General features: G+C 40.9%; 1 protein-coding gene across 5 annotated transcripts; it reads left to right on the top strand.

Annotated features, from left to right (window-relative positions):
- Positions 1–1,046: 1,046 nt before the first annotated feature.
- RAB3GAP1 (RAB3 GTPase activating protein catalytic subunit 1) lies at positions 1,047–116,405 on the top strand. Of its 5 annotated transcripts, XM_080670636.1 has the most exons (25): positions 1,047–1,103; positions 1,205–1,260; positions 6,826–6,901; positions 52,238–52,370; positions 53,205–53,283; positions 58,023–58,142; positions 58,829–58,994; positions 63,217–63,316; positions 67,160–67,241; positions 72,867–72,935; positions 74,043–74,116; positions 76,817–76,909; positions 77,371–77,540; positions 79,811–79,897; positions 80,764–80,936; positions 82,761–82,815; positions 83,059–83,430; positions 100,119–100,256; positions 103,952–104,179; positions 107,568–107,664; positions 107,759–107,862; positions 107,995–108,110; positions 110,872–110,974; positions 114,093–114,113; positions 114,952–116,405. In XM_080670636.1, the coding sequence occupies exons 1-25, from the start codon at positions 1,086–1,088 to the stop codon at positions 115,186–115,188; spliced, it is 2,967 nt and encodes a 988-aa protein (XP_080526762.1). In that variant the 5' UTR covers positions 1,047–1,085; the 3' UTR covers positions 115,189–116,405. The 5 variants fall into 5 exon arrangements, with proteins under 5 accessions (XP_080526762.1, XP_080526765.1, XP_080526764.1 ...); XM_080670639.1 differs by lacking the exon at positions 72,867–72,935; XM_080670638.1 differs by lacking the exon at positions 114,093–114,113.
- The last annotated feature ends 5,491 nt before the right edge of the window (positions 116,406–121,896 follow it).

Below are 121,896 nucleotides of genomic sequence, written 5' to 3'. Positions count from 1 at the left end.
CCTACAATACATCTTCATATCCCCAGGGCCTAGCATAGTGATTGGCTTGTACTGTATGTAGTAGGTGTTGAATAAATCCCTGAAAATGAATGAAGGTGCAAGTTGAGACCTCTTGGGAATGGTTGCTGCACACAACCTCCCACCAGTGTGGTGGACAGAAACTAGAAGGAACATCAAGAGACAGGGTTCAAGGTTTGGCAGTGGCAATAACTACCTGTTGTCAAAATTCTTCTGACGTTAGTTTTCTTGTATGCCCTAAGATTGAATTTTGTATTGCTGAGATGAATTTCTTAGTTCTCTACCCCCAAATTCCTTCTTATGGGTTGCAAACTCACTAAATGAGATTTAATTTTTTAAAAACTTTTAATTATGAAAAAATTCAGACCTAACAAGAGTATAAACATCCATGTACCCATCACCAACTTAAGCAATTACCTACTCATAGCTAATCTTGTTTTATTCCTAGCCCTACCTACTACCCCCTCCCATTATTTTCAAGCAAATCCTGGATATGGTATCATTGTATCTTTAAATACTTCAGTATGTATGAGATGTAATTATTAACCGCTAGACAGAACACCTTCTGTTCCTCAATGGCTTAAAAAGTGAAGTTTTCACTGAACAGCACATTGCTCTTACCATAAACAAGATAACTAGCACGATGATTTTTATTTCCTGACTTAACTAAAATGTGTAAGTTCTCTGAGGGGTGTAGGTGGGAGAGAGTGGGTATTAGAGCGCCTCTCAGTGCCCTGCAATCAACAAAGGGAGAATGAATGAAAACTCAAAGTGCTTTAGGTTTTTAATACAATCTTATCCTGGGAATCTAGGGCCTTGTGTTGCCTCTTTTCTTCTGGTCCCTTCCTGAATTCATTATAGGAAAATTTCAAGTTCAAAGCGATTTTTAATGTAATTATTTCAGCCTGAGAAGACTATTATCAGCAGGACTTACAGGGGGCGGTGCCTCCGGGGACGGGGCTGCACCAAGGCCCCGCCCCGCGGGCTCTAGGCCTTTCTTTTCCTCCTCCCCTTGCCTTCCCGTTCTCTTCCCAGCAGCCCCAGCGCCTGCCACGGCGGTCCTCAAGATGGCGGCCGACAGTGAGGTGAGGTGGTCGCTCCCTGCCCATTCCTGCCTGCAAGTTCACTCCTCTGCCTCAGCGCCTGGAGGCTCAATCTCTTTTTTTCTTTCCTCCCCTCCCCGCAGCCCGAGTCCGAGGTATTTGAGCTCACGGACTTCACCACTGCCTCCGAATGGGAAAGGTGAGTGAGTCGTATCATTGGTTAGCAACACCTTGGGCCTCGGCTGGCGTCCCCCCGCCGCTTCCTCAGCCCTGACCGCACGTGACGTCACTGCTTTGTGAAAAGTGAGACCCGGGGGTCCCCGGTCTCCGCCTCCTCCATCTCGGGTCAGCCAAACGCCTCTTCCGCGTCTGGCGTCTGACAAGCCTGGGCCCGCCCCCGGCGGCTGAACCCTGAGACTCGGCTCTCAGACCAAGTTTTGTTTATTCTCACGCCACTTTCCTCGGACCTCGGTTGTTGCCCACACGCACAATTTCCATGGCTACCACTTCCGCACTATTTTCATTTATGTTTAACTCGTTGACATAAGCAATAAACTTCGCAGCTGCTTTTTTTCCTTCCGTGTAACATGAGTGAACCCTTTTGGGAGGAGGACGCCGGCCACCCTCCCAGCACTTCACCCCGTCCTTTAGAGTAACCTTTCCAGGGGTCTGCGTCTGACCTCGGGACGCTTTGACTCCGTGGGTAATGTGCCCAGGCTCCCTGTGCCTGTCGAACTCCATTGAACAGCTGGAACTGTTGTATCACGGAAGTTAGTTAAAAGCCAAGTTTGTGGAGAAGTGAGCGCTTAGATTAAGAGGCTTGGTGTTCGGTGTCAGAGAAACCCTTCAGTTTCCCGGGTTTTGAGTTTTAGCGAGCTTGCTGCAACATTTTATAGGCTTTCTGGTTGGGAGAGGTAACTTGTGGATGTCATGTCATTAGGTGACATGGGAAAACATAAAAGGGCTCAGCTGTAATAGCAGTTTGACCTGTGGTATCTTCCAAAAGAGCAAAGTCAGTAAGACATAACCACGCTGGCAAGGCTTTATTGAGCAGGTACCGTGTGTCCAGAATTATGCTAATGGAAAAGAAGAAAAACAAAACCCTAGATCCATATTTTACCAAACAAGCGAGCAAATAGTTAAATTGTAAGCCACTGACACTAACTAAAAACAGCAGTTTAAGTGTAAGTTAGGATGATATTGTTATGGATTAGCATTGTTGGAGATATTTTCATAGGAAAGAAAGAAAATGAGCTGGGCCTGGGGAGTAGGAAGTGATTGGTTAGACATGAGAAGGTACTGACACGAGTAGAGATGGTGAAAATGAACCTTTGGAACGTCATGAAGAAATGCTTTACTGGGGTGAAGGTTACCTTAGAACTAAGATTCATAAAGAAGACAGGACCAGGTTATGGACATCCTCCAAAGCTCAGTAGAGACCAGTGAATTTAGTGTGGCTCAGAATGCTTGTCTCTGATTATGTCTGTCTGAGGTGGATCCCGATATCTGCATTTCTAACAAGTTCCTTCCTAGGGGATGTTGCTGTTGCTGGTGGGTCTGCAGAGCACACTGAGCATGAGCCCTTAAAGAACAAGAGTGAGAGACGCTTGATTTTATAGCGGCAAAGGTGATGTGAGAGTTGTTTCAGAAGATGAAGTAAAATTAAGGCCAGTGACTTACCTTTATCCATAGTTAGGTTGGTAATTTGGAGATTGGAGAGAAAGGATAGAGGAAAGGATAGTAAGACATTTCGAAAGAAGATTTAGATAGAACATGAGGAAATTTGAGAGTAGAAAGAAGCAAACTCAACTGCAGCTTCTTGCCTGAAAGAATGGAGATAAAGTGGCAGAGCACAAAGAGTGCAGATTTAGACCTGTTGAATGTGAAATAATAACTTCTTGTCTTGAAGGCAGTTAGAAAAATGTAACCTGAATCTTGGAAGATGACAGTGGGTGTGAGTAAGGAAACAGCAGAGTATTGAGTGGAAAAGGATCACTTTCTCCCACCTAAATATTTAAAATATCCTGAAGTAGAATATTAAAATCCTTTAGTTCCTTATCTATCTATATAAAATCCTAATATGCAAATAGACCAAATGGCAGAGCAACCAAACAACCAGTGCTATGACGTGTGCTGACCATGAGGGGGCGTGTGCGGAACTTGGTGTCGGCAGCAGGCGGCAAAGCGTGGAACATGGCAGGTGTCGGCCTTTGTGGGATGGTGGAGCAGGTGAGCAAGGGCGCCAGACCAAGGCAGGGCACTGGTCGCTGTCATTAGGGCGAGCCTCTGGTGGTTACTGAAAATTCTTTGCTCCTGCGCGCCATGGTCCCGCCTGGCACTCGCACCTGCTGCCGGTGCTGGAGCCGCAGCTCGCACCCGCTGCCGGCGCCCAGTCCCGGTCCCGATCGGTCAGTGCTGTCAGTGGGTGTGAGCTGTGGCTGCTGGCCCCGAATGCCCCTGAGGGCTTCTCCACCTCCCCCTGCTCCTGAGGAGTGATCAAAGCAGCAGCTGCCTGCTTGCACCCACTGCTCACACCTGCTGCTGGCGCCGGCTCCAATCACTCCACGCCATCAGTGAAATAGTGTTTTATGATTCATGGGAAGATGTTAAGACTTTGGAGTCTCTTTAACTTTTTAGAGTATAATGTTTGAATGAAAAGTTATTGTCGGTATGGTATGACCCATACAATTTATTGAGAGGGCTGACTAGAAAACCATTCTCTTTTTATTTTTTATCATTTTTCTGTTGAAGAAATATTTATTGAGTGTCCATGTTTCAGGTACAATCGAGGACATTAGGGATGTGGTGGTCAATAAGAACAGATGATTCCTGCTCTTACTGAATGTATAGTTTAGTGAAAGAGAAAGATATGAATCCTATATAATAAAAGAGTAATATGCAAATTGACCATCACTCCAACATGCAAGATGGCCACCCCCATGTGGTCAAAGATCCTGCCCCCATGTGGACATAAGATGGCTGCCACAAGATGGCCTGCAGGGATGGGCAGTTGTGGGCTATCAGGCCAGCAGGAGAAGGCAGTTAGGGGTGACCGGGTCGGCAGAGGAGGGCAATTGGGGGTGACCAGGCCAGCAGAGTAGGGCAGTTGGGGGAGACCAGGCCAGCAGGGGAGGGCAGTTGGGAGGGACCGGGCCTGCAAGGGAGAACAGTTGGGGGGGAACCCAGGCCTGCAGGGGAGGGCAGTTGGGGGGACCAGGCCTGCAGGGGAGGGCAATTTGGGGGGACCAGGCCAGCACGGGAGGGCAGTTGGGGGGAGGACCAGGCCTGTAAGGGAGGGCAGTTGGGGGGGACCAGGTCTGCAGGGGAGGGCAGTTGGGGGAGACCAGGCCTGCAGGGGAGGGCAGTTAGGGGGTACTGGGCTGGCAGAGGAGGGTAGTTGGGGGAGACCAGGCCAGCAGGGGAGGGTGGTTGGGGGGGACCAGGCCTTCAGGGTAGAGCAGTTGGGGGGAACCAGGCCTGCATGGGAGGGCAGTTGGGGGAGACCAGGCCTGCAGGGGAGGGCAGTTGGGGGGGACCAGGTCTTCAGGGTAGGACAGTTTGGGGGGACATAGGCCCGCAGGGTAGGGCAGTTGGGGGGAACCAGGCCTGCAGGGGAGGGCAGTTTGGGGAGACCAGGCCTGCAGGGGAGGACAGTTGGGGGTGACCAGGCTGGCATGGGAGGGCAGTTAGGGGTGACCAGGCCTGCAGGGGAGGGCAGTTAGGGGCAATCAGGCCGGCAGGGGAGCAGTTAGGTGTCGATCAGGCTGTCAGGGGAGTGGTTAGGGGGTGATCAGGCTGTCAGGCAGAAGCGGTTAGGGGCAATCAGGCAGCTAGGCAGGTGAACGGTTGGGAGCCAGCAGTCCTGGATTGTGAGAGGGATGTCCCACTGCTCGATTTGGGATCGGGCCTAAACGGGCAGTCGGATATCCCTCAATAGGTCCCAGAGTGCAGAGAGTGCAGGCTGGGCTGAGGGACACCCCCACCTGTGCACGAATTTCATGCACTGGGCCTCTAGTAAAATGAATAATAGAAATGAGTCTAATTACAATTGAAATAAGAGCTGAGAAGGAGAATAAACCTGGTCTTGTAAGAGCATATAGCCATTAGACCTAATATAGAATGAGGAGCCAGTGGAAATGACCCTTTACCTGAGATCTGGAGAGCTTTCAGGGTAAAGTTATTAAATTATTGTAGTCAAATATCAATATTAGGATAGAGTCTGATAGTAGAATTAAAAAGAAAAAGCACCTGTAATTTTACCACCATTAGATAGCTACTATTACTATTTTGAGAAAATTCCTTCTAATCTATGTGTTTTATAAACTTGTATCAAACTATTTAATATTTATTTATATAGTTTCCATTAACATATGAACATTTATTTCCTCAAATGGACTTTAAAACATAATTACTAATGGGTACATATTATTCCATTGAATGGATATACCATTAATTTACAACTGTTAGCTGCAGTTGGACATTAAGATAGGTTTCAGTTAACACGCAAATTTTCACTCACATATGGATACTTTTTTATTACATTTTCTTTTTTAAAACACATTAACTAATTTCTGTCATACTCATATTCAAAGCTGATAATTGCCTTTTGACTGAATCCCCCTTCCCCAAAGTGAATTAGTATATATTAATGTCTTTAAATTTTTTTCCTTATGGAATTATTTTTATTACTGTTAACTAGTTTATATTTTTTTACGAATTAGACAGACAAGTATGCTTTATAGACTGGAAATACCTGGATCTAAGGAGACTTAATCAAGTATTTGGAAAAGACAATATGTGTGCCCAGTCAGTATTATTGCCTTGAATTTTAAAGAGGAATTAATTAGAAGGTTCAGTTGAATCGTAAAAAGTGATTTATCATTACTCTTACAACAGAAATGTAAAAATTATTATGTAAATCACTGAAGAAAAAAACCTGATGCCTTGTATTTTGCTAGAATTAACTCTAATACTCTAGCAATACTATGTAGGTGTTTTAGTAGAGCAATGTCGTTGTTATATTGCATCATACTTACATAAGAAGTCAGCTTCTTAGAGTAATAACAAGTCTTCACAAAGTGTCTTTTACTATGTATTTAACATTACTGCTGAGATTTGATAGTTTTCATTTGCTAATGTTGAGAATATTGCTAGTGAAATTTGTTCTTTTTTTAAATAGGTCTATTTGATCATTAGATTTAAAGATGTGGATAATTATAAAATTTGTCAGTTATTCCTTAAAGCTGATAAATGTACTTGAATTTTCTTGCCAGCTGTTCCTTAAAATTTGTTTTATTTTAATGAACAATGTTCCCAAATAATGTTTTCTTTTGGGGGAAGGGGGAAGGAATATCAGAGAATTCCTAAATCTTTAAAGGAAAAGTTACTAAATTAGTTATTTTGAAAATAGGGAAAATATTATGATTTCATAATTATCTTTAATATATCATGTTAGTCTGTCAGTTTTTACTTCTGTCTCAAATTTATTCGTTTTATATAGACATTTATTCTTAATTTATATTTTATAGCAGGCAGAATGCCTTTGTTGGATAAGCAGTATACTCAAAATCTAAGAATTCTTGAATTAAAGGAAATTATTTTCACTTTTATTCCACACTGATAAATTAGACTAACAATATTAAACTTATGAGACTTCTCTGATAAAAATGTTAAAATATAAAAAATGCTTTTCTGAGAATTGTATAACAATAGTAAAAAATAATGCAGTTACATATTTAGAAAGGTTTTTTTTGCTCCTTCCCAGGTTTATTTCCAGAGTTGAAGAAATCTTGAATGACTGGAAACTGATTGGAAACTCTCTGGGAAAGCCACTTGAAAAGGTCAGATCTATTTGCTGGTGTCTCTAAATGAGTATTTATTTTGAAACTTCTATTTTTAAGCCCTTTGCTGCATTTGGTACATTTGAATTAAATGTTTTTTTAAGCTTTGTATAATCTATAAGCATAAAATGGTATCTGGAAGAATTTGGATTTGAATATGTGGCAAATAATACATGTAAGGCTTTTGTGAACTGTTTTTTAAATAAAATTTTATATGTACAATGTCATTCTTCGTGAGTGATTTTGTTTCTCCTAATATTTACTTCTTTCTCGCCTTCTCCCTTAGAATGTTAGAAAATCTTTTTTTTCTTTTCTTTTTTTTTTTTTTTTTTTTTAAGTTTTAGTTGGTTAGAGAAATACTGCAGTTACCAACCTCTTGGGTAGAATATTTTGCTTAATTAATGAGGAAAAATTCTTGGTCTTAACAACCAACTGACTGTAATTTTACTCAATTTTTGTATTTTACAAATACCACTAGTAACACTTGTTTCCCCATGTCCTTTTGTTGTTTGTTGTTTTTTTTAACTTCATAGATGTTTTGAGGATAAGACTGAAAAAAATATTCAAAATTGAGGTGGAATTCTAATTCTAATCTTAAGATACTGGCAGTTTTACTCAAACTATGCCCAAATGTTTACTGAAAACTGTACTCTGAGAATAAATCTAGATTTTTCTGTATTTTGATAAAGGGAACTAACAGTTTAATTTAAGCTTATATAGATGCTTTGTTTGTTAGATTAATTATTTTGAAGTAAAATTGATCATTTTTATTATAAATCTATCATTAAGCGATTTATCCCTCTATAAGGAACTCTCAGTTCTCAATATTTGCTAGGTTATTTTTCACCTTAATGGTGATGTTAACAGAATTTGAGACAATGAAAGCATTAGGATATTTTTCTTTAGCTATATGAATAAGAGCAGGAAAAGTAACATTACATATAGAAATCACATCATTTAAAGATATGCTGAAATGTATAGAGTAAATTGACTTACTAGATTTAAATACTTTTGTGGTTACATTTTGAAATAAAGAAAATGTGAAGTTCTCAATCACAGATCATTCTATTCCATGTGAAACAAATACAACAATTGATACAGATGTCAATAAGATTAAAGGCAAAAACAAGCTAGGTATAACTGGAATGAAAAATTATTTGTACCACCAAAAAGAGAGCTAAACTGGGTATTTGTGAGCTCCGATATTCCTCAATTATATGATTTACACATATGTGCTGTGTGTCACATCTGAAGAAATGGTGAGCAAGATTCATGTTGACACTAAACATAAATTCACATGAGAGAGAGAAGTAATAAGTAAACAAGACTCAAATTTTAGATACAAAATTCAGTTTGGGTATATAAGTTGGGTAATGTATTCAAAGTAGGTAGCATACTGACATACATATAGTAGGGACTAAAGGATTGTAACTCTCCAACTCTTTCCTTCCTATAGATTATAGTAAATAAAATGAGATATGGCAAACATGAAGAGATTTCAAGGTCAGCTGTATAATAGGATTAAAGAAAGTATAAAGGAAAGGTATTCAGCATAGAAAAGAAAGTTTAGGGAATGCCTTTATGAGATTTTACTTTATGTAAAAGACAGTGATGACCAATTCTCTTCCTTCATTGAGGCAGAATTAAGAAAAGTTATTTTTCAAAACCATTTTGAAAAATTTCAAACACATAATACGATAATTTAATGAACCCTCACGTGCCCATCACCCAGTTTCAATAAAGAATAATCTGCCATTTCTTGTTTCAGTAGTACCTTTATCACCTCCCTATCCCCCACTAAGTTTTTTTTTTAATGATATTTTGGGGGTAAAATTTACATATATTGTAATGTACAAAACTGTTTAATTTTTACAGATGTTTACATAACTATAACATTCCTCACTCAAGATATTGGATAGTTCTGTCACCCCAGAAAGGTCCTAGTGACCCTTTTGAGTTAATTCCCATGTTCCTCACCCATGACCCCCAGGCATCTACTGTTGTTGTTTTTTAACTATAGACTACTTTTGCCTGCTCTAGAAATCATATATGTGCTGTCATAAAGTATATACTCTTTGTGTCTTTGTTTTAAAACAATAGTTTTAACATTATTCTAGATTATTGCATATACCACTAATTGTTTCACTTGTTGGCAGATATATGGGCTATCCTATATAATAAAGAGCTAATATGCTAATTAGACCAAACAGCAGAACGACCGCCCGGACAACCTTCCGGACGAAGCCGGGCTGTGAGGGCTGAGGGCCGGCCAAGGCTGGGCTTGGCCGGCCGAGCCTGTGAGGCTGCGAGGGCCGAGCCCCTTGCACAACTTTTGTGCATCGGGCCTCTAGTCTATATATGTAAAAGCTTAAGCAACCGAACGACTGGTTGCTATGACACTCAGTGACCACCAGGGAGCAGATGCTCAATGCAGGAGCTGCCTCCTGGTGGTCAGTGCACTCCCACAGCCAACCTCCTGTGGCTGGCCAATCTCCCATGGTTCCTTCCCCCAGCTGGCTCCAATTGGCCCTGATTGGGACTAGGCGAGACTGGCCCCGATCACCGGCCAGGGTGAGGGACCCCACCCATGCACAAATTCGTGCACCGGGCCTCTAGTTATGAATAAAGCAGAACATTCTTGTATGAGGTCTTTTGGTAGACATATGTTCTTATTTCTCTTGAGTAAATATTTAGGAGTGGATTTATAGGGTCATAGGATAGTGTATGCTTTATGCTTAACTATAGGAAACTGCTGAAACTTTTTGTACCATTTCAAACCCTCCCCCCCCCCCCCGACCACCAGCAAATATATGAGAGTTCAGGTGGCTCCACATTCTCACACAATTGGTTTTCAGTCTCATAAATTTTAGTCATCCTAAATGGATATGTAGTTTGTGGAACTAATTTGTATTCCTCATTCTGGTTTTAATTTGTATTTCTGTGGTGAATATTGGTAGCAACCACTTTTTTTTATATGCTTATTAGCCATTCTATGTATGTCTTTGTGAAATGTTTGTTCAAGTTTTTTTGTACATGTTTTAAGTTGGGTTGAGTTTTTATTGAGTTGTGAAAATTCTTTTAGTTCTTCTATATATTCTGCTTTTAATTCTTGACTCAGTAGTTTTGCTAGGTTGTGAAGATATTTGTATGTTTTCTTCTAGAAGCTATCATTTTAGCTTTTAGTTAGGTCTGTTATCTATTTTTAACAAATATTTGTATATGATGTGAAGTGGGGAATTAATTTTTTACATATGGATATCCTATGTATTGTAGAATCTTCTGGGAAAAAACACTTCTTTGTCCATTGAATTGCTTTGTTGCTTTTGCCAGACAGTTAACTGAGGGGGTTACCTTCTAGAATCTGTATTCTGTTTCATTAGTTTATTTGACTATCTTGATGTTACTAAGTTATCTTGACTACTGTAACTTAGGGTTTCCCAACCTCGGCATCACTGAAATTTTGGGCCATATTGTTGTGGGGATGTACTGTGGACTATATCACAGTTAGTAGTATTCCTTGCCTCTACCTTTAAATGCCAGTAGCACCCTCCCAGTGGTGAAAACAAAAATGTATCTTGTCATTGCCAAATGTCCCCCAAAGGACAAATTGCCCCTAGATGAGAACATTAACTAGCTTTATAGTAAGTCTTGAAGTTTGTTCGTGTAAATTCTGTAGCTTTTGTTGTTTTCCCAAGATTATTTTTTCAATTCTAGGTACTTTTGTTTCTATTACGAATTTTAGAATAAGCTTGTCAATTTTTATCAAAAGGACTAGAGGCCCGCTGCACGAAATTCGTGCATGGGGGGGGGGGTCCCTCAGCCCAGCCTGCACACTCTCCAATCTGGGACCCCTCGAGGGATGTCCGACTGCCCGTTTAGGCCTGATCCCGGTGGATCGGGCCTAAACGGGCAGTCAGACATCCCTATCACAATCCAGGACTGCTGGCTCCCAACTGCTCGCCTGCCTGCCTGCCTTCCTGATTGCCCCTAACCGCTTCTGCCTGCCAGCCTGATCACCCCCTAACCACTCCCCTGCCAGCCTGATTGTTGCCTAACTGCTCCCCTGCCAGCCTGTTTGCCCCTAACTGCCCTCCCCTGCAGGCCTGGTCACCCCTAACTGCCCTCCCCTGCAGTCCTGGTCACCCCTAACTGCCCTCCCCTTCAGGCCTGGTCACCCCTAACTGCCCTCCCCTGCAGGCCTGGTCCCCCCCAACTGCCCTCCCCTGCAGGCCTGGTCACCCCTAACTGCCCTCCCCTGCAGGCCTGGGTCCCTCCCAACTGCCTTTCCCTGCAGGCTTGGTTGCCCCCAACTGCTCTCCCTTGCAGGCCTGGTCCCTCCCAACTACCCTCCCCTGCTGGCCTGATCACTCACAACTGCCCTCCCTTGCAGGCCTGGTCCCTCCCAACTGCCCTCCCTTGCTGGCCATCTTGTGGTGGCCATCTTGTGTCCACATGGGAGCAGGATCTTTGACCACATGGGGGCAGCCATCTTGTGTGTTGGAGTGATGGTCAATCTGCATATTACTCTTTTATTAGATAGGATAGAGGCCTGGTGCATGGGTGGGGGCCAGCTGGTTTGCCCTGAAGGGTGTCCCGGATCAGGGTGGGGGTTCCCTTGGGGCATGGGGCGGCCTGGGCGAGAGGCCTGTGGTGGTTTGCAGGCCGGCCACGCCCCCTGGCGACCCAAGCGGAGGCCCTGGTATCTGGGGTTTATTTATCTTCTACAATTGAAACTTTGTAGCCTGGAGCGGAGCCAAGCCTTCTGCTTGCTCCATGGCGGCAGCCATTTTTTGGGGGATTTATGTATCTTCTATAATTGAAACTTTGTAGCCTTAAGTGGAGGCCTGGGCCGGCCAGGGTGTGTGGAAAGCTTGGCTTCCTCCATCACCGGGGGCAACCCTAGCCTCCTGCTCTTTCCAGCACCGTGGCTGCCGCCATTTCTGTTTGGATTTATGTATCTTCTATCATTGAAACTTTGTAGCCTTGAGTGGAGGCCTAGGCCAGCAAGGGCAGGCGGAAAGCTTGGCTTCCTCCATCGCTGGGGAAACCCAAGCCTCCCTCTTGCTCTCTGTGGCTGTAGCCATCTTGGTTGGGTTTATTTGCATATTCGCTCCTGATTGGCTGGTGGGCATGGCTTGTGGGTGTAGCGGAGGTACGGTCAATTTGCATATTACTCTTTTATTAGATAGGATGATTATGCTGGGGCTATGATTGGGATTGTGTTAAATTTGTAGATTTCTTTGACATTTTGACAATCTTGAAGTTTCCAGTCATGAAAATGCACATTTCTCTATTTAAGTCATCTTTAAATTTTCTCAGCAATGTTTTATAGTTTTTAGTGGAAGTCTTGCATATCTTTTGTTTAATTTATTGCTAAGTATTTTATGTTATATGATGTGTTTGTACATGGAATTGTTTTTTAATTTCATTTTCTAGTTTGTTGCTAGTGCATAGACATAAAATAAAATTTTATATGTTGACTTTGTAGCTGGATAAATGTAAAGATTCATACTCATTTTGTTAAATCTTTTGCATTTTCTACTTTCATAATCATATTGCCCATAAGTAGGAACAGTTTTACTTTTTTTTTTCAGTATTTTTACCTTTTATTTCTTTTTTTTTTTTTGTTAATCCTCACCTGAGGATATTTTTCCATTGATTTTTAGGGAGAGTGGGAGAGAGAAGGAAAGACAGAGAGAAATATTGATGTGAGAGAAGCATCAATTGGTTGCCTCCTGCACGAGCGGGGAGGAACGTGCAACCCAAGTATGTGTCCTTGACCAGAATCTAATCCTCGACCCTTTAGTCTGCAGGTCAACACTCTATCCACTGAGCCAAACTGGCTAGGGCCCTTTTATTTCTTATTGTTATTGCACTAACCAGTAAAATATTGAATAACTGTTGAGAGTAGACATCCTGCCTTCTTTGCAGTAGTGGAGATGAAATTTTCAGTACTTCAGCAATGAGAACTGTAGGTTTTTCATAGGTGTCCTTTATAAGAATGAGGAAATTCTTTTCTTAGTTTGCTGAAAGATATTTTTAATCATAAATGAGAGTTTAATTTATTCAAATCTTACTCTGTATTTATTGAGATAATCATTTGGGGTTTTCCTTTTTATTCTCTGAATGTGGTAATCTATATTGATTTAAAATTTTTCTTACTGTAAAATATATATACATAAGAATTACCAATTTAACAACTTTTAAATGTAAAATTGAGTGGCATTAAGTACTTTCACATTGTTGAAGTTTTTACCAACCCAAACTGAAACTCTGTACTCATTAAATAATAACTTTCTTCTCCCCCCCCCCCCCCCCCCGCCAAGCCCCTGGTAACCATTATTCTATTCTCTTTTCTATGAATTTGACTACTTTAGTTATCTCATATAAGTGGGATCGTACAGTATTTGTTCATTTGTGCCTGGCTTGTTTTATTTAGCTTGTCTTCAAGGTTCATCCATGTTGTAGAATGTGTCAGAATTTCCTTCCTTTTCAAGACTGAATAATATTCCATTGCATTACATTTTGTTCATTCATTTATTCATCTGTTGATGGACACTTTGGGGCTATTGTGAATAATGCTGCTGTGAATGTGGTTGTACAAATACCTCTTTGAGTCCCCTGCTTTAAATCCTTTTGGGTATATACCCAGAAGTGGAATTCCTGGATCATATAATTTTATTTTTTTGAAGAATTGCCATACTTTTGACTGGCTACAAATTCAGTTTATCTGAAAATTCTTTAACCATGTTTTGGAAGGACAGTTTTGCTGAGGAATTCTGGCTTGACATTTTTTCCCAGTACTTTAAAGATGTAATTGTATTTTCTTTTAGTGTAGTTACTGATGAGAAATTACTTTGTGTTCATATTTTCATTCTATTTTGGCGGTTTTCTCTCTGACTGCTTTCAATATTTTTTTTCCTTTATCTTTCTATTTAAGCTAATTATGATGTCCATAATTGTGTTTTTTTGTTAATATTCAATGTGCACGTTTTTTGTTTTTCATCAAATTAGGGAAGTTTGGCTATTATTGCTTCAAATCTTTTTTTGGCCCAGTCTCTACACTTACTGTGACTTAAATTATTCTTATCTTTGACTTCTTACTACTGATTCATAGGCCTCTAAAGTTCTGCTGTCCTCAGAGTTTTGTTTTTCCTCAGGTAAAATTTCTTGATTTATCTTTGAGTTCAGTTACTCTTTCTTCTGCTATCTCCAATTTGCTTTTAAAGCCCACATGACTTATTTTCCAGTTCAGATACTGTACTTTTTTAGGTGTAGAATTTTTATTTGTTTCCATTATAATTTCCAGTTCTCTGAGGATTCTCATCTCTAAATTTGTTTTGAAATATTTTCCTTTAGTCCTTGAATGTATTTATTACAGCTAGTGTAAAGCTAGTTGCAACACCAAGGCCACTGTATTCTTTTAAGTATAGGTTACATTTTCCTGTTTTTGTTGTTGTGGGGGGGTATATGTCCAGTAATTTATTAATTTTATAGTAGTATTTTGAGTGAAATGTAGTGACTAAATTCTGTAGTTGTCCGAGAGTATTTAGATTAAAACTTCATTCTCTTCTCAGTGGTGATAGCAGCTGAAATCTTATTTTCAATCTCCTGCTTTTCACTGTACACTGGAGTCTCCACTGCATATGCATGGTATTGCTAAGATTTGAGACAGGGTTTATATGCAAATATTGAGGCTTAGTTTCTATTGGCTTTCAGAACTTACGCCTTAATTTTAAAACTTCCTTGCCATCTTTGAACTTTGTTTTCTGTTGCCTGAATCCAAGAAAGTCCCATTATTCTGCAGCCCTGAGTTGTGCCCAGATTGGAGTGTCTTTTTAGATCAGTTCTCATGGTGTGGTCTGACCCCTGTTGCTCCCTGAGAGCCTTTTAAGGGTTGACAAGGCCCTGCCTTTTCTAACTACCTAGTGTATTTGAGGCCAATTTTCTTCATGTACCTCAGTCAAAACAATGGATTGCAAAGATTAAATGAAGGTGCAGAAATGGGAATCCAGTTGCCTTTTTAAAACTAATATGGAGATTTACAAAATGTAAAACAATGCCACCCTTCTCAATATTTTGGGTTTTTTTTTTTTGGAAAATAATTGTTAGAACTTTATTTAACATGTAATAAATTCACTATCATTTTTGATGAGTTAAAAATATGTGATTGTTTTTCCTTTTTAATTTCCAGTATGGGGTCCTTGGTAATTTAAGAGTGTAAAGGAGTCCTCAGGCAAAGAAGTTTAAGAATTGCTGTATTAGACAGAAAGATACTAACATGCAAATCTCATCAGATATAATCCCTTTTTTCATGGATAAACTCTTCAGTTTCTGCCTCCATTTGTTCACTGTTCAGAGCCTTGAAAAACTGTGTTGTTTTGTCCAGATTTTATAAATTTTATCTGAAGGATAGTTAATTTGACCAAGCTACTTTTATTATATGAGACCCTGAAGTGCTGAAAAATGACTTTGAGGAGAAGTGGCAATTATTGAGCATCAGTTCAGGCACCATGCAATATAATTGGGACTGTGTCTGTTAACTTAATCCTTACACATATTTCAGTGATGAAGTATTACCTCATTTTATGGATGAGAATGAGACTTTGGGTACTGGTAGTAATTTGCCCAAGGTCATTCTGCCAGTAATTTGTTGTAAGCACAGTTATATCTAGGACACGCTTGCCTTTAAACCCATATTGTTTTTATTTTAATCTGCCCTTTTTGGTTTCAGATTTAAGTTAATGTAAAAATTACATAGTGGAAATATTAGGATAGATTTCTAAGGCCCATTTTAGAATTTTAATAAAATAGACAAAAGATCCTGGTGGTATGAGTATGATACTGCTTAAAGACAGGAAAATTAAAGAAATGACTGTTTAAATTCTTTTTAGCCATGTAATTTTATGATTCTGTGTAGTCAGCAAAAATTGTAAGTACTTTTTATGAGATGTTAAGTTTAGGTATGGTATGATCTGGTAATAGACCAGTTAATCAGTGACTCTTATCTCACTGAAAAATTTATGGAAGAAGAATCATTAACTTTAGAATAATAATAGAAGAATAAACACTATAAAAGTATTGAAGTGAGTTCATAATTTTTACATTCAGTAGATTGGAATGACATTTACAGTTGACCCTTGAACATGTGGGTGAGAGGCGCTGATCCCCACCACAGTTGAAAATTTGCATATAACTTTTGACTTCCCCAAAACTTCTAATAGTCTACTATTGACTGAAACAGTTGATTAACACATATTTTTATATGTATTATATGTTGTGTACTTATTATAATTAAGCTAGAGAAAAGAAAATGTTATTAAGAAAATCATAAGGAAGAGAAAATAAATTTTTAGTATTTATTGGAAAAATATCTGCATATAAGTGGACCAGTGCCGTTCAAATGCATATTATTCAAGAGTCAACTACACTTTAGTGCTTAAAGTCTACATGGCAGACATAAAATAAATTTGAATTACAGGTTTTCTCTTGTGTGAAAACTTCCCAAACTAAGTTATAACTATAGGTCAAACTTGGGACTGATACAAACATTATAAACAATTTATATTCCTTTATTTGTATTCTGTCAGACAATTTAAGTATTTTATGATTCATTGGAGTGGGAGGGGTGAAGTTTTTTTTAAAGCTAAAGTTTTTGAAAACTAGACAGTGGAGAATCAGTGATGAGAATACAGGGTTTTTGAAATGAAAGCAACATTGAGCTGCCTATGATGTTTTTAGGAATAGGATTATTTAAGATTAGTGGCCCTGTGCACGAAATTCGTGCACATTAAAAGGGGGACCCAGAGTCAAGTCCCCACCCACCCACATGTGCCTCAAAATCGCGTGAGACCCATACCTGACCGCCCCCCTCCCCCCCACATTGGGCTAGATCAAGACCTGGCCAGTCTCACCCTTGTCAAGCCCCGCCAAGCAGGGGGCGTAGCCTCAGGTCCCCTGGCCTGGTGCCAGGATGGGGGACATGGCCTGAGGTCCCCCAGGTGGGGCGGGGAACGTGCCTTGAGGTCCCCCGTCAAGCTCCACTGGCAGGGGGGTGCAGCCTCAGGTCCCCCATCAAGCCCCTCTGGGCGGGGGGTGAAGCCTGAGTTCCCCGACCCAGCACTGGGGGTGCACCTTGAGGTCCCCTGTCAAGCCCCGCCATGCAGGGGGGTGCAGCCTCAGGTCCTCTGGCCCGGTGCTGGGGCGGGGGTGTGTGTGGCCTGAGGTCCCTTGACCTGGCACCGGGAGGGGGGCGCAACCTCAGGTCCCCCATCAAGTCCCACTGGCAGGGGGCGCAGCCTGAGGTCCCCTGTCAAGCCCTGCTGGGTGGGGGGGCGCGACCTGAGTTCCCCCGACCCAGCACTGGGGGTGCACCTTGAGGTCCCCCATCAAGCCCCGCTGGGTGGGGGGTGCGGCCTGAGGTCTCCTGGCCTGACACTGGGGCAGGGAGAGCAGCCTGAGGTCCCCTAGCCCAGCACTAGGATGGGAAGCGCACCTTGAGGTCCCCCGTCAAACCCTGCCTGGCGGGGGGTGTGGCCTGAGGTCCCCCAGCCTGACACCAGGGCAGGGGGCACGGCCTGAGGTCCCCTGTCAAGCCCCACGGGGGTGGAGGAGGGCGTAGCCTCAGGTCCCTGCTGATTGCTCATTAAGGCTCCTTAAGGGAACTTGGCCTCAGCTGTGGGTGCAGCCATCTTTGTGATGGAGTGATGGTCAATTAGCATATTCCCTCTTTATTAGATAGGATAAGGTTTATAGTCCCCCCCCCCCCTTTTATTTTTCCTTTAAATAGTAACCATAGTGTCTACTAGTATAACTTTTCTGGATATTATTCAGAAGGGAAAAAAATCAGTATGTTATCATAGTTTCCATTCTTTCAAATTGGAAGTTTTTGAAGTTCTTTGTTGTTACTGTGTTAAGTTTTTATTGTAATAGGAAATTGCAGGGGACATCTTTAAGAGATAGCATAGCATAGTGATGAGAAGTCATACTGCTTGTGTTGGAATTCTAGTTCTATTATTCTCTCTGTGGGATTGGGCTGTTTTCAGTTAATGTTAGCTGCTGCTGTTCTGGCTTCTCTCTCTTAAAACTATTCACCAGAGGCTTAAAAATAGTATTTGCTTCAGTATACTGGGATATAAACAAATAGAATTATTATTATTATTATTATTTTTTTGCTATAAAAATTCATTTGTTTCCCTAGAGCTCCTAGAAGTTAAAAACTTAGCATGTGCTAGTAGCTGGAGAAAAATAAAGTTTTATGTAATGTATTCTGGTGAAAAAGCTCAGGATTAATCTGAAATAGATAAGAGTTCTCTTCAGATGTTTTTAGTTCTATTATTTCCTAGTTCTTTAAAAAATATATGTTTTATTGATTTCAGAGAGGATGGGAGAGAGAGATAGAAACATCAATGATGAGAGAGAATCATTGATCGACTGCCTCCTGCACACCTCGAGGACACGGGATAGAGCTCACAACCGGGACATGTTCCCTGACCTCCTGATTTATAGGTAGACACTCAACCACCGATCCACGCTGGCTGGGCTATTTCCTAGTTCTTATACTTAAAATATATATATATATTTAAAGATGTAGCACAAGAGTTTTTCAGTGTTATCAATAAAAGTGTTAGTGTAGCCAAAACCGGTTTGGCTCAGTGGATAGAGCGTCAGCCTACGGACTGAAAGGTCCCAGGTTCGATTCCGGTCAAGGGCACGTAACTTGGTTGCGGGCACATCCCCAATAGGAGGTGTGCAAGAGGCAGCTGATCGATGTTTCTCTCTCATCGATGTTTCTAACTCTCTATCCCTCTTCCTTCCTCTCTGTAAAAAATCAATAAAATATATTTAAAAAAAAAGTGTTAGTGTACATCATGAATTTCTTTTATTTTTGGATGTTTCTATTGATTTTGGAGAGAGAGGAAAGAGAGAGAAATAGAAACATCAGTGTGAGAGAGAAACATATGTTGCCTTCCATACACACCCTGACCAGGGATTGAATCTGGAACCTGGGTTATGTGCCCTGACCAGGAATCAAACTGGTGACCTTTTGGTGCACAGGACAACTCTCAACTAGCTGAGCCACACTGGCCAGGGCTACATTATAAATTTCACTTTGAACTTTAATTTGTACAGGACATATGCCACTAATACAAAAAGAACTACACAAAAATAATTCTAAATAAGTACATAAAAAGAACCTAATAAAAATCATTGCCTAATTTATTTAAGGCTCTTTATAGTAATAAAATCGCTTTACAACATAAATCTAAAGAACAAACATAATCTGCTATGTGAACTATTCATAAGTTAATACGCAATTTCATTAAATGATGTCCTTACATTTTACTAGTTGGTTTGGTATAGATCACATTTTATTATAACAAATTTGACAAAAAATATTTTTAGCAAAATATTAATTATAATCATTTATGGGCGAATTTGCAATTATATCTATATTGCTATAATGCTTAACTTTTCTTTCCAGCATATAGGCAATGAGGTGTGACTCAAAACCATTAGTCATAATAGATAATTTCCTAATTTATTTATTATATACATACACATTGCCTTCTATGTGCTCAATAAATGTTTGCTGATTGACCCTTAGAATACCTGATTAACCCCCTGAACTTGTTGTTCCCTCTGCATAAGATAATCAGTGTATACATTTATTTATTTCATTTTATTTTATTTTTTAAATCTTTATTGTTCAGATTATTACAGTTGTTCCTCTTCCCCCCCCCCCCATAGCTCCCCTCCACCCGGTTCCCACACCACCCCATGCCCTTACTCGCGCCCCCCCCACCACTGTCCTCATCCACAGGTATATGATTTTTGTTCAGTCTTTTCCTGCACCCCCTACACCCTTTTCCCCTCGAGGATTGTCATTCCACTCCCTTTCTATGCCCCTGATTCTATTATATTCACCAGTTTATTCTGTTCATCAGATTTTTTATTCACTTGATTTTTAGATTCACTTATTGATAGATATATTTGTTTATAATTTTTATCTTTACCATTTCTTCTTCTTCCTCTTCTTAAAGAATACCTTTCAGCATTTCATATAATACTGGTTTGGTGGTGATGAACTCCTTTAGCTTTTTCTTATCTGTGAAGCTCTTTATCTGACCTTCAATTCTGAATGATAGCTTTGCTGGATAGAGTAATCTTGGTTGTAGGTTCTTGCTATTCATCACTTTGAATATTTCTTGCCACTCCCATCTGGCCTGCATAGTTTCTGTTAAGAAATTAGCTGACAGTTGTATGGGTGCTCCCTTGTAGGTAAGCAACTGTTTTTCTCTTGTGCTTTTAATATTCTCTCTTTGTCTTTTGCTCTTGGCATTTTAATTATGATGTGTCTTGATGTGGTCCTCTTTGGATTCCTTTTGTTTGGGGTTCTCTGTGCTTCCTGGACTTGTAAGTCTATTTCTTTCAACAGGTGGGGGAAGTTTTCTGCCATTATTTCTTCAAATAGGTTTTCAATATCTTGCTCTCTCTCTTCTTCTGGCACCTCCATAATTCAGATGTTGGTACACTTGAAGTTGTTCCAGAGGCTCCTTACACTATCTTCATATTTTTGGATTCTTTTTTCTTTTCCGGTTGGGTGTTTTTTGCTTCTTTGTATTTCAAATCTTTGACTTGATTCTTGCGATCCTCTAGTCCAGTGGTTGGCAAACTGCGGCTCACGAGCCACATGCTGCTCTTTGGCCCCTTGAGTGTGGCTCTTCCACAAAATACCACGGCCTGGGCGAGTCTATTTTGAAGAAGTGGCATTAGAAGAAGTTTTAAGTTTAAGTGTAACCTGAGGTGGACACTCTTGGTGCACCCCTTTGTGGGCTGTGTGCACAGTCTTGTTGTAGTTAAGCCTTGATTGTTGTTTGTATCACTGGGAGGAATTGACCTCCAGGCCAATTGGCTGTGAGGAGAATTTCTGTGCTGGAGACACCCTTATGAGGCAAGACTTGCTTCAGTGAGGCTTTGGTGCTCACAGAGTCTGCCCCCTGAGTGTGTTGCTTATGGATCTGAGGAGTTGTAATCTGGATGGTCCCACTCTGACGACTGGGTACACTGGCTCTTGGATCACCAAGGAGGTGCTAATTTAACCTCTGCCTGAGGCCACCCAGCAGGAGCTACGGAGAGATCTGCAGATTCCTCTTCTTTGTTTGGGTTTTGGAGGTGCTCAGATGAGGCCCAGCTGTGAAGCAGTGCAAGCTGCTGTGGGGCCTTGGGCCTTGGGCCTTCTTTTGGATGTTCTGGGTCTCTCTGACTCAGCTGCAGTTTGTTATGTAATTTTAGATTGCAAAGGATCAGGCCATTCATATGCAAAAGCCTCTACGCACAGCTTGGGTGGGGCGGGGTCTCAGGGCAGAGCAAACAGCAATGGCTTCCCGTCAGCCCTGCCCTAAGAGGCCCCTGGGTCTCAGTGTCCTTTGGTAATGGCTGCAAGCACCTCTGAGATAAAGCCGCCCTCAAGTTCCATCCGATGCCAGACAATCCAGTTTCTCCCCGTATGAGTCTGGGTCCCTAGAGTCTCGCCCGGAACTGGAGTTCAGAGCAGTCGGGAGCTTGTGTCTCCCTCCTGATTGAGAAAGACAACTGCGTACTCAGTTGCCAGTCCTTTCCGCGCACACGCCTCCATACCTCTGCACTTTACTTCCGCAGCTCCTCTGAGTCTCAGTGTGCTTTGCTCTTTCCTTCTAGTTGTAGAATTTCCACTCAGCCAGCCTTTCTGTGGTTCTGAATGATGTCCATTTTGTCTTTCAGTTGTAGTTTTGAAGTGGTTGTGCGAGGCAGCAAGTTCAGGTGTTTACCTATGCTGCCATCTTCATTTCTCAATCAGTGTACACATTTAGTTGCTTGGAGTTTCGTTAAAATATGATGGACTTGTAAGTCTATTTCTTTCACCAGGTAGGGGAAGGTTGCTGTCATTTCTTTAAATAGGTTTTCAATAGCTTGCTCTCTCTTCTACTGGCATAATGTGAATGTTTGTACGTTTGAAGTTGTCTCAGAGGCTCCTTACACTACCTTCATATTTTTGGATTCTTTTTTTTCTTTTTGCTCTTCTAATTAAGTATTTTTTGCTTCCTCATATTCCAAATCATTGATATGATCCTTAGAATCCTCTACTCTACTGTTGATTCCCTGTAAATTATTCTTTTTTAAAAAAAATATATTTTATTGATATTTTACAGAGAGGAAGGGAGAGGGATAGAGAGCTAGAAACATCGATGAGAGAGAAACATCGATCAGCTGCCTCCTGCACACCTCCCACTGGGGATGTGCCCGCAACCAAGGTACATACCCTTGACCGGAATCGAACCCGGGACCCTTCAGTCCGCAGGCTGACGCTCTATCCACTGAGCCAAACCGGTTTTGGCAAATTATTCTTTATTTCAGTTGGTGTATGCTTCATTTCTGACTGGCCTTTTTTCATGTCTTTGACATTCTCACTAAGATCCTTGAAAGTCTCACTTAGCCCCTTGACATTCTCATTAATTCCCTTGAAGCTCTCATTAAGTCCCTTGAGGCTCTCATTAAGATCCTTAAGTAACCTTGCAACTATTGTTTTGAACTCTGTATCCAAAAGTTTGCTTGCTTCCATTTCTTTCATTTGTGACATGTTTCTTTGTCTCTGCATTTTGGCTGATTCCCCGTGTTTGTTTCTATATATTAAGTAGAGCTGTTATGTCTCCTGGAATTGGTAGAGTGGCCTTGTGTAGTAGGTGTCCTGTAGGGCCCAGTGGCTCAGTCTCCCAGTCACCTGAGCTGGGCACTCCACATGCACCCCTGTGTAGGCTGTGTACAGTCTTGTAGTTGAGCCTTGATTGCTGTTGGCATCACTGGGAGGAGTTGACCTGCAGGCCAATTGGCTGTGAGCAACAGGTGTGTCTACAATGGAAGAGCTGCTGTGCAGGAGAGACCCCTATGGAACAGGACTTGATTGGGCTTTGTTGCTTACTGAGTCTGCCCCTTGAGTGTGTCCCTTGTGGATATGTAGAGTTGTAATCTGCTATGGTCTGAAGCTGTCCACCAGGTACAATGGCTCTGGGAACACCCAACAGGAGCTACAGAGAGGTCTGCAGCTGGCTGCTTCTGGTATTGGGCTAGGAAGTGCTTAGGTTGTGAAGCAAGGCAGGCTGGTGCTAGAGCTGGGTCTTGGGCCTTTTATTGATAGGTTTCAGGGGCTGATTCCAGGGGCTGCTTGTTTGAGAGACTTTTAGCAAAGTCTGAAGCCTCAGACAGCACAGGCCATTCATATGGAAAAGCTGCTGCAAACGCTTGGGGGAGAGTTGCAAAGTGGATGGAGTGGGGTCTCAGGGAATCACCAAGACTGAGCGAACAGTGTGGGCCAAGCTGATGAAAACTCAGATATGGCTGACAGTCAGCTCCGGGATGGGGGAGGTCCCAGCACAGGAACAATGACCCTTATGAGCACCCCTGTCTGGGAGAAAGCTGCCACAGAGTTTCTGCCCCGATGCTAGACAGTCCAGTTCCTCCCCGTATGTCCCTAGATTCCTCCAAAGCCGCCACCGGTGCTGGAGCTCAGAGGAAGCAAGACCATGTAAATTCATTTTTGGGCCCTCTAAGAGGGACTCCTGGGACTCCAGCAGCCTCTGTGTCACCCAGCCACAGTCCCTGCTGCTGGTATTTATAGCCCAAAGTTTTGGGGACTTCTCTTCCCAGCTCTGGAACCCTGAGCTGGGGGTCTGGTGTGCGGCTGGGACTCCCTGTTTTTCAGGGGAGGCCTTGGAGTACCCCTCCCGATTAAAAAAACGATATCCATGGGTGCTGGACCAATCTGTTCCGCACCTCCACCCCTCCTACCTGTCTCAGTGTGTTTTCTTTTTTTACTTCTTTAGTTGTAGGACTTCCATCCAACCAGATTTCAGGTGATTCTGAATAATGGTTCTTCTGTTGTAATTTTGATGTAAGTTGTGGGAGGCCATCTTGGTTCTTTTTTAGAGGATTTTTCCCATTGATTTTTTTTGGGGGGTGGAGAGTCAGAGAGTGAAACACATTGATTGGTTGCCTCCCGAACACACCCCGACCAGGGCGAGGATTGAGCCTACAACCCAGGTACGTGCTCTGACCAGGAATTGAACCTGTGACCCTTTGGTGCCCGGGCTGACACTAAACACTGAACCACACCAGCCAGGGGTCAAATGTATACATTCATCACTTCTCTTCCACCCATCTACTTTACAGAGCTAACAACTTATAACAGTTGGTTCCATTCTGTGTGTGCACGTTACACCATTTTCAAAAGATGATTTGTCAGTTGCCTTTCTTTTTTAAACTTTGTATTTTACTAGAGGCCCGATGCACGAAATTCGTGCACTTGGAGGCAGGGAGCCCTAGGGGGATGTCCGACTGTCCTAAACTGGCAGTCGGACATCCTTAGCGCTGCTGCAGAGGCAGGAGAGGCTCCTGCCACTGTCACTGCACTCACCAACCATGAGCCTGGCTTCTGGCTGAGCGGTGCTCCTCCTGTGGGAGCGCACTGACCACCAGGGGCAGCTCCTGCATTGAGCGCCTGCTCCCTAGTGGTCAGTGCAGGTCATAGCGTCTGGTCGACAGGTCAACTGTCTGCCCCCTGGTGGTCAGTGCATGTATGACATGAGCAGTTGAGTGGCATTAGCATATAATTAGCATATTACACTTTGATTGGTTGCACAGATGACCAGACACTTAGCATATTAGGCTTTTATTATATAGGATTTTTTTTTTCCTCCAAGATGGGACATAGACATCTAATTATCTAATGCTTGCATGGTAGTCCATTGAATTTATGACTATCATAATGTGTTCATGCATATTCCAAGGAAGGATATTTAGTTTACAGTTTCTGCACTTACAGTATTGAGCAGTAAGCAGTATTGTACATACATTTGCATACTTGTATGAATATTTCTGTGACAAATTTCTAAAAGTAGAATTACCAGGCCAAAGCAGATGTGATTTTTATTTTTTTGATAGGGCCTTATTTTCCACCAAGTTGATTGAATGTACTTATCCTCTCCTCACACATGGCATATGAAAGCACCCATTTCTTCACTCCTCCAACACTATTTTCATCAATATGAGAGACTAAAACTATATAATTTTTATTTATATTTTCATGAACACTGGTGAGATTGAGTCTTTCTTCATATTTATTAGACCCTAGAATTTCCCTTTGATAGCTTGTTATATACACTGACCAGTATATATAACGACCAAAACAACCAAACGACCAGTTGCCATGAGGTGGCATTGACCACTTCTTGGTCCTCTCCTCCCCACCCCCGCCCCCACAGGCTCCGATGGATCAACGATGGTGAATGGAGGAATCGGGGTGTGGGGTGGGAGGACTGAGCTGGCTGTCAGGCTGTTGGGATCACCAGTTCATCCCCGGCTGCTCGGGGCTCAGGCCTGCGGGAAAGTGGGCGCTGGCAACTTCACCTCCATGCACGTGCACTGGACCAGACGCTGATGGAATGTGCTGCCCGCTCAGGGCTGCTCACGCTGGTGTGGGTAGGTCGCGAGCGCGCCCCGCAGCCTCCGTCAGCGCCTCAAGCCCCAGCAGCAGTGGCAGTGGCAGCGGCAGCAGTGCCCATGTGAGCAGCTCCGAGCAGGCAGTGCGTTCCATCAGCGTCTGGTCCAGTGCACGCACATGGAGGTGAAGTCTCCAGTGCCCACTTTCCCACAGGCCTGAGCCCTGGAGCAGCCAGGGATGAGCTGGTGATCCCAACAGCCTGACAGCCCGGCGGTGGAGGCAACGTTTGGCCTGGGTACTGGCGAATGGGCAGAAGATGGCCCTCATCACAGGAGGCTAGGCCTAGGGACCCTACCCGTACGATTTAATAGTGCGCTGGGCCTCTAGTTGAATTATAAAAGGGCTTTTATGTTTTTATGAAAATTAATGCTCTGTGTTGCAAATAATTTACCGAGGGTGTCAGTTTCTTAAAATTTGAATGTATCTTTTGCCCTACAAAGTTTAAATATTTTTCATTTTACTGAAATGCATAATAAAAATTGTAGATAAAAATATGTCAATTTACTGAGCAAGGAATAGAAAACCTGTTTGAAGAAATAATGACAGAAAACTTCCCTGATATAGGGAAGAAAAAGCCCACACAAATCCAAGAAGCTCACAGAGTCCCAAGCAAAATGAACCCCAAAAGACCGACGCCAAGGCACAATATAATTAAATTGGCAAACACCAACGACAAAGTAAGAATCTTAAAAGCGGCCAGAGAGAGACAGAAAGTTACCTACAAAGGAACCCCCATCAGACTAGCAACTGATTTCTCAGAAACTCATCAGGCCAGAAGAAAATGAAATGAAATATACAAAGTCATGCAAAGGAAGGGTCTGAATCCAAGAATACTGTACCCAGCAAGGCAACCAATCAAAATGGAAGGTGAAATCAGGAGCTTCACAGACAAAAAAGGACTAAAGGAGTTTATTACCACCAAACCAGCAATGCAAGAAATGCTAAAGGGTCTGCTGTAAAAAAAAAAAAAAAAGAAAGAAACAGGAAGCGAAGAAGGAACACAGGGGTAAAGAATAAAAATGGCGACAGATAAGTACCTATCAATAATAACTTCAAATGTAAATGGATTAAATGCCCCAATCAAAAGACATAGGGTAACGGATTGGATAAGAAAACACAACCCATATATCTGCTATTTACAAGAAACCCACCTCAGAAAAAAAGACGCACACAGACTGAGGGTGAAGGGACGGAAAAAGGTTTTTCAGGAGAATGGAAATGAAAAAAAAGCTGGGGTAGCAATACTTATATCTGACAAATTAGATCTCAAAGTGAAGGACATAATAAGAGATAAGGAAGGCCACTTCATAATACTAAAGGGAGCAATCCAACAAGAAGAAATAACTATGGTAAACATATACGCACCCAATACAGGAGCACCCAAATACATAAAAAAAACTCCTGGAGGATATCAAAGGAGAGATTGACAGCAATACAATCATAGTAGCAGACTTTAATACCCCACTATCACCATTGGATAAATCCTCTAAACAAAAAATTGGCAAAGAAACATCAAGCCTAAATGACTCACTAGACCAGATGGAATTAATTGACATCTGCAGAACATTTCACCCCAAAGCCATAGAATGTACATTCTTCTCAGGTGCACATGGGTCATTTTCAAAGATAGACCATATGTTGGGTCACAGGCAAAGTCTCTTCAAATTCAAGAAGATAGAAATCATATCAAGCACCTTTTCACATCACAGTGGCATAAAACTGGAAATCAACTACAATAAAAACAATCCAAAAAAATCAAGCACATGGAGACTAAACAGCATGCTATTAAACAATGACTGGGTTACAAGAGAGTTCAAGGTAGAAATAAAAAACATCATGGCAACAAATGACAATGAAAACACAACAAACCAAAATCTATGGGACACAGTGAAAGCAGTCTTGAGAGGGAAGTTCATAGCTCTACACGCCTACTGCAAAAAACAAGAAACAATGGTAATAAATTACCTAACCCTACAACTCAAAGAGTTAGAAAGAGAGCAACAAGAAAAGCCCAGTGTAAGCAGAAGGAAGGAAATAATAAAGATCAGAGTGGAGATAAATGACATTGAGACCAAAAAAACAATACAAAAGATCAACAAAACCAAGAGCTAGTTCTTTGAAAGGATAAACAAGATAGATGAACCTCTAGCCAGGCTCACCAAGAAGCAAAGAGAGAGGACCCAAATAAACAAAATCAGAAATGAAAGAGGTGAAATAACAACAGACCCCACTGAAATACAAAGGATTGTTAAAAAATACTATAAACAACTCTATTCCAACAAACTGGACAACCTGGAGGAAATGGATATATTCCTAGAAAAATATAACCTTCCAAAACTCAATCAGGAAGAATCTAAACATCTCATCAGGCCAATAACTATGGAAGAAATTGAAGCAGTCATCAAAAAGCTTCCAGCAAACAAAAGCCCGGGGCTAGACGGCTTCACAGGGGAGTTTTACCAAACATTCAAGGAAGAACTAAAACCTATCCTCCTCAGACTATTCCAAAAAATTCAAGAGGAAGGAACACTTCCAAGCTCCTTCTTTGAAGCCAGCATCACCCTAATACCAAAACCAGATAAAGACAACACAATGAAAGAGAATTACAGGCCACTATCCCTCATGAACATAGATGCCAAAATCCTCAACAAAATTCTAGCAAATCGGATCCAGCACTACATCAGAAAGATCATACACCATGACCAAGTAGGATTTATCCCAGGAATGCAAGGATAGTACAATATCCACAAATCAATAAATGTGATACATCACATAAACAAATTGAGAGGTATAAATCACATTGTCATATCAATTGATGCAGAAAAAGCATTTGACAAAATCCAACACCCTTTCTTGATAAAAACCTCTCAACAAAGTGGGAATAGAAGGATCATACCTCAACATAATAAAAGCCATATATGACATACCCACAGCTAACATCATACTCAATGGGCAAAAACTAAAACCATTTCCCCTAAGAACAGGAACAAGACAGGCGTGCCCACTCTCACCACTCCTGTTTGACATAGTACTGGAAGTATTAGCCATTGCAATTGGACAAGAAGAAGAAATAAAAGGCATCCAACTTGAAAAAGAAGAAGTAAAGCTGTCCTTATTTGCAGATGACATGATATTGTACATAAAAAACCCAAAAGACTCCATCAGAAAACTAATAGACTTAATAAATGAATTCGGCAATGTAGCAGGATACAAAATTAACGCCAAGAAATCTATGGCATTTCTATACACCAATAGTGAACTTACAGAAAGAGAGACTAAAAAAGCAATCCCATTTACCATCGCACCAAAAAAATTAAGATACTTGGGAATAAACTTAACTAAGGAGGTAAAAGACCTATACGCAGAAAACTACAGGACACTGAAAAAAGAGATAGAGGAAGACATAAACAGATGGAAGAACATACCATGATCATGGATTGGGAGAATCAACATCATTAAAATGTCCATACTATCCAAAGCAATCTATAGATTCAACGCACTCCCCATTAAAATACAAGCGGCATATTTCACAGACCTAGAGAGAACTCTCCAAAAATTCAGCTGGAATAAAAAAAGACCCCGAATAGCTTCAGGAATCCTGAGAAAGAAGAACAAAGTAGGTGGGATCTCAATACCAGATTTCAAGCTGTATTACAAAGCCACTGTTCTCAAAGCTGCCTGGTACTGGCACAACAACAGACATATAGATCATTGGAATAGAATAGAGAACCCAGAAATCGACCCAAATCACTATGCTCAATCAATATTTGACAAAGGAGGCATGAGCATACAATGGAGTCAAGACAGTCTCTTCAATAAATGGTGTTGGGAAAATTGGACAGATACATGCAAAAAAAATGAAATTAGACCACCAACTTACACCATACACAAAAATAAACTCAAAATGGATCAAGGACTTGCCGAAACCGGTTTGGCTCAGTGGATAGAGCGTCGGCCTGTGGACTGAAGGGTCCTGGGTTCGATTCCGGTCAGGGGCATGTACCTGGGTTGCGGGCACGTCCTCAGTGGGGGGTGTGCAGGAGGCGGCTGATTGATGTTTCTCTCTCATCGATGTTTCTAGCTCTCTATCCCTCTCCCTTCCTCTCTGTGAAATATCAATAAAATATATTTTAAAAAAAATGGATCAAGGACTTAAACATAAGACAAGAAACCATAAAAATACTAGAGGAATCCAGAGGCAGAGAAATCTCTGACATATGCTGAAGCAATTTCTTCACTGATACTGCTCCTAGAGCAATGGAAACTAAAGAGAAAATAAACAAATGGGACTACATCAAAATTAAAAGCTTTTGCACAGCAAAGAAGACCATCAATAAAACAATAAGAAAGCCCACTGCATGGGAGAATGTATTTGCCAATGATATCAACGATAAGGGTTTAATCTCCAACATTTACAGGGAACTCATGCAGATTAACAAAAAGAAGATAAACAACCCAATCAAAAAATGGGCAACTGATCTAAATAGACACTTTTCGAAAGAAGACAGAAGGAAGGCCAAGAGACATATGAAAACCTGCTCAAAGTCACTAATCATCAGAGAGATGCAAATCAAAACAACAATGCGGTACCATCTCACACCTGTCAGAATGGCTATTATCAACAAATCAACAAACGACAAGTGCTTGCGAGGATGCGGAGAAAAAGGAACCCTTGTGCACTGCTGGTGGGAATGCAGACTGGTGCAGCCACTCTGGAGAACAGCATGGAGTTTCCTCAAAAAACTAAAAATGGAACTCCCATTTGACCCAGTGATCCCACTTCTAGGAATACATCCCAAGAAAGTAGAAACACCAATCAGAAAGATATATGCACCCCTATGTTCATAGCAGCACAATTCACCATAGCTAAGATTTGGAAACAGCCTAAATGCCCATCAACAGATGAGTGGATTAAAAACTGTGGTACATCTACACAATGGAATACTACGCTGTGGTAAAAAAGGAGTTCTTACCATTTGCAACAACATAGATGGAGATGGAGAGCATTATGCTAAGTGAAATAAGCCAGGCAGAGAAAGATAAATACCACATGATCTCACTCATTTGTGGAATATAATGAACAACATAAATTGATGAACAAAAATAGATCCAGAGACAGAGAAACATCAATCAGAACGTCAAACCTCAGGGAAGGTAGGGGAGGGTGGGGGTAAGGGGGAGAGATCAACCAAAGGACTTAATATGGATGCATATAAGCCTAATCAATGGACACAGACAACAGGGGGGTTGGGTCATCAATGGTAGGTGGGGGGTAATGAGGGAATAAGGACACATATGTAATACCTTAATCAATAAAGAAAAATTGTCAATTTGCCCTAGCTGGTTTGGTTCAGTGGATAGAGCATTGGTCTGCGTACCAAAAGGTCCTGGGTTCAATTCCAGTCAAGGGCATGTACTGCGGTTGCAGGCTCCTTCTTGGCCCAGGCCCTGGTCAGGGTGCATGCAGGAGGCAACCAATGGATGTGTTTCTCTCAGATCCATATTCTCTATTTCCCTCTCCCTTCCACTCTCTAAAAGTCAGTGAAAAAATACCCTCTAGTGAGGATTTTAAAAAAATTGTCATTTTAACCATTGGTAAGTGTACAGTTCAGTGGCATTAAGTACATTTATGTTGTGCAGTGATTGCCACAATCTGTATCCAGAACTTTATCATCCCAAACTGATATTCTTTGCCTATTGAACAATAACAACTTCATATGGTAAGATCAACCATATAATATTTATCCTTTTGTGTTTGGTTTGTTTCACTTAGCATAATGTCTTCAAGGTTGATGCATATTGTAGCATGAGTCAGAATTTCATTCATTTTAAGGCTGAAAATATTACATTGTATATATGTATATATACACAGTAAATCGTATTTTGTTAATCCATTCGTCGATGGACACTTGAGTTGCTTCTACTTTTTGGCTGTTGCAAATAATGCTGCTTTGAAGATGGTTGTATAAATACCTGTTTGAGTCCCTGCTTCCAGTTCTTTTGGGTACATACCCAGACGTGTAATTCCTGGATCATATATTACTTTTTAAGTTTTTGAGGAATCACCATATTGTTTTCCACAGCAGCTGCACCATTTTACATTTTTACCAGCAATGGACAAGAGTTCCAATTTCTCCCCACCCATACCAACACTTGTGTTCTGTTTTTTTGTTTGTTTGTTTGAATCCTCACCCGAGGATATTTTTCCATTGATCTTTTAGAGAGATTGGAACAGAGAGGGAAAGACAGAGAATCATCGATGCGAAACACATCAATTGGTTGCCTCCTGCATGTGCCCTGACCAGGGCCCTGGCCCGGCGAGGAGACTGCAACCAAGATATGTGCTCCCAAGAAGAATAATCTAACCTGGGACCCTTTGATCCGCAAGCTGACACTCTATCCACTGAGCCAAACTGGCTAGGTCTGTTTTCTGTTTTTGTTTTGTTTTGTTTTTTTATAGAAGACATCCTAATGGGTATGGAATGGTATCTAACTGTGTTTTTGATTTGCATTTCCTTAATCATTAGTGATGGTTGATTATCTTTTCTTGTGCTCATTGGCCATTGGTGTATATGCTTTGGAGATCATTTTGCTCGTTTTTTGTAAGTCAGGTTTGTTAAGTTTAAGAGTTCTTTATGTATTCTGGATATTAATCCCTTATCTGCTATATATGATTTGTAAATATTTTCTCCTGTGGGTTGCCTTTTCACTCTGTAGACAGTGTTCTTTAATGAACAAAAGTTGTTTTTATTTTAATGCAGGCCAATTTGTCTATTTTTTGTTGTTGATGACTATGCTTTTGTTGTCATGTCTAAGAAATAATTGGCAAGTCAAATGTCATGGAGCTTTACCCTATGTTTTTTTCTAAGTGATTTCTATGTTTAGAGTTTTCATACATTTTGAGGTAATTTTTGTATAAGGAGTAAGGTAAAAAGGGTTTCTATTTTAAGTAATCTCTGTCTTTAGGACTTCTAGATTTCATGTACAAAGGGCTTCATGACCCTAAGATTATACAGTATATTTATGCTTCTCTATTTTTTACTATTTACTAGTTCTTCTATTTTTCTTTCAACATTTAGAAATCAAGGATTGTCTTAAGTTACATTGATTTAGTTTTAAATTGTGAATGTCTTTATCTCCAAATTTAATCACATTAACCAAATGACAGGAAAATATGCAACCTAATGAAAAAGGTACATCTCATGGCAACTTCTTTCCAAGTTCCTGGCTTTTTGCTTCTAGCAACTACTCAAGGTTTCACACTGCCCATTTTCTCTTTTTCCTTTCAGATATTTTAAAGGTCTGCAGATGTTTTCAGAATTAGTCTTATATTCCCACAATTGTTACTTTAGGTTGGGCCTTGTTCTCATTGCCCATCAGTTTCTAGTTATTGCTGCAAATCTAAACTAGAACCTACTGTCTTCTGTTCTTCATATTTGTGGCCATTGTTTTTATTAGACCTAGCCATCTTTTGACACTGAGTACATCTTGGATGACATTAAGTGACTTAGATTCTAAGTATTTGTGTAAGGGGCCAGCTTCTATAGTAATTTAGAACTTTTACATTATTTCTGAATTTTTGAAAATAATAAATAGCGAACACTTGAGTGCTTAACTTACTATGCACTAGATAGTTACTAAGCACTTTTTTAAAAAATATATTACAGAGAAGAAGGGAGAGGGATAGAGAGTTAGAAACATCGATGAGAGAGAGAAACATTGATCAGCTGCCTCCTGCACACTCCCCACTGGGTATGTGCCCGCAACCAAGGTACATGCCCTTGACTGGAATCGAACCTGGGACCCTTGAGTCCGCAGGCTGACGCTCTATCCACTGAGCCAAACCAGTTAGGGCAGCACTTTTTATATAATCTCATTTAATTCTCAAAAACAATTCTAGAAGATAGATACCATTATTATTCCCACCTATAATAATAAAAGCATAATATGCTTATTAGACTGGACGTCCTTCCAGGCGACCTTCTGGACGAAGCCGGGGGTACGAGGGAAGCCTGGATCCCGGGTCCCAGAGGGAAGCCGGTGCCGGCAGCCGGGGGAAGGAAGGCCTACTCTTTCACGAATTTCGTTCATTGGGCCTCTAGTTTTATAGATGAAAATTGAGGCACAGAGAGGAAAGTAACTTGGCCAAGATTACTTAGCTAGTAAGTAGTAGAGCTACTCTGTGAACCTAAGAGATCTGCCCTGAGATATAGTCTTTCCAGTATAAACACTGAGCTGTAATACTTAAAAAAACATTTTTTAAATCACCAGTACTCCCCTCCTATACTCTTTTCCACTTTCACCCACCCCCTCACCCCTGCAGTCATCACACTGTGGTCCAATTGTTTGTGTCCATGAGTTCTCTCTTTTTTTTTTCTCAATCCCCCACCCCCTCCAACACACCCCTCACCAGAGCTGTCTGTGTGCCATATCTTTCTTTTTTATTTTTTTTCTTAATCCTCACTCGAGGATTTTTTTTTTCCCATTGATTTTTAGAGAGAATGGAAGGGAAGGGAAGACACACAGAGAGAAACATTGATGTGAGAGAGACACACCGACTGGTTGCCTCCCCCATGCACCCCAACTGGGGCTGGGGATCGAGCCTGCAACCGAGGTATATGCCCTTGACTGGTCGCCCCACCCAGCCTGCTGCTCACTCATTTGTTCACCCCTCACTAACCCCCCTTCACTCTGTGGGCTGACACTCTGATCACTGAGCCAAACCAGCCAGGGCACGTGCTCTTGACTACCCCTTTTACTCACCTCTTCCTGCTTTCATCTTCCCTACCTTAACTCTTTCTCATTATTTCTTTCCTTCCAGTGTATTCAGAGGAATTTTTCTAAACTGATATTGTCACTATGCACAGAAGCCTTCAATGGCTCTCCACTGCCTACAGGGTAAAGTCTAAACTCATACGCATCTGTGCAAGGTCTCTCTACTTTCTCTACCTTTCTCTCTTCCCCTATAGCAGCAATTTTCAACCTTTTTCACCTCATGACACACATAAACTAATTACTAAAATTCTGCAGCGCACCAAAAAAATAGGCTCTTTTGCTGATCTGTCAAAAAATAGATATAATTTTGATTTATTTACACTGGACAGCTATTGCGGTGTTGGCTTTTGTCATTTTTCATTTGACATTCTAAAAGAAAAGAGGTCAGTGCCCCTGACTAAGTAGTCAGGCATTGTATATTTTAAAAATTCTTGTGGCACACCAGTTGAAAATCACTGCTCTATAGGAAACTTCAGCTAAATTGGGCTGTTTGTTCCCTAAATTTGACCTATACTTTCTTGCCTCAGACCCTTGTCTGTTTCTTACTAGTCTTATTTTACCTAAAGGCTAACTGGAATTCAATTTTCTAAATGAATCTATTTCTGACTTACTCAACCATCTCCTTAAGTTCTGACCCACTTATTGTTCTCTCTGTCTATCTTGTTCTCATATGTACTATTGAATATCTATAATAATAAAAGCATAATATGCTAATTAGACCGGACGACCTTCCGGATGAAGCCAGGGCTGCAAGGGAAGCCCAGGTCCCGGGTGCCAGAGGGTAGCTGGTGCCGGCAGCCAGGGGAAGGAAGGCCTACTCTTGTATGAATTTCGTGCATCGGGCCTCTAGTATACATATATAATATGTTTATACACATACATATACAGTTATGTATGTGTGTATATATGTATCTGTCTTAACCTTTAGTGGAAAGAACAAAGCCATGGCGGGTCAAATTCTAGCTTTACCTTGGACAGGTTTTTAAATCTCTGAACCTTTTCTCATCTATAAATGGAATTGAAACTTATATCACAATGTTACGAGATTTTATGTATACACATGTATACATACATAATTACATGTGAAGTATTTGGATTAAACACTTAGTGGATGTTCTTATTTTGAAAGGCAGGGAATTAATCTGTGCAGTCCACTTTTAAAAACAATATTTGTAATGAACTTTAAGTATAGTGGATTAATTAAAATCCTTGGTGGATAAACATATATGTGGTGCATATATAAACAAGTAAGAAGGTCATCTATACAGATGAGGAGGTCAGATCAAGCAATGAAACACTTGGGGCTTAAATTGCAAGCCAGGCTCACTCTAAGGAGTGTAAATTCTGGCTGCCAAAGTAGACCCAAGCTCCTATTGGAGTTGAGTGCTGGTGCTGTTGGGTTGTTGCCTTTAAAGGAGACTTATATGTGTCAAAATGTGTCTCCTGCCTACTTGAATCTACTTGACTAGTTCTCTTTCCTGAGGTTTAGCTTATATTTGTTATGGTCCACTTGTAGTTAGCTGTGTTCCCTTTTACCAGGATCTCTTGCTGTTATAGTTTCTAGGTAGCTGAATGTTTTCTGGATGAATTGTGGTTCTTTATTGATTCAATAGGTACGAATCTCAAGTTCGCTTGTTTCCAAGTTTCCCTTGTTAGGGTATTTACTTGTAATAGCCCTCTGGAACTAAAGTCACAGTTGCATGTGGAAGAGCTTCTAGACTGAGTTTTAATATAATTCCCCTTTTTACTTTTGTACTTTTAGTAGATGATCCTGATTCAGGCTGAGTAGCTTAGGAGACCTGAGAAGAATGGAAGATATATAGATGGCTGGAAATTTTTTTTTTTATGATTAGATGTAGTTTTTAAATTATTATTAAAGTTGTCATGATCAAATATCCGTGTCTATGTCTACATAATAAATATAATGAACTGGAAACTTTGCCATTACACAAACATTAGGGTCACAAAGTATATCACATATTATATACATTTCACAGCAAACAATTCTTCAAATGTAGCAAATCTCTTTTGTAACAAAATAGTTGGAGAGAGCAATGTCAGCCATCTACATTAAGTTCTTTCATATTTTTGCTGTGCTTTGGCATTATCATTTGCAGTCTTCAGGAGACTAGATGTCTCTTGGATTTGAGTTCTACTGGATTTTTATTTGCATGCTACTTCAACAGCATACATGCATATTTGTTTGGTTTTTGTAAAACTACTTAAAAACTATACAGTTTGAGTCACTTGTGACTAGAGAAGCACTGGATTTGTTTCATCTAGAAATAGATGAAATTCCCAGTGAATATCTTGTTATCTTGTACTAGAGGCCTGGTGCACAAAAATTTGTGCACTCGGAGAGGGGGGGGATCCTGCAGCCTGGCCTGCACCCTCTCGCAGTCCGGGACCCCTCGGAAGATGTCCGACTAACAGCGTAGGCCTGCTCCCTGGGGGATCGGGCCAAAGATGGCAGTCAGACATCCCTCTGGCAGCCCAGGAGCCCTTGGGGGATGTCCAACTAACAGTTTAGGCCTGTTCTGCCATTAGGGTCAATTTGCATATTTGCATATCCTTTTATTATATAGGAATTTTAAAGATTCCTGTGCATTCAGATTTGAAACTGCCTGGGATATCTTTTCAGACCGAATAGTTAGGTGCAAAATATCATGATTAAAGTTGAGTCTTCTCAGACTGAATTTTTTATTGAGATATAATTGATATACAATTCACCAATTTAAGGTGTACATTTCAATAGTTTTTAGTACAGTATATTAACAGGGTTGTACAACCTTCTCTACCATCAATTTTAGAACATTTTTATTACCCCCAAAGAAACCTCATACCTGTAAGCAGTCACATCTTGTTAACCTCCCATCCCTAGGCAATAACTAATCTTTCCATCTCTGTATATTTGCCTATTCTGGACATTTTGTATAAATTCAATCATAAATATGTAGTCTTTTGTAATTGGCTTTTTTCACTTAAAGTTTTCAAGATTGGTTCAGACTGTAGCATTTATTAATACTTCATTTATTTTCATTGCTATATAATTGTCCTTTATGGATATATTTCCATTTTTTTTTTTGGCTTAAGCAATAGAAATTTATTGTCTTATAGTTCTAGAGGCTGGAAGTTCAAGATCAAGGTATTGGAAGGGTTGGTTCCTTCTGAGGCTTGGAAGGAAAATATATTCCAGGCCTCTTCTATTTTCGGATGGTCTTAAATGTTACTTGGCAGATAAATGGCATTCTTCTTGTATCTTCACATCATCTTCCTTCTGTATGGATCTGTCTCTGGGTCTAAATTTTGGATATACTGTATTTTCTTTAGGCATTCATCAGTTGATGGATATTTCCATTGTTTCTACTTCTTGGCTATTGTGAATAATGCTGCTATGAATATTCACATATAGTTTTTGTGTGGATGTATGTTTTCATTTCTTTTGGATGTATTTTTAGGAGTGTAATTGCTTGGTCATAAGGTAATTTTATTTTTAACCTTCTGAGGAACTGCTGGACTATTTTCCAAAGTGGCTGCACCATGTTACATTTTTATCAGCAATATATACATGTCCTGATCTCTCCACATCCTAACCTACTTGTTATTATGTTTTTGATTATAGCCATCTTGGTGGATATGAAGTGATATCTCATTGTGGTTTCTTTTTATTTGCATTTTTCTAATGGCTACTGATGTTGGACATCTTTTTATGTTCTTATTGGCCATTTGTGTATCCTACTTAGATCTAGTCAGATCATTTGCCTATTTTAAAATTGGATATTATCTTTTATCTAGAGGCCCAGTGCACGAAATTCGTGCACAGGGCGGGGGGGATGTGTCCCTCAGCCCAGCCTGGACCCTCTCCAATCTGGGACCCCTGAAGGGATTTCCTGGTAGGATCAGGCCTAAACGGGCAGTTGGACATCCCTCTCACAATCCAGGACTGCTGGCTCCCAACTGCTCACCTGCCTGCCTTCCTGATTGCCCCTAACCGCTTCTGCCTGCCAGCCTGATAACCCCCTAACCACTCCCCTGCCAGCCTGATTGATGTCTAACTGCTCCCCTGCCAGCCCGATTGCTCCTAACTGCCCTCCCCTGCTGGCCTGGTCCCCCTAATTGCCCTCCCCTGCCAGCCTGGTCACCCCTAACTGCCCTCCCCTGCCAGCCTGGTCCCCCCCAACTGCCCTTCCCTGCAGTCCTGATTCCCCCCAACTGCCCTCCCCTGCAGGCCTGGGTCACCCGTAACTGCCCTCCCCTGCAGGCCTGGTCCCTCCCCAACTGCCCTCCCCTGCAGCCCTGGTCCCCCCGCAACTGCCCTCCCCTGCAGGCCTGGTCCCCCTAATTGCCCTCCCCTGCCAGCCTTGTCACCCCTAACTGCCCTCCCCTGCCAGCCTGGTCACCCCTAACTGCCCTCCCCTGCCAGCCTGGTCACCCCTAACTGCCCTCCCCTGCCAGCCTGGTCCCCCCCAACTGCTCTTCCCGGCAGGCCTGGGTCCCCCCCAACTGTCCTTCCCTGCAGGCCTGGTCACCCCCAACTGCCCTCCCTTGCAGGCTTGATCGCCCCCAACTGCCCTCCCTTGCAGGCCTGGTTCCTCCCAACTGCCCTCCCCTGCTGGCCTGATAGCCCACAACTGCCCTCCCTTGCAGGCCTGGTCCCTCCCAACTGCCCTCCGCTGCTGGCCATCTTGTGGTGGTCATCTTGTGTCCACATGGGGGCAGCCATCTTTGACCACATGGGGGCAGCTATTTTGTGTGTTGGAGTGACGGTCAATTTGCATATTACTCTATTAGATAGGATTTTTTATTTGTAAGAGTTGCTTATATATTCTGGATACAAGTCTCTTACAAGATTTATAAATTGCAAATATATTTCCCATTCTCCTTGTTGTAGCATGTGTTGTTGTGGGTTGTCTTTTTTACTTTCATGATGGTATCTATAGTTTTTGCTCTTACATTTAGATTCATGATCCATTTTGAGTTAATTTTCATGTGTAGTGTAACAAAAGGGTTCAATTTCATTCTTTTGCATATGGATATCCATTTGTCTCAGCAGAGATGGCTTTTTATTAAAAAATATTTTTTATTGATTTTAGAGAGAGAGGAAAGGAGAGGGAGAGAGAGAGAGAAACATTGATGAGAGAGAAACATCGATCGGCTGCCTCCTGCAGGCCCTGTACTGGGAATTGAGCCTGCAACCTCTGCATTGACTGGGAATCGGACCGGTGACCTCTTGGTCATGACGCTCAACCAACTGAGCCACACCGGCCGGGCCATAGATGGCTTTTTAATATTTGTACTTCAGTACTGCAAGTGGTCAGAAGGATTTTTTTCTACCAGTGGATGAAAACTTTAATTTTTAGCTCTATTCCAAGTGGTTATTTGCTACATATTAGAATCAGAAAGGAGCTTTTGGAAAATTCTAGTGTTTAGGTAAACATTAGAGATTCTGCCTTAATTGATCTGTTGTGGAGCCTAGTTATCAGTACATTTTTTAAGCCTCTTAGGTGATTATAAAGTCTAATTAGGCTGAGAATCACATCTCTGTTCCTCAAAAAAAAAAAAAAGGAAATATGCCGCCTTTTTTTTATCCTTTACTATATTTTTCTTCTTTTCAAAATGTGTTGCTTTTGTCAGTAGAAGCAAAAAATGTTTAGAAGAAAAAAATTTTAAGTAATTTGTAAATAATTGAAATAGTTAAATTTCTATTTTTAAAATGGAAGATTGTATTTTTACGTGGTAGGTTGTTTAAGATGTGAAATTAGATTATGGAAACCAGTAAATCCTAGAGATGACTTGTATTTAGGTATTATAGAAAATCTTTTAATCCATGTAAGCAGTGAATTTACCCATCTGTGTTTAATCTGTTCAGTGAGGAAATAAGTTTCACCAAGAACTCAGCATGAGGATTCTGATGTACATATGTCAGTTCAAATCAGAATACCTTTTGGATTGGTTTGTGTGCTGTTTCAGGTTGTTAGACTAGATCAAAGTGTATATGTTATCCAAATATATGTAACTGGAGGTCCAGTGCATGAAAATTCATGCACTGGAGGGGGGGGGGGTCCCTCAGCCCAGCCTGCCCCCTCTCACAGTCCAGGAGCCCTCAGGGTGGGAGGCGACCCATCACACCTCTGCTGCTGCCACTGCCAGCAGCGCAAGCCTCAGCTGGCCCTGGTTACCTGAGCCTCGGGTGGCCCTGGATGGCTGGGGGGCTGAGGGGCCTGGGGGACTCTGGAGGCAGGTGTGCGGGGCTGAGGGGACTGGGCACCCCCATCTTGTGGCTGTGGATGCTGTCATCTTTGAGGGCAGGGCAGTCAATTAGCATATTCCCTCCTTATTGGCTGTGGGCACTGCCATCTTTGAGGGCGGGACAGCCAGTTAGCGTATTCCCTCCTTATTGGCTGTGGGCGCCGCCATCTTTGCGACAGTGTGAGGGTCAATTAGCATATTCCCTCTTTATTAGATAGGATGCTATTTGGATAATATACTGGTATTTCCTAGCATCTTTGGGACACATGGGGGTTATTATAAGTATTGAAAAAAGATAATCCCTAAGATATCTAGTAAGCATGTAGGCACTGTTAAGTTCTGGGCTGCAAATAAGAATAGAACAGTGTTTGCTCTTCATAATCTAATGGAAAAACACATATAAACAAATGACTAGAATAGGTGTCATTCTAGTGATTTGAACAAGATACTGAGAATCACTACTTGCTTGGAGATAAAGCAGATCTTTTACAGAAATTAACATTTAGGTTGAATTTTTTTTTTTATATTTTTTTATTGATTTTTTACAGAGAGGAAGGGAGAGGGATAGAGAGTTAGAAACATCGATGAGAGAGAAACATCGATCAGCTGCCTCCTGCACACCTCCTACTGGGGATGTGCCCGCAACCAAGGTACGTGCCCTTGACCGGAATCGAACCTGGGACCCTTCAGTCCGCAGGCCGACGCTCTATCCACTGAGCCAAACCGGTTTCGGCTGAATTTTTTTTTAATAAATAAAAAATATGCTAAGATCGCCCTGGCCGGTGGTGCTCAATGGTTAGAGCATCAGCCCGTGTGCTGAAGCGTTGTGGTTTCAATTTCTGGTCAAGGGCATGTACCTGGGTTGCAGGTTCAATATCTGGCTCTGTCCAGGCTTGAGTGGAGGCAACCCATCCATGTGTGTCTCTCATATCGATGTTTCTTTCTTTCCCCCTCCCTCCCTTCCTTCCACTCTCTAAAAAGCAATGGAAAAAATCTTTGGGTGAGGGTTAAAAAAAAATTTTTTTTAATATGCTAAGAGAAATAAAGTAGTGAAGAACAGGATAGTCTGCGCACAGGTATGAAGGCGATGACTCTCACAGGTACCTTCCATCTACCCTGTGTTACAATTATGCCTAATGACTTGAGAGATACAAGTCATTAGGCATAATTGTAACACAGGGTAGATGGAAGGTACCTGTGAGAGATAAAACTGGAAAGGGGTGGGGCCACATCTGTAGGCTTTGTTTTTCTACCAGTGCAGGTGCATGCCACTGTTTGAGGCACTTGTCATGAGCCTTTTGTGTATTTTGACTTCTAATTATATTACATTTTACATCCATTTTTAATGCCAATTTTTGTGGGTGTTTTTGTACAATATGCATAATATATTGATATAGTAATGCTTAATTTATAAATAAACATCTATAATAATAAAAGCATAATGTGCTAATTAGACCGGACAGCCAAACGACCTTCCAGATGTCCTTCCAGATGACCATCTGGATGAAGCTGGGGCTGCGAGGGCTGAGGCAGCTGGGGCTGTGATGGGCCGGGGCTGCGAGGGCAGAGCCCCTTACACAAATATCGTGCATCATGCCTCTAGTTATATATATACATGGAGATGAATATTTAAAAGTTTTTTACTGATAGAATGTATGATTAAAAATCTCTAGCAGTCACTCACTATATAGGTTATAGAAAGCCATTACAGTATTTTAAATTGAGAAGAAACAATATCAGAATTGTATTTAGGAAGATAACCATCTACATCTTACCTAATAATAGACGAACATGTAAATTGACCGTACCTCCACTACACCACCAGCCAATCAGGAGTGATATGCAAATTAACCCAACAAAGATGGCGGTTAATTTGCATACACAGGCGCCAAGTGACGGGGGGATGGTCTCTCAGGGCCTCTGGGCAGCGTGGGAAGGTGGGGCTGGAGCGGAAAGAGGCGGCTCCCAGAGCGGAAAGAGGCAGCTCTGGGGCCTGAGTGGAAAGGGGCTGGGCCAGAGTGGAAAGGCAGTGCCGGCAGCCAGGGAAAGGAAAGCCCATTCGAGCACGAATCTTCGTGCATCGGGCTTCTAGTATGTATATAAAACCATAATATGCTAATAGACCGAGTGGCCGAACAAGCGAACAACCAGTCACTATGACGTGCGCTGACCACCAGAGGGCACGCGCGGAACATGGCGGGCATTGACAGCAGGTGGCAGAGCGTGGAACGTGGCAGGTGTCGGCCACAGCGGGATGGTGGAGTAGGTGAGAGGGGGCACCAGACCAAGGCGAGGCGCCGGTTGTTGTCACTGGGGCAAGCCTCTGGTGGTTACTGAAAATTCTTTGCTCCCACGCGCCGCGGTCCCACCCGGTGCTTGCACCTGCTGCCAGCGCTAGCCCCACTCTCACCCACTGCTGGCACTGGAGCTGCCGCTTGCACCCCCTGACGGTGACAGACACCGGTCCTGATCGTTCCGTGCCAGCAGCGGGTGCGAGCAGTGGCTGCTGGCCCCAATCACCCCTGAGGGCTTCCCTATCTCCCCCTGTTCCTGAGGGGTGATCGAGGCAGCAGCCACTGCTCGCACCTGCTGACAGCGCCAGCCCCACTCACACCCGCTGCTGACGCCAGCCCCAATCACTCCGTGCTGTCAGCGGGTGTGAGTGGGGCTGGCGCCGTCAGCGCGTGGGAGCCACAGCGGCTGGAGCAGGGGCTGCGGTGGGAGGGGCCGGGTGGGGGCACAGAGGATGGGCTGAGACCCGCCCCTGTGTTCATTGCAGCCTTGTGGCCCACAGTTCCTTTCAGGGTGCGTGAATTCGTGCACTGGGCCCCTAGTGTAGAATAAGGATTGTAGGGTAGAGATAAGGAGACCAGTGGAAAGCTATTAAAATAGTCTGGGCCAGAATTGTGAAGGGCTCAACTGTAAGAGAGTGATCGTCATCCTGTTGAGGTCTTGGGCCTTCCAGAGTCCTTGCTCAATATATTGTTAGTTACCAGATTTATTAAGTTGAAAGATAAGTGCGAAGGATTAAGTCCAAAATATGATGATGTTTAGTACATGTTGTTCTTGCATAATTGCCATTATCTTTTTTTTTCTTGAAAAAGATCACCTTTCTCTTCCTTACATTTTCCCCAGAAGTTAGAATCTCTCCCTCCATTTCCTTGTCTCTTTAAAAATCCTACTGATTTTTTTCTTTATTGGCTTATAATTGCACACAGTAAAATGTACAGAATTTAAGTATACAGTTTGTTTTGACAAATGTATGTACCCTGTTACCACCATCTAAATAATAATATAGGACATTTTCACCATCACAGGAAGATTGCGTGTTTCTTTCTCTAGTCAATCCCATAGGTAAACAAACAAACAAAAAACTTGTAATTCCACAGTTATTTCTTTCGCTTATAGAATGTTTTTCCTGTTCTTGAACTTCATATAAGTGGAGTCATACACAATGCATACACTCTTTGTATCTGATTATTTTTGCTCATCAGTGTTTTAAAAATTCATCCATGTAGCTAATATCATTTTTTGTATTATATGACACTGCCACAATGTGTGTATCCTTTCTCCTGCTGAAATTTAAATTGTCTTCCATTTTTTGCTTTTACTAATAAAAGTGCTATGAACAATTTTGTGAACATATGCTTTGATTTTTTAAAATTTACTATGTTCTTAGGAGTAGAATTGCTAGGTCTTATGTTTAATTTTTAGAAACTGCTAAACTATTTTCTAAAGTGGTTGTACCATTTTATATTCAAATGTATGAGATGTTAATTTGCTCCACATTCTCTCTGACACTTAGCATTGTCAGTGTTTTAATCATCCTACTAGAGGCCCGGTGCACGAAATTCATGCACCAGGGGGTGGGGCTCCCTTCAGCCCAGCCTGCACTCTCTTGCAGTCCGGGACCTCTTGGACATCCCTCTCTCAATCCGGGACTGCTGGCTCCTAACCACTTGCTTGCCTGCCTGATTTCCCCTAACTGTTCACCTGCCTGCCTAATCACCCCTAACCACCTCTGCCTCAGCCCCCGCTGCCACGGTTTCATCCAGAAGGACGTCCGGAAGGTCATTTGGCTGTCCAGTCTAATTAGCATATTACGCTTTTATTATTATAGATTGGATGTGAAGTATTTTATAGTGGTTTAAGTTTGCATTTCACAAATGCCTACCGATACCTAGTATCAAATAACTCATCTTAGTAAACTGTATCTACCATTCATAGCTTCTTTTGCTAAGTGTCTAAAACTTTCCTCAATTAAAAAAATTGGATTGTTTTTTAAATTATCCTCATATATCCAGTTGTTTTTCAGGTATATATATTTTGAATGTTTTCTCCAGTAGCTTTTGATAAGCATAATTATCTATATCTATAAAAGGCTAAGTGACTGCCCGACCGTCTGACCGGTAGCTATATCGTGCAATGATCACCAGGGTGCAGATGCTCCAACCAGTAGCTATGATGCGCACTGACCACCAGGGGGCAGACGCTCAACACAGGAGCTGCCGAGCTGTGATGATTTGGCAGCGGCGGTTCTCGAAATCCGGGACCCCTCAGGGGATGTTGGAGAGCCAGTTTCAGCCCAATCTCCACAGGCCAGGCCGAGGGACCCCACCTGCCAGAGGGTCCCCGCTCACTCTGCAGACGCCCTTCAAGCCACAGGGCCACCCCAGGTGTGGCTGGCTGGGGAGGGACTGCGGGAGGTTGGCTCCAGGGCATGTCTGGCACGGCCCGTCTCGCCCAGTCCCACCCTGCCGGCCACCTTCTAATTAATTTCCGTTCAATGTGCATGAATCCAGGCACCGGGCCTCTAGTATTTTAATAAAGTTCCTTTTCTCAATTTAAAATTTTTACTATTAGTACCTTTTGTTTCCTATCAAAAGATTCTTTGCCTGTCTCAGTGTGGTGAAGATATTCTCTTGTGTGTTCTTCCATGTGATTATCTTATTATTCCAGAACCATTTATTGAAAAGACCACCCTTTCTCTGCTGAATTGCAGTGGCTCCTCTGTTGTAAAATGAAGTATATGTGTGAATGTATTTCTGGACAATTGTATTTTATTGATCCATTTGTCTTTATGCAAATGCTATAGTGTCTTAATTATTGTAGCAAAGTAAATCTTAAAATCAGGTAGTATATTTTTCAGCAAAATTAAAATCAGGTAGTATATTTTTCATCATTTAACTATTCTTGGTCCTATGAGTTTTCATATTAGTTATAGAATCAGCTTGTTAGTTTCTACAAAATGCCTGCTGGGATTTTGACTAGGATTGTGTTTAATTTATAGATTAATTTGGGGAGATTTAATTGACAGCTTCATAGTGTTGTGTCTTCCAATCTATGTACACGATACATCTCTCAGACCTATATCTTTCAGCAACATTTTGAAGTATTTTTAGGTAGAGTTCTTGCTCATCTTTCCTTAAGTTTATTCAGAGATATTTGATTTATTTTTGATGTTATAAGTGGTATTTTAAAAAATTTTCATTTCCAAGTGCTTGCCACTGGTATATAAAAGTACACATAGTATTTGTGTATTGACCTTGAATTCCACAACTTCATAAACTCAACAGTTAGTTTTAGTAGTTTGTAGATTTTGTTGAATATTTTTTGTATATAATCAAGTCATCTGTGGTTGCTGACGGTTTTATTTCTTTCCGATTTATATGCTTGTTTCTTTTTATTATCTGATTGGAGCCCTCAGAGGTTATTTTTGATGAATTACTAGATTAGTTTTGAATTGGAGTTGTCATTTCTGGTTTTAATCAGAAATGTACATCATACTGGAATTTGGTGTCAAAAGATCCTATATAATAAAGAGGGAATATGCTAATTGACCATCACTCCGTCACAAAGATGGCTGCACCCACAGCTGAGGCCAAGTTCCCATAAGGAGCCTTAACGAGCAATCAGAAGGGACCTGAGGCTACACACTCCCCTGCCCCTGTGGGGCTTGACAGGGGACCTCAGGCCAGGTCCCCCACCCAGCAGGGCTAGACAGGGGATCTCAGGCCGTGCCCCTCACCTGTCAGGGCTTGACAGGTGTATGTACCTCAGGCCGAGACCCACACCCAGCAGGGCTTGACAGGGGACCTCAAGGTGCGCTTCCCGTCCTGGTGCTGGGACCTCAGGCTGCTCCTCCCGCCCCAGCGCCAGGCCTGGGGACTTCAGGCCGCGCCCCCCACCCCACAGGGCTTGACAGGGGACCTCAGGCCACATCCCCCACCCTGCGGGGCTTGATGGGGGACCTCAAGGTGCGGTTCCCATCCTGGTGCTGGGCTAGGGGACCTCAGGCTGTGCCCCCCACCAGGTGGGGCTTGACAGGGGACTTCAGGCTGCGCCCCCCACCCTGGCACCAGGCCGGGGGACCTCAGGCTGTGCCCTCCTGCCTGGTGAGGCTTGACAGGGGACCTCAGGCCGTGCTCCCCACCCAGTGGGGCTTTATGGGGAACCTCAAGGTGCACCCCCAGTGCTGGGTTGGGGGAACTCAGGCCGCACCCTGCGCCCAGCGGGGCTTGACAGGGGATCTGAGGCTGCACCCCCCTGCCAGTGGGGCTTGACAGGGGACCTGAGGCTGCACCCCCCCTGCCGGTGGGGCTTGATGGGGGACCTGAGACTGTGTCCCCCCCTGCCTGGTGAGGCTTGACAGGGGACCTCAGGCCATGTCCCCTACCTGGCAGGGCTTGACGGGGGACCTCAAGGCACGTCCCCCCGTCCTGGCACCGGGCCAGGGGACCTGAGGCTACGCCCCTGCCCGGCGGGGCTTGACAAGGGTGGGACTGGCTGGGTCTGGATCTTGCCCAGTGCAGAGGGGTGGCCGTTTCTGGTTCTCACGCGATTTTGAGGCACATGTGGGTGGGCGGGGACTTGACTCTGGGTCCCGTGGTGCACCCCAGACTGTGACAGGAGGAAGGTTTTCATATACATTTTACTAATTTTCTTTCATCTCTGACACTTCTATTATAGAGAAAGGGCAAATAGCAATATTAAATTATTTCCTCTAATTAATCCCCTTTTAATGTGCACAAATTTCGTGCACCGGGCCACTAGTTATATCACAATTGAATTGAAGGAGGGAGGTTAGAATGTTGCTTTTAGTTGAGCTAAATTATCTTAAAAAGTCTGTTTTGGAGATAAAATCTGGATTTCTTGTTGATTACAACCAAATTTTCCTTGAGATAGCTGTTGGTAAGGTTGACTGCAGTACCCAGAATCCAGGGTTAGGACTAGCATATACACATAAAAAGAATATTTCAGCTTTCCTTCAGGCTTGAAAAAGGCATTCACCTCTCATTTTCTGGACTTATCCTTTTTCTTTGTTTTAGCCTTAACTTTGTTATAGTAGGCATTTCTTCTAGCAAACCAAGCTCTTCTGTATATGATTATATTGCTCATTTCAATTTGAAGCTTTTGGTATGGGCTATATATGTCTTAATTTCACACAGGTTAACCTAAATTTAAGGAAACCCAACATGTACATGTCATACATGATGATTATTCTAATGAAAAGATTGATATTTGATGTATTTAATAAGATAACTTTAGGACATTTAAAATATGATTTAACTCAATTCAGAACTGTAAATGCCTTGCCAGGAACACACAGAACATTTGGGTGTTTTACATTAGGTATAGTTATGAAAACACTTTGTAAAAGCTCAGTAACTCAGCATTACTGCTTATATATTTTCTATCTAGTTTGGGACTATCTGTGCTGGGATGCTATTTCCTGCTTCCTAATGATGCTATGCTGCAATGACTATCTGCCTCTACAGTGGAAAGAATAGCTAAGGGAGATTGGAGGCCCCATGAGAAAAATTCCTTTTTATGGTTATGTTGCATAAGTAAGGTTGCTTTTTAAGACTTTTAATTAAAATGTTTTCCAAAAAAAATTGCTGTTTACAAAATAAATGAACAAATAAAATAGAAACAGATTCATAGACACAGAGATCAGACTGATGGTTGCCAGAGGGGAAGGAGTTCAGGGGACTAGGTGAAAAAGATGAAGGGATTAAGAAAAACACATTGGTAGTTACAAAATAGTCATGAGGTGCAGCATAAGGAATATAGTCAATAATATTGTAGTAACTATGTATAGTGCCAGGTGGGTACTTTAAATATTGGGGGGACCATATTGTAAAGTATATGATTGCCTAACCACTATGCTATACATCCAAAACAAATACAAAATAATATTGGGTGGAAGAACCAAGATGACAGCTTAAGAAAGCAACTGTACTTGCCTCTCACAACCACATCAAAATTACAACTAAAATACAGAACACCATCATTCAGAAACACCTGAAATCTGGCTGAATGGAAGTCCTACAACTAGAGAAGTAAAGAAGAAAGCACACTGATACTGGTAGGAGGGATGGAGGCACGGAATGGGCTGGCACCCACATGTGCTGCTTTTGGCTCAGGAGGGAGATTGTCTCTGCGGAGGCCACCTGTGAGGGGCAAAGGGTCCCAGCCTCACACCAGCCTCCCAGCCCAGGGTTCCAGAGCTGGGAAGAGAAGTTGCCATTAACTACGGACTATAAAAACTAGTGGGGATTGGGGCTGAGTGACACGGAGGCTGCTAGAGACCCAGGTGTTCCTTTTAAAGGGCTGGTGCACCAACTGAACTTAAAAGATCCCACTTCCTCTGAGCTCCAGTGCCAGGGTGAGGCTCTGGGGACCCAGACACATACGAGGAGGAATTGGATTGTCTGGCATCAGGGCAGGAAATCGGGCAGCTTTCTCCCAGATGGAAGTGCTCACAGGGGTCATTGTTTATGTGCTGGTACCTCCTCTGTGGCAGGACTGACTGGCCGCCATATCTGTTTGCTCTGCCCTGGTGATTCCCTGAGATCCCACCTCATCCAATTTGCAGCCCCACCCACTCATTTGCAGTGGTTTTTGCATATGAATGTCTGTCCTTGCTGAGGCTTCAGACTTTCCTAAGATCTCTCAAACAAGCTGCAGTTGGGTCAGTGTGCCCCAAACCTAACAATAAAAGGCCCAAGGCCCTGCACTAGCATGAGCCTGCCTTGCTTCATAGCTGGGCCTTACCTGGGCATCTCCAAGCCCAATCCAAATAACTCCTGCAAGGTGGCCCCATGCAGTGGCTGACTTTGTGCCTCCCTAGAGGCCCTAGAGCCAGTGCACCTGGTGGACAGCTTCAGACCATAGCAGATTACAACTCTACACATCCATAAGTGACACACTCAAGGGGAAGACTCAGTGAGCACTAAAGCCCCACTGAAGCAAGTCCATAGGGGTGTCTCCAGCACAGCATCTCTCCCACTGTAGCTGCAGTTGGTGCTCACAGACAAATGGCCTGGAGGTCAACTCCTCCCAGTGACACAAACAGCAATCAAGGGTCAACAGCAAGACTGTTTACACAGCCCACACAGGGACATACCTAGAGTGCCCAGCTCAGGTGACTGGGGAGGCTGAGCCACTGGGCCCTACAGGACACCTACTACACAAGGCCACTCTACCAATTCTGGGAGACATAGTAGCTCTACGTAATTAATACACAGAAACAAATACAAGGAAGAAGCCAAAATGGGGAGACAACATATCAGAAATGAAAGAAATGGAAGCAAGCAAACTTTTGGATACAGAGTTCAAATCCATGGTTATAAGGTTACTCAAGGATCTTCTTGAGACTTTCAAGGATCTTAGTGAGAAAGTTAAAGACATGAAAAAGGACCAGTCAGAAATTAAGCATACACTAACTGAAATAAATAATAATTTACAGGGAATCAACAGTAGAGTAGAGGATTCTGAGAATCAAGTCAACGATTTGGAATATGAGGAAGCAAAAAAATACCCAAATAGAAGAGCAAAAAGATAAAAGAATCCAAAAATATGAAGATAGTGTAAGGAGCCTCTGGGACAACTTCAAGCGTACCAACATTCACATTATAAGAGTGCCAGAAGGAGATGAGAGAGAGCAAGATATTGAAAACCTATTTGAAGAAATAATGGCAGAATGCTTCCCCTACCTGGTGAAAGAAATAGACTTACAAGTCCAGGAAGCACAGAGAGTCCCAAACAAGAGGAATCCAAAGAGGCCCACACCAAGACACAGCATAATTAAAATGCCTGGGGTTAAAAACAGAGAATCTTAAAAGCAGCAAGAGAAAAACAGTTACCTACAAAGGGTTGCCCATATGACTCAGCTGATTTCTCAACAGAAACTTTGCAGGCCAGAAGAGAGTGGTAAGAAATATTCAAAGTGATGAATATCAAGGACCTACAATCAAGATTACCCAGCAAAGCTCTCATTTAGAATTGAGGGTCAGATAAAGAGCTTCACAAACAAGAAAAAGCTAAAGGAGTTCATTACCACCAAACCAGTATTACATAAAATGTTGAAGTGTATTCTGGGAGAAGGGAAATGGGAAGGGGAAGGGAAAGCTATAAAAACTATGAACAATAAAATGGCAACAAATACATATCTATCAACAATTGAATCTAAAAATCAAAGTAAACAATCTAATGAACATAATCAACTGATAAATAAAATAGAATCAGAGGTATGGAAGCATGGAACAGACTGATGAATCTCAAAGGGAAGGGGGATGGGGGCAGGAAGAGATTGTAACCAAAGATCTTACCTATGGACACAGATAGTAGGGTGGTGAAGGCTTGGGATGGGGTGGGAACCAGGTGGAGATGGGCAAGGGGAAGGTAAGTGGGACATCTGTAATATTCTCAACAATAAAGATTTTTTTAAATAAAAATAAAACATTGAATGTAAACTGTAATTTAAAAATTTTTAAAAATAAAGTATAAACAAAATTCAAAAACAAATTGCTATTTAAATGGAAATATTTGAATGCCAAAGCTTAATAAAGAAGCTTGCAAAACCTGTTAAGCTAATTTATTACTGATGTCACATCACTTAAATTGATTTTACAAACTGCTTTTTTATGAAGCAATTTCTATGTTCCATAATGCTGTGTGCTGTAGTGATGTTATTTGATTTGAGATTTTATAAAAGTATATTTTATTGCCATGTACTTTCTAATTTATAAAATTTTATCATTTTTTGTTAAAAGTAACTCAGGGATTCTGCTATTGGTAGAAAGGTGGGGTTTTTTCTTGCATGTGAAGAGGCATGGGATTTATTGTATATTTATGATTTTTAAAAATTCTTTATTGTTTAAAGTATTACATATATTACATATGTCTTCCTTTTCCCCCATTGACCTCTCCCCAGCCACCCCCACCCCCATCATATACCCTTATTCCCCTAGTGTCTGTTATGCTTATATGCATGCATACAAGTCTTTTGATTGATCTCTTACCACCACCACCCTAGATATTTATGATCCTATATAATAAAGAGCTAATATGCTAATTAGACCTGATGGCTGAACGACCTTCCGGAACAATGGGGGCGGGGCCAAGAGGCAGCCGGGCGGCAAGGGCCAAGCCCCTTGCACGAATTTCGTGCATTAGCCCTCTAGTTTTATATAGAGACCCACCTCACAAAAAGTACTTGAAAGTAATAATTTTGTAAGTTCCTTAATAGTTTATATTCTAGGGAATTTTTTAAAAGGAACATTGATAAATCATTTATAAAATAACTTCCTCTTTATTTTATTCACTTACATATTTTTCCTTTTTCTTTAATTGTGTGGAAGATACCGGATGAAACTTTTAGATTAGTTGGCAGGAAAAGGGAAAAAAATTCCTGTGGTTAATAAACATAATGGTAGCTATTGAATACTTTAATGTTCTTTCCCCCCCCCCCCTCCTCTTATTGTTAAATACAGGGTATATTTACTTCTGGCACATGGGAAGAGAAATCAGATGAAATTTTCTTTGCTGACTTCAAATTCTCAGTTACTCATCATTATCTTGTACAAGAATCCATTGATAAAGAAGGAAAGGATGAAGTACTAGAAGGTAGGCTTTTTTTAATACGTATTTTAAACTCTTGTAGGATTGATTGTCATTTTGAATAAGAATTTAGTTCTCTTGATTGTATCCTCTGGATATGTTTTACATATGCATAGTTGTTTCACCAGAGCATCTGAAGTAGAAGTGATCTTTTCAGAGGAAGAATCACAGCATCATTTAAAAATTAATTAAATCAGCAAATATTTATTGAGTGCCTACCATGTGCTAGTTACTGTGCTAAGTCCATTTGAACCCAAACTTAAATTTATGTTTCAGTAGGGGAGATAAGGTTTATAGGTAAGTAACAGTAATTAATAGGAGGTAGAAAGTGCCATCCAAAAGCATAGATAAAGTTCTCCTAGAGTTCAGAGGAGAAAGGATTGCTTTTAATTGGGAAAGATCAGAGAAGGTGTTATGGAGAATTAGGCAACTACTACCTGGCCCATGCTAGATATTCAATAAATGTGCTTATAGTTATTTATAGGTCAAATCACCAAAATCTTCGTCCTGAGATATGCTAGTATATAACTGTGAGTGAGTAGGGTATTAAAAACATATAAATTTTGGAGCTGTCAGTCAAAAATACCCTTTATTCATTTAGAAAATAAATATGCAGGATGTGTGTTAAAGTTTTTCTGGTCAGTTAAGGACATTTTGCTAAGAGAGAGAAAGACATTCCTCTTCCTCCAAATCTAAGTGCTAGCCCTAGATTTAAATCTTTAAGCAATTGCAAAACTACATGGACTAGCAAGACATGTTCTATAATATTTCTTTAATCATATTACAAAATTCTGCCTTAGGATGAACAGTTAACTTTTTCATTATCTAATGTTTTTGTAGATGTTCTTCCACAGTCTATGCAAGATTTGCTGTGTATGAATAATGACTTTCCTCCAAGAGCACATTGCCTGGTAAGATGGTAGGTATACATTTTATTCAGAACTTTTAGGAAATGTGTTGGGGAGGCCCCAAGACTGCCCAGGTTCGATGATTTGGTAGGAGGACCCTCAGGACTCAGCATATAGCTGCCCTTACTGCTATGACTTATTACAGTGACAGCATGCAAAGCAAAATCAGCAAAAGGAAAAGGTGCTTGAGACTAAGTTTGTAGACAGTACAAGTGTTTAAGAGTCCTTTCCTAGTGGAGTCACACAGTACATACTTAATTCCCTTAGCACCAGGTTGTGACAACATATGAAATGTTGCTTACCAAGGAAGCTTGTTAGAGGCTCTGCTCTCAGGGTTTTTAATTGAGGGTGGCACCTTCTGACTGAAAAATAACAAAATTTCAGACTCCCAGAAGGAAGCAGGTGTTCAGTATAAACTACATTGTTTGTATAAACATTTTAGGCACAGTAACTCTTACCAGTTAGAGCAGAAGTGAGAAACCTCCCTAAATCCAAGTTCCCAGGTGCCAGCAAAGGTAGGCCTTGCAAGTAGATTATCCTAAGGATAGCAGTTACTGGCCTGCTGTTAACTCTTTTCTGCACAGTATGTATCATATCTAGGGTAGTATCTAACCTAATTCTGATGATTAGTATAGAACACTTAAATACCATAGAAAAGTTAACATATATTGTTGGAAATGGAATTGAAAAAAAAATGTTGATCTCAGTTACATGATAACATCAAAGCTCTAAATTATAAATGTGACACATTAATAAAAAGGCACATCACATTTAAAAGGGCTTTATCTTTTTTAGTAATTCAAAGTATGTCTGAATTTTATTTCGGAGGGAGTGGCATTAAAACACACCATCACCAAAATGGTCCAAGTATGAGCCATAGTCAAGAAAGGAGACCTGGTAAAGGGAATTTATATACTGGTTTTAAATTATTCTGTTGGTGTGAGTTGGTCTTTTAATTTTTTTATTAAAGAATTTCTAAGAAAGGGGAAATGATAACATCTGTGTTCCTTTTTTGTTCATTCCATTGTAATTACTATAGTAAGCAGATTATGTGGCACACTAAAAAATAAATTATTTGCAAGTGCAAATAAACTGGATATTGTTTCATAAATACTGTTATTTTAGTATGATATTTTAAAAACTTTGAACTTAAACAATTTAAACAACTATAAAAGGAATTCAATAAATTATCCATTTAATTTAATCAGAAGAATCCCCTGATCTTTAAATGGATAATTTAAATGTGAATATATACATTAACATGACAAAATACTGTATATTGGATGGCAGCATGTTCTTATAGAGCAGGGGTGGGGAACCTTTTTTCCGCCAAGGGCCATTGAATATTTATAACATCATTTGCTTAATATAAATTTATGTTGCTATGAAAAAGTGCATAGATTTATTGAATTTCGAGACCCGCTTGCAATTGCCTTGGAAGGGCCAGACCAAATGATTTTGTGGGCCTTACACGGCCCTCAGGCCAGACGGTCCCCACCCCTGTTATAGAGCAAGACTTTCATTCGACATTAACTGAACACCTACTGTTTGGCCAGACACTGAATTATACAAACCTATGTTTAATTTCTAGTTTAAGTACTTATTATGTTGTCAACTTAAGGCAAGTTACTTAATTTCTCTGTGTTAGTTTCTACATTGGTAAAGTCAGCATAATAAATAACATGCACCTTAAGGGTATTCGTGAGGATTTAATAATATAATGGCAGATAGTGTGTTTATCAGAATCTCAATGCCATCATGTAATTTCTGTTAAGCTTTTTAAAAAAATGTTTTTATTGATTTCACAGAGGAAGGGAGAGGGAGAAAGAGATAGAAACATCAGTGATGATAGAGAATCATTGATCAGCTGCCTCCTGCAAGCCCCCTCCTGGGGATGGAGCCCGCAACCCAGGCATGTGCCCTGACCGGAATCAAACCGTGGGTGTATGTCTGGATGCTATTGGTTTCTGTAGTTTTAATAATAAGTATTTAGCTACTGTGACTCCTCCAAGTTTATTCTTCCTTTTCAGTGTCATTTTGGCTCCCTCACTTTTCCATTTACATTTTAGAATTTGTTTGTCTTTATGTACAAAAAGTCCCGGTGGAATTTTGATTGGAATTGTTTTAGATTTCTAGATAAGTTTGGGGAAAATTGAATCATTACTATGCTGAGTCTTCCATTTTATGAACTTGGTTATCATTGGTCTCTCCAAATTTTTAGATTTTATTTGATTTCTTTCATCAGTGTCTTAGTTTTCAGCATACAGATCCTGGATATGTTTTGTTAGATTTATTTTAATGCTATTATTTTTACAAATTCATCTAGTTGTTGCTAGTATGTAGAAATAGGACTGATTTTTGTGCATTGACCTTATATCCAATGACATTACTAGATTGCTTTTCTATGAATATTGTAATGTCTTTAGGGTTTTCCATCTAAACAATCATGCTGTCTTTGAATAGGGTTTTATTTATTTTTTAAGTCTCTGTGTCTAAACCGACAGTCGGACATCCCTCTCACAATCTGGGACTGCTGGCTCCTAACTGCTTACCTGCCTTCCTGCCTGCCTGTTTGCCCCCAACTGCTCCCCCCCACCGCCGGCCTGGTTGCCCCCAACTCGCCCCCCCCCACCGGCCTGGTCACCCCCAACTGCCCCCCCCACCCCGGCTGGCCTGGTCACCTCCAACTGCCCTCCCTTGCCAGCCTGACCACCCCTAACTGCCCTCCCCTGCCAGCCTGATCACCACTAACCACCTCTGCCTCGGCCCCTGCCACAGTGGCTTTGTCCAGAAGGACGTCCAGAAGATGTCCGGTCTAATTAGCATATTACCCTTTATACACACACACACACACACACACACACACACACACTAGAGGCCTGTTGCACAAATTTGTGCACAGGTGGTGTCCGATCGGCTGGGCTGACTTGGGGGAGGGGCCACGGGCAGTTTGCTGGCTGGCCCGGACCCCTGGTCGAACTCCCGGTCTAGGGGACAATTTGCATATTAGCTTTGTATTATGTAGGATATATACAGTATGTATATATACATATATATTATAATCTTATTTGAAGATAGGGTTGGTACATGGACAGATAAAATATTTCTGGAAGAAGAACCAGCAAACTGTTGACAGTGGTTTCATTCTAGTGTTGGGGTGGCACAGGGAAATGTTCTCTTGTTTTCTGTCTTCCAAAGACATTTAAAAAAAACACCTATTTTTCAAGACCTTTAGAGCTTAAAATTCACAGCTCTGGGCTCCTTCCAGTATTTGATGCTGCTTCTACATAACTAATTTTGAGGAGGGTAGAGGTGAGGTAAGAAGACAAAATGAATTTTTGTATCTGAACAATAAACAGGTTATGGGTTGGACTATTTAGGAAGATTTTATTTACTGCCATTTGGAGGATGTCTTGAGGAGAATGTTTATAAAAACTAGAGGCCCGGTGCATGAATTCAGGCATGGGTGGGGTCCCTTGGGGTGGCCTGCAGAGTACGGGCCCCAGCTTGCACCCCCAGCCTCGCAGCCCTGCAGCCCTACCTGACACCCCGCCTTGGCTTGGTGCCACCCCCTCACCTGCTCTACAACCCTGCCTCCAGGGCGATTGATTGGGGCCGGGCCCCCTGCCCAGCTCCCTCAGTGCCTAGGAGCTGGGTGGTGGCCCCACCCCCCACCGCTGCTGTTGGTCACCGTCTGCAGGACAATCAGCAGGGCGATCAGGCCCCCACTCACACCTGCCTTGACCTGGTGCCGCCCATTCAACTGCTTCACCATCCTGCCACGGTCCTGCTCTCATCAGGGTGCATTGGGGCCAGCAGCGCCTCCACTGCCACCCGCTGCCAGCACCGTGTCACTGATGCCCACCATGTTCCGCGCCGCCCCCTGGTGGTCAGCACACATCATAGCGAGCGGTCAAACTACCGCCCAAGGGGACAATTTGCATATTAGGCTTTTATTATATAGGATAAGCATCCACAACTCTTTGCATATCTAGAGTTTAAATAAATTAGGCAATGAGTAATGCCTTTCATAATCTTTTTTTAAAAAATTATTAAATACATATTGAGGAGAGTCTAGGACAGGAATTTTCAATAAGCAAGATCACCAACTTGAACTTCCATGTTTGTAAAGTTTGGCTGCAAATTTGTGGTTTTTAAAGGCATTTTTAAAGCAAATAAATAAATTTTCATTATTATAAAGTACCATAGCAAGAATAAACTATTTTCTGATACTATTGTCATCTACCTAATGTGTTATTAAATAAAAGAATAAAGAATTTCTTTAATTATGATACTTAAGTTAACCATTTGTCTCTTTGAAATAGCACAAGTGTATCATGGCTTGTAATTATTTTACTGCCACTTAGGAATCATTCAAACTTTCTCTTTCTATGATAGTGGACTTAATGTTATCAGTTAATCAAAGCAAAATTTCAGTGCTAGCTTTCATGTTTCATTTTTAAAATTAAACTTTTAAAGCAAAACTGTTATTTATTTCCCTTGTGATTTCAGCACATTACTTCTAGTTTGTAGTAGAATGATGGAAGTATTTTACTAAATGAAGGAATTCTGATTGTAGGTTCAGTTGCCATTAAAAAAGAAAGAAAGAAACGCCTGTACTTCAAACCTGACTTGTTAAATTTTCTTAAGGGACTTTTTAAAAAATGTTTTTCAAATAATATATTTTTGTGTTCTGAAGTTTCCCCCTGTTTAATAGCAGTCATTCCTTTTTTTTTTTTTTTTTTTTAAGGTATGGACTGCGAGAGTTCGTGGTGCTCGCCCCTGCAGCAAACAGCGATGCTGTTCTCAGTGAATCTAAGTGCAATCTTCTTCTAAGTTCTGTGTCTATTGCTTTGGGAAACACTGGCTGGTAAGGGGACATTTTGAAAAATAGACAATAAGTTAAAAAACTATTTTTAATCATATTTTATGAAGGAAAATGGTTATCAAGTGTTAGGTTTTTTTTAATTATACTTGGGATTACTACTTGTACATTATTATACTTTTGGAATATTGTATATAAGACTAACTCAACAAAACCTTTAGGGAGAGCATTTATAAAGGGAAACGTACTGAAATACTCAATGAATGTTCAAAATGAAGAGTACTGTTTTTGTGCTTTGCTTCCAAATGTTTAGTGTATTTAAATTTTGTTACAAAATCTAATTTTAAAACTTGACAGCATTGCCTTGTTCAACCTCAGCTGGAAACATGCTCATCAAGTGACTCAATTTTTAATGTTCTCCACATGTCTGCAAATGACTGTGAAAGTGCTGCAAGTATTGATTTTGGGGTTACAAATAAATTTTGGCAAGTGGACTAATTTGCACGTAGGAAAATCTGTGAGTAGTAAGGATTAACTATATCTTCAAATGATAAAGTATATCATCATGAATGTTGGTTTAATTTGTATTATTTAGTACCTGTGAATCAAGTTTATGTATCATGACTTTGGAAAGGCTAATATATGATCATTTTTATTGAATAAAATTTTTATTCTACTTTTTAAAAAACTTTCAACCATTTAAAAATTCCTGTTTTAATTATGTCCTACAGCCAGGTGCCACTCTTTGTGCAAATTCATCACAAATGGCGAAGAATGTATGTGGGAGAATGTCAGGGTCCTGGTGTCCGAACTGATTTTGAAATGGTTCATCTTCGAAAAGTGCCAAATCAGTACACTCACTTATCGGGTCTGCTGGATATCTTCAAATCAAAGATTGTAAGTTGGCACTGATATTGTGAGTCTTTTCTGGAATCCAGATGAAAGTAGCAATTTGGTAATTTTATTGAATATATAGAAATATTTCTCTATAATATTGATAATGGAATTACTTAGAAGAAAGTAATTACAAATTACTGTCTTTTTAAAAAATTGTTTATTGATTTTTATAGAGAGAAACATTGATGTAAGAGCTAAACATCACTTGGCTGCCTCCTTTAAGCCCCTTATGGGGGATAAAGCCTGAAACCTGGGATGTGCCCTGACTGATAATCGAATAGAATATAAGACAGATTTATCTTAAAAATAAAATCAGCCCGGCTGGTGTGGCTCAATGGTTAAGTGTCAACCTATGAACCAAGAGGTCATGATTCAATTCCCAGTCAGTTCACATGCCCAGTTTGCAGGCTTGATCTCCAGTAGGGGGGCATGCAGGAGGCATTCCTGCCAAAAATGTTTATCATAAAACATAAGGAAATACCTGTATATTTCCAAAATGAGCCATATCTTGTAAAGAAACTGGCCTAGACTCTTCAAAAATGTCAGTTATCATAATAGGCAAAATAAAAATAGGGAGCTGCTTAGTTTAGAGGAGAATAAAAGCTAAATGGAATACATGATCCTTGATCAAAACAAAATAGCCAGCCTTAGCTGGTTTGCCTCAGTGGATAGAACATCGGCCTGTGGAGTGAAGAGTCCCAGGTTTGATTCAGGTCAAGGGCACATGCCCAGGTTGCGGGCTTGATTCCCAGTGCGGGGCATGCAGGAGGCAGCCAATCAATGATTCTCTCTCATCACTGATGCGTCTATCTCTCCCTCTCCCTTCCTCTCTGAAATCAATAAAAAAAATTTTAAAAAGAAAGAAAGAAATGCTGGCATACAGGAAATTACACATTGTATGCTCATGTCTATAAAAAAACACACACAAAATAGCCATAAGTGACACAATTGGGACAATTTTAATAATGACTATATATTAGAAATTGGCATTAATGTTAAACTTCTTGAGTGATAATTGTTTTATGATTGTGTATAGTTAAAGCTACCCAGTATGTAACTCTCCTATACTATCTTTATAAAAATTACTCTTTAACATCTACTTTAAGTGTCCCAGTGCTCTTATCTTTCACTGGCAATTGATTTCATTTTTACATATATCTAATTACTAGAGGCCCGGTGCATGAAATTCGTGCACATGGGGGGAGAAGGGGGTCCCCTCAGCCCAGCCTGCACCCTCCAATCTGGGACCCCTCGGGGATATCCAACTGCCGGTTTTGGCCCGATCCCAGGGATTGGGCCGAAACCAGCAGTCGGACATCCCTCTCACAATCCGGGACTGCTGGCTCCTAACTGCTCACCTGCCTGCCTGCCTATAGCCCCTAACTGCCCCCCCCCCTGCCAGCCTGATCACCCCTAACTGCCCCCCCCCACTGGCCTTGTCACCCCCAAATGCCCCCCCCCCACCAGCCTGGTTGCCCCTTAGTGCCCCTTCTGCCAGCCTGGTCACCCCTAACTGCCTCCTCCCCCACCAGTCTGGTTGCCCATCACTGCCCCCTCTGCCGGCCTGGTCACCCCTCACTGCCCCTCTTGCTGGCCTGGTCGACCCTCACTGCCCCCCAGCTGACCTGGTCACCCCATGCAGCCTGCTGGTCAGTCATTTGGTCGTCTCTCGCTAACCCTCCTGCCAACCTGGTCGCCCCACGCAGCCTGCTGGTCAGTCATTTGGTCATCCCTCACTAACCCCCCTGCTGGCCTTGTCGCCCCACACAGCCTGCTGTTCAGTTGTTACTGTGAGGGCATCGTGACCAATTTGCATATTACCTTTTTATTAGTATAGATTAGAAAAGACTTCCTTTTGGGTGGGAGCAGTTCTGCCCTCTGGAGTCACATAAAATTTAAGTTTAAATCCTCTTTTGCCACAATTCTCTAAAATATATATATATATATATTTCCTCACCTGAGGATATGTTTTTATTGATTTTGAGAGAGAAAGAGGAAGAGGGAGAGAAAGAAACATCAGTCGGTTGCCTCTTACTAGTATATGCGCCCAACTGGAAATTGAGCCTGCCTATTGGTGTATGGGTGACACTCTATCCAACTGAACCAGCAGGCCAGAGCCTCTAAATCTTTGAAAACTTTCGCACACTAGTCTTTCCTTTTTCTGTTTAGACATTCTTCATTTTTTCCCCCAGATGCTCTTTATATTTCATGGTTTTATATTTGGATTGCTTTTTTTCTTTTGTGTTTTTTTAAAATATATATTTTTATTGATTTCAGAGAGGAAGGGAGAGGGAGAGAGAGATAGAAACATCAATGATGAGAGAGAATCATTGATTGGCTGCCTCCTGCACGCCCCCCCCCCCCCACACTGGGGATTGAGCCCGCAACCTGGGCATATGCCCTAATTGGGAATCGAACCGGTGACCTCTTGGTTCCTGGGTCGACGCTCACTGCTGAGCTACACCCGGCTTGGCTGGATTGTTGATTTGGATATTTGTCTCTTTTAGAACTACATTTCTTCATGTTTTGAAGAAATTTTTTTGCAGGCTCATTTTGAATAGCTAACATTTTAAACTTTCCCGCTTTTTCTAGTGGTTTTGTGGTTGTTCCCTACCTGCAGAATATTTCAGAAACACATTTTAAAATGGTGTTTGGAGCCTCTTGTTCTGTGGTGATATTTGGGGTATTAGAGTTATTGGATTATTTGCTCAGATCATAAGAGTGTGTTTTTTCCCCTTACACAATAATTCTCCCCAGTCCCATAGCTTCCAACAAGGCCACTGTACCAAGCAGGAGTGCCCTGCCCCAGTGTCTGTCTTAAACAGAGGGTCTTGCAGTGCCCGCCTTCTTCTGTGTGGAACACTTTTGGTCCCATATAGTGCAGTCTGCAATCCTAGGCTGTCAACTCAGCAGGCATGTGCCTTGAGCCCCATTTATCATTTTTCCATACCTTTTTTAGGGCCCACAAAGTGTCATGTTTGATCTTAGCTATTTCTTTTTGGTTTTCTCTTTCTATATTTATCTACATTGCTCTCTGACTGGAGTAGAGGTTACATATCAAACCAACCTTTTTATAGTTTCTAGACCATTTGTACTTTATTACGTGTGAACTCTCATTTGCTATCTGGACCTGGCTAAAAAGATGATTACTGACCAGCCAGAATCTTATCTTGCTTGTCTAGGATACAGCAACCCAAAACCAAATTATCTTTTTGGCAACCACCTTATATTGTGACTTTAAGTTTGTATTCAGTTAAAGCTACTAGTGACATTTATAGATGCTGCTGTTCAGCTAAATATCTCTTCTTCCTCCTAACCAGCAGTATCTACAACACCTGGAAACTGGTTAGATATGCAGAATACTATTGAATCTACATTTTCACAGGCTCCTTGAAGTGATTCCTATGCACTTTTAAGCCCTATCCCACATTTATGTAAGATGAGTAGTATTAAGGGAAGCTGAAGTCACAGGATGTTTGGATGACATTCATTTTTATTATTTTTAATGAAGGTAAAGATAAATCTAAATCTTCTGTTAACTGATTCATTACTATAAATTATTTTGCATGAGTGGCCATTTGTTTTAGTCTGAAACTTTGGTTCAGTATTCAAGACTGGCTTTAATTTGAGTTTATTTTCATTTAAAAGAAAGAAAAGACATTCAATCATCTCCCCAAACCTAGTCTTACACTTTGTAATAGTTTTACATTATTTAAAAAAATGAATTATAGGTTTTTCACATTTAATATGACTTAAGAGAATAGTAAGAAATTATCTATAGTGGGGGCATGTCTCGGGGGGGGAGGTCAAGCAGGGAAAAAGGAGACATATGTAAAACTTTAGACAATAAATTTAAAAAAAAGAAAGAAATTATCTATAATAATAAAAGTATAATATGCAAATCGACCAAATGGCCGAACAGCAGAACAACCGTCTGGGTGACCTTCTGGATGAAGCCAGGGCTATGAGGGCCAAGGCAGCCCAGGCTGTGAGGACTGAGCCCCTTGCATCAATTTCATGCATCAGGCCTCTAGTACTTGTATAATTGAAATTGTATAAGATATTTGGAAGAGTATTTTGCTTAATAAGATTTAGTATCTTATTTCCAGGTAGTAGTCTAAACAGCTTTATTCTAATGTCATTTTGTTCTCTGGCATTGTTTTTTAAAACACTTTGTGTGTTTTTTAAGCTACACCATTCTGTCTTTGCATTTATTTCCTAGGGATGTCCTTTAACACCATTGCCTCCAGTTAGTATTGCTATTCGATTGACCTATGTACTTCAGGATTGGCAGCAGTATTTTTGGCCTCAGCAACCTCCAGGTGAGATAATTTAAAACTATATTTCACTTACTGAATATAAATAGAAAAGAAAATATATTCAGAAATTATTTAAGAGTGTGTTTTAGGTGTTTTAAGTTTGAAATATCTGTAATTCATTCTAAGTGCAATATTGCTGATTTCATTTCCTTCATCATTTTTTTCTCTTTAAAAAAACTCTTTAGATTATTCTAGAGCAGTGGTTCTCAACCTTTTTAATGCTGCGACCCTTTAATATAGTTCCTCATGTTGTGGTGACCCCCAATCATAAAATTATTTTCGTTGCTACTTCATAACTGTAATTTTGCTACTGTTATGAATCGTAATGTAAATATCTGTGTTTTCTGATGGTCTTAGGCTCTACAGCAGCGGTTCTCAACCTGTGGGTCGCAACCCACAGGTTGAGAACCATTGGCAGGGTCACCTAAGACCATGGGAAAACACAGATATTTACATTACGATTCATAACAGTAGCAAAATTACAGTTATGAAGTAGCAATGAATAATTTTATGGTTGGGGTCACCACAACATGAGGAACTATATTAAAGGGTCGCGGCATTAGCAAGGTTGAGAACCACTGTTCTAGAGACAGTATTACTCTATACTTGACAACTTGTCTTTGAACGCTAATACTGCTTATAAAGCATCCCCCTGCTGTGGAACATCATATGCTATATGCAGTGAATGATTAAAATGTCTGTTTTTAGAATACTATAATAAGAGAAGCTATCATAAGCTGAGGATGGACTGCAGAGAACTTTATAGAGTTTGAAGAAGAGTGTTAAATAAGGAAACAAGGAAAAAACAGTTTGTATACACATATACTTATGATGGGAAGGCCTGTAGAATATTGTATTTTAACTTGCATTTGATAAAAATGCAATTAAAATCAATTTACCTGCTCAGCCATTGAAATCTGCTTCATTCAACAATCATTATCTATAATAATAAAAGGGTAATATGCTAATATTAAGGGTAATATCCTTCCAACGAAGCCGGGGCCAGAGGGAAGCCTAGGTCCCAGGTACCAGTGGGAAGCCGGTGCCAGCAGCTGTGGGAAGGAAGGTCTACTCTTGCACGAATTTCATGCATGAGCCTCTAGTTGGCTTATAATAGGCCAGACTATGCTAGAGACACAAATATAAATAAGATGTCACATAAGTTCTAGAAAAGCTCAGCCTGAGAGACATAGAGCCTAATTAAGTGAGGTTTTGTTTCCTGGGTGTTTCTCTTACTTATAAGTGTAATTGTATTCATGTATATCTAAAAAGAAATTAAATACAAACAAATTATTATAAGGATTTTACTAGCCTGAAAACATTTTTCAGTCTCCCTCAAAGAGAAATAAATGAAAATTAAATAATATTCTTTACTGTTTGTTTTTATTCTAAGTATTGGTTATTTATAGGATTGAAAATAATAAATTGGTACTCTTGGGATGATATTAAAAATAATGTAATACATTCTTAGCTTTGGTAGTTATATATACTACTACTATTTTATTTTATGTACCATTGAATAATTTGAAACTAATCTATAATAATAAAAGTGTAGTATGCTAATTAGACTGGACGTCCTTCTGGACGTCCTTCTGGATGACCTTCTGGACAAAGCTGGGGCTGGGAGGGAAGCCCGGGGGCTGGGAGGGAAGCCTGGGTCCTGGGTGTCAGAGGGAAGCCAGTGCTGACAGCTGGGGGAAGGAAGGCCTACTCTTGCACAGATTTTATGCATCAGGCCTCTAGTGTACAACAAAAAATCTGCATCTAAACTACAGCAAGAGGAAATAAAAGCTGAGCTGACATATAAGAAGAAAGACTCAAATGTTTGTTTTGATAATTTTAATTCTCAGACAAAAATACCCACTAGACAATTTGCAGTTGGCTTCTAGTTATAAGTTTAAATTCCTACCCTCTTTTTCTTTTTTTTTTTAAAAGGCTGCTCTAATATTAATCAATTTTAAAGATTTCCCAAGATGGTATCTTGGTCTGTTGATGATCTAAGAAGAAGCCCAAGAGCCAAAATTTTAGCAGTGTAATTCTGATTGCCAATAAGGCCTTCGTTAACATTCAATTGCCGATTTTTTAAAATGGGTATAAAAATTCCTCTTCAGTGGATTGAAGGCCATATACATTTTTACTATTTTCTCCTATAATGAGAATAAAGGGATTGAAAATGTAATATGAGCCAGACACTGTGCTTGGCATTTTACATATTATTTCACATAATTTTCATTTACAGATATTACTGTCTTTCTCAGAGAACATAAGTAACCTGACCGAGGTCACATGGTCACCAAGTGATAAAGTTCTCATTCAAACATTGGTCAAACTCTAAATCTCATGGTCTTTTCATTTCATTATATTACTTCTCAACTTTTAATTTAGTTAAAACATTTGTGCAGTTATAGTCTAGTAATTTTAATTTCCAAAATGTGCTTATTATAAATTTTGAAGCTCTTAAAAATTACATCCTATGCAATAAAGAGGTAATATGCAAATTGACCCTCACACCCTCGCATCACAAAATGGCCGCCCCCATGTCATCACAAGATGGCCACCACATGATGGCCGCCCCCATGTCATCACAAGATGGCCACCTCCACATTGTCACAAGATGGCCGGCAGGAGAGGGCAGTTGGGGGCGATCAGATCAGCAGGGGAGGGCAGTTGGGGGTGATTGGCCTGGCAGGGGAGCAGTTAGGCATCAATTGGGTCGGCAGGGGAGCCGTTAGGGGGCAATCAAGCTGGCAGGCAGAAGCGGTTAGGGGCAATCAGGCAGGCAGGAGAGTGGTTAGGAGCCAGCAGTTCCATATCAGGCCTAAACCGGCAGTCGGACATCCCCCGAGGGGTCCCAGATTGGAGAGGGTGCAGGCCAGGCTGAGGGACCCCCGACACACACACACACACACACACACACACACACTGCATGAATTTCATGCACTGGGCCTCTAGTCTTGTAATAAAGCTAGTCATTGTGATCTTTATTATTGTAAGCATTCTTTAGGTGGAAAAATGGATTTAATTGACTTGAGAAAATTTAGTGAATCAAGTAAGTGAACCATATATAATGACTAATTAATAAAATTATTTATAGGATTGAAATATTGCAACCATTAATAAAATTTAGTTAGAGTATGGTTTGTCAAACATGATTTTAGCAAATCTGGGCATGTTCATAACTCAACAGTAGACTTTAATTTTAGGAATTCCCAGGGTAATAGGAATAATTAAGAACAACCATCTGTATTATTTCAGATAGAAATAAATCCTTTTGATGTGTTTTGGAAGTGTTTATTATTTCTTCAAGAGGAATGGAACTTAGGGGAGTGTTTTACCTTCTAAATTCTCTAATCTCAGATAACCATTCTTAATAGAAAGGAAATTCTTTGGTGAACTTTAAATATTTCCACGTACTATCAACTGAAATATGATTTTATTAATGATAACTAATTTGTTATTCAGAAACTATTGACAGCAAAACTGATAAATGTAGTGTAGTGCTTAAATTTTTTAATACTTGGATAATCTTTCTTTTAGATGATATTAGTCACATTCTTAAGAAATGCAAAATAATGTTCTTTTGAATAATATTTAAGGAATATTTAAGGAGGTTAAAATTGGAATGCATGATTTGAATTAAACACTGGATAAATAGGAATAGGAAATGTGTCCCTTTACTATGATTTTTTTGGGGGAAATCTTTAATACCTGACTGCTTGCTCTCTGACTTGCTGTATGAGCTCTTGATGTAGGCACTTTTAAATCTATAATCTTCCAAAGGGCTAACTTAACTAATTCTTGTCTCTACTTTTTGCTCAATAATGGAAAAATGTTTCTTTTATTTAGATATAGATGCCCTTGTAGGAGGGGAAGTTGGAGGTTTGGAGTTTGGCAAGCTACCATTTGGTGCCTGTGAAGATCCTATAAGGTGAGAATTTCAGTCTATTTGAATTATGGGACTTCACTTTAAAAATTATATTAATACTGATTTTACTGTGCTTTTTAATAAATAGCCTCCTAGAATGAATATAGTACTGGATTCAGACCTATGACTAACAAACTGTTCATCTTTTTTTTTCTCTCTGTAACTTAAGTAATAAGAAGCTTTAAAATAATATATAAAATGTATATAATACCATTTATTGATTTTCCTTATAGAAGTGATTCTTGGTCTACTTTTTGGGAAACATTTGAAATATTGAAAACAGATTGTGAATCTTATATGTAACAAACTTTCATGTTATCTATCACCCAGAATTAACATTTACATTTTTCCTGACCACTTTTTCAAAATGTACAAATTAATACTTAAATTTAAGACTTAAGGCATAAGGGTGACCTCTTAGGTTACCCACCTGCTTTTCTAAAAGAGCTACTGAACTTTAAGAAAACGTTGTTTCACAAGAAAATGTGGGGCTTGGAAAGTTTAATCACCAATAATAAAATATTTGGAAAATATAAACAATGGTGATTTAGAAGCTATCTTATTTGTTAAGTTAAACTATTTGGTTAATGAAAAATATATACACATGTATATATACATTCTTAATAATCTCACATAGAGTTAGAAATAATAATACTTTAAAAATTACTCAGGAGAAGAAAAAGTGAGTGTCTTTTGTAATTAATATTTCTTTATTACATGAGCTGGGCACAATGTTAAATGAGGAAGATATAGAAGTAAATAAAAGCGTCTGTCTTCTTGGTATTTATAGTCTAGCTGAAGGAAATAGACTTGAAATAATCACCTAAATAAACATACAAGTTGAGGGATAATTGAAGGAAAAGTACAGGCTGTAATGACAGTAAAATTAGGAGCTAGTTTAGATTGGGGCACCATCAGGAAAGTGTTCTCAAAGGAAGTATATTTAACTTTAGTCTCAGTTAGGGGAGGACTTATACAGACAAAGAGTTAGAGAACGACCATTCTAGGTGGAAGGAAGAGCCTGTAGAAAAGAGTTTAGCTTGTTTATTGTAGGAAATACAAGATGGCCAGCATGGCTAGAATACACCAAACAAGAGAAATTGTATATGGTGACTTACAGATAGATTTATCACCCTCCAACTGACTCATTCATTTGAATTTCCCTTAGTGAAAATTTAGGGGGAAAGAATAAAATTGACCTGGTAGTAGAAATTTGAAATAATTAGTTATTAAATATTTCTTTCTAATTTTATATGTGATGAGGAGTCAGTAGAGAAACAAATGATTGAAGAATAATGCAAAAATAAATTGGGGGTAAGATGATACATATGGTAGACCAGTTAAATCAAGTGGTGACTAGCAAATGTGGGAGCTATGCTTTTAAAAAGGAATCTTTGGCAGTGGAAGAGGAAATGAAGAGGCTTTTTTCAGTGTCCATTCTTCTTGTCAAAGAAACTGTTCTATAGTTAGAGGGAGAGGAGAGGACATAGTGATAAATGCTTAGGAACTGAATCTGAGGTAATACCTAAAATCATTCAGGAGCTTATAGTTTTAAACTCTAATCATCTTTATTGGAAAGATAATTGGTAACTCAAATGTTTAATTGGAATCATTATAGGATGGGGCTTGGAAAATAGGCTTGAGCCAAGGGTGTCTAGTTGCTCAGTTCATAACTGAAGTTACACTGCATTATTGTGGAGAGCTGGCCCTGCTTTCACGGTGAATTCTAAACCGTACTTGTGGATTCAGAGTCTCCAACTGGAGTTGTCAATTAGTTGAACACCACCAAAGAAAGATCAAAGAAATAATGCAGGCAGTCCTTGGGTTACGTAGGATTTGATGTACATCGTTTCGTGGTTACATCGCCATCTCCCATTTATTTATTAAAAAAAAAAGTTTCATCATTTTGACATATGTACATATATGCTTTATGTTTTTTATTATTTATTTACCACAAGTAAAGGTCAGGAATTGTTATCTTTCTTTTAAATTTTTTTTTTTTTTTTTTTTACTGTTTCACTTCATTACTGCTGTGTATGTGCTCCATGTGAGTGATGTAGGTGCTTATGTAGGTGGGTTCCGACTTATGGCGAAAATTGCATATGTCGTGCCATAGGAATCGATCTCCGACATAACCCGAGAACCTACTGTAATTGGCTCTTTTTGGCTTCTGTAGTCCCCAAACATAAGTGAATTTAGAATCTAGACAGGAAAAAAAATTCAGTAAATTCTTAATCCCACCACTCATAGGAGATCACTGATTACAGCTTGATATGTGTTCTTCCAGTCACTTTTTTCTATGTGTGAATTTGGGGTGTATATATCCATGTGCAACAAAGGTCTGCAAGACCACCCTCAGGTCAGTGATTTGTTAGGAGGATTCATGGAACTCAACAGTTGTGCTTGTGGCTATGATTTATTACAGCAAAAGAATACAGTGAAAAAAAAATCAAAGGAAAAAGGCACATAGGGTGAGATCCAGAGCAAACTAGGCACAAGCTTGCTCTCCCAGTGTAGTCACACAGGACACACTTAATGCTCCCAGCAATGCATTGTGACATGTGAAAGGTTATCTACCAGGGAAGCTCATTAGAGGCTCAGTGCTTAGGGTTTGTTTGTTGTTCTTTTATCCTGACCCAAGGATATGGTTGTTGTTTTGTTAGGTTTTTATATTTTTTATTGATTTTCCGGTGGGAGGAGAGAGAGAGAGGGAGGGAGAGAGAGAAACATCAATGTGCGAGAGAGACATCAATCAGTTGCCTTCCATATGTGCCCCAACCAGGAATACTACCTGCAATCTAGGTATGTGCCCTGACCGGGAATCAAACCTGCAGCCTTTTGGGGTATGGGACTATGCCTTAAACAACTGAGCCACCCAGCCAGGGCAATGCTTGGGGTTTTTATCTGGGGCTGGTCACATAGGCACCCTCTACCTAAAATATATCAAAAAGAAAATAGGGCCCTAACTGGTTTGGTTCAGTGGATAGAGCATTGGCCTGCGGACTGAAGGGTCCCAAGTTGAATTCCAGTCAAGGGCATGTACCTTGGTTGCAGGCACATCCCCAGTAGGGGGTGTGCAGTAGGCAGCTGATCGATGTTTCTCTCTCATTGATGTTTCTAATTCTCTATCCCTCTCCCTTCTTCTCTGTAAAAAAATCAATAAAATATATTTAAAAAAAAAAAGAAAGCAGGTATTCAACTTAAATCATATTGTTTGCATAAGTAGTTTAGGCGTAGTGAGCCATTTTATCAGGGAATGGTAGGAACCCTTCTGAAATTCAAGTTTCCAGATATCAAGCCAAGGGCTAGCCTTGCAAGTAGTCCTATCAGGCATGCTATGTTAACTCATTTTTTGTACAATATATTTATACTAGAGGCCTTGTGCACAAATTTGTGCACGGGTGGGTTCCCTCGGCCTGGCCAGTGATTGGGCCGATAGGGGCCGTCTCGCCCAGTCCAAATTGGGGCTGGCCAGGGGGGGAGGTTGGCCAGCCTCAGGAGGTTGGTTGGCTATGGGAGTGCACTGACCGCCAGGGGGCAGCTCCTGCATTGAGCATCTGCCCCCTGGTGGTCAGTGTGCATCATAGGTACTGGCTGGTCATCTGGTCTTCTGGTCATAACGGTCGCTTAGGCTTTTATATATATACTAGAGGCCCAGTGCACGAAATTCGTGCACACGGCGGGGGGGGGTTGTCCCTCAGCCCAGCCTGCACCCTCTCCAATCTGGGATCCCTCTCACAATCCAGGACTGCTGGCTCCCAACTGCTTGCCTGTCTGCCTTCCTGATTGCCCCTAACCACTTCTGCCTGCCAGCCTGATCACCCCATAACCACTCCCCTGCCAGTCTGATTGATGCCTAACTGCTCCCCTGCCAGCCTGTTTGCCCCTAACTGCCCTCCCCTGCAGGCCTGGTCACCCCTAACTGCCCTCCCCTGCAGTCCTGGTCACCCCTAACTGCCCTCCCCTACAGGCCTGGTCCCCCACAACTCCTCTCCCCTGCAGGCCTGGTTCCCCCGCAACTGCCCTTTCCTGCAGGCCTGGTCTCCCCCAACTTCCCTCCTCTGCCGGTCTGGTCACCCCTAACTGCCCTCTCCTGCAGGCTTGATCGCCCCCAACTGCCCTCCCTTTCAGGGCTGGTCCCTCCCAACTGCCCTCCCCTGCTGGCCATCTTGTGGTGGCCATCTTGTGTCCACATGGGGGCAGCCATCTTTGACCACATGGGGGCAGCCATCTTGTGTGTTGGAGTGATGGTCAATTTGCATATTATTCTTTTATTAGTAGGATAGATATTTTATAAATGTCTGTCATCCTCTATGTTTTTTGTGGCTTGCTTTTTTTATAATTTTACATGAACATTTTTTGAAACTTAATATTAATTTATAAGAGATCCCCAAACTATGACCTGTGGATCAAATCTGGCCAGTTGCCTGCTTTTCTGTAGCCAAAGAGCCAAGAATGGTTTTTACATTTTAAAAGGTTTTAAAAGAAAAAACAACCAAAATATAACATAGACTACTTGGTTCACAACAGCTAAAATATTTACTCTCTGATCCTTTGCAGAAGAACTTTGCCAACTCTCATTTATAACTTTTTCCCCCCAAAATGGCATGTAATTCATGTACCATGAAATTCACCAGTTAAAAGTGTACAATTCAGCTCTGGCCAGCAAGGTTCAGTGGTTGGACTATTGGCCTGCTTACCAAAGGGTCTAGAGTTCGCTTCCTTCCGGTCAAGAGCACATACCTAAGTGGCAGGTTTGATCCCCAGCCCCGGTCAGGGAATGTGTGGGAGGCAGCCAGTCAATGATGTCACTCTCTCTTCCTCTCACCCTCTCGCTTCCCCTACCTCTCCCCTCTCTCTTTCCCTCGACTCTCTCTAAATCAGTGGAAAAAAATGTCTTCAGGTGAAGGTTAACAATAAATAAACCAACCAACAAATAAATAAATAACTACAGTTTAGTGGTTTTTAGTATTTACAGAGTTGTAGAACCATCATCACTATCTAATCCCAAAAAACTTTTATTACCCCAAAAAAGAAATACCTCACCTCTTAGCTGCCATCCCTCCTAATCTCCCCAGGCTCTCCAGCTATAGGAAAGTGCTACTCTACTTTCCGTTTCTATGAATTTGTCTATTCAGGACATTTTATATAAATTGCAGTATACAATATGTTCTCCTTCATGTCTGGCTTCACTTAGCATAATGTATGTTTTTTTTGTTTGTTCATTTTGGTTAATCCTCACCTGAGAATATTTTTTCCATTGATTTATTTATTTATTTTTTTAGAGATAGTGGAAGGTGTGGGGGAAAGAGAGAGACATGGATTGGTTGTCTCTGGAAAGTCTGCAACACAGGCACTAACTGGGGCGGGGAACAAACCTGCAACCCAGGAACATGCCCTTGACCGGGAACCTAACCCTCAACCTTTCAGTGCGAGGGCCGACACTACCACTGAACCACACCGGGGCCAGGGAGCATAATGTTTTTTAGGTTAATCCTGTATAATAAAGGCAAATCGACCAAATGGTGGAATGACCATACACACACACACACACACACACACACACACACACACACACACACACACATTAAAGCTTTTGGATATATTTTATGTTTTGTTTATTTTTAGTGAACTCCACTTAGCAACTACATGGCCTCACCTGACTGAAGGTATCATTGTGGATAATGATGTTTATTCGTAAGTATGTTAAGAGTTATGCATTGAGACTCAAAACATTTCAGTAGAATAAATTAACTGCCAGTGGTTAGCAATTTTCTTTTTTTCTTTATATCAGTTTCTGATAAGGTTGATTTTTCTATTTTTTTAATATCACTCTTAAGACTGATGAATATGTATTAAAGATGTGTTTTTAAGCTGCTGACTTTGGTGATGTGATTCTTAGTTCAGAGATAATGAACAATCTCAGTCTTACTTGTTCTTAGCAAAGATATATCTAATCAGTGTGGGATTTAGTACATAATTCTGTTAAACTTTTCTAAGCTGATTAGAAGCATTTCATTAAGTGCTTTGAAGAGATTATCAGAAAGTGTGGAAATAATATTTGATCTTTAAATGTCATAAAAAACATCCATGTCATATACTCCTTACCAATGGAAATGACTTGAAAATTACAGCAAGCATTATCTATCTAGGAAGAATGTGGAGAAAGAGGAATGCAGTTTTGGTACCCTCTCATTCCTGATGCAGAACAGGAGAAATGGGACACTTTTTTTTTTTCACAATTAAAACAAATGTGTTGTATTTGCTGCTGGTGAAAATAACATGAGCTTTCTTAATCAGGGAATTAAGATGGGTATAAAGAAAAAAGTAAACACTACCTAGAATCCCATTACTTAAAAAACAGCCAGTTAGTATTTTGGGGTATAACCTTTTTTTAATAATTGAGTTATAATTGACATAACATTGTATTAGTTTCAGGTGTACAACAATGATTTGCTATTTGAATGATAATATATCTTTTTAAAATGTATACTTGCTTATTTCTCATCTTTTTTTATATTTCCTAATGTAATTTCATTAAATTATCAATGTACATTGACCACTTTTTAAAAATTGTTTTTGTTATTTCCTTTTGTTCTATTTTGTCCAAGCACTTTGGTTTCTTAAGATTTTTTAAAACTTATCCAAATGGCCTAATGCATCAGAATAATAGTAAGTTTAAGGGAGGCAAAACGTATAGCTTATTCTTCTGTGTAATGATTTTATTAGACTGCATTTTGGTAAATTCATGAATATTACAGATGATCATAATTAGGATCTTATGTTTATTGTTTTACATTTTAGTGATTTGGATCCTCTTCAGGCTCCTCATTGGTCTGTTAGAGTTCGAAAAGCTGATAATCCTCAGTGTTTGCTAGGTAAGATGTATTATCTTCCTTTCCTGAAATACCACCAGTCTGCCTGTCTTCCAGATCAGGAACACTGAACTCATTCTTTATACTTTATCTGTCCAAAAAATATTTTTATTTTAATTTTTTTACATTTGTAGAAGTGCTTTGTAGATCTGCTAAATTATCTCATATACCAAAAGGTAGTGGGTTCAATTCCTTGTCAGGGCACATACCTGGATTGTGGGTTCCATCCTTGGCTGGTGCGTGTATGGTGGGGCAGGGGGCAACTGCTATCTCTCTCTCTCTCTCTCTCTCTCTTGTCAATTTTTAAAAATCTTTGCTAACAGTAGTGAATCCTTATAGTTACTCTTGAATAGCACTAATAGAATATTTTAGTTATAACAAGTCACACCTCAGAATTATCTGATATTTTCTCATGATCTGAGTTTTAGTCTTAAGATGCATTTATGTCACTTCCTGTTTTTCCTCCTGTGGAATAGTCTGCATCTTCCACTCTAGTTATTGGAGCCCTTTTTGCCTTTTGCTATGCCTCCCAACCTGTGGTATATGATGGAAAGAGCATTGATTTTTACGATGCTAGCCCCTACCCACCCCGCCAGGTCTTCACACCCTATTGCTCATGTCCATCAACTATGCATATAAGTATACTAGAGGCCCAGTGCACGAAATTCGTGCACTGGGGGTTGTCCCTCAGCCCAGCCTGCACCCTCTCCAATCTGGGACCCCTTGGGGGATGTTGACTGCTGGGATCGGGCCTAAACAGGCAGTCGGACATCCCTCTCACAATCCGGGACTGCTGGCTCCTAACCACTCACCTGCCTGGCTGCCTGATTGCCCCTTACCACTCCCCTGGCAGCCTGATCACCCCTTAACCACTCCCCTGCCGGCCTGATTGACACCTAACTAACCACTTCCCTGCCGGCATGATTGACACCTGCCAGCCTAATCACCTCCAACAGCCCTCCCCTGCCAGCCAGCTTGGGACAATGTGGGGGCGGCCATCTTGTGATGACATGGGAGTGGCCATCTTGTGATGTGAGGGCATGAGGGTCAATTTGCATATTACCTCTTCATTATATAGGATAAGTTCTTTGGCTTATATCTTCTTGTCCCCCTATTCCCACATCAAGTTATGTCAGTCTGTTCCATGCCTCCATGCTTCTGGTCTTATTTTGTTGGTCAATTAATTTTCATTAGATTCCACAAATAAATGAGATCATGTGATATTTGCTAAGAGATCCCTCTTTTTTATAGCTGCATAGTATTCCATTGTGTAAGTGTCCCACAGCTGTTTTTTATCCATTCATCTACTGATGGGCTGTTTGCAAATCTTAGCCATTATAAATAATGCTGCTATGAACATAGGGGTGCATATATTCTTTCTGATTGGTGTTTCAGGGTTTTTAAGATATAGTCCCAGAAGTGGGATCACTAGGTCAAACAGAAGTTCCATTTTTAATTTTTTGAGGAAACTCCATACTCTCTTGCACAGTGGCTGCAACAGTTTGCAATTCCACTAACAGTGTACTAGGGTTCCCTTTTCTCCACAACCTCTCCAGCACTTGTTTGTTGATTTTTTTGTTGATAGCCATTCTGACAGGTGTGAGGTGACATCTCATTGTGGTTTTAATTTGCATTTCTCTGATGATTGATTAGTGACTTTGACCATTTTTTTCATATGTCTCTTGGCCATTTGTATGCCCTCTTTAGAGAAATGTCTATTCAGGTCTTCTGCCCATTTTTTAATTGGATTGTTCATCTTGCTTTTGTTGAGTTGTATGAGTTCTTTATATATTTTGGATATTAACCCCTTACCAGACGTATCACTGGCAAATATGTTCTCCCATATAGTGGGTTCCCTTTTCATTTTGAAGTTCATTTCTTTTGCTGTGCAGAAGCTTTTTATTTTGATAGTCCCATTAGTTTATTGTCTCCTTCGTTTCCTTTTTCCCTAGGAGATGTATCAGCAAAAATTCTGCTACGTGAGATGTCTGAAATTTTACTGCCTATGTTTTCTTCTAAGACTTTATGGTTTCATGTGTTACATTTAAGTCTTTTTTTTAATATATTTTTATTGATTTCAGAGAGGAAGTGAAATAGAAACATCAATGATGAGAGAGAGTCATCGATCAGCTGTCCCCCGCATGCCCCCTACTGGGGATCGAGCCCGCAACTCAGGGTCATGTGCCCTTGACTGGAATCGAACCCGGGACTCTTTAGTCTGCAGGCCAACACTCTATCCATTGAGCCAGACCAGCTAGGGCTATTTAAGTCTTTTAAATTTAAAAAAAAAAAATTTTTTTAATGGATTCCAAACTCCAGTAGGGTGGCAGTTAGGGAACAGAGACCACCGTATACATAGGGTAATATTCTTGTTACTAGTACAGCTTAATGAGAATAGATACTCGTTGTCTTATTCAGGCATAGAGCAAGGGCTTAATATTATTAGTTACAGTTTCTTTCCTTTTATTCTAGAAGGAATTCTAAGGAAAACAATTTACTATCCTGGGATATGGAGAAAAAGGAAGAGCCAGGTTTCCTTTGAAATAGGATTAATTTTTGTCTTGAGTTGTAAATACTGAATGTGTTTTGAAAATTTTTTTCCATATCTTAGTTAATAGCTTTGTGAAAAGGCATGTACTTTAATTTATAGGACTGATTTCTTTGTTAAGTGTCAAAAATTAGTAACATTTTTTTTCTCTGTAGGTGATTTTGTCACTGAATTTTTTAAAGTTTGCCGTCGGAAGGAATCAACTGATGAGATTCTTGGACGATCCACATTTGAGGAAGAAGGGAGAGGTGACCTACTTTTTTTAAGTTATTTTCAAATGTGAAACCCCTTTTCTTGGGCCTGTTTCTAGCAACTATTTATCTATTTTCTTACTTGAATTAAGTTGGAAAACCAAGTGTTGCTGGATTAGATAGCTACCATTTCTCTCTAGGTTATGCTATATATATACCCCGAGCTTAAAGCACTAAGTGCATTTAATAAGCTCTTTCCACCAAGAATGTAAGATATTTTGAAAAGCAGGGTTTTAGAGGTTTATTTTTGAAGTCCCCTGGGGAGAAGTAACTTGTGTTACACCTTTGTCAATCATACATGCATATGAAGGTAAACGTGTATTAAAATTTTATAATTCTGAGACCATGTAACACTAGTAAAAGGAGTGACTAAAATATTTTATACAGTCTTCAGTTTACTCATCACTTTGATCTGCTAAGGTTGGTGATATAATTTGTATTCATTTCTATTCTTTTAGAAATTGCTGATATAACTCACGCCTTGTCAAAGTTGACAGAGCCAGCACCAGTTCCAATTCATAAATTATCAGTTTCAAATATGGTACATACTGCAAAGAAGAAAATAAAAAAACACAGAGGTGTAGAAGAGTCACCACTGAATAATGATGTCCTCAACACTATTCTCTTGGTAAGCACTAATGTCTTTCTATGTCTATATGCATATGTATATATTCATTATACCTTCAGTCCTTTCTGTGTGGCGGGCACTGGATTGGGAATATAAAATGAGTAAAACAAAGTTCCCACATTCAGAGAGTTTTCACTGGTGTCTGGAAAAAAGGAAAGCAAACAATACTTACAATACGTGTTCCGTTTGAGAAGTCTGGCAGAGGGGCTGTGAGAGCACAGCAGGGGTGCCTCTGTCTCTGGGCAGTGGCAGTCAGGGAAGGCTTCACACAGAACACTTGGACTCCATCTACTTTCTTACACAGAGAAAGCTTATGTTATAGTGAATAGTAAGAGAGCCTGGGTGTCTCTTAGGTATAGTGTGGTGGAACAAGCCCAGCCTGGGAGCCTGACTTTGTGATTTGAACACCCATTTGACTTCAGTTTCCTAATCTGTAAATGAGGCTGATAAAACCTTGTGAGATTGTTGTGAGCGTTAAAGGACCTTCTGTTACTTTGCCTGGCATAAAATATGCCTTTGATACTTATTCTTACTGTAATTGTAGTTATAATCATACTTCTGGCAATTTGTGCATTAAGGCAGTCTTGGGAAAAACTTTCAAGAGTAGTACAATGAAAAGAAGACTGGTCTTGTAAACTTCATGTTAATCTTATCACTGTATTAATCTGAACAATACTCTTGGCCAGATTTTCAGCTTCTATGTCCCTAAGACATGGGCAGTGTTACGTAGCTCACACAGTGACATGAGAATAGGATATTGTTTGTAAATGTGCCGAGTTAGTGGGGTTGGCACACAGTAGTTCCTCTATTTCTAAAAATCTGTTGAGTATGTTCTGTAATATGTGGCACAGTATGCATAGTAAAAGGAATTACAAATCAACAGTACCACAAAGCACTTGGGAGAAACAGTGATTTTTTAAAAAAAGGACTGAAAGTAAATTTCTGTAGAGAAGGCTCCTTCTTAAGAATGTATCCTTAGAGATGTTATTCCAGTTATATAGCTCAATTATCATATGCACTGCATTTTTCTTTTTTAACCAATCCTACACACAGACACATAAACAAAGACCATGTGGAAAAGATACACTGGTCATTACAGGTTCAGACTGCTTCTTACTTTATAGGAGAATCTCATAAAATGAAGTATGTGTCTTAAATATCATACTTTTACTAGTAGCCCTGTGCACGAATCCGTGCGCCAGTAGCTCTCTGCGGGGCCTGGCTGCTCCGTGCCTGCTGCCCAGAGGCTCTCCGTGACCCAGAGGCCCAGAGGCCCATTGGCGGCCGGGTGCGAAACACTTGCCTCGTCACCGGGGCAATGACGCAGGCGTTTCCCCCTCCACCCCCAGCCGCTCCGTGCCCACTGCCCAGAGGCCCTCCGCGGCTGGGGTGGAACACTTGCCTCGTCGCCATGGCGACAAAGCAAGCATTCCACAGGCCACTCACGCTGCCGGCTCTCAGCGGCCGCCCCTCCCCACCCCCGGGACTGGGGGACCGCGGCGGGGCTGAGAGGACTGCGTGCCACCATCCTTTGGCTATGGGCGCTGCCATCTTTGTGATGGAGTGATGGTTAATTTGCATATTACCTTTTACTAGATAGGATTATTTCATATATGAAAACTTGTAGATAATATAACAACTGAGTCTCATGAATATATGGGTATTTAAATTTTTTCTTTTATAGCTTTGTCTTTTTTATAATATTAACACTTTCTTAAAACTTTAATGACCTTGGATCAGGGGTAGGTAAACTTTTTGACTCGAGGGCCACAATGGGTTCTTAAACTGGACCGGAGGGCCAGAACAAAAGCATGGATGGAGTGTTTGTGTGAACTAATATAAATTCAAAGTAAAGGAGCGAAGGGGAGAGCAAGAGAACCCTCCGCTCTTTCGGCTCCGCGGGCCGGATAGAACAGCCGAATGGGCCGGATCCGGCCCGCGGGCCGTAGTTTGCCCACGGCTGCCTTGGATGAACTTGCAATCATAGTGAAGAAATTTGGCTTTGCATTCTGTTTAGTTTACAGAACCAGGTGGTTACTATTAAAAAAAGCCTCTGATTCCTAAAATTGGCTAGTCACTAAAACTCTGTATCTTCAAAGAAAAATAGAAATAGTTTGAGATAATGAAGAACCAACTGGCCAGTACAATAAGAGCATTTTCACTGTTTTAACAGCATAATCATTAAAAAGTCAACTAGTTCCTATATGAGTAGCAAAACCAACAAATTAGGAAATTTGTTTGACATTGTGGTTATTTCCATTCTCCCTTAGTTCTTATTCCCTGATGCTGCTTCTGAGAAACCATTAGATGGAACTTCTTCAATGGACAACAATCCTTCATCAGAGAGTGAAGAATATGTAAGTCCAGTGATTAAAATGCATCAAATTTCTAAGGATTTGCTATATTTCTAGATTAGTAGAATAAGGATCTTTTTATTTTAAAAATCACCTTAGGAAAACATGAGGGGCCATCATGGCCTCCACTTAGAAAATGATCTGCAATAGAACATTGACGTATTTTGAGTAGCAAGAACTTTTCTGATAACAGTGAAAAAAAGTAACATAAAATACTGTGCATGACTGTGGGATTTCTCTCATTTTAGACTTTTTATAAATAATAAAATTTGTTTTGCAACAGATTGGTTCCTATATTTCAAACTAGGAAGTGAGTGAAAAACTCATTAATATTATAAAATATGTAAATAAAATAAATTTCTTATGTTTTCCTTATCCAGGTCTTTGATAAATTGAGAGATGAGAGTTTAAATGACAGATATAGGGAGATATCAATCTGTTAGAACAGTTATTGTTAAGAAATAGGTTTCATAAAGTGAGGAGAAAAGGCAAGAGTTTTACATTTTCAGTTTCACTTTTCTGAGTTTATCTTCTGTTTCTGGTTTTGACAATAAGTGTGTACTATTATTAAGTAAAGGGTTTTTAAAAATAAAAATTGTAGTACATCTTGAAGATTCCACAGAAGAAATTGAAACTTTAACTTTTGCATCACCAAACTAGAGCTTCACTTTTTTGATCCTTGTAGAAATCTTGAAAACATGAACTGCCTAAGAACAATTTAGGCAATAATGTATTAAACATTGATAAAAACTAGTTTTGGTAGGATAGATTTAATTTTAGTATTAAAATCTTCACCCACACAGTTTTTGAATATGTATATAAATATGTTGTTAACAAGTTTTTCTTTGTTTCTATTTTGTTAAATTTAGAATCTCTACAATCAGTTCAAATCTGCACCATCTGACAGTTTAACATACAAATTGGCTTTGTGTCTTTGTATGATCAATTTCTACCACGGAGGATTGAAAGGAGTGGCACACCTCTGGCAGGAATTTGTTCTTGAAATGCGTTTCAGATGGGAAAACGACTTTTTGATACCAGGGTAATAATTTCAATATCCAGTTGTATAGACAGGATTTTTTGTTTGTTGGCAGCATTTGACTTTTGAACCATTAATTCTCGTCTAGGAATTCTACCCTAAGGAAATGGTAAGAAACTTTGGACATGTTTATGTTCAAAGGTGTTCACTGCAGCAAATTTAAAATCCTATCTAATAAAGAGGGAATATGTTAATTGACCCTCACACTGTCACAAAGATGGCGGTGCCCACAGCCAATAAGGAGGGAATATGCTAATTGACTGCCCTGCCCTCAAAGATGGCGGCACCTACAGCCACAAGATGGTGGCACCCAGTCCCCTCAGCCCTGCCGGGGCGCCAGGCACGTTGCAAGGCCAGGCCCACCTCCAGGCAGGTCTGGCTGCTCTGTGTGCCTGCCTCCGGAGTCCCTCAATCCCCCAGCTGCCCAGGGCCGGCCTGAGGCACAGGCAAGCCTCAGATGGTGACTGCCCAGCCAACGCCCGAGGCACACACAAGCCTCAGATGGCGGCTGCCCAACCGCCCAGGGCTGGCCCGAGGTGCAGGCAAGCCTCAGATGGCAGCTGTCCAGCTGCCCAGGGCCGGCCCAAGGCTCAGGTAACCAGGGCTGGCAGAGGCTTGTGCTGCCGGCAGTGGCAGCAGCAGAGGTGTGATGGGGCATTGCCTTCCCCTGATCGCTGGGTCGCCTCCACCCACTGAGGGCTTCTGGACTGTGAGAGGGGGCAGGCCTGGCTGAGGGACCCCTCCCCCCCAGTGCATGAATTTTCATGCACTGGGCCTCTAGTAGGGGAGAAAAAGGTTGAAACAACCAAAGTGCCAAATATAAAAGAATGGTTAAAAAAATTATTATATATCTCTACAATGGAAAGTTATAGATCCATTACAAGTTTTTCCCCAAGAACCTCTAATAACATTGAAAATGATCCTAATATTTGTAGTAAAGTAGAATATAGTATTGCATATACTGAGCATTTTCAGTTATGCTGATATTTATGTAATATTGTACAGCAAACTAAATGGAAAGAAATACAGCCAAATGTCAACAGTAGTTTTCCCAGGTGTGAAATTATATTTTTATTTTGTTCTTTCTACATTTGTGCATTTTCTAAATCACATGTTGTAAATATTTTTTATATTTGGAGAGATAACATCTCTAGAGTTAATAAGTTCAGATATTAAACATTACCTGTGAATTTTTGTATAGTTTATATTGACATTTCACTTAATCACATAGGAGAGTTTAGTTAGCATAAATGTTGACTACTGCTCATCTACCCTTACTAAGGGAGGAGACTCATGATATGAGTTATATAAAATGGTGACTAATCCAAAAATGTTTACTCTTATGTCATTTGCCAGTTTCTGCTTAGCTGATTACTGGGAACTTAGTGGTTTAGAATTAGAGGCAGTCCAGGCAAAAGAGAAGTGGAGATTGATTGTTTTTATATTGAGAATTCACTATAGTAATAGAGAACTAAAAAGATAGTCTAATCTGTTTTGTATGGTGTGAAATACTGTATGCCAGCTACTTCCTGGGGTGGATTTAGAGACTTTTTATTTTAAGTTTCTTTTAGCTTTAGTGCTATCACTACTTTAGTCTTAAGCTTTGAAATATCTGTTATACTTGCTATTGGTGATTTGTATACTAGGAGGATAAAATAAATTCTGATCTTTTAATCTTATTTGCCCCATCTCAGTTATCTTCCTTACATAACTTTAATTTTAATTTCTTATCAATATGGCTAAAATTTGTGGTAGTATAAAAACTATGTATATCTGAAGCAATTTTACTAAAACTAATCTTTGTTTTCCCATTGCTTTATTTGATAGATTAGCAAGTGGCCCCCCAGATCTAAGATGCTGTTTACTACATCAGAAACTACAGGTAAAGATTTTTCAGTGACAGTGTTTAATGTGATCTTGAGTTAGTTGGAGCTTACTTCTGATGCTAAATTTAAGTATGGATTATAGGCCATTCTTTTTGTGCTGCTGTAGGTTACTTAAAATCACTGTCATTCACAACAAGTTGTAGGGGAAGAGTGGAGAATGAAAATTAAATATTCAAGCAGTGAGTTGATTTTTATTTTACTGTAACGAATTCAAATATATACATTTCTGTTTTCTAAAGATGTTAAATTGCTGTATTGAAAGAAAGAAGGCACGTGATGAGAAGAGGAAGACAAGTATTTCAGATAATGTGACTAATACATATCCAGGGGATGCTGTAAGACCTGGAGACCAGCTGGGGCCAGATAATCTAAAAGATATGGACAAGGAAAAGGGAGAGGTGGGAAAATCTTGTGATTCTTGGAGTGATAGCGAAGAAGAATTTTTTGAATGCCTAAGTGATACTGAAGAATTTAAGGGAAATGGACAAGAGAGTGGCAAAAAAGGAGGACTTAAGGAGATGGCAAATTTAAAGCCAGAAGGACGACTCAACCAGCATGGGAAACTTACACTGCTGCATAATGGAGAGCCTCTCTACATTCCAGTAACCCAGGTAGGGCATGGACTGGCACATTAAGTTTTAATTTTTAAAAAATCTGTTGTTTATATAACTTCATTCTAGTAGATGATTGCTTTGGATAGGGGCAATTCTTTAAACAGTCTGTGTTCAGAGATCTAAGATGTGAAATCTAAATAATAAACTATTGGGGCTTTTATTTGAAATTTAGGTAGATAGTAGCTCATTATTTATAAGGTGATATATTATTTCTTAAACTGAATAGTGAGTACTCAGGTGTTTAAAAAAAACCAACAATCCAAAAATATGGAGGGGAAAGAAAAGTAGGAATCCTTTAATTTGAGGCCATTTTACATCATTAGTAAGTAGAACAGCAACAACTCAACACCTAAGGAAGAATAATAGTTTTTGTTGGGTTGTTGTTGTTTTAAACTATCTTTTTATTGATTTCTGTTTTAGGGAGAGAGAGAAACATCAATGTGAAAGAGAAACATCAATTGTTTGCCTCCCACATACACCCTGACTAGGGATCAAATCCTCGCCTGGGTATGTGCCCTGACCAGAATTGAGCCAGCGACCTTTCGGTGCAGAGGACAACACTCAACCAACTGAGCCACATTGGCCAGGCTGTTGCGTTATTTTTACATGAGTAATATCTGAATATGTTTTGTGAAAAACTCAATTTAGAAAATGTGAAAGCCACCACCCATAATTCAACTCATTCCTAGAAGTAACCACTATTACTAGTTTGGGTTATAAATTTCTCCTCTTAGTCTATGCATTGACATACATATGTGTGTGTACATGATACATAATTTTGTGGATATTTTTGTTTTTAAGTATGTGCATTAGTGTATAACTTTTTGTTTAACCTAATATGTTATGAAGGTCTTTCTGTCATTACATGTAGATCTATTTTGTTTCTTTAGGTTTTTTTTTTAGTTGCTATATAATATTATATGGCATGGGAGAACCACAGTTTATTTAGCCATTTTTCTCTTAATGCACAATATATTTTATTTGCAAGTTTTTGCTATTACAGTGTTACATTATAAATTCTTATAGTTCTTTGTGTTTACATATGAGTGTTTCCCTGGGGAAGAAATTGAGAAATGGAATTGCTAGATAAACAGCAATTATATGTTATAAAATTCCTCTTCATAAAGGCTTCCTCTATTTTACACTCCCGTCAATAGTAAATATAGGAGTAAGGGAATATAATTTTCTCTCCAGCTTTCCTTTCTCACTTTATTCCACCCATAATTATGTATTGAGTACCTACTGTATGCCAACCACTGGTCTAGACTTGAGGAATTTAGTAGCAAACTAAGGGATTATGTGGAATAAACTAAAAGTATTATACACTGTTGAAGAGAGTATAAGTGAGTAGACAGTAAGGTTCTTGTCCTTGAATTACTTATATTCATATTTTACTTAAATAATTGACACCCAAATTTTTGCCCATACAATAGGCAAAAGTAGTATCTCAGTGTTTTAGATTGTGTTTTCCTGGTTTTTGATGAATCTAAGCATCTTTTAATATGTTTAGTGGGCATCTTTTAATATGTTTACTTGCCTACCATTTTTAAGCTGCTGTCTTGTTCTTATTGATTTATGAGTCCTTCATAGTTTAGATATTAATACTGTATGTTTTCTCCTAGTCATTTAAAAATGTATATTTATTTATTTACTTATTGAATTATAAACTAATATATAAAATATATAAATCTTAAGTATATAGCTGGTGAGTTATTTCATATTTAAAAATCCATGTAACTACCACCTAGGTCAAAATACAGAAAATTCCCAATATGCTAGAAAAGTACTGATAAGTAGAACTTTGAATGAAGATGAAAGTGTATATTTTCTATCTCTACTGTCCAGTACTATAGCCATTAACCATATATGGCTATTGAGTGCTTGAAATTTGGCTAATGCACATGAGGAACTGAATTTTTTATTTTATTTAAATTTTTATAGCAAGATGTATTGGATAGCATAGGCCAGTACTCCTCTTCAGGTAACTCTCTAATTTTTATCAGTATAGGTTAGTTTTATTAGTTTTTGAACCTCATAAATGGAATCATACTTTGCTGATATCACTTTTTCATATGTAAATGGGATCATACATTGTGTACTTCTGTGTTAAGCTTTTTTAATTTACCATCTATGAGATTCATCCATGTTGTGGCATGTATTGGTATGTGTGTCTGTTTATTATTTTGTAGTATTTTAAGAATATGCCATAATTTGCTTATCCATTCACCTATTGATGGAATTAGAGTTCTTTACCGTTTGAGCTATTATAAATAGAGGCCTGGTACACGAATTTGTGCATGGGTGGGGTCAGGCCGGCCTGCCCCGATCAGGCTGATTGAGAGGGCTAGCCAGGGGGAGGGTCCGCGGACAGTTAGCCGGCTGGCCCCACTCCCTGGTCGAACTCCCAGTTTAACTCCCGGGTCGAGGGGATAATTTGCATATTAGCCTTTTTATTTTTTTAAAATTTAATATATCTTTATTGTTCAGATTATTACAATTGTTTCTCCTTTTCCCCCCCATAGCTCCCCTCCACCCGGTTCCCACCCCATCCTCTGCCCTTACCTCCCCCCCACTGTCCTCATCCATAGGTGTACAATTTTTGTCCAGTCTCTTCCTGCACCCCCCCCATACCCTTTCCCCCTGAGAATTATCAGTCCACTCCCTTTCTATGCCCCTAATTCTATTATATTCACCAGTTTATTTTGTTCCTCAGATTTTTAATTCACTTGATTTTTAGGTTCACTTGTTGATAGATATGTATTTGTTGTTCATAATTTTTATCTTTACTTTTTTCTTCTTCCTCTTAAGGAATACCTTTCAGCATTTTATATAATACTGGTTTGGTGGTGATGAACTCCTTTAGCTTTTTCTTATCTGTGAAGCTTTATCTGACCTTCCATTCTGAATGATAATTTTGCTGGGTAGAGTAATCTTGGTTGTAGGTTCTTGCTTTTCATCACTTTGAATATTTCTTGCCACTCCCATCTGGCCTGCATAGTTTCTGTTGAGAAATCAGCTGACAATCGTATGGGTGCTCCCTTGTAGGTAATTAACTGTTTTGCTCTTGCTGCTTTTAATATTCTCTCTTTGTCTTTTGCTCTTGGCATTTTAATTATGATGTGTCTTGGTGTGGTCCTCTTTGGATTCCTTTTGTTTGGGGTTCTGTGCGCTTCCTGGACTTGTAAGTCTATTTCTTTCACCAGATAGGGGAAGTTTTCAGTCATTATTTCTTCAAATAGGTTTTCAGTATCTTGCTCTCTCTGGCACCCCCATAATTTTGATGTTGGTATGCTTGAAGTTGTCCCAGAGGCTTCTTACACTATCTTCAACTTTTTGGATTCTTCTTTCTTTTTGCTTTTCCGGTTGAGTGTTTTTTGCTTGTTTTTCAAATCTTTGACTTGATTCTTGCGTTCCTCTAGTCTGTTGTTGGGTCTCTGTATAATATTTTTTATTTCAGTCAGTGTATGTTTAATTTCTAGTTGGTCCTTTTTCATATCCTCGAGGGTCTCACTAAATTTATCGGCATTTTCTAGGATATTCTTGAAAAGCCTTATAACCGTGGTTTTGAATTCTATATCCAGTCGTTTGTTTTCCTCCATTTCTTTCGTTTGTGATCTGTTTATTTGCCTCCGCATTTTCGCTGCTTCCCTGAGTTGGTAGGGTAGCTTTGTGTGCTATGTTTCCTATATGGCCCAGTGGGTCTCCTTCCCAGTTAACCTGAGGTGGACACTCTTGGTGCACCCCTTTGTGGACTGTGTGTACAGCCTTGTTGTAGTTAAGTCTTGATTGTTGTTGGTATCACTGGGAGGAATAGACCTCCAGGCCAGTTGGCTGTGAGGATCAGCTGTGTCTACGCTGGGAGAAGTTCGGTGCTGGAGACAGCCTTATAGGATTAGACTTGCCAAATTGCAAAAGCCTCTGTGCTCAGCTTGGATGGGGCAGAGTCTCAGGGCGGAGCAGACAGTCTTGGCTTCCCGTCAGCCCTGCCCTTGCACGCAAGCCTCCAGACCTCTGCCTTCCGCGACTCCCCTGAGTTTCCGCCTGACAGCCCTGATTCCCCCTGTAAGAGCATGGGTCCCCAGGGGCTTGCCTAGAACTGGGGTTCAGTGCAGTTGGAACTAGGGTTCAGTGCAGTCAGGAGCTTCTGACTCCCTTCTGCTAGGGAATGTCCGCGGCAACCTCCTCATTCAGCTTTCTCTGTGAGCACTCGCGTGCGCGCGCGCTCCTCCAGACCCACCACAGCTCCCCCGGGTCTCCGAGTCTCCGGGTGCCTTTCTCTCTACCTGACAGTCCAGACTGCCCCTGTATGAGCCTGGGTCCACGGAGTTTTGCCCGGAACTGGGTTTCAGTGCAGTCGGAACTGGGGTTCAGTACAGTTGGGGGCTTCCTTCCCCCTCCCGCCAGAGAAAGTCAGCCAGGCACTCAGTCGCCCTTCCTCTCTGCATGTGTCTCTGTACCTCAGCCCTTTGCCCCTCCTCTGATTCTCCGTGAGCTTTCCTCTTTCCTTCTAGTTGTAGAATTTCCACTCAGCCAGCTTTCCTGTGGTTCTGAATGATGTCCGTTCTGTCTTTTAGTTGTAGTTTTGAAATTGTTGTGCGAGGCAGCAGTTTAGGTGCTTACCTATGCGGCCATCTTGGTTTCTCCCATATTAGCCTTTTATTATATAGGATGAATATTCTCATATGGTGAACATAGGCACTTTCTTTAGGACATATTTCTAAGAGTAAAACTGTTGAATTATATGGTAGAAATATGTTTTAGCTTTAGTAGATATTACTAATAGTCTCCCAGAGTGTTTGAACTAACTTATACTCTCTTCAACAATGTATAATACTTTTAGTTTATTCCATATAATCCCTGACAGTTGGTGTGTCAGGGGTCCCCAGCACCACTCCCAGGTTGATGATTGGCCTCAACTCCAGGACTCATCATATAGACATGCTCATTGCTATGATTTATTGCAGCAAAAGGATATAAAGCAAAATTGTGAAAGGAAATGGCACATGGGACAAAGTTCAGAGGAAATCAAGCACAGGCTTCCAAGAGCCCTCTCTCAGTGTAGTCACACAAGATGCACTTAGTTCCTCCAACAACAAATTGTGACAACATGTAAAATGTTGTCTACCAGGGAAACTTGTTAGAGGCACAGTGCTCAGGGCTTTTATTGAGGCCTGGCACCCAAGCCCTATGTGTAAGCAATCTCTGCCTAGGATGTACCAAAATTGCAGACTTCCAGAAGGAAAGCAGATATGTAGCATAAACCATATTGTTTGCACACATACTTTAGGCACAGTGAGCTGTTTTATGTTTTAATCAGTCTAAGTATGGTGGGACCCTACCAAAATCCAAGTTCCCAGAAGCCAGCCAGAGACCAGCTTTGCAAACAGGCCTTCCTGAGAATAGCAGTCTAAGGCCTGCAGTGTTAACTCTTCTCTGCACACTGGATAATTTTAGTCATTTAAATGGTTGCCTTTCTGTTGGGTATGTAGTAGTATCTCATGTTTTTACATTTCCCTAATGAATAATGATACTGAACACATTTTCATATATTTATTGCCCATTTGGGTATCTTCTTGGCGAAGTGCCTATTTAAGGTCTTGCCTTTTTTTTTTAAATCCTCACCTGAGGATATGTTTTTATTAATTTTAGAGAGAAAGGAAGGGAGAGAGAAACATCAATGTGAAAGAGAAACATCCATCAGTTGCCTCCTTTATGCGCCCAACTGGGGATCAAATCCTCCAACCTTTTGTTGTACAAGATGATGCTCTAACCAACAGAGCCACCCGGCTAGGGCAGCTTTTGCCCCTTTTTAAAAAATTAGTTGCTTTTTTTCTTATTGCTTGGTAGGAATTCTTCATAGATTCTGGATATGAGTCCTTAGTCATATATACGTATTACAAGTAATTTCTCAATCTCTGGCTTGCTTATTCACTTTCTTAATGATGCCTTTAGTTAAATGGGTATTCTTAATTTTAATAAAGTCTGATCTAACAATATGTTTCTTATGTGGATAGTGCTTTTGTCTCCTATTTAAGAAATCTTTAACTACTTCAATGTCCTGGAGATAGTCTCATGTATTTTTCTGGAAGCTGTATTATTTTACCTAACTTGCTTATATTTGTGATCTACCTCAAACTTAACTGGTATAAGGAAGAGGTTAAGATTCTCTTTTTTCTGTTCCTACATTATTATTCAAAAGACCTGCCTTTTTCCACAGAGTTGCAGTGATGTCTTTGTTGTAAATCATGTGACTGTATGTGTGTTGGTCTGTTTCTGAATTGATTATTATGTTCCGTTAGTCTCTTTGTCTATCCTTATGCCAGTAATGCACTATTTTTATCACTGTGGCTTTATAATAGGTGTTTCTATTTTGTAGTATAAATCTTCTTTGTTCTTCAAAATTATCCTAGCTGTCCTTCGCATTTTTTCTATTTCTTTTGTTGTTGTTTGTTTTATAAATTTGAGAATCATCTTGTCAGTTTCCACATGCAAAATAATCCTGCTGGAATTTTGAATCATATTGCATTGAATTTATAAATCAATTTAGAGAGAACTGAAATCTTAACAATATTGAGTTCCATGAACATGAAATATCTTTCATTTTCTTTCTTTTTTTATTTATTGTTGACAATATTACAGAAGTCCCCCATATCTCCACCCCTTTGTCCTCCCTAATCTCACTCCACACTATTGTCTGTGTCCATGAACTATGCATATATGTATGTTCTTCAGTTAATCTATTCCCGTCGCCCCCACCCCTTCACCTTTCACCCCTCTGAGATCTGTCAGTCTGTTCCATGCTTCCATGCCTCTGGACCTATTTTGTTCACCAGTTTATTTTGTTCTTTAGATTCCACATATACATGAGATCATGTGATACTTGCTTTCTCTGACTGGCTTATTTTGCTTAGTATAATAATCTCCAGGTCCATCCATGCTGTCTCAAAGGGTAAGAGATCCTTCTTTCTTACAGCCACGTCATATTCCATTGTGTAAATTACCACAGCTTTTTTATCCACTCATCTACTGATGGGCCCTTGGGCTGTTTCCAGATCTTAGCTATTGTAAATGATGCTGCAATGAACATAAGGGTGCATATATTCTTTCTGATTAGCCTTTCGAGTTTCTTACAATATATTCCCAGAGGTGGGATTGCTGGATCAAAAGACAGTTTCATTTTTAATTTTTTGAGGAAACTCCATACTGTCTTCCACAGTGGCTGCACCAGTTTGCATTCCCACCAGCAGTGCAAGAGGATTCCCTTTTCTCCACATCCTCACCAGCACTTGCTGTTTGTTGACTTATTGATGGTAGCCATTCTGGCAGGTGTAAAGTGATACCTCATTGTAGTTTTAATTTACCTCTCTCTGATGATTAGTGACATTGAACATTTTTCATATATCTATTGGCCATCTATCTGTATGTCCTCTTTGGAGAAGTATCTATTCAGGTCTTTTGTCCATTTTTTAATTGGATTGTTCGTCTTCCTTTAGGTGAGTTGGTTGTGTTCTTTGTATATTTTGGAAATTAACCCCTTATCAGATGTATCATTGGCAAATATGTTCTCCCAAACAGTGGGTTTCCTTCTCATTTTGTTGAGGTTTCTTTTGCTGTGCATAAGCTTTTTAGTTTGATGTAGTCACATTTGTCCATTTTTTCCTTTGTTTCTTTTTCCCGAGGTGATGTATCGGTGAAAATACTACTACATGAGATGCCTGAGATTTTACTGCCTGTGTTTTTCTTGTTTGTTTGTTTTTTAGGATATTATGGTTTCCCACCTTATATTTAAATCTTTATCCATTTTGAGTTTATTATTGTGTATGGTGTAAGTTAATGGTCCAATTTCATTTCTTTGCATGTATCTGCCCAATTTTCCTAAAACCACTATTGAAGCGACTGTCTTTACTCCATTGTATGCTCTTGCCTCCTTTGTCAAATATTAATTGACCATAATGGCATGGGTCGATTTCTGGGGTCTCTTTTCTGTTACATTGGTCTGTAGCCTGATCTTGTGCCAGTACCAGGATGTTTTTATTACAATGGCTTAGTAGTAGAATTTAATATCCAGTATTGAGATACCTCTAACTTTGTTCTTCTTTCTCAAGATTGCTGTGGCTATTTGGGTCTTTTTTGGTTCCATATAAATGTTTGCAATATTTGTTCTAGATCTGTGAAATATGCTGTTGGTATTTTAATAGGGATTACATTGAATCTTTATATTGTTTTAAGTAGTATAGACATTTTAATGATGTAAATTCTTCCAATCCATGAACATGGTATATTCTTCCACTTGTTTGTATCTTCCTCTATCTATTTTTTCAGTGTCCTGTAGTTTTCTGAGTAAGGGTTTTTTACCACCTTGGTTAGGTTTATTCCTAGGTATCTTAGTTTGAATTATGAATTGTTACTGTACTTCTTTCATTTCTGATTTTATTTATTTGAGCTCTCTCTCTTTGTTTCTTGATGCATCTGGCTAAAGGTTCATCAGTCTTATTTATTTTGCCCAGCCGGCATGTCTCAGTGATTGAGCATGGACCTTTGAACCAGGAGGTCACAGTTCGATTCCCAGTCAGGGCACATGCCTGAGTTGTTGGGCTGGATCCCCAGTGTGGGGCGTGCAGGAGGTAGCCAATCAATGATTCTCTCTCATCATTGATGTTTCAGTCTCTCTCTTCCTCTCCCTTCCTCTCTGAAATCAATAAAAATATTTTTTTTAAAAAGAAAAAAAAGTCTTATTTATCTTTTCAAAGAACCAGTTCTTGGTTTCATTGATCTTTTATACTGCTTTTGTAGTTTCTATGTCATTTATTTCTGCTCTCATCTTTATTATTTCCTTCCTTCCTTCTTACTCTGGGCTTGTTGTTCTCACTTTCATTTTCTTTTCTTTTTTCCTTTTTTCTTTACTTATTGGTGTTTTATAGTTTTCAACATAGAGGTTTTGCATATCTTTCATTAGATATTTTTAAATCTTTGTAATTTCTTAAATGTTATAAATGGTATTCTTAAATTTAATTTTTAAGTTTTTCCCTGATATGTAGAAAGAATTGGGTTTTTGTGTATTGAACTTGAATCCAACAATCTTACTACATTCACTTATTATTCTCATAGTTTTTAATTATTTGGGTTTATCTATGAACACATTCATGTTACCTGTTTATACAGACAGTTTGAGTTTTGATTTTCAAAACTTTATACTTCTAAATTTTTTTTCTTGCCTTATTGCACTAGCTTGGACCTCCAATACAGTGTTGAATAGTGGATATCCTTCTCAGAAGAAAAGCATATGATAATTATTGAGGGTATCTGATATAGATATCATCTTAATAAGGAAGTTCTCTTCTGTTTCTAGTTTATGAGAGCTTTATATCATAAACAGGTATTGTATTTTATCAAATGCTTTTCCTGCATATTAAGGTCATCATAAGATAATTGTGAATTTTAAATGTGATAAATTAATAATAGAGAATCTAGTCCAAAGTAAGCACTCAATTTTTAGCTATTATTCTTCTGAGGACTTTTTGTTATAGAAGATACTAGAGGCCCAGTGCATGAATTCGTGCACAGATGGGGTCCGGCAGGCCTGCCCCAATCAGGCCAATTGGGCCGGGCTGGCCGGGGATAGGGGCCGCAGGTGGTTGGCTGGCTGGGGTAAGGGGCTGCAGGCGGTTGGTGGGCCGGCCCAGCCCCTGATCGGAGTGGCGGGGGGGCCAATCAGGGGCGGGGCCCAACCCCCTGGTCGAACTCCCTGTCAAGGGGACAATTTGCATATTCGCCTATTATTATATACGATAGTGGCTAGTATTGCTTCTCAAGATGCAAGGGTTTACTTAAAAGTTTTTGTAACTGGTTTTCATATTCTAAAATGGGTTGATTATAATAGTACAGTGGGATGTTGGGATGTTTGTTTGGTAATTTTAAACATGAATTCTGTTAACTTTATTATCCATGCTTATATTGTTTCTTTGCCAGGTATCTATCATTTAAGAGATTAGTTTAGCCCTGACCAGTTTGGCTCAGTGGATAGAGCGTCGGCCTGCGGACTGAAGGGTCCCGGGTTCGATTCTGGTCAAGGGCATGTACCTTGTTTGCGGGCACATCCCCAGTAGGGGACGTGCAGGAGGCAGCTGATTGATGTTTCTCTCTCATTGATGTTTCTAACTCTCTATCCCTCTCCCTTCCTCTCTGTAAAAAATCAATAAAATATATATAAAAAAAGATTAGTTTATTTTATTTGACAGGCTTTATGCTTTTTTGTTTCTATATCCTTTTAAAAATAAATGCTATTTTAGGTGTTTTATTACTAAATTTTAGTATTAGGACAGAATCCTATCTAATAAAGAGGGAGTATGCTAATTGACCATCACTACATCACAAGATGGCTGTACCCACTGCTGAGGCCAAGTTTCCATAAGGAGCCTTAACAAGCAATCAGCAGGGACCTAAGGCTACACCCTCCCCCGCCCCTGCGGGGCTTGACAGGGAACCTCAAGGTGCGCTTCCCATCCTGGTGCTGGGCTAGGGGACCTCAGGCTGCTCCCTCCGCCCCAGCGCCAGGCTGGGGGACCTCAGGCCGCGCCCCGCACCAGGTGGGGCTTGACAGGGGACTTCAGGCCACGCCCCCCACCTGGCGGGGCTTGACGGGGGACCTCAAGGTGCGCTTCCCGTCCTGGTGCTGGGCTAGGGGACCTCAGGCTGCTCCCCCCGCCCCAACGCCAGGCCAGGGAACCTCAGGCTGCGCCCCCCACCTGGCAGGGCTTGATAGGGGACCTCAGGCTGCGCCCCCCACCCTGGGACCAAGCCAGGGGACCTCAGACCGCACCCCCCTGCCGGGCGGGTCTTGAGAGGGGACCTCAGGCCACACCCCCTGCCCCAGCACTGGGCCAGGGGACCTGAGCCTGTGCCCCCCTGCCTGGCTGGGCTTTACAGGGGACCTCAGGCCGTGCCCCCAACCCAGCGGGGCTTGACCAGGGACCTCAAGGTGCACCCCCAGTGCTGGGTTGGGGGAACTCAGGCCGCACCCCCGCCCAGCGGGCCTTGACGGGGGACCTGAGGCTGCGCCCCCCTCCTGGTGCTGGGCCGGGGGACCTAAGGCTGCACTCCCCTGCCCCCCGCCTGGCGGGGCTTGAAGGGGGATCTCAGGCCGTGTCCCTCACCTGGTGGGGCTTGGCAGAGGACCTCAGGCCACGCCCCCCCATCCTGGCGCCGGGCCAGGGGACCTGAGGCTATGCCCCCTGCCCGGCAGGGCTTGACAAGGGTGGGACTGCCAGGTCTGGATCTAGCCCAAGGGGCGGGGGGGGCGGCCGGGTCTGGGTCTCACGCGATTTTGAGGTGCATGTGGGTGGACGGAGACTTGACTCTGGGTCCCGTGGTGAGCCCCAGACTCTGACAGGAGGAAGTTTTTCATATACATTTTACTAATTTTCTTTCATCTCTGACACTTCTATTATAGAGAAAGGGCAAATAGCAATATTAAATTATTTCCTCTAATCCCCTTTCAATGTGCATGAATTTCGTGCACCGAGTCACTAGTATTCTAATAACCAGATGTATGTTTTTTCTTGTTTTGTTATAAAGTATTCATTAGGTATTGAGGTCTTGTGGTATAGACCTGGGTTTGGGGATCTGGTAGAACTAACTGATTTACATCCTGGCATCACCACTTATTAACAGTATTACTACTAGAAGCTATGTTTTCTCTCTGAGCCCCTTTTTCTCTCTTAAAAAAAAAATTTAATTTGCATTTTCTAGAATTTTATGAAATTTCAGTATGCTTTTTTTGTTTTTGGTGTAATTTTTAGCATAATTATTTTATGGTTCACACATATTGTGTGTATCGATAATCATTTATTGTTATTGCTTAGTACTATCCTATTTTATGGATATATCACAGATCATTTATTCTTTTTTTCTTATTGATGTTCCAAAAATAAGGGAACTTTTGGGGGTGATGGATATATTCATTATCTTGATGGGTTTCATGGGTGTATTTAGCAAATGCACTCTTTAAATTATTGTATGCTGAGCCCTAGTCAGTGTATCTCAGTGATAGGAGTGTGGTACTGTGCAACAAAAGGTCCTGGTTTCCCCGTAGCTGGTTTGGTTCAATGGATAGAGCGTTGGCCTGCTGATTGCAGGGTCCCAGGTTTGATTCCCAGTAGGGGCACATGCCCAGGTTGCAGACTCGGTTCCCAGTAGGGGGTGTGCGGGAGGCAGCCAATCAGTGATTCTCATCATTGATGTTTCTATCTCTCTTTCCTTCTTCCTCTCTGAAATCAATAAAAATATATTTTTTAAAAAAAAGGTCATGGGTTCAATTCCTGGTCAGTGCACATACCCAAGCTTTGGGTTCGATCTGGTTGGGGTGCATGTGGGAAGCAACTGATCGATGTTTCTCTCTCTCCCTCTCCCTTCGTGTCTCTCTCTCAAATTAATAAAAACATATCCTTGGGTTAGGATGAAAAAGAAGATAAAAGCTAAATAAATTATTGTATGTTGATTATAGTTCAAAAGAGCTGTTTAAAAAGTTAAATTGTCATCTAATGAATGATTGACAAGAAGAAAAATGTATTTCTACCTTGTTCTAATGTATCTCCAGTTTTAATACCTTACCTACTGTTTAGTAAACCAATATTAATACTTTAAAAGCCACTAATGGTTTATATTACTCTGGGTTGTTCCGGATTAAATCACATATCATATTTAAAAGCATTTGGCAGCCCAGCCGACGTGGCTCAGTAATTGAGCATCAACCTATGAATTAACCAGGAGGTCACGGTTCGATTCCCCATCAGGGCACATGCCTGGATTGCCGGCTCAGTCCCCAATGTGGGGTGTGCAGAAGGCAGCTGATCAATGATTCTCTTTCATCACTGATGTTTCTATTTCTCTCTCCCTCTCCCTTCCTCTCTGAAATCAATTAAAAAAAATTTTTTAATAAATAAAAATAAAAGCATTTGGCAGGTAAATGTTCAATAAAGTTAATTTTTTACATTCTTTCTTTTTCCAAGTTTTAATTAACAGTACTCCCTATTTCTAATGATCTAGTTGCAGTTTGTCTTGGTTTGATTGGGTTAATAAAAAAAACAAGAAAGTTGTTCTGGAAACTCAAGTTTTATTTTTTTTTCGAAAGGCTATGCTTCAGTTTCCACATTTGAATTTATATTCTGAATATGAAATAATTTAGACTTATTTTTCTTTCAACATGTATCCTATGTATTATGAAGTTAATTTTTATATCTTACCTTTAGGAAATCAGGGCAAATTTTTAATCAATTCTACTTTCTTCCTTTAAAGTTAATCTTATTTCCATTATAACCATTTCATTATAACCATGTGATTATATAAAATGCTTGGAATTCAAAATGATCCCAGTTAAAGCCAATATAATTTCAAACTTTAGAGGTTAGCTTAAAATGTGCCATTAATCAGTTGCCCACTTCATACACACACACACACACTTTATATAGGACCTTGCTTCATAAGAATACAAACACATACCCATAGTCCTTTCATGTAGATTAAGTCAACCTAAAATTTATGGCTAGGAGAAGCTTAAAGATGTTGCCCAATACTCCAGAGCCAGGGCTACCTAGGACAGATACCTGTGGAAATCTGTTAGAGCATGAGTACTTAGCTAGTGTATTGGAACAAACTAGTAGTTCTAAAAGTCAGCATCAGACAGGTGTCCTAGATGCCCTGTTAAGTTTGCTACTTGGTAGTTTTGCTACTTGATGATCTTCGGTAAGGCATTTTATCTCTATACCTCAGTTTCATCACTTGTAAAATGCTCTGACCACCTCTCAATGATTCTATGAGATCATGCATATGAGAAAGCTTTGGGCATATTCAGAAGTTGTATATATTAAAATCTATGGTCCTCATGCTACTTGCTGCCTATATTTCTCTTGATCATGTCCTTCACTTATAGTTGGTCTTTTGAACCTAAACTCAAAGCAACTCCTACAACATAAAACTTAATTTATTTGGGGGCTTTTAGTTGGGGAAATTTCTACATTAGAAAGGTAGTCAGTATCCTTTCAACATCTCCTTCCTTCCCACCCATTCTGTGATTTCAGGGCTATAGATCAATGAAAACTAGCTTCCTTTTAGAGAAGGAAGGCAGGCCTCTTCTCTTGAGATTCATATATTTTTTTTAATTTGACTGAGGCATTTTGATATCATAGAGAAAGTAGAGTGAAGCTTTTACCACCCTAAGTATTTTGTCTCTAAGTGGTAGCATTTATTAAGCATGTGCCAGGATTTCTTCTTCACAGCAGTACGATACTGAATACTTGAGTGATTGTCCAAGGTCATAGAGCTGGGATTCATACACAAGCGCAGACTCTTAACCCCACTGTCATACTGCTTTTCCAGTTACTGCTCAACCCTCAGTATCAGTGTGAGACTTTAAAAGTGAGGCATGTTCATTGTAGAGAAAAGAAAGCAAAAACTCATAATTTTATAATCCAGAGGTAATCACTATTAGAGCAGTTCCTTCCCATTTTTCCTATATCAAACCATTTCCCTCTTACTGTATACCCATATTCTTTCCACTTTTTACACTTTATAAATAGTGCTGCAGTGATATTACTAGAACTGGAATTATTGGATCAGAGGACATGATCATAAGTGCTTGCCATGTATTGGTTGCCAGATTGTTGTCTGGGAAGCCAACAATATTATATTCTCGTCTGCAGTGTTTGAAAGTGCCCCATTTAGGTTTGTTTAAAAAATTAGGATGATACCAAAAAAAAAGTTATTTTCTTTTGTTTGTTGCTGTGTTTTGAATGCCATAGCTTTACCATGCTTCTACTTTATTTATGACAGATAGTTGTGAAAAGTACTTGTCCTCAAGACAGTGGTTATCAACCAAGGAGTGATTTTGCCCCCAGGGAAATTTGGCAATGTCTGGAAACATTTTTTTTGTTGTTGTCAAGAGGTGGAGTGGTACCACTTGTATCTAGTAGGTTGAGGCCAGAGATGCTGCTGAACACCCTGCAATGCATAGGACAGGCCCATGACAAAGAGTTACCCAGCCTAAAATGCCAGTAGTACTAAGGCTGAGAAACCCTGGTTTATAGTCAGCTCCTGAAATATAGAAGACAAATGTTCTAAACACTTCTACATCTTACTCTATTATCTAAGAATAGAAAAGTTCTTTAGAGAAGTTCTAAACACTTCTACATCATACTCTATTATCTAAGAACTAGGGGCCCGGTGCACGAAATTTGTGCACTGGGGAGGGGTCCCTCAGCCCAGCCTGCCCCCTCTCACATACTGGGAGCCCTCAGGGGATGTCCTACTGATGGCTTAGGCCCGCTCCCCGTTGGGAGCGGACCTAAGCCCCAGTCTGGCCTCCCTTTGCGGGAGGCGACCAGGCTGATCAGGGGAAGGCGCCAGCCCTATCACCCCGCTGCTGCAGCCACTGCCAGTCACCACAGCCACCAAGGTGTTTTCATCAGCATGGACCCCAGTCCCTTCACCATGAAAAAATGACAACTTTCTTTAAGCATTTTCAAGATATGTCTTTCATAGGATATGACATTTCTTTATTTTTCTTTTTTTCCTCACCTGAGGATATGTTTCCATTGATTTTTTTCCCCTTCCCTCCAATCCCAGGCTCGGCCCCTGCCCAAGCCTAAAGCCTCCGCCCCAGGCTTTAGGCTTGGGAAGGAGGTCCCCCCCACCCCCACACCTCTGATCCCAGGCTGGGCCCCTTCCCCCACCCTTCCGATGGCCGGCTGGGAGTAACCTGGGTGCCGAGGAGGTTCCTGGGACCCAGGTATGTATGCAAATTAACCTCCATCTTTGTTGGGTTAATTTGCATACTCACTCTGATTGGCTATGGGCATAGCGGAGGTACGGTCAATTTACATGCTTCTCTATTATTAGGTAAGATAGAAAAGTTAAGTTTTTTCCTGTTTCTCAAAACAGGAGAGCTTCATTTAGTTAATCTTTGGATTGTTGAGTTCTTAATATTTCAGTGAAATCAATTCTCAGAGAACTTTCCTAAAGCCCTTTGAAAGTTTTGAGATGTTTTCTGTCACTCTTTTAATGATTCTACAGTGTACCCTCCTTTAGATTTGCCTTAGCTTTTTTTTTATTTGGGCTTACCACTAAAATATATAATGTCTCTGATTCCCAAAACAAAAAATCCACAACTTCTTATGGGAATTAGTAATTAGAATGTCTTTTGAACCTAAACTCTCAAAGCAACTCCTACAACATAAAACTTAATTTATTTGGGGGCTTTTAGTTGGGGTGCAATTCATTTGCCTTTAATTTTCATATATATCAATTTTCTCTTATTAGTTATAATAAAAACCTTATAGCAACTAGTGATATCATACATAAAAATATCAATAGGATATTATTTCTGTATCATTAACAGACAGAAAAATGTTCATTGCACCCAAATTTCTGTCTTTTAGCCATCACTTATCACCAAGGGGAACGTGATTGTCTTATTTGTTGGGGTTGGAGAGACCCTGAAAGTCATATTTATTGTTGTTAATTTGATAGTTTCTATGTAGGTTCCAAAAAACTTGTGAATTTCTCTGAAATTTTTTCTATACATCCCTTGGGACTACTAGAGCTGAAATAATTGTTGTCTTTGTTCTATTTTTATAGCCCTGCTTTGTCTACACAAAGGCTATTGCTGAGCTTTGTCCTTTTGTGCTTCACAGGAGCCAGCACCTATGACAGAAGACCTGCTAGAGGAGCAGTCGGAGGTTCTAGCTAAATTGGGCACCTCTGCGGAAGGGGCTCACCTCCGGGCACGCATGCAGAGTGCCTGTCTGCTGTCAGATATGGAGTCTTTTAAGGTGGGTCACACTGTCAGGGCTCAGGATTCTATTTTGAGTTATTCTGGGATGAAGCTGTGAAAGTCACTCAATAAAGTGATATGAAGACCTGAATGTCTTTTTTATTAAAAGCTTTTATTTTATTAGTAATTAATGACACCCCGCTTCTATCCCCTAGAGGTTGTTTTCAGAGTTGCTTCTTGAGTTTAAAAAAAGAAAAGAACAATCTTTGAATAATAGTTGAAAGTTGAGACTTGAGTAATTTTTATATCTGCATTGGAATGTCTTCCTCCTTTGTGTGTGTTCAGCCAATATCATGCAAGGCTTTTAGGAAACCCTTAGGCTTTAACATAGGTTCCTTTGTTCAACAGGCCTTTGATATCCTACTTTGTGACTTGCACTGTGATTAGATAAGTAAGAAATACAGTGTTTATTCTCAGTTACAGTCTGTTGAGGTTGTGTAAATAAGTGTGTGATGAGTTCTTTTATGAAGGCAGGTCTAAGAGGGGACTAACTCCACTGAGGGGGTCATGGCAGGTTTCTCAGATGAGTCCCCATTTAGGATGAGTAGGCATTTGCTCCCTACTCATTTTAGGCCTGTATCTAGCCATAGAGAATTCAGAGAATGACGACATGTAGCTTGCTAGCTGAAAAACCCAGGATGAAGAAATGTCTTTATTATTATTACTTATTTTTGAAAGAAGAGACAAGTCTGTGTATATATTTTTGAAAACCAAGTGGGTAGCCCATTGGGCCACAGGGCTTCCTTTCTACTGCTGATCCCCAGAATTGTCTCCCAGGCACAGACTTTCTCCTCCTTACCCCGTTGCACCGTGACGGCCCCCACGTCCCCATTCCACACCCCTCCTCAGTCCTGCTCTGTGCTATAGGCCAGCCTGAGTGTGAGTTTCTCCAACATAAACACCCATGAAAACACATGCCACTTTCATCTTCCCAGCTAGCAGGTTTGTGACAGTAAAAGGAAGCCTCTTATTCCCTACTTATTCCTCCCATATTTACTAAAAGAAAAAATCTTTAGTAAACCTTTTAAGAGCTGCATATTTTCCTTAGAGACAAACGATACATAAAATGTGTGAGTTCTTTTGTGCTGTGAAATAAGAAAGAGAGATGTGTTGTTTTAAAACAAACAGTTGGCACAGTGAATAAATAGAAGTCAGTTGGGTCCTGGCCGGTGTGGCTCAGGTGGTTGTAGCATTGTCCCATAACACCAAAAGATTGCAGGTTCAGTTCCTGAGAGAGGGAAATCATTAGGCTCTCAGGGCATGTGTTAAATCAAAAAAGTAAATAAGAGAATTGGCTTAGGGAGTGTGCGCACAGTAGGAAGTTCTAGCCTGCCCAGTAGCTCTTTTGTTGTTGTTGTTTCTTTTAATCCTCACCCGAGTTTATGTCCTTATTGATCATTTTTAGAGAGAGAGAGAAACATTGATGTGAGACAGAAACATCGATCTGTCACCTCCTGTAATCACCCCAGCCAGGGGTGGAATCTGCAACCTAGGTATGTGCCCCGACCGGGAATTGAACCTACAACATTTTGGTGTATGGGGTGACGTTCAACCACTGAGCCACTCTGGCCCGTTACCTGAACTCTAGCTGCCTTCATATTCATCTGTCCTTGTCCTACTACAGTATCCTTACAGAGGCAGTACAGAATGAAATCCAAATTGGAACTGTAAAAGCTTTTCCACATAGAAATATATCGGCTCCTGATGGTAAGGTTCTATATAATTCCTTCAACACTGTGCTTCAGCAAAACTAGAGTTCATTAGACTCTTTTGGATTAACCTGGGCACCTACAAACCTCTCATAACATTGTTTTAATCAGAAAATTTAAGGAAATATGTAGTCACTCTAAAATAGATACGGTTGCCTCCCCCTTTTTGCGTATGGATGACTTGCTTTAGGGGCCCTTGGGAGCATCCCCAGAGCTTTGGATGGATGCTGATATGGTCCTGAAGTACCTACACCTTACAACCCCAGAAGCACAGGGCCTGTTCTCGAGCATGCCCTTGGATGCATACCTAGAACAGCAGAACAAAGACAAGCCAGAGCTGAAGTGCGCCTTGACCTTCTGGTAGCTGTTTGTTTAGCCTGGTACCATAAGGACAACCATAGGGAAGAATTCTGGTGTAAACTGTTTTTTTTTTTTTTAACACATTCTGTGGTACAGTTCAATATTGTTTTCTTTTTTAAGTTCTCTCTCTTCACTCAAAGCCTATTTCTGGGTTCCTAAGATGTTCTCAGTGGGTGTGGTATTGCCTGGTTAATATCCAGATCTTTGTGCATGAATCCTGACTCATGCAGTAATCTTGACCTTTTGCAGTTCACAGCAGTACTTATTGCCATGATGCCATAGCCCTTAATAGGGGTGGGGAATGCCCAGTCCGCAGGCCATATAAGACCTGAGAAATCATTTGGTCTGGCCCTGCCAAGGCATTAGGGGAGAGTGAATTAAATGTTTGACCAAATATAGCAGGCCAATTTTTAAGTTGATAATTTTGTGTGGCCCTCGAATGATGTTATAAATATCCAAATGGCCCTTGGCAGGCTAAAGGTTCTCCACCCCTGCCTTAGAAGTTTATTTTGTTGACTGGGTTAAGGACCCTCCTCTGGTTCCTTATCCCCTCAGAGGGATTTCCTAAAGTGGTAGGGATGGTTAAGCTGGTAGCCAGTGAGCTCAAGAAGAAAGAATTAACAGTTTTGCTCTTCACATTTAAGACTAGCCATTCTCTTCAAGTCTGTTTGCATTTTGGTCTGAGGTTAATTTAATTTAAAAAGAAAGAAAATGACCTTCCGCATAGCACTTCTTAGTTGATGTTTACATGACTTACTATTTCAGGCAATTAAATATAGTACTCATATAGGAAGATTATGTTGTGGTAGAGAATATAACCAAAAGGTATGTGTTTAATGTGTGTACATGTATTCTTTGAGTATTAGGGGATAATACATATCCCATCCTTAGTACTCTGCTAATATATTACTGTACACTTGCAAAAGAGAACTCTGTGCCTTACTACTAACACTGGGAAGCCCCTACTTTTATTCCAGGCTTGAATGTGTAATTAGTTAAAGGATTTTGAAATATACCCTTGTAAATTCTATAGAATTATACACTGAGTAAAAATTTAATTAGATTTCAGAAACCTAAACAATAATAGTTTGCATTTCAATTCCTTAACAGCACAAAAGCAGTTTATGTGAGAGTAATGTTGTACATAAAGCACAAGAATTTGATGGCTGAATAGAACATTTTTGAGGTTAGCTGATATTTACTGCAGTATTGATTTATTGAGGGGGAAAAAGAGCAGAATTTTTCCATTATTGTGTTATTATTCTTTCATGTGTATTATTTAATTTACATGACCTGCACTTATTTGATACTTTTCTAAGTTTTGAGTAGTTATGCTATAATTTTAAACTATATAACTTATCTGTTTAAGAGAATTATTTTCACTTTACATAAAATTTTTATTTCCAAATTCATCAAATGGAAGTATTTTCTTTTTCTATAAAATAGAGACAGCAAAAATAACATTTGATCTGTTTTCGAAGTGACACCCAAACTCATGTCACATATTAGATTTTATAAAGATTAGGTAGGCTTTTTGTGAAGGGGAAAGTATGATCTTGCAAACAGGTTTATCAGTAACTGTTGATTTTTATTTGGTTCTGCTGAATTTTTGGCCTTGATTTAGGCAGCTAATCCAGGTTGCTGTCTGGAAGACTTTGTGAGGTGGTACTCACCCCGGGATTACATTGAAGAGGAAGTGATTGATGAAAAGGGAAACACGGTTCTGAAAGGAGAACTGAGTGCCCGAATGAAGATTCCAAGCAACATGTGGGTGGAAGCCTGGGAAACAGCTAAGCCAGTTCCTGCCAGAAGGCAAAGGAGACTCTTTGATGATACACGGGAAGCAGAAAAGGTAACTGAGGTTTGCGTATTTAACACTAAAGTGATAGTTATTGTTCTAGCACTTTAAAAACTCACTATCATAGACATGAGATCTTTGGACACTCTTGAGAAGCAAAGCATTGAAATTTAATGAGCTTTTTATGTATCTCCTATTTACATTTAAAATTTTAGAATTAGTTGCAGTTAGGCCCAAAAATAAGATATCCATATTTTATATAGAATGCTTACCATTGGACTGTCTCATCTCACAGCATATATCAAAAGCCTTAAAATTGGTCATGTCCTTTGACCTAGCAATTCTACTACCAAGAAATTTATTAAGAAAGTAATGAGAAATATGTAAAGATCAATGTACAAGAATGATGTTCAGCAAAGTTTTTTAGTGAAAAGTGGATATAACCAAACTTACCAAAAATAAGCTTGGTTCAATAAATTATGGTATGATCATTTAGTGAACTGCTTTTCAGTTACTAAAAAATATTTGGAATTCTAATGAATAGTGGTAGTTGCCTGATATCAAATTGCCCCACATACCCTCCTACCCACCATTCACTGGCCTCCCAAATAATCCCATATACTTAATAAGTAAATAAATACATGCCTTAAGCATTACTAGGAGACAGAGATTACAGTGACCTTCAAATTAAAACTATAAATAGAGAAACAAGCCAAATTCCAATGGAGTTCCCATTGCTGCAGGTGCCACATCCAGCACAGCTAGAGTTCATGATCTGAGAAGGGGCTGCACACAAATGAAAACACTAGACAAGAAATATGAATTTAGAAGGCATGGCAGGGTGGGGGGGGGGGAGCAAGGTGGAAACCTCTCTCTAATGGAGAAGCTCAGGGCCAGTCTGCTTTTTATTTACTTGAATACACATTTGCCCTTTAGGAATGGATACAGGCATATCAAAGGTAAAGTTTGGTAAACAGTAAAAGGATTATCAGGTTAGGGAATTGCTTTGAGCCATTGAGCCAACAGCAGGGCAATATTTTACTGATTTTTGCGACCCACAGGTTGAGAACCGCTAGCAGGGTCGCCTAAGACCATCGGAAAACACAAATATTTACATTACGATTCATAACAGTACCAAAATTACAGTTAGGAAGTAGCAACAAAAATAATTTTATGGTTGGGGGTCACCACAACATGAGGAACTGTATTAAAGGGTCTCGGCCTTAGAAAGGTTGAGAACCACTGCCTTAGAGATAAAGCAATAATGGGAAAGAAGGAAATAAGAGGGAAATTAAGGATCATGCAGAAGTGAAAGAAAGACAAAGCTTATCAACCGCCTGGCCAACGTGGCGTGGTTGAGCATCGACCCATGAACTAGGAAGTCACGGTTTGATTCCTGGTTAGGGCACATGCCTGGGTTGCAGCTCAATCCCCAGTAAGGGGCGTGATTCTCATCATTAATGTTTCTATCCCTCTCTCCCTCATCCTTCCTCTCCCAAATCAATAAACAAACAAAAAAACAAAACAAAACAAAAAAAACTTACAAACCTCCCTCATCCTCTGCTGTCCTTTAAAGAACTGCAGAAAAGGGGCACTTTCAAATTGTGGCATTACTAGGTATACTAAAGAGCAGGTCACATCCATACAAAACTATAAAAAAACAAAATGCAGGTGGGTCAGTTAGCTAATGAAAACATTTCCCAGAAAATTGACCATGAAGCAGAAAATTGTTAACAGCACTCCATACATACTGAATCAGATATCTTTAAACAAGCATGGGAGATATGAAAAATCACTTTTAATCAGAAATACTAAAACCAAGAGCAAAAATGGACCCAAAAACTGCAAAGTAGTGAAACAACAGCTGGTTTAACTCAAGATAGAAATAGAAAAAGACACCATATCAAAAATAAAGACTAAATGACAAGGGGCCCAAGAGAGAGTAGATTCATATTTAAATATAATATTTAAAAGGCATCAAGAAAAAGTGGCAAAAGGACTATAGGGGGTTGGAGAGAAAGTAGTAGAAATGGAAAATAGTAAAAGTAGGAATAATACTCATTTTATCAGAGTCCTTGAAGAAAAATCAAAACACTAACCTTGGTCAGGTGGCTCAGTTGGTTGGAACATCATCCCATACACCAAAAGGTTGTGGATTTGATTTCTGGTCCGACACGTACCAATCAATGTTTCTCTCCCTCTGCCTCTCCTCTTCCTCTACCTCTCCCTCCCCCTCTTCCTTTTCTTCTCTCTCCCTCCCTTCCATTCTCTCTCTCTCTCCTTTCCCCTCTCTCCCAAAAAAAACACACCATAAACACATATCCTCAGGTGAGGATTAAAAAATAAAAATCAAAACGCTGAAACAGAACTAATGTTTAAAACTGCAATCCAAGAAAATTTTAAAAAAAGAAAAAGAAAAGGGCATCACTTGTGCTAAATAAAAGCCAGTGACATCAAACCTGGTTAATACCTTATCTATTGCAGTTTTAACCTCTCCCAAAAACATAATCTTAATCAACCAGTATGGAATTTTCAGGCCAAGCACCAGTGAGGTAATCTGTCACCCAGGCCCTCTACCCCCATAAAAAGAAGAGTCAATCTGCGTGATAAAAATGCTGTATTTTTTAAATCAGAAAAGTAAAACAATTTCCATTTTAGAAAAATAAACAAGGAAACAACCAAACCAAAAAAATCAGTGGAGGGTACCTAGAAATGTTTAGAAATAATAAGTGAGAAAAATAGGTCACAAAAAGTATTTTAGACACTTCATGTTAGTTCATTTAATATGTTATGTGTACTTGATATTTTGAAAAATTCTGGAATGAAAACGTTCCACCATTAAAAATTCTATCCCTAGGTGGTATGATTTACAGGTAGTTTTTATTTTCCTTGTATTTTCCTAATTTGTATGCATTACATATGGAAGTGAGGATGGGGATATGAGAATATTAACCCTTATTGAGGACAGTATACAGTTGTCTTCAGTAACATTATTCTTACCTTTGGCAGTAGTAGCTATTTGCCTGTAATGTAGGGGTAGACACTAAGAGAAGAGAGCTCTTCTCTACTTTAGTTACAGATGTGAGTTCAGTGGTCCAAAGCAGCAGTTTTCAGCCAGTGAGCCGCAAGAATTTTTAAAGCGTGCAACACCTGACTAGTCAGGGACACTGACCTCTTTTCTATTAGATTGTCAAAAAAATGGCAACAGCCAACACAACAATAGCCGTCTGGTGTGAATGAATCAAAATTATACCTATTTTTTGTCAGATTTGCAAAAAATATATTTTTTGGTGTGCTGCAGAATTCTAGTAATGTGTTTATGTGTGCCATGAGATGAAAAAGGTTGAAAATCACTGGTCCAGAGGATTTTTTGTTTCGTAAATGGCTGCTTTATTCGTAGGCAACTGCATTGATAATTTATCTGAGTCTGTGCCTCCTCCAGGTGCTGCACTATCTGGCAGTGCAGAAACCTGCAGACCTTGCTCGGCACCTGCTACCTTGTGTAATTCATGCAGCTGTACTCAAGGTAAAGGAAGAAGGTAAATGTCTTATTTGATTAGTAATTAGTTCATTTCTAAAATGAAAGTGTATTTTGTCTAACTTATTTAATGATGGTTTTGATCTTCTTAATAGAAAGTCTAGAAAACATTTCTTCCGTTAAGAAGATTATCAAGCAGATAATATCCCATTCCAGCAAAGTCCTGCACTTTCCCAATCCAGAAGACAAGAAACTAGAAGTAAGTTGGGTGGATTGTCAGCATCTCGCCAAGTACTCTCTCTTCCCTATGGGTAGTAATTACTTTCAAGAAACATTTTTTTGCCTTTCTTTGCTGTTTTCCAATGTATGACTTCCCCTTTTCTACTGTTAGGAAATCATCCATCAAATTACAAATGTGGAAGCCCTAATTGCTAGAGCCCACTCACTGAAAGCCAAGTTTGGAACTGAGAAATGTGAACAAGAGGAGGAAAAGGAAGATCTCGAAAGGTAATTGCTATTTGACTCGCTTATTTTTGTCTGCAATAGGAAAATCCACCACTCCTTTAGAAAATTTTAATGAAATGTCAAGATTCTTTGTGATACTCTCCTATTATTTGTAACAAGCATTGGCCAAATTCAGAGAAATAATTATCATAGGATTTGACCTCTACTGTATTTCTGAGTACTTTCTAGGTGTTTCCATTGCTCCCACTTGCAGAAGCAAGTCTACCTGGTCTCTCTTCCTAGCAAAGTCCTTGTTTGCTCCTGGAGGTGTGGTGCCTGCACCTGAGGAGAAGCCGTTAACTCTGTCACTAGCACTGCTCAGAGCTTTGCTTGCAGCTCTCACTGTTCCTTAACCACAGTCTGAGGGGTTCTGCCACCGTAATTCTGCTCAATATTCATTTAATTTTTTAAAATACCTGTGAGAGCAAAGGTGCATTTACTGTGCACCTTGCAAATATGTTTGGAGAGTGACCGAGTGGCCTCTCCAGGATGAGGCAAATGCCTGGGCCAGTCTTCTTCTCCTGGCAGCACCATTATCAAAGGAGCCTTCACTGTGAGCCCTTGTCTGTTTGTGCCCATTGAAATGACATGTGTTGCTTTAATGTGTGATAAAGTGTTCCCAAATTAGCTACTTCAGTAGCTTGAATTTGTTATCATGTTAACATCATCAGTAGCCTTTTCACAAGGAATGACATTATTGATGCTAGAAAATTAATAGTATATGACAAGGCATTTGCTATAGCTTCTAACAAGATTTTGTTTGAATTTTATATCTTTCATTGAGTGAAATTTTCTCCCAGCCTTCTTTATTCTTGAAAATGCCTTTTTTCTTTTTTCTTTTCTGGATCCACTCTATTCATCAGTTTATTATGTTAACTAGATTCCACATATGAGTGAGATTATGTGATACTTGTCTTCCTCTGACTGGCTTATTTCACTTAGCATAATACTCTCCAGGTCCCTCCATGCTGTCTTAAAGGGTAAAAGATCCTGTTTTTTACTGCTGCATAGTATTCCATGGTATAAATGTACCACAGTTTTTTTTTTATCCACTCATCTACTGATGGGCACTTGTGCTGTTTTCAGATCTTAGCTATTGTATAATTGCACTGCTATGAACATAGGGGTGAATGTTTTTTCTGATTGGTGTTTTGGGTCTCTTAGGATATATTCCTAGAAGTGGGATCACTAGGTCAAACTCCATACTGTTTTCCATAATGACTGCACCAGTCTGCATTCCCACCAGCAATACACTAGGGTTTCTTTTTCTACACGTCCTCGCCAGCACTTGTCATTTGTTGATTTGTTGATAGTAGCCATTCTGACAGGTGTGAGGTGATACCTCATTGTCATTTTAATTTGCATCTCTCTGATGATCAGTGAGTTTGAGCATTTTTTTTCATATGCCTCTTGGCCATCTGTATGTCCACTTTGGAGAGGTGTCTGTTTAGGTCCTTTGCCCATTTTTTAATTGGATTGTTTGTCTTCCTTTTGTTAAGTTGTATGATTTCCTTATATAGTTTGGATATTAACCCTTTATCAACTGTATCATTGCCAGATATGTTCTCTTATACAATGGGCTCCCTTTTCATTTTGTTGATTGTTTCTTTTGCTGTGCAGAAGCTTTTTATTTTGATGTAGTCTCATTTGTTTATTTTCTCCTTCGTTTCCTTTGCCCTAGGAGATATATCCATAAACATATTACTACGAGAGATGTCTGAGATTTTGCTGCCTATGGTTTCTTCTAGGATTTTTATAGTTTTCTGACTTACATTTAAGTCTTTTATCTATTTTGAGTTTATTCTTGTGTAAGTTGATTGTCTAGTTTCATTTTTTTGCATGAATCTGTCCAATTTTCCCAACACTGTTTATTGAAGAGACTGTCTTGACTCCATTGTATGCTCTTGCCTCCTTTGTCAAATATTAATTGAGCGTAATGGAAAATGCCTTCCTTTTAAATGAGCAGAATGAGCTCTAATCAAGTGAGTCGTTTCTAATATAGCAGTATCAGTCAGTGAGCAGGCAGTGCATGCTTGGCGGTCTGCCTTCGACTCTCTTAGCTCTACTCCACAGATGTGTGATGGACTTGGCAGTACAGTATTTCCAGCACAAGATGGCAGTTTACAGTCGTGACACTGCCCAGCAAAACATGCATTTTGTGCATGCACGCACACACGCACTTATACACCTCAAAAGAGCAAAAGCAGTCCTGGCCGGTGGCTCAGTTAATTGGAGCATCACCCCGGGCAACAAAAGGTTATGGTTCAATTACTGGTCAGGGCACATACCTAGGTTGTGGATCCAATCCTCTGTTGGGGCATGTACAGGAGGCAACTGATCAATGTTTCTTTCTCTCTCTCCCTCTTCCCCTTCCTCTCACTTTCTCAAATCAATTAAAAAACAAACAAATATATCCTTGAGTGAGGATTTTAAAATATTAATATTTTTAAAAGAATAAAAACAAGAAACATGGATCATTACTTTGTTGTATAAATGAAACTTGGTTTTTGTTATCAACTTTTACTGAATATTTCTTCTTACACTTTGACAGAGATGGGCTTTTCACAAATTTTATGAAAATGCTTGAAAGGTAGTAAGAATTGTCATTTGAGTCGATTTTAATTCCAAATACCAATTTATCCTGTTATAAAGTCCCACTCCAGCCATGGTAGTTGAGCCAGTATCAGTGTGAGGGTTTGCCCACAAAATTAATCTGGAGGATTGATGGGAATTGAGCAGCTCACCTTCTATTCTTTCTCCCCAGATTTGTGAGCTGCCTTTTAGAGCAGCCCGAAGTGCTGGTGGTGGGTGCGGGAAGAGGACACGCCGGCAGGATCATTCACAAGCTGTTTGTGAACGCACAGCGGGTACGTGAGGCTCCTCACTGACATTCTGTGGCTTCGCCAGCCCTCTGCTCAGTGGGGCGCTGTTTTGATTCTGACACATGGCTGCTTCTACAGCTGCTGGCCCAGTGTAAGCCTGGGTATTACGTTCAGATGTTGCTTTCTTAATTTGATAGGGACTCAATGGCCAATGGCCAGTCCTGTGCTGTAGGAAAAAAAAGTCCACTACTTTCAAATTAGAACAGGGCTCAGTTTTACTGATCAGACTCCATGTACAGCAAATGGTTTCACAGCTTAACTATGAAGTTAGTAAGTCTAACTGTTTTTATAACGGTGAAGAGGTTTCCTAGGGAGGAGGCGCAGGGTTTCAGAGTTTGGGGATGGAAACGGGATTCACAGAAGAAGCCTGATTTGAAACATCGTCTTTATCATGACTTCTGCTAGAAAGTACAGGTTTAGAATCAGATTGTACCTTCTGACATCCTAAAGCACTGAGATTGCGATTTTCATAGAGGTGCTGCTAATTAGCCTTTGTACTGATGCTCTCTGTACCGCTCTGTTTGTGGGTAAGAGGTGCTGGCATCCCACGGTGACCTCATGTCCGGGCTCGTTAACCCTAAAGGTTCTGTTAGAATATTACCCTGTGCACTAAATCCCGGGGCCCTTACCTGACACTGAGGGCACTGGAATGACCCAGATTTGAAGGTGTGATTCTCAGAATCAAATAAGAAAAAGACTTTTAATGGGTTTACACAAGGAGTAAAAACTTCATAATCTCCTTTGAGTTTATCTGGAGTATTCTATTTAATATATCAAAATCATGGCCAAATATATTGATCTGAATTTTTAGGAAGAATTAAAACATGAGGTTATTTATGAAGGTAGCTCTTTAAATTTAAAAATTTCCAGTTAAAAACTAAGTATTTTAGTTCCTTATAAATTCGAGTTCTAGAAAGCAATAGATAATTACTTTGATTTGTTTTGTTTTTTTGTCTGGCATGAAAGCAAGAACCGAGTTTGTTTTCACACCCTATGTCTTCTTCGCCTGCTTACTCACCAGATGCTCATGAGCTCATTTCTTATTATGAGAAATACGAACTTTCCTCATATTCCAAAAACTCTCCTCAGTTTCTAAAATTTGTGTGTTAAGAGGATTTAAAGCCTAAAGTATTCATATATTTAATGCTGAGAGTGTTACTTGTTTTGAATAGTTAAGCAAAATTATTCTCCCCAAAATGGAAATAGCCTCCAACCCCGCCCCCCCCCCCCCCCCCCACCTCCCAGACTATAAGTAAAGGCTCATTGTAAAAATTTGGGCAACACAGAAAATTCTAAAGGAATCATTAATCACATTAAAAATTAATCACATTAATCTTACTCCCCACTGAAGATCACGCCAGCATTTAACAAGTAGTGTATACAAATATATGTATATTTTACAAAAATAGGATTATCTATATATATAAAAGCCTAAGTGACCATTAGGATGGAACAACCAGTCGACCAGTCGCTATGATGTGCACTGACCACCAGGAGGCAGACGCTCAATGCAGAAGCTGCCCCTGATGGTCAGTGTGCTCCCACAGCCAACCTCCAGCGGCCCCATAGGCCTCAATTGCCAGCCAGCCCGAGGGACCCCACCTGGGCACGAATTCATGCACCGGGCCTCTAGTCCTCCTATATAATAAAAGGCTAATATGCAAATTTTCCCTTCGACCAGGAGTTCAACCAGGGGGCGTGGCCAGCCGGCCAGCCAACCTCCCGCATCCCTTCCCCCAAGCCAGCAAGACCCCCCACCTGTGCACAAATTCATGCACCAGGTCTTTAGTATTATATAATTTACTTTATTATTCTTGTTGTCCACACAATATAATTATCTTTCTACATCAATAAATATAACAGTGTATCATCTTTTCAGGGCCTCATCATATAGCCAATCTGAAATTGTTCATTCATCCCACATTATGTAATTGTAAAAGACTTCAAACTTCCATACCTCGTGGTGAATGTTTTTAGGGAATTGGCAGACCAATCCATAAAACAAGCACTGGGTTGGTACATTTCTCAACTCAGTCCTTAAATGCCTGGCTAATGAAAACCATTTAAGTTTATTCTTTTTTTTTTTTTTCATAACTGACATTGTATGTCAGTTTACTAATATAGGCACACAGTAATTTTATATAGTCATACATTTTAGCCCTGGCCGGTCTAGCCCAGCAGTTAGAGTGTCTACCTGAGCACCGAGGGGTCGTGGATTCAATTCCTGATCGAGGGCATGTACCTGGTTTCAGGTTCACTCCCCGGCCCCTGTCCAGGCAGGTGCAGGAGGCAACCAATCAATGTGTCTCCCTCACATCGATGCTTTTCTCTCTCTCTCTCTCCCCCCACTTCCACTCTCTCTAAAAAAAATAATGGAAAAAATACCCATTGGTGAGAATTAACCAAAAAAAAAATCATACTTTTTTGTTGTTGTTGTTGTTAATCCTCACCTGAGGATATTTTTCCATTGATTTTTTTAGGGAGAGTGGAAGAGAGAGGGAAAGACAGAGAGAAACATCAATGTGAGAGAAGCACATTGATTGGTTGTCTCCTGCACGAGCCCTGATCATTTTAATTTTTCAATAAAACTCATATATTCTTTGCCCGGCCAGTGTGGCTCAGTGGTTGAGCATCGACCCATGAACCAAGAGGTCACTGGTTCGATTCCTGGTCAGGGCACATGCCCAGGTTATGGGCTCGATCCTCACCCAGTAGGGCGTGTGCAGGAGGCAGCTGATAGATGATATTTCTCTCATTGATGTTTCCATCTCTCTATCCCTCTCCCTTCCTCTCTCTCTTAAAAAAATCAATAAAAACATATTTTTAAAAAAGAGGTAGATTTTTGTTAAATCATTTTCCCATTAAATGACATTCTGTACGTCACCTGTTGAGCCATCAGATGCATGAGTAGTGGGTATGTCTGCTCAATTTGATAACTAGGTGTGTTGTATGTTTGTCTTGATAATTCTTTTGATAGAATCATGTTCCTTAATATAGTGCATGCTGTCTGAAATAATCTTGAAATTCCTTGTCTCTTTTTAAAACCATCTTGCTTGGTTTTCTTTCCCTTTCATCACTGTTTCTTTTCTCACCCTTTCTCAAGCTGACTGAATCTTCTGATGAGGTAACAAACAGCCTTGTCCCTCATAGTTTCTTGTTCCTTCCCCTCCCTCTAACTTTGTAAGATCGTTAAGACTAACGACCTCTTTAACAGTTTGGATTTGACATACCTTTCTTGCTGATTCTTGTATAACATAGTTTCATATTTCCATTGCCAAAAATATTTTTTTTCCAAATCAGGGGTATTTAGAAAGAAATACAGTGATCAGAGAAATGAAACAATTATAGTGATCAGAGTTAAAATTAAGATTAATTGAATATGTATTTTATGCAATTTTAATGAGAAAATAGATGCCTTTGATATTGAGAACTTCACTTTTGTTGCCATTGCTACATTACGTAGACCTCACTACTGCCTCACATTAGCTGCCCACAAACAAAACCACTGGCCCCAGTTGTAATTCCACCAGTGAACCTTAAAAAGAATTGGAACCGGCATAAAAAACACCTTCTATCTAGCCTCAGAGAACCAGCTCCATTACTGGACTGAGGACATCAGACGCTGTCTTGGGTCTTTGCTAGAAGAAACACAGAAACTAGCACATTTTCCCTTTTCATCAGATGTTTGAATATGGTCCCCACTTTTCAAAGCAGATTGCCCGAAGTCATTATCCCTTCTGTCTCTCTCACCAATTTATTTGTAATCTCTGGCTGCTCATGTAGTGTTTCAAACTTCTTGTATTTTCTGTATTGTGTTCTTGAGTAATCATAACATAGTTGACAACATTACTGAATAATGTAGAACATTTTTCTGCGTTTATCATGTTTATTCATCTGTCCTTCATAGTGATCTAAGTTTAGCACCGACTTGATCTTGAATTTAGCATTTGATTCTATTCAAGGCTGCAGCCATGGCTCCACCGGAGGAGGAACTGAAGAGAATGGGCTCCGCGGAGGAGAGAAGGCAGAACTCAGTGTCAGACTTCCCACCCCCTGCTGGCCGGGAACTCATTCTGCGCACCACGGTGCCCCGCCCCGCCCCCTACTCCCGAGCTCTGCCTCAGCGCATGTACAGTGTTCTCACCAAAGAGGATTTCCGGCTGGCAGGTGCTTTTTCATCAGATACCTCCTTCTTCTAGCTCTTCCTGGTCCACCCCATTGTGGCTCAGAGCAGTGCTGACCCCTTCTGTGGGAAGGAGGTTGTGCCAGTCGGAACCTGGGAGGCATGAAGAGGGCCTGTCCAGTTGAATGATCAAGCGTTGTACTGGCATCTGAAAGACTTTCTGGTGCCAAGCTTGGGCTGGGTAGTAGCTTGTGGGGCCCAAGGTAATGGACTTGAACTGTTGAAAGATTTTTTCCCCAAAGAGATGGCCCTTGGGGTGGGGGTGGGGACCAAAAATGCAGGAGCTCTCTGTACTCACTCTGGCAAGATTGTGTTCATTTATTCTTTCTGTGACTGTCCCTTAGGCTGTGGCCTTGCATTTATAGTCTGTGCAAACACTTCTTATTTTTATTAGTATCAAGTAGGCAAAGTAGAGGATCTGTCAACTCAGATTTCTGGGTGTTTGAGAGATAGAACCTATTCCCAGAATCTGTGTTTTTAATATATTAAATGGCATTCTGTTTATTCAATCACCTGGTCACCATTTTTATTATACTAATTAACTTCTGATGAGCATTTTGAATATTCTAGGAGAAATCCTAGAGTTTCACATAGTTTATGTGTTTTTCTGTATATGACCTAAATGTATTCCTTCTGGTAAAACTATATTAAATGTCACTGCAAATTAGTTTGATACCTACTAGTATCTTGTAAGGCTTCTCTTATTTGTTTTGTTTTGGGTGCCATATAAAAAGATAGCCTGCAAATTATTGTTCTCCCCTTCCCTTGTTGTTCAGTATGCATTCCTTTTGTGTGGTTGCTGGTTGGATACCATATTTAATGAAGTATAACAAAAATATAGTCTTGGTACATAGAGATTATCATGCAGTTAGTATAATTTGGTATATGTGCTAATGTAATGAATAGAAGATTATTTCAGTGAACTATTTTACTTTTGTATTTTAGTTAAAATGAAAATAATTGATGGGGATATGGAGTAGGGCTAGCATAAGGATGACCACAGAATACTTCTAATTTTCTGATGATCAAGATTTATTATGTCTGTGTTGCTATATGGCCTTTGTTCAATAATCTCAAATCTATTTTTAGGCCTAAAGTTCCCACTTTAATCCAAAGTAAAAAATGCTTATAATGAAGCATAGGCCTTGCTGTGAAACTTTAAATAATTAATAGATCTGTGTAGACCTGTTATATTATTTTTGTAAAAAAAAAAAATAAAAGTATGTGTGTACATATGTAAGTGTGTGTGTGTGTGTGTGTGTGTGTGTGTGTGTGTGAAGGAGGGAGGCCGGTTGATCACCGCCGGCCTCCACAGAGCTCTTCTCTGAGATGCTGGACTGGTTGATGGTGCACCACAGAGATACAGTGAAGACTACGTCTGTCTGCTTCCCAATGGAATGTTAGTAAGAAAGACACATTTTACAGAGAGAGGTTGGACTTCAAAACAGCATTGTGAGTCTAATAAAAAGGAAGTGCTGCTTTCTCTGGCTGGTTTTCTCTTCTTCCCTCTGGTGTTTTATTCTTATTTTAGTTAATTTTATACTATCTCAGATCTTGCTAAATATTTGCAGCCTGCTGGGTCTTGCAGGGATCTCAAGAATATTCTTTGTGTCTTTTAAAATGGAACTTATCCCATTTTACTTTTATTATAGTTAAGTGTTTATTTCACAGGTATTTTTAAGAAATAAAGCCGAAACCGGTTTGGCTCAGTGGATAGAGCGTTGGCCTGCGGACTGAGGGGTCCCGGGTTCGATTCCGGTCAAGGGCATGTACCTTGGTTGCGGGCACATCCCCAGTGGGAGGTGTGCAGCAGGCAGCTGGTCGATGTTTCTCTCTCATCGATGTTTCTAGCTCTCTATCCCTCTCCCTTCCTCTCTGTAAAATATCAATAAAATATATTTTAAAAAAAAGAAAAGAAAGAAAAACCAGGTACTGTACTAGGCAATGAAAACAAAACAGAAACCAGAACTCCCTCCTCCTTTCGGTCACCTTCACGTCAGTAGGGAAGGCTGATACCATGCTGCCATAAAGTGGAGAGCACAGCCCACCAGGTATGCATGGGAGGCCCAGCATGTCCCATATCACTGTGGTCACTCATTCATTGGCTTGGAGAGTAATACAGGCAATAGCAGTGATGCAGGGAAGGTATTGTGGGAGAGGTTTCTCACTCACGCTAGGGATTAAGGAGAGTCTGTCTAGATTGAGAGCAGAAGGTGAGTAGGAGCTGACAAAGAGGGGGAAAGTGTGATAAATTGCTTGCAAAGAACTACAATAATTCCCCCATCCTTATCTGTTTGCCCTAATTTATTGGGATTTCACCACTGCTCCCATCACGTGGAATTCATTTTTCCACCCCTTCAGGCTGGACTTACCCCTGTCTTTCTTTCATCAGTGGACTGTTAGCAAGCGTGGCACAGGCCAAGAGTTGAAAGTACTTGCACACTGGGCTGCCTTCTCCTCCTGCAGGAACCTGAGACAGGCGAAGAGCCCGCTGAAGGAAGAACATTGGGGAGGTTTGTGATGCAGAAGTCAGCTGATGCAGGAGGGGACAGAAAGAGTGTTATAGGTGAGGAAATAGAATGAGCCGAACTCAGAAGCAAAAGAAACTATCTTAAGAGCCAGCATTTCCATTTGTGCAGAATGTGGAACCCAGTGCGGGAAGAGGTGAGCAGGTGAGATCAGGACATTCTGTGTAACCTCAGTGAGGAGTTCGGGCTTTATCTCAAGACGGGTGAGTCGCTGAAGAGTTTTAAGCAAGGGTGTGGCAGGGGTTAGATCGCAATTGAGCAGGACAAACGGATTGGGGAGTCTGGGGAAGTGTATGCATGTCCTAGTTCTTGCGCTAAATTGGAAAGCAGCAATTATATGGCTGGTGTTTTTTCCTCTTTCATGCTTTGTACTGTGCTGCAAAGAGCCTGACAAATGCTCACGGCACCACGTGACGTCCTCACACAGGCCCTCCCACGCCTGTGTGTTCCTATACCACGCGGTAATTCGGATTTCGTTGCAGGTTGGGATTTTGTAAAGTCCAGTAAGCATTTATATTTATTTTCCATTCAGCACGTGTTTACTGAGTGCCAACTCTGTGCCAGGCACTCTTCTGGGCAACAAGGATTCAGCAGTGAGCAGGACAGATAAAACACCGTCGTGGACATGACAGCAAAGGACACCAGTAGGAGGGAAGGGCTTTGTGGACGGGGGATAGGGAAGGCCTGAGTGGTGACATTTGAGCAGAGACCTGCATGGAGTGAGGGGGTGCCTCAAGAGTGGCAGATGATTCTAGACGGGGCTAGCGAGTACGAGCCCGAGATGGGTCAGCTGGGTTTGTTGGAGGCACAGAGAAAGGGCCAGTGTGGTTAGAGTTTGTGAAGGGAAGAGTGTGCAGGGAGGAAAGGGACCACATTACACAAAGCATTAGGATTCTGTCTGCCTGACTGAAGGGGAAGCCAGTGGAGAATCATGGATGGACTGTAGTAATCGGACATGAGTCCTCCCTCTGGCTGCTGGTGGAGGATGCACTGCAGAGGCAGGGGTGGAAGAGGAGGAGGAGGGTTGCCAGACGAACCACCCAGGTAGATGGAAAAGATAAAAATATGTTCTAGGAGCCAAGAATAACAAATAGTTGAAGGAGGTGTCAAATTCCATTAAGATGTCAGGTAAGAAGAGGACTAAGAATTGGCTGTTGCATACCTGTGTGTGCGGAGTAGCAAATGCAGTCCCAGAGGTCACGCATTTCACACTGGGAAGGAACAGGAGTGCCTGGAGGGAATGTCGTCCCCTGACCTGAGTGCCCGTCACACTTCTGCCCAAGCCAGAACGGGTGTGGTTGCTGCTTCTTGCCAGGAACTGAAGGGCAGGAGCACAAAGTCACTGTTTAGTTATTTTCAAGCCAATGATAACCCTGGTCCCTGCCCACTGTTGCTGCCAGCTCCTTCCTTCTGGGCAGGCAAGGTAATGGAGAGGGCTTGACACTCAACAAATTCTGGATGGATGGGTGGATGGATGGATGATGGATGGATGGATGGATGATGGATGGATGGGTGGGTGGGTGGATGATGGATGGATGGGTGATGGATGAGGGGTGGATGCCTCTTGATGGCAAAAGAGTCCCCACTGTTGTGTTTGAATCTTTGTACTCATATTTGGCCTTTGGGCACCATAAACCAGAACATTTCGGAATATTAGCTCCTGAAAGGCAGCATTTCTCTAGCTGAGAAGTGGGGCTGGGAGTCAGCCTGAGAAAGGGGACGTGGCTAATCTCAAAATACAAAATAAAGCTAGTTCATAGCAGCACGACTTATTCACCAGCAATTTTTCACCTGGCAACTTATGCTGTCTGACAGGTTGTCACACAGGAATCTGCCCCTCACCCCGCAACAGGCTCACCTACTGCAGGCAGCTTTCCTGGGCTGAGCTTACCCAAGGAAGGGGCTGAAAAGAAGGCCCCACTTGGCCCCTCGTGGGAGAGGACAGGAGCCTAGCGGCTCTGGCTGAGTCTCTGGGAAATGCTCCTCTCGTCCCCACCAGGCCAGCCTCCCAGCCTCGGCAGCAGGAGAGTTCTCAGCAGCTGCAGGCAGAGATCTTGGTGCAACTCAGAGGCTCGCTTCCCCTGCTGCCTCCCAGCCAAGGGAGTGTCGTGAAGGGGGTGACATTTCTTCCCTATCAGGTTGAAAAAAAAATAGATTCTTTTTCCATGCAAAAACCCTGATCCAATATTTGTTTTTTTGTTTTAAGTTTGCATGTTTGTCATCATCTTGGTCCCAGAATAAGGTGGGCCAGTGGCTTGTGAGGCAGAATGTGTGCAGGCAGGGCTGTCTCATGCTGCACGAGCTGCTAGTTGGGGTCAAAGCTGGTGAGTTGACCGGAGTGCTCAGGCCTGTGATGAAAGGTTTTAGCCACTGTATTAGTTTCTTGTGGCTGCTGTAACAAGTATCACCAGCAGGGCGGCGGGGGGGGGGGGGGGCGCTACAGAGGCTACAGTCTGGAAGCAAGGTGCTGGCAGGGCCACCCTCGCCCTGAAACCTGTAGGGGAGGACCCTTCCTTGCCTTTTTCTAGCTGCTGGTGGTTGCGGGCAGCCTTGGCATTCCTTGCCTTGCAGCTGCAGCACTTTGCCTGTCGTCACATGGCCGTCTCCCCTGTGTGTCTGTGTCTCATGATACCAGCCACCCTGCTGCAAGGTGGCCTCACCTGCATGGATTACCTCTGCAACGATCCTATTTCCCAACAGGCCACCTCCGAGGGACTGGGGTTAGGACCTCAACAAAGCTTTCTTTTTTGGAAGGGGGTGGGGGTCGCATTAACCATAAAAGCATCCTTCATAGCCAGCCCCACCTGGCTGCTGTGGGCCATGGAGCTGATGTGTCGAATCCCGTCCTTCCTAACCAGCCTCAAGACGCTGGGCTGGGACCTAACCTCTTCCAATGCCAAAATGGGGACCAAAAAAAAAGGAACAACCAGGCTGTTAAAAAATTAAACAATCTGAGAAGTGCCCAGCACGGTGCCCGGTGCAGGATGCATAGGGTTTGCATGAACTGGCCCAAGCGGCCCAGCTGTGGACGAGTGAGTGATTAGCTGTTGGACACAGGCTCCGCTGCGACGTGAGGACAGCTGCCAAGCCGGCCTTCACATGACTGCCAAGTAGCCCTATCGCAAGGAGGGTGATGGAGAAATCTACCCTCTCATCAAATGAACTGCTTTCTGTGGACCCCTTTCCCGTCCATGGAGGAAGTTACGATGAAAGGCTGAGGAGACTGGTGGGGTGAAGGTCGGGGGTGGCATCACACGTGCCAGGCCGAGGGCCTTAACTCGGAGGCCCCTCCTGGCCTGCGGCCGGACTGCGGAACGCAGAGAGCAGCAAGGCTGCTGCCGCGGCCACGGCCAGCCCCAGAGCTTCGCCTGCGGTGGGGGGCCTCGGACCTGCTGAGTACAAGTGCAGAGGCTCTGAAGTTCAGGGGAGGAACTGAGAGCAAGCCCGGAGGCCGGCCGTGGGGACCAGTGACCACTGCAGTGAAGGACGTGGTGCAGCCTGGACATGGAGGTGGCAGTGAGGGCAGGACGAGTCCCGGATGCCTGAGCGGCCAGCTGCTCTGTGAGAGGGAAGTGCCTGGCCTGGGGCTTGGGGCACGCGCTCAGCCCCCGCACAGACCCCAGAAGGAGCGCTGCTGCCCGTCCCCCAGTGTGACCACGCCCTTCTTATGAGGTGACACACGAGGGGCCATGTTTCCTGCGGAAATGCCCCTTCCAGCTGGTGCAGAGGCCTGAGGTGCCCGCAGCAGGGCCCATCCTTGCTCATGTTTCTCGAGGAAGACACGGGCATGGTTTCTGTTTGGATGTCTGCCTTCACCAGGCAGCCAGTGCCTGTGGTTGAGATGACGTCTGAATTCCTCGTTGCCTCTGCGGGTCTAGCACAGTGCCATCATGTGAGGGCGTCGGGGAGGAGTCCTTGCCGTGGGCACGGGCTGTGGGCCTTCTCTGTCGCCTTTGGGAGGGTGGCCTGTGCCGAGGAGCCGTGATGATAAGCCCCTGTGAGTTTGTGACAGAGCATCCAGTTACACTCCTTCTGCCCCGGGAAGTTGTCTGAAGCTCAGATGAAGCAAACGCCCTGCAGGAGCTCGGTGTGGGGGCACTCGGGCTCCCACACGCACGGCTGCTGGTTTCCCTCTGAGGACTCTCGCGAGCCGTGTCGCAGTCACCTCCGCGGCGGGCCTTTCCCTCCGGAGCATC

This window comes from Plecotus auritus, assembly GCF_963455305.1.
Source record: "Plecotus auritus genome assembly, chromosome: 5".
Classification (NCBI taxonomy): Eukaryota; Metazoa; Chordata; class Mammalia; order Chiroptera; family Vespertilionidae; genus Plecotus; species Plecotus auritus.
The sequence above is the reverse complement of the archived record's forward strand: the minus strand, read 5'-3'. Positions and strand labels throughout refer to the sequence as shown.

Coding starts and splice junctions, on each gene's coding strand:
- RAB3GAP1 (XM_080670636.1), top strand. Junction 104,180..107,567: donor ATACACGGGAAGCAGAAAAG/GTAACTGAGGTT, acceptor TGCCTCCTCCAG/GTGCTGCACTATCTGGCAGT. Junction 107,863..107,994: donor CAGAAGACAAGAAACTAGAA/GTAAGTTGGGTG, acceptor TTCTACTGTTAG/GAAATCATCCATCAAATTAC.